This window comes from Saimiri boliviensis, chromosome 3 (genome assembly GCF_048565385.1).
Source record: "Saimiri boliviensis isolate mSaiBol1 chromosome 3, mSaiBol1.pri, whole genome shotgun sequence".
Lineage (NCBI taxonomy): Eukaryota > Metazoa > Chordata > Mammalia > Primates > Cebidae > Saimiri > Saimiri boliviensis.
In genome coordinates, this window is record NC_133451.1 from 116,131,626 (window position 1) to 116,245,287 (window position 113,662).

The 113,662-nt window shown below is 41.2% G+C and overlaps 3 protein-coding genes across 21 annotated transcripts; 1 reads left to right on the plus strand and 2 right to left on the minus strand.

Moving 5' to 3' along the window:
* Positions 1-12,067: 12,067 nt before the first annotated feature.
* Positions 12,068-33,093, minus strand: CASP3 (caspase 3). 5 transcript variants are annotated; one of them, XM_010344350.3, is made up of 7 exons: positions 32,992-33,093; positions 23,142-23,209; positions 19,631-19,755; positions 16,555-16,683; positions 16,102-16,277; positions 15,683-15,803; positions 12,068-13,855 (listed from the first exon to the last, which is right to left on the minus strand). In XM_010344350.3, exons 2-7 carry the CDS (start codon positions 23,192-23,194, stop codon positions 13,626-13,628), a joined length of 834 nt encoding a protein of 277 aa, XP_010342652.2. In that variant the 5' UTR covers positions 23,195-23,209; positions 32,992-33,093; the 3' UTR covers positions 12,068-13,625.
* A 243-nt stretch (positions 33,094-33,336) lies between these two features.
* Positions 33,337-72,189, plus strand: PRIMPOL (primase and DNA directed polymerase). 14 transcript variants are annotated; one of them, XM_074396694.1, is made up of 15 exons: positions 33,337-33,422; positions 35,638-35,729; positions 39,694-39,759; positions 40,524-40,762; positions 42,735-42,832; positions 44,846-44,975; positions 45,877-46,024; positions 51,868-52,155; positions 55,190-55,352; positions 59,146-59,234; positions 62,622-62,711; positions 62,789-62,897; positions 69,135-69,217; positions 69,302-69,348; positions 71,786-72,189. In XM_074396694.1, exons 4-15 carry the CDS (start codon positions 40,583-40,585, stop codon positions 72,032-72,034), a joined length of 1,674 nt encoding a protein of 557 aa, XP_074252795.1. In that variant the 5' UTR covers positions 33,337-33,422; positions 35,638-35,729; positions 39,694-39,759; positions 40,524-40,582; the 3' UTR covers positions 72,035-72,189. The 14 variants fall into 14 exon arrangements, with proteins under 14 accessions (XP_074252795.1, XP_074252797.1, XP_039324243.1 ...); XM_074396696.1 differs by having other exon boundaries at positions 40,527-40,762; XM_039468309.2 differs by having other exon boundaries at positions 40,555-40,762.
* A 190-nt stretch (positions 72,190-72,379) lies between these two features.
* CENPU (centromere protein U) lies at positions 72,380-111,844 on the minus strand. 2 transcript variants are annotated; one of them, XM_039468313.2, is made up of 13 exons: positions 111,619-111,844; positions 107,447-107,495; positions 105,402-105,519; positions 103,865-103,970; positions 96,165-96,225; positions 95,424-95,660; positions 91,183-91,252; positions 84,590-84,695; positions 78,722-78,800; positions 78,450-78,497; positions 77,206-77,267; positions 74,694-74,850; positions 72,380-72,589 (listed from the first exon to the last, which is right to left on the minus strand). In XM_039468313.2, the coding sequence occupies exons 1-13, from the start codon at positions 111,675-111,677 to the stop codon at positions 72,476-72,478; spliced, it is 1,266 nt and encodes a 421-aa protein (XP_039324247.2). In that variant the 5' UTR covers positions 111,678-111,844; the 3' UTR covers positions 72,380-72,475. The 2 variants fall into 2 exon arrangements, with proteins under 2 accessions (XP_039324247.2, XP_074252802.1); XM_074396701.1 differs by lacking the exons at positions 72,380-72,589; positions 77,206-77,267 and having other exon boundaries at positions 74,722-74,850; positions 111,619-111,752.
* Between the last annotated feature and the right edge of the window lie 1,818 nt (positions 111,845-113,662).

A 113,662-nucleotide genomic window follows, 5' to 3' on the forward strand; every position in this document is an offset into this window, starting at 1 on the left:
GCTACCGGAGGCCTTCCCAGGGCTGCCCATGCTTGCAGGCCCTCTGAAGAGCCATCTCGAAATATGTCAAAGAAGAGTATTTTGTGGTGAAATAATTTGGTTTCTCTTAGGATAATGAGTTAGACTGTTGTACTGGACCGAGCATAGAGAGTCAACACCAAGACAAAAGTATGCCAAATTGCAGGGTTTATTGTTGCTGGCGGCCATGGAGGACTCGCGTCTCTCCAACCCGTGGTGGGGAAAAGGAGGGTGCCAATACTTTTTATACCCGAAAAGCCACCTTGGGAGTGGGGGTGAGAGTGTGGGGCAGGGGTGGAGGTGAAGGGATCCAGACATTCTGAGGGCCAGGGGATTCCATAAATCACTTCCCGGGCAGGGAGGAGGGTGCAGGTCTCCGGACATTCCAAGGGCCAGAGGACTTGTTGTCACTTCGATTGTTACCTAAGTGGCTTACAGAAGTCAAGATAAGCGTTAGTTTGCACATTGTCTGAGTTAAGGTAAAAATAACAGATCTTAGTCACTTATTACAAGCTGCAGGAGCCAGGATGGAATTAGATGGGGATGCTTATTCTGGTTATTACCGGTAAGCAAAGACTAGCAACTCTGGCAGTTACTGGTAAGAGAAGGTGAGCAGCTTTTGTGGGCATCTTGCAGAGCAAACTAGCAGTTTTATTTACAGAAGCCAAGGCCAGCAGTTATTGTGAGGAGAATGGGGCAGTCGTTACAACTTATTTCAAAACAGCTTTTTCTTTTTTAAAATGGCACTGCTTAGGCTCTAACTTTAGGCTAGCTATGTTACAAGACCACAGGTGATATGCACACGCCAGACAAATCTGAACTGCTTCTCATTTCAAGGTCTCGATTTCATAGCAGCGGGCAGGCAGCCGTGGGGGCGGGCAAGAAACGGGCAGGGCAGGTAGAAAGTCAGCGAGGTTTAGGTGCCCGCTGCTTCTGTCTCACCTTCTGCTGTAACGTAACTGATTCTCACAGACTTATAAACAACAGAAACTCTCAGCAGAAACCACTTGCAAATTTTATTTCTCACTCCTTTCTGTTTGAACTGCATCAGCAACAATCACTCTGGAGGCAAATGTTCAAAACAGACAGTCACATTGGCTGGAAGCAGGGAGTTATTTCTATATGGTGCTAAGTTCTGATTATGTGGAAACAAAAATCATATTTTTAGCTTTGGAGTAGAATCATCAGTTAATTCTGAAAGCCTTAAAGATGGGCAAGGACCCTGAAGAACTTAAAGGTCAAAAAATAAAACACTATTGTCTACTGAAGTATGCTGACATTGATAAATTCAGAAAGGACAGTGTGCTTTCTCCTGACGGTTGCTGTCTGCGGTCAGCCATTCTCACAGGCTGAAAAGCGTGGCCTTCGGCCAGAAGCTAGAAACAGACACTTCAAAGGAGGGGTAAAGGGAACAGGAATTTACGTTGAGCAGGTTGGCAAGTATACATATTCAACAGGTTACAGGAGGAGCTATGAATATTCATGAAGAGGAGACTCCTGAACGTATAGTAGGCTAACCTGTGCAACATGTGTCCCATGTCGCTTTAGGGTGGAGACTTAACATTTTAATGCATTACAATTAGGCCATATACATCAAAAGGCCGTGGGGGGGGTCTCTTATCAGGAGGGAAACTGGTTAATTGTTATGTGGAAGGCGCACAAAGGAGGGAAAGCCTTAGGCAGTTGTTATCAGCAGTGGAATCTTTTGAAAGAGCTGGTTTTGGCTGCCAGAGGCTCACACCTGTAATCCTAGCACTTTGGAGGCCAAGGCTGGCGATTGCCTGAGCTCAGGAATTCGAGACCAGCCTGGGCAACACGGTGAAACCTTGTCGCTACTAAAACACAAAAAGCAATTAGCCACCAGAGCCATGCTGGTATACGCCTATAGTCCCAGCTATTCAGGAGGCTGAGGCAGGAGAATTGCATGAACCTGGGAGGCAGAGATTGCAGTGAGCTGGGATTGCACCATTGCACTCCAGCCTGGGTGACAGAGCAAGACTTTGAGAAAAGAGGAGGAGAGGAGGGGAGAAAAGGGGTGGAGAGGGGAGGGGAAAGGAGGAGGGGAGGGGAGGGGAAAGGGGGGGAGGGGTGCTCCCCTCCCTGTGTCCACGTGTTCCCATTGTTCAACAACCACCTATAAGTAAGAACATACGGTGTTTGATTTTCTGCTCTTGTGTCAGTTTGCTGAGAATGATGGTTTCCAGGTTCATCCATGTCCCTACAAAGGACACGAACTCATCGTTTTTGATGGCTGCATAATATTCCATGGTGTATATGTGCCACATTTTCCCTGTCCAGTCTATCATCGATGGGCATTTGGGTTGGTTCCAGGTCTTTGCTATTGTAAACTGTGCTGCAATGAACATTCGTGTGCATGTGTCTTTATAGTAGAACGATTTATAACCCTTTGGATATATACCCAGTAATGGGATTGCTGGGTCAAATGGAATTTCTATTTCTAGGACCTTGAGGAATCACCACACTGTCTTCCACAATGGTTGAACTAATTTACACTCCCACCAACAGTGTATAAGTGTTCCTATTTCTCCACATCCTCTCCCGCATCTGTTGTCTCCAGATTTTGTAACGATCATCATTCTAACTGGCATGAGATGGTATCTCAATGTAGTTTGGATTTGCATTTCTCTAATGACCAGTGATGATGAGCATTTTTTCATACGTTTGTTGGCCTCATGTATGTCTTCTTTTGTAAAGTGTCTGTTCATATCCTTCACCCACTTTTGAATGGACTTATTTGTTTTTTTCTTGTAAATCTGTTTTAGTTCTTTGTAGATTCTGGATATTAGCCCTCTGTCAGACGGGTAGATTGCAAAAATTTTTTCCCATTCTGTTGGTTGCCAATTCACTCTAATGACTGTTTCTTTTGCCGTGCAGAAGCAAAAGTCTGACTAGGTCCTATTTGTCTATTTTGGCTTTTGTTGCCAATGCTTTTGGTGTTTTGGTCATGAAGTCCTTGCCTACACCTATGTCCTGAATGGTTTTGCCTAGATTTTCTTCTAGGGTTTTTATGGTGTTAGGTCTTTAAGTCTTTAATCCACCTGGAGTTAATTTTAGTGTAAAGTGTCAGGAAGGAATCCAGTTTCTGCTTTCTGCACATGGCTAGCCGGTTTTCCCAGCACCATTAAACAGGGAATCCTTTCCTCATTGCTTGTTTTTGTCAGGTTTGTCAAAGATCGAATGGTTGTAGATATGTTGTGTTGCCTCTGAGGCCTCTGTTCTGTTCCATTGGTCTATATCTCTGTATTGGTATCAGTACCATGCTGTTTTGATTACTGTAGCCTTGTAGAATAGTTTGAAATCAGGTAGCATGATGCCTCCCGCTTTGTTCTTTTTGCTTAGAATTGACTTGGCTATGTGGGTGCTCTTTTGGTTCCATATGAAGTTTAAGGTGGTTTTTTCCAGTTCTGTGAAGAAGGTCATTGGTAGCTTGATGGGGATAGCATTGAATTTGTAAATTACTTTGGGCAGTATGGCCATTTTCACGATGTTGATTCTTCCTAACCATGAACATGGAATGTTTCTCCATCTGTTTGTGTCCTCTCTTATTTCGTTGAGCAGTGGTTTGTAGTTCTCCTTGAAGAGGTCCTTTACATTCCTTGTTAGTTGTATTCCTAGGTATTTTATTCTTTTTGTAGCAATTGTGAATGGCAGTTCGTTCTTGATTTGGCTCTCTTTAAGTCTGTTATTGGTATATAGGAATGCTTGTGATTTTTGCACATTGATTTTGTATCCTGAGACTTTGCTGAAGTTGCTTATCAGTTTCAGGAGGTTTTGGGCTGAGACGATGGGATGTTCCAGATATACAATCGTGTCCTCTGCAAATAGAGACAATTTGACTTCCTCCTTTCCTATTTGAATACATTTTATTTCTTTTTCTTGCCTCATTGCTCTGGCTAGAACTTCCAATACTATATTGAATAGGAGTGGTGAGAGAGGGCATCCTTGTCTAGTGCCAGATTTCAAAGGGAATGCTTCCAGTTTTTGCCCATTCAGTATGATATTGGCTGTTGGTTTGTCATAAATAGCTTTTATTATTTTGAGATACGTTCCGTCAATACCTAGTTTATTGAGGGTTTTTAGCATAAAGGGCTGTTGAATTTTGTTGAAGGCCTTCTCTGCATCAATTGAGATAATCATGGCTTTTGTCTTTGTTTCTGTTTATGTGTTGAATTACGTTTATGGACTTACGTAGTTTGAACCAGCCTTGCATTCCCGGGATGAAGCCTACTTGATCATGGTGGATAAGCTTTTTGATGTGCTGTTGCAATCAGTTTGCCAGTATTTTACTGAAGATTTTTGCATCTATGTTCGCAAGGCTGGTGGACAGCGTCCCGCCCCCTCCTGGGAATGAGGGGCAGGGGTGGGGTGGAGGGGGGCGGGGCACGAGAAGCCTCCCACTTATTCTACACCTCTCATGTCTCTTCATCGTGCCAGACTAGAGTCAAGCTCAACGGGGTCTTCTTTCCCCGCTGATTCCACCAAGCCCGTTCCCTTGGCTGTGGTTTCGCTGGATAGTAGGTAGGGATAGTGGGAATCTTGTTCATCCATTCATGCGCGTCACTAATGAGATGATGAGGTATTTGGCTACCTTAAGAGAGTCATAGTTACTCCTGCGGTTTACCCGCACTTCATTGAATTTCTTCACTTTGACATTCAGAGCACTGGGCAGAAATCACATCGCGTCAACACCCGCATCGGGCCTTCGCGAGGGCATCTTTATTTTTTTTGACACAGAGTCTCTCTCTGTTGCCTAGGCTGGAGCCCAGTGGTGCGATCTCGGCTCACTGTGACCTCCGCCTCCCAGGTTCAAGTAATTCTCCTGCCTCAGCCTCCTGAGTAGCTGGATTACAGGTGCCTGTCACAATGCCTGGCTAATGTGGTTTTTTATCTTTAGTAGAGACAGGGTTGTACTGTGTTGGCCAGGCTGGTCTTGAACTGCTGACCTCAAGTGATTCACCCGCCTCAGTCTCCCAAAGTGCTGGAGTTACAGGTGTGAGCCACTGCAACGGGCCTGATAGGAGTCTTTCGTTATTCATAATGACGTTCTTTTGATCACACCTATGTTTATGCTAATGAGGTGATCTAGACTGTGGCCCCTAGATACTGAGGATGGGGCTTGTCACCAGAAAGACTAAATACTTAAATGGTTGTGTGACATGGTAAAAAGCCCCATAAAACTGTATGCCTCAACCATACCTCAGCTTTCTGTTGAAACTGCTCACTGTAACCCTGATATGATAGGCGAGCAGTCCAAACCCATGCCATTTTGGCCCCTGAGACTTGTCATAAGTAACTAAAGTCTGTAATTTCCACCCTACCCAGGCAATGTGTAAATTAACGCTTAAAGCACCTTGACTTCTGTGAACCACTTAAGTAACAATCGGACTGTCTGAAGCCCCTCACCCTCACCCCCTGCCCAGGAGGTGGTTTACAGAATGCCCAAGGTCCACTGGCCCTCGGAATGTCCAAAGCCCCTCGCCCCCACCCCCATCCAGGAGGTGTTTTATGGGCATAAAAGGTCTTGACACCCTTCTTTCGGGGCCATAGGTTGAGACATGAGTCCTCCATGGCCGCCGGCAATAAAGATCCCCCAATTTGGCATACTTTTGTCTTGGTGTGGACTTTCTATGCTCACTCTTGTACAACAGTTGGAACTTTCACTCTGCCCCCGAGCTCTTTGTCTTATGCAAGAAAGGGGAAAGCTGGAGATAGAGCTGTATACAAACTCTTCACCAGAGAGACTCAGAGAGCTCCCAGGCTGGTGAACACATTGGCTTTAGGAGGCTGGTGCTGCTCTGTGCCCCTCCCCCACACCTTGTCCTATGCCTCTCCCTAGTTGTTTTTTCTTTCTTTCTTTTTTTTTTTTGAGACGGAGTTTCGCTCTTGTTACCCAGGCTGGAGTGCAATGGCACGATCTCGGCTCACCGCAACCTCCGCCTCCTGGGTTCAGGCAATTCTCCTGCCTCAGCCTCCTGCGTAGCTGGGATTATAGGCACGCGCCACCATGCCCAGCTAATTTTTTGTATTTTTAGTAGAGACGGGGTTTCACCATGTTGACCAGGTTGGTCTCGATCTCTCGACCTTGTGATCCACCCGCCTCGGCCTCCCAAAGTGTTGGGATTACAGGCTTGAGCCACCGCGCCCGGTCTTTTTTTTTTTTTTTTTTAAGATAGAGTCTCGCTCTGTTACCCAGGCTGGAGTGCAATGGCACAGTCTCAGCTCACCGCAACCTCTGCCTCCCGGGTTTAAGGCATTTTCCTGCCTCAGCCTCCCGAGTAGCTGAGATTATAGGCACGTGCCACCACATCCAGCTAATTTTTTGTATTTTTGGTAAAGATGGGGTTTCACCATGTTCACCAGGCTGGTCTCCAACTCCTGACCTCGTGATCCATCACCTTGGCCTCCCAAAGTGCTGGGATTACAGGTGTGTGCCATGGTGCCCAGCCTAGTTGTATTATTTATTGTAAGTTGGTAAATGTAAGTAAAGCGTATTCCTGAGTTCTGTGGCTCATTCTAACACACTATGAAACCTGAGGAGCAAGTCATGATGAAGGCATCCCCACCGCATTGACAAGAATGAAACGGTTATAATTCAGCGTCTATCAGGCTGCGTTCTGGCCCCTTCCTCATTGCTTAAATTCTCAAACCACCTGACACCGACCATTTGTATTCCCATTATCCCTACAGAAAGGATCTCTGACATTAGAATCAAAAGACTTTTTTGAGGATTGCTTAAGATGTTTTTCAGATCCTGAATTCCAGCAAAGCAGCTGAAGTCAACCACTTTGAAGACCCCCACAGAGGAACCAAATCAGTATGAGAATACAGCATCTTCATCTTCCTGTCCCGTGGCTTCACACTGCGCTATTCAGCCAATCCACCATTTCCACACTTCGGCCCACTCCAATACCCCAAACTCCTTGGGGAGATGGATTTGAGGGTTCCTCCTGTCTTCTTGTTTGGTGGCCTCACAATAATACCTCTTTCTCTGTGCAATCAGATGTCTTGACGTACTGACTTGATGCATGCGTTGGGCAGTGGACCTATTACAGTTACAGCAGGAACCCCTGAATTACAGCTAGTGGGTCAGAAGTGCACGCGGCCAGGCCTTGCAAATAGTGTCTGAAGTTGTGGGGGTCTTATGGGGATGAGCCCTTAACCTGTGGGGTCTGTGCTACCTCCAGGTGGATAGTGTTAGAATTGAATGTAGGACATCCAGTTGGCATCTGGAGAATCAGAGAATTGGTTATTGATGTTGAGAAAACATTCCAGACACCTTGAAAGTAGGAGAGAGAGGCAGATGAAGGTTTTAAAGTCCAAACTTGAGTTGAAGAGAAATAGTAAAAACTGCCAGCCAATGCTGTCTCCTCACTTGGTTCATGGGTAAGACAGAAAGCACTGTGAAACAGACATCAACAGCGTTTCTTCAAGTGCGGTCCTAGGAACAACGGGATGGGATCACCTGACGTGCTTGTTAGACCCGGGCCAATATTCTCTCCCTCGCCTGTCTCTAAGCAGGCACCTCTCAACTCTCTTCTCAACCAGGCTGTGACTTCTGGCCTTCCTTGATCATCTTTGCATTGCCCAGTTTTAGCCAGAAGCCTGTTAAGTCAGTTTAGCCACAGTGCCCCAGCCTTGATATCTGATTGGGCTCCTCATTCCCTGCCAGCGCCTAGGTGACGTCTCATCGCTCTGGCCTGCCTTCAGCAAGAATCCTGTTTGGTGGATGTAAAGTTTATTCTCTGAAAGTTTATCGCCAAGTTAAAAACGAGGAAACTGAGGCCAGCACAAGAAAATTAGATGCCAATTCCAATTTATTTAGCTTCCAGGTGAGGTTCTCTGGTCTGCAGCCAAGGGCCAGGGAGGTTGCGCTGATTCCGCTCAGGAGTGGGGTTTTATAGGGAGTGAAGGCGTTTGATTGGATTTGGAGAAACAGGATGTGGACAGCAGGAGCTGCTATTGGTAGGGAGGTGGGACTTCCGGTGAGCAGGCTAAGTGCCAGTGCAGAGGGGATTTCCAAGGCGGAGCTAGATGATTGACATAATGTAAATTTTCAAGCGGGGAGGGAGATGGGCGTGTCCGAATTCCCGGTGAGGCAACCAGCCTTACAGTGGATTTAGCTGGAATCCCCGGATAGCCCTGAAGTTTCCTCTGATCCTCCCGCCACCCCCACCAACTCCTCAGCTATAAATTTCCACGTTTCCTTTTTGTATTTGGAGTGGAGCCTAATTTCTTGCCCCAACTGAATGCAAAATCCCATTGTGGGGTTCCCTACAGCTATGGCGATAGTCTCCCTGAACAATGTCTGCTTTGGCCTCCTTTATCAAGTGTCATGCACAATTTTTTTCTTTAACAACATGAAGATTTCTGGATCTCTGCATCTCTTTAACGTGAAGAACCAGAATCTCAGAGCATGAAGACTTGGCACTGTCATTTTAAACATGATGACTATGACATATGCTAAAGTTTGAGAACTATGGTCTGTCAAAATGAAGAGTTGTTGCCACGTGTGGTGGCTCACACCTGTAATCCTAGCACTTTGGGAGGAGGAGGAGGACACCTTGAGCCTAGGAGTTTGAAACTAGCTTGGGCAGCATAGCGAGATCCCGTGTCTACAAAAAATTTTTTTTAAAAATTGGCGGCTGGGCACGATGGCTCATGCCTGTAATCCCAGCACTTTGGGAGGCTGAGGCGAGTGGATCACCTGAGGTCAGGAGTTCAAGACCAGCCTGACAAATGTGGTGAAATCCCACCTCTACTAAAAATACAAAAAATAGCCAGGCATGGTAGTGTGTGCCTGTAGTCCCAGCTACTCAGGAGGCTGAGGCAGGAGAATCGCTTGAGCTTGGGAGGTGGAGGTTGCAGTGAGCCAAGATTGTGCCACTGCACTCCAGTCTGGGCAACAAAAGGGGAACTGTCTAAAAAAAATAAGGCAGGGTGTAGTAGCAAACACCTATAGTGCCAGCTACTCGGGAGGCTAAGGTTCGAGGGTCACCTGAGTTTGGGAGGTTGAGGCTACAGTGAGCTGTGATTGCACCCCTACAGTCTAGCCTGGGCAACAGCAAGATCCTGTGTCAAAAAAAAAAAAAAGTTATGAACAGTCTCTACACACTCAAAATGCCTTTTACTTTTATATACAATATTAGAGCTGCAAGCGCATGAGTCTTCAAATGTGGACAACAGAAATTGTAATTTGGCTAAGATCACTTGATCAGTGGCCTAACACACTGGAATCCAAATATCCCTGAGCCACACACCCACGTGCATACTACGTTTAACTTGAATCTGTTATCCATTATTTCTTATTGTCTATGCAAGGGACCCAAAGACTTTCACACGTGAACATTCACTTTTTCTTGCTCAAAATCAACTAAAATTTAGACAAATCTGAAAGAAATGACTTAAATTGGAGTATTTATTTTACCTATGGAAAGTTTTGACATCTTGCTGATGATGATGACATCATAATGAGCACAACAAACATGTTTTGTAAAAAGGGTTCTAAGGGACAGCTCAGTGTCATTTCTAGTCATGGCTGCTTCTCACTGCCCAAGTCTCACCAAGGAGGGATATTTTTTGAGTTCATTTCAAGCGGTAAGTACAATGTTATTTTAATGGATTCCCAAATGCAATTTCAAACTGTAAAAGTTTAGATCCTGAGGAATGTGTATGCGTGTGCATGTGTGATAAGCCTTTCCTTGGAAGTATTATCCTTTAACCTGGGATTATGTCCCTACTTTGGGGTTGAGAGAGTAATGATGAGGTTGGAGTTAAAATGTCTTTCTTGTTATGAATAATGGGTGATAACTTTAAAAAATGTTACCTGGCAAAAATGAATGATGGATTTTTTTCAAATCCATAAAATCAAAAGTTTGTAAACACAACTAAGTTATATTATCTTATTACTATGGTCTCACATAGTGAATCTCATTTTAGCATAAAATCAATGTTCATACAGAAGAGCACACACCCAACGTCCCCACCCTTAGTTCCACATCATTTCCACCATGGTCTCTTGCATGCCACTTCATTCTTCTTAGTCTCACCACTTTCATGATGAAATTTGTGGCCCCTCCAACTCAGACAGCCTGTTTCTGACCACAGCCTCCATCATTCATGCTGATGTTCATGCTGAACATCATGCTGATGTTCCACACCTCCCACAACAGTGGATCTTCATATCCCTCGGGGCCATCAGGCCATGGATCACGCGTCTTACTCCCGATTAGTCCCTTCGTTTCTGTCTCCCCAGCTTAGAGTCCGTAGTTCACCAATTCAGAAAGTCATTTTGCAGTACCCCAAAATCTGTGCCGCCTCTGTCTTTTTAAAATAAATGTGGGCAAAAGCCCAAAGTGTTACTGGGTAGATTCACACAGCAGCGCAGCCTGAACACTGCACATTGCTCATTGTTGGTTTCAACTGGGCACCTACACATGGCCCAGTGACTTTCTAATTTCTGGTCAGCTCCCACTCCTGACAATGATTGTTTCAAGCCTGCCTTACTCTTCTCGCCTCGATCTCACTATCATTTCCCTAACTTTTAACAGAGTTCTTGTTTTCTGCTTCACAGAAAATGTAGAAGTTACAGTAAGGGAACTTCCTGCCACAGAAACTACAAATTTAAGTTCATTCACACCCACCCTCTCTCTCATACTTTCCCATTTAAAAAAAAAAGTTTCTTTGCCTCTTCACACCCCATCCCCAGCTATGCTCAGATTTACTGCTTGGGGCTCTTAGGAACTTTACACTGTCAGTTACCTTTGCCTCTAGTATCTTCTGTCTTTCTCTTAACTGGATCCCCACCATCAGCATTAAACCTACTCAAATCTCTGTCACTTAAAAACCCCAAATCTTTTAACTCACCTTCCCCTCCAGCTCCAACTTTCTCTCGTGTGGAAGCTCCAGTGTATTTAACCTGTCTCCTTCACAGATGAGTTGCTGCCATTTTTTAACACCAAAACAATGTTGTGATGAAAAGCTCGTATATAATTTTGTACACACATAGATGTATGGGTAGGCTGGATTCTGAAAAATGGGACTGCTACTTCACAGAAGAAATAATTTCATAGGTATTGTCAGATTCCCTCCACAGGGAACTTTACCATATTGCACTCCCACCAATGGGAGAGTACCCATTTCCCACATCTTGCCAACAGAGTATGTTCCCAAACTGGGGTTTTTGCCTGTCTGATAGACGAGAGATGACACCTTAATGTGCATTTCTCCTATTATGATGCAGTTCAAGCACTTTATTGAGTTTAAGGGACATTTGGGTTTTCTTTTGCTGTGAACCGTCTGTTCATGTCCCTGGCTCATTTTCCTTTTGGGTTGCTGGCCCTTTCCTTTGTAGTATGCGACTGCTTTACACAGCAAGGAGACGAGAATAAGCCAGATTTTCCTCAACACTTTATAGAACCACCGCTTTCTTAAGGGCTTAAAGAACTCATTCATGCCACTCTTGATTCCTCAGAAACGAAGTCCCCTTTTCCTGATTAGGACAATTTTGTTTCCGATTTAAAAGTAATATATGCTCCTTATGGAAATACTGGAAGAAATGTACAACTACCCACAACCCCACTTTCCTATATCTAAGCATATGAAGTAAAAAGACAGCAAATTCCTCTGTCAAACTCTCAGTGCCCAGAGGGAGGCCATCAGTAAAAAATCAAGGGCTTGCTGCATTACCTCCTTAGGCTGTTCTTCCCATTAGACACATTTAAAATATACCTCTTGGAAAAAGTTTCAAATTCACAAACACGGTTACATTTAAGGCCTGAGATGTCTGGAAACAAAGTATCTTCCTGGCATTGTGGTCCTTTCAGGGCCAGTACCTTCTGCCAGGACCTGGGAAGCATTGGGGATCTGTCTATGCCTGTTCAGTAACTGCTACCACCTCAAAACACTCGGCAGGGGTTCTGGGGCTTCCTCTCTGACTCTTCCAAATCAAGCTTCTGGTGAAAAACACTTTAATTTCCAACTAGTAGCACAACATCAAAAACAACAGGACAAAAAACTCAAAACACATTGGTAATTTTAAGTTTGAATGTGTATTTTGAAAAAAGGAAAATTTCTACAAAGTTGTCACACAGGAACACACTTTAAGATATTACATGCTACGTGTATTTACAAAAGTCACAAATCTAGTTAAAAAAAAAAACAAACAAACCCTGACAATAACAAATGCGAATTCACTTCTTGAGCAACAAGAAATCTCCCGTGAAATGTCAGACTGAAAGGCAGTGAGACTCGATGCAGTGAGGGCGCGGCACCTGCTGAGTGAGGAGGCCTACAGTCTGCCTCCGGGCTGGGTGCGCAGCTCTGGCCTCCGGCTGGAAGCCGTCTGGAGTCCTGTATGCCATGGTCCTTTTCATTCAGTAAACGGTATAAAACATTACTATTTTCCTTGGATTATAAACATCAACAGAATATAACATGCTTAAGAATTTTCCGACAAAGAGTGCTATGAGTTTTATTATGACTCGCCACCTTTAGAACATTTCCATTTCAGAAGTTTCTGATTTGGTTCCCTTTCTTGGCAGTGGGGCCCTGGCGGCATCTTCCAGACACACCAGTGTGTATGGAGAAGCGAGCTGCAGGCCCTTCCTGAAACCTTCACGGAACAGGCTGTGCCAAGTCTCTGCTCAGGCTCAGACCATCTGCTCTCAAGTTACAGACAGCTCATCCCATACGTTTATTGCTTTCCTTACATTCCACTTTTTATTATTTAAGTTGTATTTTCGTATGTTCCTATAAAATTTATTCACATGATCTGGCTAGTAATCAACAGTCTGCGGTTCTTATATAATAGCTCTTCAGATATATTGCTGGTATGTGAAGCTCAACTGATTTGCATAGGGACAAATCAGAAGGTATTTATGCTGGTAGATCAGCTGCATTGTAGCACCTTACAGTCAAAACTCCACCTCTCTACGAATGTTATGTTTTAGCCTTAAGAGTCAACTTAGTTTGCTCCCACTTTCTCTCACATAAAAGACTTAGTGTCTTTCTCAATATTAAACATTATTATTATTATTATTATTATTATTATTTACAACAAAGGTGTTTAGGACAAAAATCACAAAACCATCATCCCAGATAAATGGTCTAAAAACGCAGTTGACTCATGTTTGCGTTATCAATTCTAAAAAAAAGGTTTGCGCTTTTGAGCATGCCCATAAGTTCTTCCACATCATTTCTATAGTTTCACAAAACTAGATTACACAGTCTTAAGTGGGAGGAATATCATAAAAATTCATTACTTCAATTACTTTTTCACAATTACTTAAATTCATAGCATAGCATCACTATAACTTGCTAATCATGAAAGCTGCAAATTAACAATCATTGCCTTTCATAATGACTGCACCAGTATCCATTTTTATTTATTTCTAATTAAATTCAATTGCAACTACCTGATTGTAAGTTTGAGGTAGCTTCATATTGGATCTACCTGATGGAAGGAATACGTCTCAAAGCACCCTCTGCAGCATGAGAGCAGGTTAAAATGAGAGAGAAATACAGTAGCAGGTATACGGTCTTCTCACTTGTCATACAAAGTAAGAACAAACCACCAGCCGACCATTTCTTTACTGATAAAAATACAGTTCTTTTGTGAGCATGGAAACAATACACGGAATCTGTTTCTTTGCATGAAAGGTAGCATCAAAAGAAGAGGACTCAAATTCCGTTGCCACCTTTCGGTTAACCCGGGTGAGGATGTGCATGAACTCAAGCTTGTGGGCGTACTGTTTCAGCATGGCACAAAGTGACTGGATGAACCAGGAGCCATCCCTTGAATTTCGCCAAGAATAATAACCTACAAGGCAAAATACAACCAAAATACCACGGGTAGTTGATTTTTAGTTGATCCTATAAATCATTATGTAGTCATAAAGGCAAAAACTAGCACAAACTTATTAACTACACAAAGAAAAAAGACACCTTTGGTTTCAGAAGAAATTATGTTGAAGAAGGAAGAATGTGTGCTATGCATACACCCACCCCTGCTTTCAGCAAAGAAAGGGACCTGCGGACTGAATTATTGAAAGTTTTACTTTCTGGACTCCCCTTTCAATAGGCAAGAACAGCAAACACGCAACAGATAAGATGCAAAAGTGAAGATGTGTAAAAAGGATCATTATAAATAACACAGTATTCCAATCACATTTCACCTTATTTCAATACTGACTTGGCCAAGAAATAAATTGCTTTGAGTGTCCTATTTGTCTACAGAGCATCTGAATAAAGTATAATACACATATTCAAAAGGTCCAAAAAGAGAAAATAGTGTATTTATCATACTTTTTTTTTTTTTTTTTTTTAGGTTCACTGTTAGACCCATTGCTTTTAACTTAGAGGTACTTTGCTTAGGAAGTTATCTAGAGGATAAAGGAAACCACACTGCGCATATTTTAAAATGCAACACTACATACAAATACATTTAGTTGGCTAGGCCCGGTGGCTCATGCCTATAATCTCAGCACTTTGGAAGGCCGAGGCAGGAGGATCACCTTAGGTCAGAAGTTCGAGACCAGCCTCACTAACATGGAAAAACCCCATCTCTACTAAAAATACACAATTAGCCAGGTGTGGTGGCACATGCCTGTAATCCCAGCTAGTAAGGAGGCTGAGGCAGAAGAATCGGTTGAACCCAGGAGGCAGAGGTTGCAGTGAGATGAGATTGTGGCATTGCACCCCAGCCTGGGCAAGAAGAGCAAAACTCCATTTCAAAAAACAAAACAAAACAAAAAAAACCATTTCCCATTTCCTTCAGGTGTGAAGCCCTCTGGCATCCTGAGTTAGTTGTATAAGTAAATGGTGGCATAATCAATAAATATTTATTTAGATGATGACATGTACAGCAGAACTGAAAAAACTGGAGATTAACAGCATATTCATATATCATTTTTTACCTTATCTCCCACTCCACATTTTTCCTCTCATATACTAGTCATGTTTATCTTTTTTATTTACTACCTTTCAAATAATTCCTGAGAAACATACTTCTCCTCTTCTTTAAGATGCAGGGAAGCTCTATTTTGGCTTCTGTTGCCATGTAATTAATATTCTACCTGGTAAAAAGGCCAATGAATGACATTTCACTAGTCTACTTTCTGTATGCATATTTTCTTTTCTTTTTTTGAGACGGAGTCTTGCTCTGTTACCCGGGCTGGAGTGCAGTGGCGCCATGTTGGCTCACTGCAACCTCTACCTCCCAGGTTCAAGTGTTTCTCCTGCCTCAGCCTCCGAAGTAGCTGGGATTACAGGCACGCGCCACCACACTCTGCTAATTTTTTTGTATTTTTAGTAGAAACGGGGTTTCACATTGTTGGTCAGGCTGGTTTTGAACTCCTGACCTCAAGTGATCTACCCACCTCGGCCTCCCAAAGTGCTAGAATTACAGGCATGAGCCACTGCACCCAGCTTTGAATGAATATTTTCTAGCCAAACTTTTGGCTAAAGACAACTTCTTGAGACTTCTCTTTGATGAAGTTACCCTGAAATATAGACAAGTTTGTATCTTTAGGGATATCAAAATCTTGACAGTCTCTGAAACACACTCTTCATTGTATAATTCTATGATAGCCACAGTAAAATTCATTTAAAATCCACATGTAGCATCCATTATGTGTAACGTGCTCACCAGGTGCTGTGGAGTATGCATACAAGAAGTCGGCCTCCACTGGTATTTTATGACACGCCATGTCATCATCAACACCGCTGTCCGTCTCAATGCCACAGTCCAGTTCGGTGCCACGGCAGGCCTGGGTATTAGAAAATAAATATTTATTTATAAAAATTTGTATGTGCACATATAACTTATTTCTCAGAAATTCAAACGCTATGTAAAAATGGATGTTAATTATGTTGAGTCTTTTTGATACGTCGTCAGTATAAAATTAAAATTTACTCCCTATCTTTTAAGTGGTAGTTTAAGTAAATGAAAAGTAACAGTAGTTTCTTAGCTTCAGGAAAAAACCACAAATCCTTTGCATAACTTACAATTGATAAAATCAGCCCCTGATTAATCTTCAATAACCAAATCCCTCAGTTATACATTACCTGAATAATGAAAAGCTTGGGTTTTCCAGTTAGACTTCTACAACAATCCCCTCTGAAAAAGCTTGTTATTTTTTTCAGGTCAACAGGTCCATTTGTTCCAAAAATTATTCCTTCTTCACCATGGCTCAGAAGCACGCAAACAAAACTGCTCCTTTTGCTGTGATCTTCTTTAGAAACTGAAAAGACATTTGCAAATAAAAGGAAAAAAATCCGTGACTTCATTCAATAACTGCAGATATATTGTATGGGAACATGATGAAGAAACTGAGAACAAAACGAAGAGCTCATCTTAACCTAACCTGGGGCTCAGCAACATATCTCAAACTATTTTAGGAAGTTGGCATACATAACTTTTTTTTAACTTCTTACTAAAATAGGTAAGATTAGAATTATGTATAGTATAATTCCACAATTCTCATATTTTACAAGTTCACTCTTCTCATTGTTTCTTACCATTACGCATCAATTCCACAATTTCTTCACGTGTAAGATCATTTTTATTCCTGACTTCATATTTCAAGTTCATGAATGTTTCCCTGAGGTTTGCTGCATCAACATCTGTACCAGACCGAGATGCCATTCCTTGGAACAGAAAGAATTACTTTTAATTGTATTGAAAACAAAGAATAACTACTTTTTTATTTATTTATTTATTTTTTATTTTTTTTTAAGAATAACTACTTTGAAATGAAATGAACTACTCAGCAATTCAAAAGTCCACAATAATCTTCCTTTTAAATGGAAGAGAATTCTAACTATTTTTGATCATGGTGACATAAAATCTCTTCAATATTGTAGTTTATAAGATACTTCAAAATATAACCTTATTAGTGTTATAGCCAAAATATCTTTCACAGCTGTTTAGGTAGTAAAAAACAGAAACAGCTTACATGCCTAACAATAGGGGTTTGGTTAGACAAGTTATACTCACTTATATAATGGGATATACTATGTTGTCATTTTTAAAGAGAAAACTTTTGCCATGGGAAAATCATTGTTGGAAAAAAATAAAACTAGAAAACAATATGATCCTATAATACATACATACATCTATTACACTCAGAGGAACTGCGTTTCTCTGATTCTAACTTCCCAACAATTTGGAGATAGCATTATAACATTTACAGTGTCTTCAAGGAAAACCCCCAAACGTTATTACTGTTCGTCAGATATTCTGCTGTGGGTAATCTTTAATCCTTCCAGTCACCATAAGAGTTGTCTTATTACAAGTTTCACTTGTGTAGATGTGGGACATGTAGTAAAGTTAACAAACTAGCCCAAAGTGACAAAGCTATGCTGGGCCTATATGCAGGGCTCCTGGCCTTTCTACCACTCCTTTAAAGAACCTTCCACATTAATGTACAGATTGACTGCATGATGCACTCATGCTTCAAAACGCTGACATGTTGGTGGGAAACACACCTCAGAATTGAGTAAATTGATGTGTATGAAAAAATACAAAAAGTCTATACACATCTCCAAAATGTTGTTGATTATCTCAGCTGTGTGACAAGGTTACTGGCTTCTGGTGCTGGTGTGTTGGCTGCCTTTTAAAAATTTTTTTTTTGTTTTTTAGACAGGATCCTGCTCTGTGGGCCGGAGTACAGTGGTGCAACCACAGCTCACTGCAGCCTCGACCTCCCGGATTCAAGCTATCTTCCCACCTCAGCCTCCCGAGTAGCTGGGATCACAGTTGCGCACTACCACACCCTGCTAACTTTTTTCTATTTTTTGTAGAGATGGGATTTCCCTATGTTGCCCAGACTGATCTTGAACTTTTGAGCTTAAGGATCCTCCAGCCTTGGCCTCCCAAAGTGTTGAGATTACAGGCATGAGTCACGGCGCCTGGCCCAAACCAGCCTGCCAGAGATCTCATGAGAACCTGATCTTTACATTGCAAACTAGGAAAGGAACTCCCTGAGGGCAAAACCAGACTGCTGGTCTAAATATGTGGGAGAGGTAATGGTGGTAGTGGAATGATAGGCTTGTTTTTCGTTTTTTCAACAATAGATTCAAGTGCAAAATTCTATAGGAAGAAGGTATCCTAACTAGAAATGTGAGGCAGAATTTATCTAGAAGTAAATTTTCACATATGCATAAAGCAAAAGTAAACAAGGTGTTGTGTTTTTTAAGTTAATGGTTGAAGGTGGCATCTCAACTTATAGCCAAAAGCAATAAAAGTTGTGCCATTTAGAGCTCCATTTTCAGCTGTTATCTCCTCACTCCTTGTAACTCAGCTGACACAAACCCTGCTGTATTCCCAGTGTAATCTGGCTTCATTTCCGCCACCACTGATAGGTACTGTCCTAAATTAGATCTACTATAGCTTCTGTAACTAAAAATTAACTCTAATATGATTAATATGCCAATTCAAAGAATTATTACAGCATCAATTTAAAAGGGAAACAGGTATAATGTTCATTCATATAGTAAGTTATGCAAATTAAGTGAATGGCGTATTTTGGGGATGTATTACATAATCATTATAACATAAAAAGTATGCAGCAATATTAAAAAGCTATTAGTGAAAGAAGCAGAATACAACGTTGCTTACATGTTATGAATAAAATCAAGCTTTAAAAAACTGTCAAGAAAAAATATCCATACACCAAATGCTAATTAGCTTTTTTGGCATTGTAAAGGATTTTATTATCAATATTTCTTAAAAAGAATTCTCAAATGTAGTACCACATTTGAGTTTCGCATAGTACAGAAACCAAGAGGGGGATCTATCTGGTGATCAGGCCATGGTATATTTAAAGAGAGAAGTTTCAGTGGTAGAGACAGAAAACAGAAAAAGACTCAAGAAGGAGGAGACAAGTGAAGAGTATGAGCTTAAACTACATGTTTTCAAAATTTAAGGAAGAAGGGAAGGAGATAAATATCAAAGGAATTAAAAGGAACTGGATAAAAGAAAGATCTTTCTAAGATGGGCAATCTCTGTCAGCTTCGTAGGGTAAGAGAAGACAAGAAACAGAGCACATGAAGATACAAGGAAGTGAAGCAGAATAGAAAATGTATTCCACGCTTGGGCTTTGGAGCCACAAAGACTGAGCTCTGCCATCAGACTACCTGTTCTGACTGAGCAAGGTATAAAAACCTTCCAGAATTGAATCGTTTCTTTCCGGTTGTCATAAAATTAAATAAGGCAATGCTTGTGATAGGTCTTGTAATTTCTGGGGAAACAATAAATCCTACTACTCAACTGTTTTTTGAAAACCTTCCATTGGGATCAAAGAGGGAGCAGAAAGATGAAAAAGTAGCAAAGACTGTGGAGAAGTCAGGACAGAAGAAGCCAAGCATGCAGACAGGAAGCCAGCTGATGGGAGAGGAGACTGTGAAGTCCAGCAGAAGAGTGAAGAGTTCACACGGTATCACAGGACCTGAAGGTCCTGCTCTATCTCTACTTCACAGCTAGTCTGTGTCACAGTTTAATGACTAATAATACCTCAATACTGCTTTTAATATTATAGCAAATGTAAATGGCACAAATATTTAAAAAGGATTAAAAATTATGTAAGATACATACCAGTGCTTTTATGAAAGTTCTTATTATTAATTATTATACATAAACCCATTTCAGGATAATCCATTTTATAACTGTTGTCCAGGGATATTCCAGAGTCCACTGATTTGCTTCCATGTATGATCTTTCTGTTTAAAAATCAAATAATAGCTTTACAAAGGTAGAAATGACCATGCTTTCTGTTTACATTAGTGCAATTTTTCTAACTCACAGTAACAGTTAACACTTGTTGAATGTTATAAATCAGACTTTCTTCATCACAATTTCACATCAACACATGTTACACATGAGCAAATGACCTGACATGAGGCTAAGTCATGTGCTGAAGGTTATGCAAATATTGTGTCACAGCCAAGAAGGAAGAGAAGTATCTGCTGGACTTCAGAGTTCAAGCTTTTAACTTCCATGTTTTACATTTTCCTCTAAATTCTTCAAAATTTCATCAAATACCTTTATAATTTAAAAATTACTTATTAACTTTGCAAAATATTTTATTCTTGGAGGTAAGAGTAAAATCTTAAAAGTTACCCTGAAATGATGGGAAATCAACAAAATGTAAATATAACTCAAAGTACCATATTTATCACAATTAATAAATTGTTCCTTAAATCCCATGAGCTAAACTAATTAGTAATTTATTAATATATAAAAACATTATTGTAAATAATTGAAAATATCTGTAAGTCACTTATCTAAAAAAAAACCTCTGCTATGTAGATAAGGGGGTCAGTAAACTTTTTTTTATTTTATTTTAGATGGAGTCTTGCTCTGAAGCCCAGGCTGGAATGTAGTGGTGCGATCTAGGCTCACTGCAACCTCCGCCTCCCCGGCCAGGTTTATAGCCCAGGCTGGACTGCAGTAGGGCGATCTGCGCTCCCTGCAAACTCTGCCTCCCATGCCGGGTTCAAGCAAATCTACCTCGGCCTCCCGAGTAGCTGGGATTACAGGTCCAAGACACCATGCCCGGCTAATTTTTGTATTTTTTAGTAGAGACGGAGTTTCACCATGTTGGCCAGCCTGGTCACGAACTCCTGACCTCGTGATCTGCCCAGCTCAGATTCCCAAAGTGCTAGGATTACAGATGTGAGGCACTGTGCCCAGCCAGTAAACTTTTTTTTAATGGGCTAAATATTAAGTATTTTAGGCTTTATATTAAGTATTGTGGGCCATCTGGTCTCTGTTATAGCTACTAAATTCTATTTTCTTTTCTTTCTGAGACATGGTCTAGCTCTGTCACCCTAACTGGAGTGCAGTGGCGCCATCAGAGCTCACTGCAGCCTTGAACTCTTCCCTTCCTCAGCGTTTCAAGTAGCTAGGACTACACACAGGCAGTCCCCACCATGCCCAGCTAATTTCTGTATTTTTTTTTTTTGTAGAAACAGGATCTCGCTATGTTGCCCAGGCTGGTCTTGAACTCTTGGCCTCAAGTGATCCTCCTGCCTTGGCCTCCCAAAGTGCTGAGATTACAGTTGTGAGCCACTGTACTTGGCCATAGCTATGTAATTCTGCTGGCGAAACTGACCTAGGACAATATGTAAGGGAATGGGTATGCCTATATTCCAGTAAAACTGGATAAAAACAGGCCTCAAGCTTGATCCCTGATCTAGACCAACAGACAGGAAAAAAACAGGTCTAGGAACAGCCAAATACGAATCCTTACAGCCCATATACCCATGCACTTAACCTTAGAGTATCTCACATTACACACAATTCTAAAAATACTGTTGGAAAAAGATTAAATGTGGTAAATTAAAAGAGTCGAGGTTAGAAAAGAGTTATTATTTTTAACTAGAGGTGAAGAGCCTCACATTTACAGATGAAATTTAAATCCTGAAAGTGTGACTTGACCTTTAAGTCACACAGATAATGGATCATGGAACTATGATTCCCAGATCCTGACGCCCACTCCCTACTCGCTCTGGCTGTCTCCTAAGGAGGTAGGCAGTTTACAAGCACAAGACAGCTAGTCCAAGAGGATATGCTCCTGATAAAGGCACTGGCTCAAAAAGCCAAGACTGCCCGAGGGCAACTTATCACAGGATCAAAACAACCCTAACCAATCTGGGACTCTCATGCAACCTGTTACTGAAGTGATGTTCTGTATGACGTGAAAAGGTAGTGCCACGCAGGGTGGTTCGTGCCTGTAATCCCAGCACTTTGGGAGGCTGAGGCAGGAGGATCCCTTGAGACCAGGAATTGGAGACCAGCCTGGGCAACACAACAAAACCCCCATCTCTACAAAAATAAAAAACAAAGTAACCAGGCATGGTGGCATATGCCTGTAGTCCTAGCTACTCAGGAGGATTACTGGGGCTCAGGAGTGCAGTGAGCCATGATCATGTCACTGCACTCTAGCCTGGGTGACAGAGCAAGACCCTGTCTCAAAAAATAAAGAAAAAAAAGTAGTAGGAAAATATGTAAATCACTTTTAAAGGACTTTTTCAAAAAAGACACAGGGTCTTACTCTGTTGCCCAGGCTAGAGTGCAGTGGTGCAATTATAGTTCACTATGTCCTCTGGTGCATAGCTACGACTCAGGACAAGCACATGCACCATGGTGGACTAATTGTTTTTATTTTTTGTAGAGACAGGGTCTCATTATGTTGCTCTGGTTGGTTTAAAACTCTCTACCTCAAGTGATCCTCCTGCCACAGCTCCCAAGTAGCTGGGATTATAGGAGCAAGCCCCTACACTGGTTAAAATGATTTAAATAAAAACAACTCTCTAAAATGGGATTGCATTTCAAAAGTTTACTTTCTAGAAAAATTCCTTTGCTAAACAAAAATTGTGACTCTTTACTGGTAACTTGTTAATAGTATTTCTGTAATAATGTTGTTTAGTAATAAAATTAGTTTGTAATTTCAAGGGCAGCTGAGAATAATAATACTGGGTTTCAGAAATAAACTTTCAGAATTTAAAGTATCATAAGAGTTCCCAAACAAATAATAAGAAACATGAATTAAAGAGAATTTGAGTTTTCTCTTTTTCCATCTGCTAGTTATTGGAAGCATTAAGCAGAATATTCCAAAAAGACAAAGGAAAAAAGGGTAAAATTCATCCATAACTAGGCAATTCCTCCCCGGACTGAAAATTAGCATTGCATTGTGGTCTTAAAAACTCATAAACAAGAGGTCAAGAAACTCCTCCCAAACCCAAAACCTCTAATCCTAATCCTATGCAGTGATTTGGGAGGGGAAAGCACCCAGACTTGGGAGTTCTGCCTCTCCTGTGGTGTCTTTTTGGTTCCAGGACTAGGTTTCTGACCACAGTAATAGGTCTTTCCTTTCATCTTCCCTTTGGTTCTGTGAAAGTTTTAGCTCCACTTTAAGATGAGGTTGAGAAAAGAAAAGTTAGTTTATGCAAAGCCACACAACTATCTGAGGCAGGAAGTCGGCTTGGTCTCTCTGGCCTGAAAGAGAGACCACTCTCTTTCTGAGTGCCCCATTCCTCAAGGTTTGTTGTTTTACAAACCCCCATCTTTCTCTGATTATAAACAATTCCACTGAAATACTCACAGTTCCGAATTTTTAATGGATTTTGAATCCACTGAGTTTTCAGTGTTCTCCATGGATACCTTTATTAACTAGAATATAAAGAAAATAGAAGTTAATAAAAAAAATCAGTCATAAAACCACTGCATTATATTATCTCCATGATTATTTTTCCAAATTAATAGCTTATTTTCACCTCTATTGTTAAAGGTTTCTGTGAGTCAGTTCTGGGGATAATGATTATTTTGCAACGGTACATACAATTTAGCCTCTCTCTCTCCAATTGAGCTATAAATTATATATAGTGAATTACATAGTGAATTACATAAAGCATATAGATAGAAAGTGTACATCTAGATTTTTTATATTTATATATCCTCATCAGATCAAGATATAGATTACAGTTTATTTCTTTTGTAAGACAACACATCGGGTCATTTCTAAGAATTGCAACTCAACACAGTTAAACCAAAAATAAACAACTTCTCACCACAATGGTAAAACTCACATGATACAATTCTACAATGCTTAGATTCCCAAGATACAGTATCAAGATGTTCCAAATTTCCATTAATCTTTATTCTTTTTTTTTTCCCCCCTTTTGAGACAGGGTCTCACTCTGTCACCCAGGCGGGAGGGCAGCAACACAATCAGCTTCGACCTCCTGGACTCAAATTCTCCCACCTCAGCCTCCCGAGTAGCTGGGATTACAGGCGTGCACCACCATGTCCAGCTAATTTTTGTATTTTTTGTAGACATAGGGTCTTGCTGTGTTGTCCAGGCTGGTCTTGAACTCCTGGGTTCAAGCAATCTGTCCACCCAGGGCTCCTAAAGTGCTGGGATTAAGGCAAGAGTCACCATGTCCAGCTTAGTTTTTATTCTTAAACTGGATTTTGGAAGCAAAGCTTCTCATTTATGGTAGTAAAATGGCCCAGGAAACCTAAAAGTAAAAATGACAGTTTCTGCTTTCATTCTTCCATCACACAATTATATCTCACAAGGTGAACCAGTTCTTATAATCAAAGCAACTATCATTTATTGAGCACTTAATATATACCAGGTACTTTGCAAGGCATTCATTTTTAATCTTTTTAATATTCTAGAAGTCAGGAAACCCAACCCTGGTGGTTAAGTGACTTTGTCGATTGTCACAATCTAAGTGACAGGGCCCTCTTTCCACTCTACTATGCTGCCTTTAAAGAAGTCAGCTCCTTACTACTTTTCTATAGTTCTACCAGGTATTCTCTGGCTTTCCAGAAGCAAAGGTACTTTCCATGGCAATCCACCTCCCTAAATAGAGAAAAACAAGAACAAAGGCAAAACAAAAAACAAAAACAAAAAATCTTGACTGACCTTCTCCAGACTCTAGAAACCCTGGCAATGTCAAATATTCCTGTCAAAATACAACTTTTACCTCACTCCTCAGATATAATCATAAATACCAACATAATACACAATCCTACAACAGAACTTGCTCACCCACAAAAGCCCTTCTAGAAAGTCCTAGGTAACTTTCCCCACTTTTAAAATTTTAATCTGTAAAACTGTGGTAAAATATACATAAAATTTACCATTTTTAAGTGTACAGTTCAGTGGCATTGAGTACAGTCAGATTGTTGGGATCCATCACAGAACTTTTTTTTATCTTCCTAAACTGTACCAAGGTCTCTATTTTCAAGGTCACTTGGAAAACATAATTTCTTCCCTTCTGTTAAGGTAAAGCTAAGCTCCTTTCTCCCCTTCCCCGGGTTTTGTGTGCACCTGTGGTGGGGAAAGCTGAAGAAATTAACACAGAGGAGAGCCAGCATCATTATCTCAATTTAACCACAGTAGAGGGTGGTGTTGGACCTTCCCCAAGAGCCAGTCTATGTTCCACATTTCTATGAAGACTTTGCTTTTCTACCGTCTTACTTCCTGTAGGCTTTCTGGAAAACCAAGGGAAGATGTGAGTACAACTGGGATAAATCATCTTTTGGTTTGTCAGTAGGCAAACACTTTGTGCCAGATATCATCCTGAGAAATACGATAGAGTGGAAGACAAGACAACGTTCCTATCTTCCAGAAGCTCTTTCTTGAGAAGAATAATTATACAGTAGTATACCTGTGGGATGGGGGTGGGAGGGTACCTCCCAAGTCCGCCAGTGGATGCTTGAATCTGAATACAGTACTGAACCCTACATACAGTACGTTTTTTCCTATACATACATACCTATGTTAAAGTTTAGTTTATAAATTGGGCGCAGAAAGAGATTAACAACAATAACTAATAAGGGTTAATTGAACATAAGCACTGCCATACCACGAAGTTGATCTGACAACCAAGACAGCTACTAAGTGACCTGCCATTAGTCACTCAGGGCATATTACATATTAGTATGTCTTTACATATTAACACTTTTATTAATAGTGTCTGTCTCTGGGTGATGGCATTACTGACAACTTACTACTACTTAACATTCTTCTATATCTTCTAATTTTTCTATAACATCTGTATTTTTTAAAGTGAGAAAATAATAACAAATATTATTTTATAAAATAATGTCAACAAAGGTCAGGATTGTTGTAGCCATGTTCAACTCCTGGCCCTGTTTCAAGAGTGACAAAAATAGGGGTATTCTCCTATCAAAGTTGCCACCCTTCCTTGCCTATATAATGCTCAGTACTGTGTTCCCATCTATCTGCCTTTCTCTTTCTCTCATATGTACAATAAACATGTATTAGATACAAGGAAATCTCAAACTTCCTTGAACCATAAATGTTATAGAGACCAACTTGCCCCATGCACATCAATTCAAAGTGGACAGACCACAGCCAAAATAATTAGCCACCTGTGGTTGAGAAACAAATTGTGGTTAACTTGATTAACTGAGAGAACGGTACAGGATAGCCAACAAGTCTGGAAACATAGGTGAACACATAATAGTTTATTGATACTGCATTATAATCCATGATATTGTTTCAAGACTTCATGGCCAATCTATAGAAAGTCTAAAGTGAGGCTGGGTGTGGTGGCTCAGGCCTGTCATCCCAGCACTTTGGGAGGCCGAGGTGGGCAGATCACAAGGTCAAAAGTTCAAGACCAGCCTGGCCAACATGGTGAAACCCTGTCTCTACTAAAAACACAAAAATTAGCTGGGCGTGGTGGTATGCACCTGTAATCCCAGCTACTTGGGAGGCTGAGACAGAAGAATTGCTTGACGCTGGGAGGCAAAGGTTGCAGTGAGCCGAGATCGCACCACTGCACTCCAGCCTGGGAGATAGAGCAAGACTCCGTCTCAAAAAAAGACAAAGTCTAAAGTAAAACTCCAGTGGGTCTCATCAAAGATGTACAGATTGCAAATGGTGGGAAACGCGAATTAAAACAACAATGAGATATCACTACACACCTAGCAGAATGGTCAAAATGCAGAACACTATCAACACCAAATACTGGTGAGGATGTGAAACAACAGGGATTCTCAGTCGCTGCTCGTGGAAATCCAAAATGGTACAGCCAACTTGGAAGACAGTTTGGCAGCTTCCTACAAAACTAAACATATTCTTACCATATGATCCAGCCATATGGTAAATACGCTCTTTGGTATTTACCCAAAGGAGCTGAAAACTTATGTTCACACAAAAGCCTGCACACAGATGTTTATAACAGTTTTATTCATAACTGTCAAAACTAGAAGCAACTAAGATGTCCTTCAGTAGGTGAATGAATAAACAAACTGTGGTATATCCAGAGAACAGAATATTATTCAGCGCTAAAAACAAATGAGCCAGCAAAGCCATGAAAAGACATGTAGGACACTTTAAATGCATTATTACTAAATGAAAGAAGCCAGTCTGAAAAGGCTATATATACTGTATGATTCCAACTATCTGACAACCTGAAAAAGGCAAAACTATGGAGACAGTACAAAGATCACTTTTTGCCAGTGGCTAGGAGGGAGGGAGACAGCAGAGAGAATTTTTTTTTTTTGAGATGGAGTTTTGCTCTTGTTGCCCAGGCTAGAGTGCAGTGGCGCAATCTCAGCTCACTGCAACCTCTGCTTTCTGATTTCAAGTGATTCTCCTGCCTCAGCCTCCTGAGTAGCTGGGATTATAGGTGCCGGCCACCAGGCCCAGCTAATTTTTGTATTTTTAATAGAGATAGGGTTTCACCATGTTGGCCAGGCCAGGTCTCAAACTCCTGACCTCGTGATCTGCCTGCCACAGCCCCGCAAAGTGCTGGGATTACAGGTGTGAGCCACTGTGCCTGGCCAGCACAGAGAATTTTTAAGGCAGTGAAACTACTCTGTGTGACACTATAATGGTGGATGCTAAGTCAATGTAAATTTGTCCAAACCCATAGGATAAACAGCATCAACAGTGAACTTTATTGTGAACAGTGGAGTTTGGGTAAGGATGATGTGTCACTGTAGGTTCCTCTGTAAGAATCTACCCCTCTGGTGCAGGATGTTGATAACAGGGAGGCTATGCATGTGTGGGGGCAGGTAGGATATGGGATATCTCTGTATCTTCTTCTCAATTTTGCTTTGAACTTAAAACTGCTCTAAAAATGAAGTCTAATTAAAAAACTGGGAAATAAGACTTAATAACTTCTGAAGCTGAACCTGGAGCTGCTGGCAGTACCCTTTCTAACCCCCCGTCTGCCTCAGATTGGCTCTCTGAATGCACTTGCCAAATACAGGGTTCACAGTCTGTGCTCAGGAACCCCTAAATGCTGATCAGCTTCCACAGACAACCAAGGCCCTAAAGATCTCTTTTGAATACTTCTGCAAACAGTCTAGTAACTCTTATACTGAAATACTGATTTTTAATAAACTTGTGTCTTTTGCCAGCAATGAAACTGTGGAATAAAATTATTCTCTCCTTGTGACTGGTAGTGGAAACTTTAGATAGTGACCAGCTTTTCAAAGTCCTATAATATTTACTCCTTGGCTCAGACCAATATAAGATCTCCTGTAAATATTAGGTGACTTTACTTAAAAGTCATTTTCTTTCTATACATCAAGTCAATTAAGTCAAAAAATTCAGAGAGACCAATCAATATAAATAACCATAAATCATTTCTGATATTAGACACAACAAATAATTTTGTTTTAGTAAGAGAATCATTGACTGAAAGAAAAAAATTCTTCTACAACAGGATTTAAAATACTGTCTATCTGAAAAAAATTCTCAGGAACAAATACTATGGTGTACTTCATTAACTTCATTATTATCTGAACAATATTGTCTCAGTTATCAGTTTATTTTGATATACTTCTAAAAATTTATATGATGATAAATGAAATCCTTACAGCATCAGACACGTGCACATTTGCTCTTTATCATCCTCTGTTACTTCCACACGAAAGCACCAAATTCACACTCCCAGGAGCAGAGCTTTGGTTCCCGCAAAACTCACTGAAGTGCTGCTTAGCATGACCTCACCTCTATTAGCTAATGCCCAGCTGAGTACAAATTATTCTGAGGATGGTGAGCTCATCTAAGGATAAAATATCTTATCCTAAGGGAATTTAGGTTCTTATAACCTTTTTATTTGACAAAACATAAATAGGAATAGGGGTTTAAAAAATTTATCCTGGCATAGCAATGGAATTAACACAAACTGTTTCTTACTGAGTTGATTAATTCTTAATTATTTTCATCAATTCAGGATGCTGTTGATAAGCAAGGAAATTTCTGAGCACACATGTTTATGGCAAAGTTCTCAGCAGACCAACTGACATTACATGGAAACCTGGAACTCAGGTCTCAGAATCACTTTGCTAATTCCTGGATCCCTTAACACTTGCCACCAATGCTATTAACAGTCAGGCTTTCAGACACTAAAAAGTGTTGTCAGTAGAAATTTATTTCACTCTAAAACAGATATTTAGACATTTCAAGCTGTGTTTTCCTACACAAGCAAAAAACTGGAATGTTCTCCCTATTTACATGGTGGCTAGCCAACTACTCATTATAATAATGAAGCAAAGCAGAATACACCATCTATAGCATTAAGGCAGAGAAATAAAAATTAATTTCTAAAGTGAAATTTCTATATTACGCTACAAAGCATCAACAATTTGAAATAACCTGTTATTAAAGAGTGAGTATGTGGAAGTGTGCGTTGGTAGGAATTCAAAAGGAGATATTAAACTAGGATTGCCAGTTTTAGAGATTCTTAATCAGCTAATTGTTACTGGTTATTAGGGTGTTGCTGGTTCCTATCCTACAAGGAAACTCTGAGGTAAGAAATAAAATCTGCTCTCTGCCCTAAGGGTTTTTAATTCTTAAAGTGAGACCTAAAACCCAACTCAGTTAATTTCTGAATCAGGTCCATGAATATAAATGCTTTTAAGAAACATTTACTAGTAAAGACTTACCAAAACAGTAGCCAAAGGAAGAACAGTGCTGCACGTTGACGGGAGAGGTGTGTGTAAAGCGCTGTGTGATGACTGTCCCTCTTACTGCTGGCTCATACAGACTAGGTACTAAACTCAAAGTACAAGCTATTTTTCGTGAGTCTTCCCAATGACACTCTGAGGCATAAGGATCCCCACTGCAGAGTTCAGGTGACCAAGGCTAAGAGAAGTTAATGAACTTTAAAGTGGCACAGCCGGGATTCAAACTAGGGTCTTCCCAACTCAAGAGGGGAGACTCTGACTATTCCATAGACAGTTTAGTACTATGTAGGAGTGATAATGCTTAATTTCAGCGAAGGAAACAAAACCCCAAAATCTCAGAAGCTTTAAATAAGACAAAAAACTTAGTTACTGCAGAGATACCAAAATAACATAATGCACTGAATTCTAATGAATGAAAAAAATGGCAAAAATGATTATGGCATTTCTGATACCACTAGGTAGTTTACTTCTATTTTTCCTTTCTTTCTTCTTTCTAAATTTAACAAACCTTGCATGTGGCATTCAATTTACTTCTAAAGTGAAATAGGCCGGACACGGTGGCTCGCACCTGTAATCCCAGCACTTTGGGAGGCCAAGGTGGGAGGACTGCTTGAGGTCATGTGTTTGAGACCAGTCTGGGCAACACAGAGAGACCCCATCTCTACAGAAAAGTAAAAACAAGTAGATTGGCATTGTGGCACACACCTGTAGTCCGAGCTACTCAGAAGGCTGAGGCAAGAGGATCACTTGAGCATAGGAGTTGGAGGCTGCAGTGAGCTATGATCGCACCACCGCACTTGAGCCTCTAAAAATAATGAGTTAAATGACTGTTTTTATGTTCAGCTTTCAGTATAAGTCATTAAGATATATTTCCTGTAACTCTGTTTTCCTCCAAAACAAAAGTGAAGCCTGTCCAGTAGGACTTCTGGGGAAACTACACTTCTGTCAAACAACTTGAAAAACATCCAGCTTATCACCTGTCAGAGAGGACAAAGTCTCCAAAGCAGTCACATTCCCAGATTTAGCAAATGAAACAGAAAGAACATCTGTTTCACGATAGTTTGGGCAAGAAAAGACTTCAGTTGTAATGTACCAGAGGTTTTATCAAAATCTTTTCCCATCTGGCCTCTGAATTCATTTGGGTACATATAAGAATTATCAAACTGGCTATTGTCATTGCGCCTGGTGAAGCCAATCTTTTAATATTTATTGTGTAGTTAAGGTAAAAATATGAGAACAGGAATGTAAAATCAAATACAGAATAAATCTAAATTAAGTTCCATTGTACTATACAAACAAATAAACCATCCTTTCCTTTTTTCTGGCATGGGCCAAGTGACCAGGAAGACAGTATAGAGCACTCCCCACTATTCAAAGCCTATGACACCAGACAGAATGGCACTTACTATGTGCAAAAGATCTGTCTTCCCTTTGCCAAATAAAGTCCTTTTGGATGGCCAAAAGGAGAAAATGGGAAAGCCTTCACAGATCTGAATAATCTGTATGATCTAAGTGTAAAATGGAGGATCTCCGATGCCTTTTTACAAAAATTACAGATAACAAAAGCAAATCTGATTTAACTAGGTACAATGTCTAATGTCTGTTACTTTGAACAGGTTTTATTGCCATATGCCAATAAACTTTTCGTCCATTCATTAAAAAACATTTTCATTTTCAAAAACCTTCTTTTGCAAAAAGGCAAAGCAAAACCAGAGTTCAAGCATCGGGCTGTGATAGAGATGATTTAAGCTTTACGTTTCATTTGTAGAGATCACGTAACCACAGCATGCACATTCACAGTGGCTGAGCCCATTTTGATAGAGTGTGGTCTAACCACCTCGCCTGGCCCTCCTTCTGCTATCTTGCAGGGTTACACTGTTACAATGACTCCATATGTCACCTCTACCATTTCTTTTCTAATTATGATTTGCTACATAATCCTAAACCAGGTCTACTTTATCTAGATAGGGCATAATAGTAAAAACACAAATGGATGGGCACTCACTGTGCTGTGCCATGCCCCACATTTGGGGAAAGACACTAAGGAACACCCAAATAAACCAAGTCTGTCCCTCATGGAGTTTGCTTACAAATGCAGCAGGGAAGACAGTAAACAAGCAACTGCAAAGGATATGACACATCTCTCTTAGGAAAAGCTGGCTGCAGAAAGAACACATTATAGAAAGATTTAACCTTGAACTGTCTAATGAAAACAGAAATCTTAAGTAGGAGCTCTTACTTCTAAGCAAACGTGATGGAGGGAGAAAGGGAATGCCGAGGTGTCGCAGGCGGAGCTAGGTATGAAGATCAGCACTGCTGTGCAGAAAGTGAATCGGTGCTAAAGATAAGGCGGGGGAGGGTGCTCGGACCCAACACGTGCTGGGGTTTGTTAGCCATGTTAAGTGCTGGGTTTAACCTAAGGGCAAAGCACGAGCTTCTAGACTTTCATTCATAAAGATCCCTCTGCCCGTGCTGAAATAAATAGACTGCAAAGGAGCAGGCGGGTCTGGAAGTGGGGAGACCTGGGAAGAGGCTGCGTGGTCAGGCCGCTGAAATCAGAAACAGAGAGATGTGGACAGCTCTCTGGCTGGCATTCACGAGGTCGACAAGGCTTGGTGACTAAGTGGGAAAGAAGCAGGTGGGCGAGAGGGGGCTGAGAAGGATGTTTTCTACCTTCCTGCTTGGGTGCCACTTACTGAGAATGGAAGAGGCAGGTGCAGAGCACCCCCACTGAAACCCAGAGCATCGAGGGTGAGCAGGGCTCGCTAACTCCTCGCGGCCTGGGGTTTCAAGGCGGCACCACCTGACTGTGGCCAAGAATACACAGCGACAGGTACGAGCTGCGAGCACTCACGGAACTCCGCAGGGCCGGAAAGGAATCGGAGTTTCAGCCCTGCAACTACCTCCATGGAAGAGCTAAACCACAGCCAAGCCAGGGCAGTCCAGGCCCCTGGCGTGGAAGGCAGCAGAGACCGAACCCTTGTCCCAGACTGGGAGGATCAGCCCCGAGGGCCAGCAGCTCAGTCCGCACCCGGCCGCCCCAGCCCTAGCAGCGCCGCTTCCCGGGTACCGCTCCTCCTGCCGCCTGGCCCGGCCTCCGGCTCCCGGCCCAATCGCTAGGCCTCCCGCCCTCAGAGCTCGGTGTCCCGGGCCCGGCCTCCCGCTGCCTGGCATCCCCGGCTCGGCTCCTCCCGCTGCCTGGCATCCCCGGCTCGGTTCCGCCGCCCGGCCTCCGGCTGCCTGGCTTCCCCCGGCCCGGCCCAGCCCCCCGCTCCGGGCCAGGTCTCCCGCACCGCGGGCTTCAGTACTCGCCTCCGCCCCGGGTGAGGTGGCCAAAGGCTCCGCCACCCAGACCGTGCCCGTCTCCGTGCCCGTCTCCTCAGTCTCCCGCACAGCTGCCGAGCCGGGCGGGTCCCCGGGCGGCCGCTGGGCCTGGGAGGACGCAGGGAGCAGGCGCAGGACCGACGGCCCGGGGCGAGGGCGGCACTCACCCCACAGCGTCCCCAAACCTTCCACGGCCGCCTCGGAAACAGCCACCCGCCAGGCCCCGCGTCTGCTCGGCTTCCGCAGCCCGCGGCCGCGAGGTGTGCGCTCCAGGGACAGCCCCGCCCCCGGCCCGCCCCCGGCCCGCCCCCGACCCGCCCCCGACCCGCCCCTCTAGGCCCCGCGCGTCCCCGAGCTCCCGCCCGCCCGAGAACCCCGCCCCCGGCTGGGCCCTGCGTGCCGCCCACCTCTCCTGCCCGCTAGCCGCCGGCGGCACGCCCCGCCCCCGCGCCCCGTCCCCGCCCCACGCTCTTGTCACGTCCCGAGGCCCCGCCCAGGCCCCGCCCCCGAGGCCGGGCCCGGCGCCCCCGCTCCGGATTTGAAATCCTGGTCTTCCTGAGAGCCTGCGGGCTTCCGCTCCCAGCGCGGGATTCTGGAGGTAAATTGAGGGAAACCTGGAAACTACGCCGGGCCCAAGGGGTACCTAGAAGGGAGACAAGGCCAGGCCTGCTGCCCAGTGTGAGCTCCGCGAAGAAGAGGGGCACGCCGAGAGACCCGCCGGTCATTTCTGTCTCTCCTCCAATGACCTGAGGCCTTTCTTTCGGTTACCCGGCGGGTCCCTCTTCCTAAATCCTTAACCTCCCGTCACCAGGGTGCCAGGCTAGAAATAACCAGGTCCACGCATGGTGCGTGTTCCCACCGTGTCAGGCTTCTGTTGACGCTCTTTCCATCAGAGGCCACTGGCTGCGTGGGGTGCCCAGGACGCAGCTCCCAGCACTTCCTGGGCAGTCGCCTGGGCATGCAGGCTCGAGCCACCCCACCAGCAGGTAGTGCTGCAAACGCTACAAACTCAACATATACGTGTTACGAGTTAAGCATCCCGCAACACACAAAGTGGCATTTAACCCGAGGAAAAAGACAGGACAAAGAGATGAACGAACCAGGCCAGAGTGAACAAGAGAGAAAGAGGCCTGCTTTGGGCCGAGAGGTCCTTCTGCAGTTTAAATGGCTGTTTGGAGCTGCCGAAGGCCTCTTTTTGTGTTTTTCTTTTTCTTTTCTTTTTTTTTTTTTTTTTGAGATGGAGTCTCCTTGTTGCCCAGGCTGGAGTGCAGTGGCGTGATCTTGGCTCACTGCAACCTCCGCCTCCCAGGTTCACGTGATTCTCCTGCCTCAGCCTCCTGAGCAGCTGGGATTACAGGTGCGTGCCACCTGGCCTGGCTGATTTTGTATTTTTAGTAGAGAGGGGGTTTCACCTTGTTGGTCAGGCTGATCTCGAACTTCCAACCGCAGGTGATCCGCCCTCCTTGGCCTCCCAAAGTGCTGGTATTACAGGCGTGAGCCACCGCACCTGACCAGGCCTCGTCTTTTGTAGTCAGAGCCCTGTGGTGAGAACTAAAGTAGAGTGTGCTTGCTTGTGTTCTTACCTAGTTGGATGCGATCTATTTTTTTTTATTTATTAAACAAAATATAGTATCCTTGTTGGCAAATGCCTTATGAAATATAACAGTCTTTTCCTAAGATGGAGTTATTAACAGTTATTAGTTATTAATAGTCAGGGGTGTGCTATACACTGCCCTACCGACCCCATTCCTATTTTGGGTCATGAACGCATTTTAGACCGTGAAGCCAACTGAATTGTTTTCGCAGAAGAATTCATCAACACATGTGAGGTCGGCATTCTGCATCAGATTTCAAAAGGTTCTTGACATTCTGAAGTCAGGTCAAGGATAGACTGTTCCTAACACTTGTGCCTATTCGGGTATAGGGACTGTATTCTGCACAGAAATATACTTAGTGTTTTATATGGTTACCACTTGCTGAGAGTTTATTGCATGCTCTTACGTTTTCATAATACATTTGCTTGTTTCATCCTTTCGGCAATCCCTCGGGGGAGGAATTCCAATCCCTACCTGGGTTTAAAGTGGTTGAGTAGTTTGCTCTTGCTAAAAAGAGAGTCACAGGAGTTAAACTCAGATCCTACAAATAAGACTTAAGTCTTTCTTTAACCCTCCTGAATTGAGCAAACTGTCAATATTTGACAGTCCGTTTTCTGCCTCGGTAAAACTGAGAACTAGGACCCACTCCCAACCCCAACAGTGGCTCTGCAGGGCAGTAATTTGCAAATTACTGGGGACTAGTGTGGTTGAACTAGTCCTTACCCCATGGCGATGCCCAAACCGCTTCCTGTGCCAAACTTTCTTCCCAAAATGAGCAAGCATCAGCAACAATGTTGTGGTTTCTTTAAGTTACACTAATTTAGTCTACAAACTTTTTTTTTTTTTTTTTTTTTTTTTTTGAGACGGAGTTTCCCTCTTGCTGCCCAGGCTGGAGTGCAGTAGTGTAACCTTAGCTCACTGCAACCTCTACCTCCCAGATTCAAGCAATTCTCCTGCCTTGGCCTCCCAAGTAGCTGGGCTTATAGGTGCCTGTCACTATGTTCAGCTATTTTTTGTGTTTTTAGTAGAGATAGGGTTTCACTGTGTTGGGCAGGCTGGTCTCCAATTCGTGACCTCAGGTGATCCAACCACCTCAGCCTCCCATGGTGCTGGGATTACGGGCGTGAGCCACTGCTCGGGGTCAAACATTTTAATTATAGCAAAACAGTAGGCTGGAGGCAATGTCTTCTGGCTGAGCACGGTAATTTCTCTTTACAGAGGTATCCCAGAGGTGACAACTTGATCTAGGCCTGGAAGAGAAATAATTTTGGAAAGGCATTTCGGGTCATTCCAGGTGACGGGCATTCCAGGTGAGAGAAATGTGTGCCAGGGGGTTTCTGGAGTGGTTCAGGAGAAAGGAAAGTTCATTATCAATTCATTTGGTGAGGTGGTGGAAGAGTAAGAATATGAAATAGGTAAATGACTTAGGGCCAGATTCTGGAGGGGAGTTTAGATTTCATTAGATTACCTGTGTGAGTTGAATGTTGCTATGAATCATTATCCCTGTGAAAAGTGATGAAAATGGTGGTTTTTTTTGTTCGGTTTTTTTTTTTTTTTTTTTTTTGAGACAGAGTCTCACTCTGTTGCCAGGCCCCAGGCTGGAGTGCAATGGTGTGATCTCGGCTCACTGCAACCTCTGCCTCCTGGGTTCAAGCAATTCTTCCACCTCAGCCTCCCAAGTAGCTGGGACTGCAGGCCCACGCCACCACGCCCAGCTAATTTTTGTATTTTTAGTAGAGACCGGGTTTCACCATGTTGGCCAGGATGGCCTCGATGTCTTGACCTCGTGATCCACCCGCCTCGGCCTCCCAAAGTGCTGGGATTACAGGCTTGAGCCACCGTGCCGGGCCCGATGAAAATGGTTTTAAGGGTGATGGATCTGGCAGTTGTGCTGTTTGGATGGGAGATCCTGTGAGGGGGTAGAAAGGAACTGGAAAAGCACAATGTATCGCTGTGTGTTTTCTTACCCCTTACAAGAGAATTTTGGGAAATTTAAAATGAGTTACTTCTGCTCAAGCATAGAAAAGCAAAGTGACTGAAGTGGGAGAAAAAAGAAAATCCAGTCACTTATACTTAATTTCTTAAGGTGTTATTCATCCAGAAAGTGAACTTACAGAATAATATTTTTGTAAATGCTTTTTGATTACATACTTTATAATAAATACTTTAGCAGTGGGACAAATAGTACGAATGCATTCCAAGAGGCTAGAAAAGGGATTATATGAAGAAAACATTGTAAAACACCAAAATATTACTAAATAGTAGAACTAGAGTATTGGTAGAAAACACAAAATACTGATGAATCTAATTTCAGAGTAGAGAGAGAAGTCATCGGAATTGGGGAAGAGGAATTGACCAGTGATGAGAAAAAAAGGAAAGAAAGGAGGGCGGGAGGAAGGAAAGAAGGAAGGGGGAAAGGATGAGAGGAAGCAGGGAAGGAAGGGAGGAAGGAAGGAGAGAAAGAGAAAGAAAGAAACTGGGAGGGCCGGGCATGTGGCTCACGTTTGTAATCCCAGCACTTTGGGAGGCTGAGGCAGGAAGGTCACCTGAGGTCAGGAATTCGAGACCAGCCTGACCAATATGATGAAAGCCTGTCTCTACTAAAAATACAGAACTAGCTGGGCGTGGTGACGGGCGCCTCTAATCCCAGCTGTTCAGGGGCTGAGAGAGGAGAATCGCTTGAACCTGAGAGGTAAAGGTTACAGTGAGCCGAGACTGCACCACTGCACTCCAGCCTGGGCAACAAGAGCAAAACTCCACAAAGAAAAGAAACTGGGAGGACTAGACTAGGAAGAACCATGGCCAGGCTGGCTTCAGGTCCCCCCAAAAACCATTAAATATGAAGCATGCACCCCCTCCTTCAGCTTCTCCTGGGATCCAGGCCATTAAGTGTCACAGCTGGGCAAGTCTGGGCATAAATGCAGGGCAGCTGGGGCTGCTTAGGTCTGTGCCATCTCTCCTCTTCCATCCCTGTTGTCTCTTCTCCCACTGTAGTTACCTGAAAAGGACTAACACAGCCTTTAGATTTGTAGCTCGACCACCTTCAGTTGAAAAATTGGTATCAAACATGCTTAATAATCAAACATGGTTAAAAAACATTGTGTGCAATGTTAAGAAGTAAATAATAGAAACTCTTTGAGCCCAATCTTTTAAAATACAATAAATGTTTTCCTTTGGAACTTGGAAACTATTACCAAAAATAAGTCAGTCCCTGGGTGGAAAGGAGCTTTGATATACAATTATGTAAAAGACAACACTCTTTCACTACTGGGAATTAAAAGCATTACTAACATGGTGACACATTCCTCCAGAGGGGAGGGATGGGGAATGTGATAGTCTCAAACCAGAAAGCCAGATGCCTTCCTGTTCTCCATTTCATTTGCTTTTTGTAATTCAACCCTCTTGCTGGTCTAGACAAAGCCCCAGTTGTCTTCTGATGCTCACCCAGCTGTTAAAATTTTCAAGCTGTGTAGATGTGAAGGGGCATGATACATACTGAACTTCTCTTTCTTTTTCTGTTTCCCCAGTTCAGTGAGTCTTAAACTGTTTTTTCACTGTGATTCCATGATGTTCACGCATGACATACTCCCATGGTCCTACCAAGATTTTTACAAAATCGAAACAATTTTTCCTGATAATAAAATTAGGTGTCCCTAAGTATGAACACCCCCATAGTCGTTTGTAGTCAGTTACTGATTAGATACTAGCTGGATGCAGATGTGATTGCATTCTGTATTTATTTTCTTCGCTAATAATCAATGGACTTTGTTAAAAGTTAGTTTCATAATAGCCAGTTTCTCAATTAGGTTTATCTAAATGTAGTAGATTTTTATCTGTATGTGAAGCAGATCAAAGTAACTGAATACTCAGAATCTAGCAATAAGGAGCCATATCACTTTGTATTGACAGGTTGAAGCAGTGTTTAAAAAAACTGCTTCATCTCCTCAATCTAGTGAATTGATACTTTTCCTAAGCATATCTGTTATGAAATTTACATGAATATATTTAGAATTATATTTCTGTTTCCTAGTTTATAATTTATAATTTTTATGTGGATTAGGTATAACTGAGAGAATAATCTTTCTTAGGTCTGTTATGATTGAGGTCATATTTGAAATCTGTGGATAATATGCCTTTTTTTTTCCTAACAAGGTCATGATGTTCTATCCTCTCTCTCTCTCTCTCTCTTTTTTTTTTTTTTTTTTTTTTTTGAGATGGAGTCTTGCTCTGTTGCCCAGGCTGGAGTGCAGTGGCACGATCTTAGCTCACTGCAACCTCTGTCTCCCAGGTTCAAGCAATTCTCCTGTCTCAACCCCCTGAGTAATTGGGACTACAGGTGCCCACCACCATGCCTGGCTAATTTTTGTATTTTTAGTAGAGACAGGGTTTTACCATATTGGTCAGGCTGGTCTCGAACTCCTGACCTCAGGTGATCTACCCGGCTTGGCCTCCCAACGTGCTCGAATTACAGGCGTAAGCCACTTTGCCCGGCCTACCTTCTCTTAATCTTTTAGGGAGATTCTGGTTTTCCTTCCAGGGAGTATTCATTTGCCAATGAGTTTGTGTTGCTACAAAGTTTTCTGCTAAAATTCAAGACAATGTTTATCAACTTAATAAGCACAAACATGTTACCAAAGGCAAATAGGATTTTACCCTTACATGATTTAGTACATATTATTATTTCACTTAAAAAACACCCTAATATATCTATTTCCACATAGGTAAATTATGACAAAGATGATATTAATGAAGAGAGGAACTATTTCTATGTCAGAACCAGCCCCAGACTTACTGGTGTGAAAAAGACAAACAACCAAATTTATTTTTTTTAATAGGTCTGTGGGTTGGCTGGGCAATTTGGTAGGTCTGTCTGGGACTCACTCAGGCTTACCAATGCGTTGAATTCAGATGATGGCTGGATGTCCAGAATGGCCCAACTCACCTACTGGACTGCTTTGCTGGCTGTCAGCCCCAATTCCTATGGTCTTTCCTATGTGGCCTTTTATCCTCTATGAGGCTAGAGTTATGGCTTGGCAGTCTCAGGGCAGGACTCAAGGATAACCGAGTCTGCTGCAAAGGCACTTGTTAAACCTCGGCTTGCTTCACTTTTGTCAATGTGATGCTGGCCCAAGACAAGTCATATGGCCAAGCTGAGAGTCAGTGTGACAGTGAGTTTAGGTACCATTTCTTCATGGGAAGAATGGGAAGGGGTTTGGGCTGATTTGGCTGTTTTTAATCTGCAGTATAAGTTTCCCCACTCTTTTTCTTTTGTAGATGAATTATCATCCCAAATTGGAAAAGTATTGCCTGGCCCCTGACTTTGGCATGGCTGACATGGAGGTATTATATAGAAAGAAAAATCACCCGTTACTACAGACATCCGAAACTAGCCAATATTGTAATTCGCATTCATATTCCAAACTAAAAGTTGTGTTGAGAGAGAAGAGGTGAAATGGACAGAAACAGAGGAAAAGGGAACTAAGAGCTTTACAGTAGTGTCTAGAAATGAATTTTACACTGAGAAATAATAGCACAAGAGTGGTGGACAAGGTCATAGCACGTGATACAATAAAATGGTTATAATAAAAACCAAAATGGGCCGGGCGTGGTGGCTTATGCCTGTAATCCCAGCATTTTGGGAGGCCGAGGCGGGTGGATCACCTGAGGTCAAGAGTTCGAGACCGGCCTGACCAATGTGGTGAAACTCCGTCTCAAAAAAAACAAAACAAAACAAAAAACAAACCCATAATGATACAAAAAGTACATATATTTACATAGGCTTTGTAATTTAGAGAACATTTGCATGTGTCTTTAATCACATTTATCTTCACGGTAAGTATATAAAGTACTCAAGATGATATTGATTCCCATTTTTCAGTTGATTAAGATTCAGAGAGCTTCATTAACCTGTCCAAGGTCCTAATACCATTAAATGAAGAACCAGGATCTAAGAAATCTGGTAACCAGCCTTGCTCTCGTTCTGTAGTAAAACTTCATGCAAAGAACAAACAAGGAAATGTGTCGGAAATGAGGTTTGAAACTTTATCAAACAAAATATATTCTAAGCAAAGAAATTAATGGCCTTTTTTTGTTTATTGTTTTAGTAGTAATTGATAGAAATATAACGTGGGATAGGGTTTATTCTCTCCGAGCTTCTGAACCAATGAACAGAAAATGGGAAGCAAAACTGAAGCAAATTGAAGAACGAGCATCTCAGTATGAGAGGAAACCATTGTCCTCAGTGTATAGGCCAAGATTGTCCAAGCCAGAAGAACCACCCTCCATTTGGAAACTATTTCATCGACAAACTCAAGCGTTTAATTTTGTTAAAAGCTGTAAAGAGGTAATTTCCTCCTCCCCTTCCTCCTCTTCTTTCTTCTTCATTATAATTTCATTTCTTTAAAAAAACATCTATTATTTGTCTTCATTTCAGGCCATGTATTATTCTACCAAGAGAATTTAATGGCAATCTTAATGTCATGTGATTTAGGAAAACTATCCCTGTGAATCATTAACCATTTAATTTATATTAGTAATGAAAAAGCGTGATACATCCAGTATCAATTAGGTTTTTAAAGTTGTAATGACATTTAGATGAAGCTTTATGCTTAGAGGGAGGGGAACCATATTTATTTCAACACGTTAAGCAAGTGGGAGAAAGAAGTGTCAGCCTTTCAAAGAACATGATGTTCAAAAATAAAAATCACTAAATCAAGCAAGTGTATTACACATTCTTTTTTTCTTGGGCACTGTGAAGAATATAAAGAAACATGAAGGCCGGGCGCAGTGGCTCACCCCTGTAATCCCAGCACTTTGGGAGGCCGAGGAGGGCAGATCACAAGGTCAAGAGATCCAGACCATCCTGGTCAACATGGTGAAACCCTGTCCCTACTAAAAATAGAAAAATTAGCTGAGCATGGTGGCGTGTGCCTGTAGTTCCAGCCACTTGGCAGGCTGAGGCCGGACAATCGCTTGAACCTGGGAAGTGGAGGTTGCAGTGAGCTGAGATGGTGCCGCTGCACGCCAGCCTGGGCAACAGAGACAGACTCCATCTCAAAAAATAAAAAAGAAGAAAGAAACATGAAAGAAAAGATCAGATGCATATATGATGGCATAAATGTACTGAGTCTGATCACTGATGCTGTGTAAAAGCTCCAAGTGCTAGAAGTTTAGAAGGGCTTCTCTTTCTCTAGTAAGGATATACTTACTCAAATCTCATCAGAATCGTTTAAGAAATGCCTTTCTTAGTCATTTTGTTTAAACCTAATTCAAGCAGCAGAAATTAAAATACCGACAGATTCATTTTAACTGGAATTTAAAAAAAATATATAGATAGGGGTGTATGCTTGCTGGACAGTCTATAACATTCATTTCAAAAATATTTTTATTAGGGTTAAACAACTGAGTCCTGTGATTTTTCACACATGAAAAGAAAAATATGCTCAGCAGCTACCTTTAGCTAAGAGGAAACAAAAGAACTGGTGGACGTATTCCTCTGTTAGAAGAAACTTTATGTGAGGAGGCATGAACAGTTGTATTTAAATTGCTACCACAGTACTAAACCTTTAAAAAAAACTTTTCTGACCGGGCACAGCGGCTCAGTGCCTGTAATCTTAGCACTTTGGGAGGCTGAGGCAGGTGGATCACTTGAGGTCAGGAGTTTGAGACCTACCTGGTCAACATGGTGAAACCTTATCTTTACTAAAAATATAAAAAATTAGTCAAATGTGGTGGCAGTCACCTGTAATCCCAGCTACTTGGGAGGCTGAAGCAGGAGAATCACTTAAAGGAGGTGGAGGTTACAGTGACCCAAGATCGCACCACTGCACTCTAGCCTGGGCGACAGAGCAAGACTCTGTCTCAAAAAAAAAAAAGGTTCTACATACATTTTTATAGATACTGTGGAATTTACCAATTAATTTTAGTCCAAATCATTTATAATAATAAGTAGTTTTGAAAAATAAGTTTAATTTCATAAACCAAGAAATAAAACTAACATAGGGAGTCAAACTAGAGTAATATTATTCAAAGTGTTTTTTTCGCCTTTTTTCTCTGGTCTGCCTATTCTAATTGTTTCACCTTTTATATGAATGACTAAAAATAGGTATAATTAGATTTTGAATCGCATAAACCTAGTGACTATTTGTCTTGTTTGTAATAATATTAATGTTCAAATTCCAGTTTCTGAGGACTTGAATGAAAAATTCTTTGTGAACATTCAGCACCTACAGTTGAATTTAGGTTTGCATTTCGTGAATTTTTCTGAAAATCTTTTTTGATTTCTTTCTTTCTTTCTTCTTTTTTGATTTATGTAGGATGTTCATGTATTTGCTTTGGAATGCAAAGTGGGAGATGGACAGCGTATTTACCTTGTGACAACCTATGCTGAACTTTGGTTTTACTATAAATCCAGGTAGGTAGCATGCAGCAGAACCGCACGTTAAGCTAGAGTTCCATTTCCTTTGCCTAGTAATTTTGGTGAAATTAGTTCAGGCTGAATTGGCTTCCACAGTTCTTGACCACACGATTAGTTACTCCTTTGCTATTAGAATTGAATTCTGGAGTTCTCTTGTCATAGCAAGGCTGGAGTATCTCACCAGGTGCTGGGAGAAAGTAATCACATACACAAATATATGTTTGTACCTAAAGGGAGTTTTGATATTTCTCTTTTGCAAACAGGGATTAAATTATACCATTAATCATAAAGGAATATTTGTTATTGACCTAGTAATAAAGAAATATCTGCTTTATCTTGACTTTATTGTTACTATTTTAAATAGTTATTAGTGTTATTTATTTATTTTTTTGAGATGAAGTTTTACTCTTGTTGCCCAGACTGGAGTGCAATGGCACGGTCTCTGCTTACTGCAACCACCACTTCCCAGGTTCGAGTGATTCTCCTGCCTCAGCCTCCCAAGTAGCTGGGATTACAGGCGCCTGCCACCATGCCCGGCTCATTTTTATATTTTTGGTAGAGACAGGGTTTCACTATGTTGTCCAGGCTGATCTTGAACTCCTGGCCTCAGATGATCCACCCACCTGGGCCTCCCAAAGTGCTGGGATTACAGGCATGAGCCACTGTGCCCAGACTATTAGCTTTATTTTAACTGAGTGATCTATTGAAGTATTTCTCAGACTTGTGTAATACATGGAAAAGGAGAGTAAATTGCTATTCATGCCCTATATTGACTTAAAATACTTTTATTCAAATGTTGCTAAGTAGCTTCAAATATGATACTGGATTTATTTATGTTTACATACATGCAACACCAATTAGAGTTGAATTAAAATCATTAAGATAACGTGACAGATGTTTTGCTGAAACTCAGTCTCATCTTGCAATGTAAATATGGTACTGACTGCTACAGGGTGTGTGTGTGTGTGTGTGTGTGTGTGTGTGTGTGTGTTCGTTCACTTCCTCCACTACCTGTGCCCCCTGATGATACAATTTTCCCATAACTTCTCCCTCTTCAAATTACTACAAGCCCTTAATTTGTATAGAATGCCATCTGAACATCACTTAGCCCAAATTACTGTTTGAAAATTAAGTCAGCATCCTGTTTTACCCATGTCAAAGTCATTCCTCTTAATGCCGGCAAGAATGTAACTGCAAACATGAGCGTTGAGAGCTTATCAAAGTGATTCAGAATTTTTTTTTAAACAATTTTAAAAATATTATCTTCCAATGAAAACACAGAATTTAAAAATTCTCATGGAAAATTCATGGAATCCCAAGAATATGGAATCCTGAAAAAAGCATTCTTTTTTCAAAGAATGTTCAGATTTTGAAAGAAAATCTGTTTCATGGTTGACACTAAAAACAAATATAGAGGTGTTACACAATATCAAAATCATCTGTGAATAAATAATACTGTAAGATCGACTGTATTTTCCAGTTAAATAATGTTACAGGATATAATTGTTACATTTTGCTTGATGGAAACCCATGATACTATGAGCCATAAACCTATGGTGAACAGTTGACTTTATCATATTCTTATTTCACACTTGTATGTAGTGAAAGCACACTTAACACGGTACTTGCAAAAGGTAAACTTCCATGATTTAACAGATATAAGATAGAGGCTGGGTGTGGTGGCTCATGCCTGTAATCCCAGCCCTTTGGAAGGCTGAGGCAGGTGGATCATTGAGACCAGGAGTTTAAGACCAGCCCGGCCAACATGACATAAACCCTGTCTCTATTAAAAATGCAAAAATTAGCCAGACATGGTGGCGCATGCCTGTAGTTCCAGCTACTTGAGAGGCTGAGGCAGGAGAATCGCTTGAATCCGGGAGGACGAGGTTGCAATGAACTGCGATCACATCATTGCAATCCAGCCTGGGCAACAGAGCTGACCTGGTCTCAATCAATCAGTTAATAAAGGTCTAAGATATCAATCTAACAATGTTGAATTGTTCAATTTAGAAAAAATCTCTTACACTGCTATGAAGTTATTCCTGAAAATGCTGTGTGCAAGCTTTATTTTGATTTGGAATTTAACAAACCTGCCAATCCAGGAGCTGATGGGAAAAAGATGGTTGCATTACTCATCGAGGTAAAGGCAGACTCAAGTTTTCCTTATTTCTCATCTCTTCATTGGCTTATTCATTCAGTGAATTCAGCCTGCATAATATGTAGGTTCTGTATCTGTTCTTTTCCTTGCTACTCTTCCTTTTGACTTTGATTTTTTAATATTACTTCTATGAGTAAACTGAAAAGAAAGGAGTTTAATTTATCTTCATATAGTTTGCTATGTTACTGTCGGGTAAAAAAATGCTTTGAAAAAGATGTCAGTTTGGAAATTTTCCATATTTTAAAATTATGTATTTATCTGGCTTCCATTATAAATAGCTGACTTTGATAAAAGCCAGGAAAAATAATCTTTACTGTAAAAATCGAATACTGAGATGAATTTCAAGAAAACTGACTACAAATAGTATCAGAATTTTCGAGCTTGCAGGAATTTTGGAAATTATTTTATCTTGTCCCTTTCTAAATGAGGAAATTAAGGCCTGCTTTTTAAAAATCATGGAGTTGTATTCAAAACCCTTATGTTCTTATTTCTCTTAAAATTTTGTGCATACTTACCAAGTTTTATGGTCATTAATTTAGCCTAAAAAGTGCAATGTGGGCCGGCTGCAGTGGCTTATGCCTGCAGTCCCAGCACTTTGGGAAGCCAAGGTGGGAGGATCGCTTGAGGCTAGGAGTTTGAGACTAGCCTGGCCAACGTGATGAAACCCTGTCCATATTAAAAATACAAAAATTAGCTGGGCATGGTGGTGCACACCCGTAGTCCCAGCAACTTGGGATGCTGAGGCACAAGGATTGCTTGAACCCAGGAGGCAGAGAATTGCAGTGAGCCAAGATCACACCATTGCAATCCAGCCTAGGCAACAGAGTGAGACACTGTCTCAAAAAAAAAAAAAAATTATTTGCATTTTACTTGTGTTTTTTAGTATGTGTGTAAAGCGCTTCAAGAGTTATATGGTGTTAATTGCGCAGCTGAAGATGTTTTGAACTTGGATTCTAGCACTGATGAAAAATTCAGCCGGCATTTAATATTTCAGCTCCGGGATGTGGCATTTAAAGATAACATTCATGTTGGTAAGTACACTGCTTTTTAAAAATCATGGAGTTATATTCAAAACTCATTTGTTCTCATTTCTCTTAAAATTTTGTGCATACTTTCCAAGTTTTATGGTCATTAACTTATCCTAAAAAATGCAATGTGATTCTTCATGTTTTCAAGATGTTCCCTTAGCTTTAGACCTATCTATCTGTTCTAGGCACATCAATCCATTCAGGACATCTTTGGCATTAGCCCCTCTAATCATAGATGCTGGGATATCCATCCATGTCCGGAACTGGTTTCTGCTCCTGCAGGATTTATTTCAGTTTCCTGGAAAGTTCATGAGAGGTCTTTGCATATCAAGCCTTTTCTGCAGTGTCTTGTATCTGGACTTCTGACCTTTGCTTCAGCCTTGCTTTGGGGCTTCAGTCCCAGGTTGTATCATAGAAGGCTTGTTTATTCTTCCAGGCTGAGCTTTAGGGTTGGGAGAATTCTAGATGTACAAGTCTGAAAGTGAAACCAGATTATTTGTCTCAGGCCTGGGCATTTAGAGATACAGGCCAAGGTATAAAACAAAGTCAGTTCAAAGGAGAAACACGTGGGCAGAATGGGAACACCAAAATGAAGGTCTGAATAGAAGCCAAATCCTGAGTGCTTATCAAAGCAGGGGTAGGGCAAGGGTCTGAACAGCAGGTGATTGAAGCTCAGGTAACAAGTCATTCAGTTCAGAGCTGCTAGTGCCTTAGAGTTTCACAGCCACCTAGAGTAAAAGCCATGGGCATAGTCACTTAAGCACTGGCATCAAAGTCGGGAACTGATTGCTGGATTAGGGGAGTGTAGCCACAGAGACCCAGCATACTGTGTTCACAAGGCTCTCGTCACCTGCCTGCTTCTTGTTAGCTCAGCTGGACGTTCCTTCTCAGTCTGTCCCCCTCATTCTGTGAGGAACGCACTCACCCGTACAAACCCAAAGAATGGACTTAGAGGCACAAACAGTGAAGTGAGACTTGTAATAATGTTTGGGTGTCTGGTAGGCAGGCACACAGCTGGGACAGTTACAGCGTGTAACTTATCTCCTAGCATGCAAGTCCCTCCCCCGTTCCTCATTGGTTGAGCACTATGGGGTTACGTTGCCTAAATTTCCTTATGCCCCTTATAAGGTTACACCCCATCTCCATCCGCACTTAAGTTTCTATTTCGCAATAACAAAACTTTCTTCCTTTTATGGGCCGACCCCCCTCTACATTCTGTTCACTTATTGTGACTTTCAAGGTGCATGAGCCGTGTGGTTTGTTACCTTTGCAGGCTGCCTGCGAATACTTAGATTTATCATGCCTTGAAAATAGACCATTTTGGCTGGGCGCCACCGGTGGCTCAAGCCTGTAATCCCAGCACTTTGGGAGGCCGAGGCGGGTGGATCACAAGGTCGAGAGATCGAGACCATCCCGGTCAACATAGTGAAACCCCGTCTCGACTAAAAATACAAAAAATTAGCTGGGCATGGTGGCACGTGCCTGTAATCCCAGCTACTCGGGAGGCTGAGGCAGGAGAATTGCCTGAACCCAGGAGGCGGAGGTTGCGGTGAGCCAAGATTGCGCCATTGCACTCCAGCCTGGGTAACAAGAGCGAAACTCTGTCTCAAAAAAAAAAAAAAAAAAAAAAAAGAAAATAGACCATTTAAAACGCTTTCTCACAATCCCTTAGAGATTAGTAATGGTAGAGTCCATCTTTGACCCTCTTCCCATTCTGTCCTCACCCTTGATGATCAGCCACCTTCATAGCTTTGGTGTGCCTCTGTTAGGACTCTCAAATCTTTATCTTCAGCCCAGATTGTTCTCCTAGATGCCAGACCCATCCAGGCAACTGCCTCCAGAAACTCCCCTTGCAGACGCTTCCAACTCAGCCTTTCCTGCGCTGAGTTCCCCATCCGTCCCCCAAGTCGCATCTTCTCCGTGATGTGCTTGTCAGTGAGTGGTGTCACAGTTACCCAAGTAGACATGTTGGTGTCATCCATGCCCTCTCTGTGCCTCTAACCCTGCTTGGCCAGTCAGCTGGCTAGAGTGAGCTGATTCTGCTCCCTGTGTGCCTCAAACCCTGCAGTGATCATTCCCTGCCTTCGGGCAAAAGCGTTGGGTGCCTTGGCCTGCAAAGGGAGGCCCGCTGTGTGCCACACTTACCTCCTGCCACCCTGCTCCTTGCATTCAGCTCCTGCCCTGGGCCCCATTTCCTCTAGTCCTTGGGCCTTTCAACTTTTTGATGCTGCTGTCTAAATCGTGTGCCTCCAGATTGGCCTGGCCTGTTAAGACTGTGTAGACATCAAGCAATGTGAAAAGCTGTCTCTGTCGCGTCTCAAACCCTAAGCCTTACTGAGGTTGGTGTACCTCTGGGTTGCAGAGAACATCCAGGGCTTACTGTGTCAAAGCATTGACCACTTCCTGAGGTCATTTCCTGTTTTCTTTGTCACCTCCTCTATTCTACTTAATGTTTCTCTAGGGCAGGGACTATTTCTTATTCACTCTTGTATTTCCAGAGCTTACCACATAGTATCATTATCAATAATATTACTAATATTGTCACTATAAGAATAACAATAGGCTGGGCGCGGTGGCTCAAGCCTGTAATCCCAGCACTTTGGGAGGCCGAGGCGGGTGGATCACGAGGTCGAGAGATCGAGACCATCCTGGTCAACATGGTGAAACCCCGTCTCTACTAAAAGTGCAAAAAATTAGCTGGGCATGGTGGCACGTGCCTGTAATCCCAGCTACTCAGGAGGCTGAGGCAGGAGAATTGCCTGAGCCCAGGAGGCGGAGGTTGCGGTGAGCCGAGATCGCGCCATTGCACTCCAGCCTGGGTAACAAGGGCGAAACTCCATCTCAAAAAAAAAAAAAAGAATAACAATAGTGATAATAAATGCAGGTCAGCAGCCTCATCTCCTGGCACCCTGCCCTTTTCGTTCAGCTCCTAGCACGGGCCACATTTCCTCTAGTGCTTGGGCCTTCGTACTTTCTGATGCCGCTGTGTAAGTCGATGTGCCTGCACATTCACCTGGTCTGTTCACTTGGTCCTCCTTACCACGCATGCATTCCTTCAGAAAGTATTAATAAATACCTTTAGGGACTTGTCCCAGGGCTGCACAACCAAGGCTTTTAAGCAGTTACATGTGCCAGGTACTGTGCTAACCCCTTAATTTCAGTTTCTCGTTTACTCTTTACAGCAACTCCAAAAGGTAGGTGTTGTTTTATCCCTGTTAAGCAGCTGGGGAATGTGAAGGTTTAGATTTGACGAAAGTCACACAACTGGCAGATGGCAAAGCCATACCCGAATCTGAGCTGTCTGACTCCAGCCCCCATGGCTGCTGCCTTTCTACCGTCCATGGCCTTCATGCTCAGTGCGTCTGAATAAATCCCTTCTGAATGAAAGCATGCATAGTGAGGAGATGCTCCTGTCAGGGTGTGGAGACAGGGACCAAAGAAGCTATTTCTTTGCTTGCTGTTTACTGGCCATTGTCTGCTCTGTGACTACTGGCTACAGGCCGAAAGCTAAGAATCTCTTGTTCAGGAAGAAGAGGAGAATAGAAACTTGTGAGGTAGCAGCAGTTTCTGCTGCAAGTAGCTTCTGAAAGGAGATGGCATTCCTCTGGGCTTTGAATATGTCATTGTATAATCAAAGGTCAGAAAGGCTTTACCAGCAGAAGCAAAACTGTGGAGATAAGAGTGCGTGCCAATCTGGGGACAGTGAATGGGCTAGTGTGGCTAGAGAGACGTGATCAGGCCTTGTACCTGGGCTGTCACCTCAGACCCTTTCCCTGAGAATTAGGAACTGCCAGAGCCAGAGGTGCAGAGAATATGAAGTAATTCACAATTTTTCCTTGTTTTTTTTTTTTTTTTTTTTTCCCCCTCACTGTATCTTTTGATGACATTTCTAGTTGCTGCTGTCAGCCTTTGAGAAAAGAGAATTCAGTTAAATGTAAGAGATCATAGATCTTGATCTGCCTAAAATACTCACTTGCCGGCTTGCTGTCATACCCGAAATTTCTGTGACTGACTAGCCTTTTGAGTTATTCCCAGCAAATAAGATAGTTCCTGTCCTCGTCGGGGTTGGGGGCAATAAAAAGCTGGACAGGAAGTAGGAAACAGTGTGGTTTGCTGGGGCCAGTGTGTTAGTGTTGATGCTGGTGACGTCATCATGTGGTGGTCCCGGCCTTGGCCGCTCCGTGCCAGGGTTCCAGGGCCCGTGGCCTCCCCAGCACTGCCATTGCCACCGCTCCTGCGAACATGCACTCTCTCCTGTCATTGTCCGGAGTCAAGTAGCTGCAGTGCTAAGTTTTCAGGAAAATTAGCTTTATCAGTTTATGTTTATATTGCTTTGTTGTCCTTTGATATGTTGTAATTTCTTTTCGTTTGGTGTTTACTTTTTCCTCCCTCATTCTAGAAGTAATCCATGCCTGTATGGACATATCACTGCAAGGACCAAATGCTTTTGCTTTTGTTTTGACGTTTTCGTGCTTTCTAAGAAATTGGATTTGTTTCTTCGATTAGGGAAGTCTTTTTTTTTTTTTTTTTTTTTTGTGTGTGTGTGTGTGAGATGGAGTCTCACTCCGTCACCCAGGCTGGAGTGCAGTGGTATGATCTCGGCTCACTGCAGCCTCCACCTCCCAGGTTCAAGCAATTCTCGTGCCTCAGCCTCCAAGTAGCTGGGACTACAGGTGCCCGTACTATGCCCAGCTAATTTTTGTATTTTTTGTAGAGACGGGGTTTTGCCATGTTGGCCATGCTGATCTCGAACTCCTGACCTCAAGTGATCCGTCCAGCTCAGCCTCCCAAAGGGCTGAGATTACAGGCCTGAGCCACTGCATCTGGCTGAGTAGGGAAGTAACTAAATCTAATGCGAAGAAAGAAAATTTTGAATTTAGAGCATGCATTTGTTATAATGTAAGGGCCCAAGCCTTTCTGGTAAATAAAGTGAAGAATGAATCTGAACAGTAACAGTTCTACAGGTTAAGGTTAGTTTTTTCTTATAGTATTGCATTTCTTGAGTATTATTATACATGAAACAACTTAATAGCCAAATGATTATTAGATTCTATGGTATAAATAATATGTGCAAGTTTGAGGAAGGTCCAGATTTTATAACCAACTTTTTGTGGTACAGATAGGACTACTCTTACTCCGAGTTCTTAGAATAAATGTTGAAGTACAGTCGTATTGAATTGCTTTAGTTGTGGACGTTAGCTCCGAGGCTGTAGATCATTTTGTGCCCAGTTTGAGGCAGAGGTAGGAGCAGCAGACTTGGGGCTGATGGCTGTGAAAGCCAGGGTTTGCTGAGCATGTCATGAAAGTTAAAGGAGAGAAAATAAGCTTGTAAGAAATTTACCAGCACCCTTACTCCCCAAGATTTCCTCAGTGCTTCTGTCTGTTAGCTCGGCAGCAGTTTCCTTATATAAACCTTCATTATTATTATTATTATTTTTACAATCCTGTAAGGACACCAGAGCCCTTCACTCTTTAATCATTGAATGGGAAGAGAAGTCCTTTCAGGATGTATTAAGAAGTCACGTTTTCTTGGTGACGGCCTGTTAGGCTCAGGCCCATACCAGCAGCATTGACGCATCTTCTCAAATTAACTGTCCCTTCTAAAATGATTTGTTTACCTCTGACACCAGGCTCCCAGGTTAGTGGAATTGAAAAGGTAAAAGATTTCGCAAGAGGAAGGAAGTATCTGGAGTGGCTGGTAACAATTTATAGCAACTTGGGTTTGAAGCCAGAAATCAAAAAATGGTTTTCTGTGTAAAGTTGTCACGTGTGGATTCATGGCTAGACCTTAAGATACAGTGTGTGGAAAAAAGAATCAGGTGAATCGTAATACCTTTTCTCCTCAGGTAATTTTTTGAGAAAGATTTTGCAGCCTGCTTTTAACTTGCTTGGCAGTGAAGATGAAGATAGCACTCCAGAGACAAGAGGCCACGGATTTCCCCATTTTTCTGAAGCATCTACAAAACCAGGATTTTCTTTTAACAAAATGTTTGCAGAAAAGGCTGTAGAAGAAAGCTGGACGTTGAATTCAAAGAAACTGGAGAGTCTGGGGTCAGCTGAGCAAAGCCCTTCTGGCCTTTCATTTCTAGTTGTGAAGAATAACATGGGAGAGAAGCATCTTTTCGTCGATCTAGGTAAGTAACGTTGACAGCTGTCTCTATCAGACAGTCCTGGTGCTTTCGTGCGGGACAGGTCGGTGCCCACTCATCACTGTGCTTGGGGTTCTCGCTTCCTTCACTGCGCAAGTCACCAGCAGGAGACGACCAGTGAGCTCAGGTGCTGGGAATCCCTGAGGTTTTTCTCCGGAGATCCTAGAGGGGTCCAGGCCGGCCTGGGCTCCAGCAGGTGGTGGGACTGGCTTCTGCTCTGTATGTCCAGAGGATTCCTGTCCATGGAGTTTTGACAGGGGATAGTTGGACTGGCTTCCTCCAGGACTGCTGAGAGGTTAAGTCAGAGTGCAGAAATTTAAAAACCAGACCCAATACAGCGCAGTACTCATGTGCTGCAGTAAGGCTGGTTGTTTTCCTTGCTGAAGGTCTCTGTGGTAGTGGCAGGGCGCATTTCATCACGTTTCTTGCTGTGTTCAAACCAGTGATTTCTCAATCTGCTGTGGCTTTGCCGTAACAGTATGGGTTAGTTTTGCCTGTATTTTTACCTTGTAGTTGGAGTCATATACAGTTGACTCTTCAACTGGTCTCAGAGCATGAGAATGTCAGAAGCCCTGGGCTGACAGCACTTGAGCATGTTCAAGAGGCCAGTCGAGACCCCTAACGCAGCAGCTGCAGGTTGATGAACTGCACCTCAGTTTTATATGGAGGCTCTGGCTTGTGATTTGAAAAGCCACGACAGCAGCATTTTGGCTGTTGGCTTTGAACACCTCGAAGAGCTTCAGTGTGTAAAGGTTGAGGGAAAGTATGTATAGGTTACAGGTCAGGTTCCTAGGCCAACAGTGAAACCGAGGTTAGGGAAGTGATCCTCTGTATGGTATGTCTTTCTAGTACCTCTGGCAATCGGGCACCCGAACTGGGAAAGATAGACCAGTGCGAGGTAGAGGAGTCACATGGGTAGAGGTGAATCCTTCCAAGCTTAGAGTTTAGTATATCAGAGAGGTATCACACTGTCTCATAGAGTTTTGCATATTAGATAGACCCCACACTGTTGCATAGAGTTTTATATATTAGATAGGCATCACACTGTTTCCTAGAATTTTATACATTAGACAGACCCCACACTGTCTCATAGAGTTTTATATATTAGACAGACCCCACACTGTCTCATAGAGTTTTATATATTAGGCATTACAGTATCTCATGGAATTTTATATATTAGACAGACCCCACACTGTCTCCTAGACTTTTATATATTAGGCATTACAGTATCTCATGGAATTTTATATATTAGATAGACCCCACACTGTCTCATAGAGTTTATATATTAGACAGACCCCACACTGTCTCATAGAGTTTTATATATTAGACAGACCCCACACTGTCTCATAGAGTTTTATATATTAGACAGACCCCACACTGTCTCATAGAGTTTATATATTAGACAGACCCCACACTGTCTCCTAGACTTTTATATATTAGGCATTACAGTGTCTCATGGAATTTTATATATTAGATAGACCCCACACTGTCTCATAGAGTTTTATGTGTTAGATAGACCCCACACTGTCTCATAGAGTTTATATATTAGATAGACCCCACACTGTCTCATAGAGTTTTATATATTAGACCCCACACTGTCTCATAGAGTTTTATATATTAGACAGACCCCACACTGTCTCATAGAGTTTTATAAATTAGATAGACCCCACACTGTCTCATAGAGTTTTATATATTAGACAGACCCCACACTGTCTCATAGAGTTTATATATTAGACAGACCCCACACTGTCTCATAGAGTTTTATACATTAGATAAACACCACACTGTCTCATCGAATTTTATATATTAGATAGGCATCACACTGTCTCCGAGAGTTTTATACATATATATTAGACAGGCATCACCGTGTCTCATACAGTTTTGTTGTAATCTTCAGTCTTCACATCTGGCAAAAATAGTTCCTCCAAGTTTGTTCTTTGAAATTTCTTGGTTTTTCTTCACCTTTTTCACTTACATTTTTATTTTAGAATCAGCTTACCAGTTTATACAAACAAATCCTGCTAGAATTTTTTTATCTTTTTTTTTTTTTTTTTTTTTGAGGCAGAGTTTTGCTGTTATTGCCCAGGCTGGATGCAGTGGTGCGATCTCGGCTCACCACGACCTCTGCCTTCTGAATTCAAGTGATTCTCCTTCATCAGTCTCCCGAGTAGCTGGGATTACAGGCATGTGCCACCACACCCGGCTAATTTTGTCCTTTTAGTAGAGACGAGGTTTATCCATGTTGGTCAGGCTGGTCTCGAACTCCCGACTTCAGGTGGTGTTCCTGCCTCAGTCTCCCGAGGAGCTTGAATTACAGTCATGCGCCACCACACCCGGCCAATTTTGGATTTTTAGGGGAGAGGAGGTATCTCCATGTTTGTCAGGCTGCTCTCAAATCCTGACCTCAGGTGATCTGCCTGCCTTGGCCTCTCCAAGTGCTGGGATTACAGGCATGAGCCAGCATGCCTGGCTAGAATTTTTATTTGGATTACCTTTAATCCATAGGTCAACTTGGGGAGAATTGACATTTTTTATAATATTGAGTCTTCCAATGTATGCATATGGTAAACCTGTCTATTTACTTAGGTATTTTGTAATTTCTGTCAGTAGTGTTTTACAATTTACTGAATGGAAATGTTACTCATATTTTGTTAGATTTATTCTACAGGTTTGTTTGGTTTTGATTCTTCCTTTTTCCCTGGGATTTTGCACTCACTGTCTTATATTTCTGGTAGTCTCAACCTTCCTATTTGTTCGTAATACCTTTGTCCATGTTTTCTATTTGTTTTCAGTTGCAGAATTGCTGCAAAATAATCTAATTTGTTATTTCAGGACGTGGCATTCTTCCATGCTGACTGCAATTTAATTTATATTGTGGTTTCATTTTGTTTTGTTTATAGCTATCTATAGAAAATAATTATTTCTTTTATTAATGCTATATAAAATTTTAATACTTGCTGACTATAAAACTAATCACAGAAATCATACTTTCATATTATTTTATTAATCTTTGATGTAGGAGTTTATACAAGAAATAGAAACTTTCGACTGTATAAATCATCAAAAATAGGAAAGTGTGTGGCTTTGGAGGTTGCTGAGGAAAACAGATTTTTTCCCATACCGTCAGAGAACGTTTCTGAAGAGTATCAGTATTTTCTTTCTTCTTTGGTCAGCAATGTCAGGTATGTAGTCGCGTCATCAAACCATTTTGTATTCATGAATATTAAACAGTGAATGACATTGTATATTACTAAAATGTCAGTCATCTAAATTCATTCTACCTTAAGAAAAAGTCAGTTCTTACAGTTCTAAGTTAACACTTCTCTTTTCTCCATTAACTACAAGATAATAGTGAAACATATTTTTCAACCACTTAATTTTCCCTTTATGTCTTTTCAGGATTATATTTAGTATGTTTTCCAATTTTTCTAAAATGATTATCACTCCTATTAAGAAGAAAACAATACTACTGGTATTGCATTTGGAAATATAATTACTATTAAAATGTCTCATTTTCTTTTAAAGTATGCATGAAATTATGTGCAAATTTTATTTACATATGTATAATTTGCACACCTCCTTTATTCAAAAAATATTCTCAAGATTATTATTTAGATGATTGTCATTTATTTTTTTCTGCTTGGTGTTATGAATATTTGCTAAGAATTTGCCAACAATTAATTATAAATAAAACTTCTAATGCCCATATAAATTTTCATTATATTGACACTCTGGAATTTATTGTGAGTTCTACTACTGAACCTTTAGATTCCCATGTTTTATCATTTTCTAAAAGTATTGAAGTTGGCTGGGCACAGTGGCATGTACCTTTAGTCCCGGCTACTCAGGAGGCTGAGGTAGGAGGATCACTTGAGCCCAGGAGTTCAAGGCTGCAGTGAGTTATGATTGCACCACTGCACTCCAGCTTGGGTGACAGGGTGAGACCCCATTGCTAAAAACTAAGATAAATTAATAAGTAAAAATAAAATCTGTGCAAGTCACCTTTCAGCAGAAATACAGTAAATCCTCATTTGATGTTCAAGTTATTGGAAACTGAACTTTAAAGGAAGCGTCGTATAACAAACCCAGTTTTTTTTTTCTCATCAATGTTGTAAGGCAGTGGTACCTGGCTCATGGACCAGGGCTCTGTGGTTAGAAACCAGACCCCATGGCAAGGGGTGAGCAGGGGGCGAGCGAGATGACCACCTTCCCACCTGAGCTCCGCCCGCTGTCAGAGCCACAGTGGCATTAGGTTCTTTCCGGAGTGCAAATCCTGTTGTGAACTGCTCCTGGGAGGGATCTAGGTTGCACACTACTTATGAGAATCCAATGCCTGATCATCTGAGGATCACCTCCCTCCTGCCTCCCCGCATCATGGAAAAATTGTCTTCCGGGAAACCGTTCCCTGGTGCCAGAAAGGTCGGGGACTGCCATTATAACGGAAAACATTATTCAGAGACGTGCTATGTGTCATTTCTCTTCAAGTCGGAGTTTCCAAGAATCTGTCCATGGCATTAAGTGAGGACTTACAGAATTTGCCTTCATTCCCTGTTTTTCTAGGCTGGCAATTTTTCAGCCCCAAATGTGGTTAAGGTTCAGACTAAATTACCATCAACTTGCCATAAATCTTTTCCTTTCATGTTTCTTAAATACAATTTTTTTTTTTTGAGACAGTCTTGCTCTCCTGCCTAGTGACATGGCACGAACTCAGCTCACTGCAACTCAACTCAGTTCCCAGGTTCAAGCAATTCTCCTGCCTCAGCCTCCCGAGTAGCTGGGACTACAGGTGCATGTCCCCACACCCAGATAATTTTTATATTTTTAGTACAGATGGGGTTTCACCATGTTGGCCAGGCTGGTCTTAAACTCCTGACCTCAAGTGATCCGCCTGCCTCGGCCTCCCAAAGTGCTGGGGTTACAGGCGTGAGCCACCATGCCTGGCCACCTAAATATAATTTTAAGGAAAAATTCTCTAGAAATTAATTTTAATAATTGTTTAATATACATTGCTTTAGGGGTAGTTGTATCAGGTTATACAGTTAACAGCCGTTACCCAGGAGGGTAGAAGATGGATTGTTTTTCTTCATATGTAATATATATATATTTGTACTCTTTGAGTTCTTTTGATAACATGCCTTAGAAGTAAGGTCTGAGTTTCCTACTTTTAAATGGAATTGATACACCTGTCTTACGGAGTTGTCCAGAGGATTTGAAAAGTTAAAACTGTGCACAGAAAACATTTACAGCTGTGCTCAGTGCGTGGCGTCTGCTCAGTAAACGTTGGTAATAGTAGTAGTATTTGAGATTCTGGAAGTGCCATAGTAGGAGCGTGAAAATTGTATAATTCCTGCCACCCTCTGTCGGCACCAGAATAAGGTCAGTTTCTACCACGTGTGGAAAAGTGCAGAAAGCAGCACTGTTAGTTCTAGCTCTTACGGGGAAAGCAGCCGCAGCCTGAAGTGCAGGTAATCTCCTAATCACCCAGTCTGGTTTCTTTAGCAGTTTAAATAGTACTCTTACAGAGGTGGAGGGTTGTCTACTGAATACAGTTATCTTGTCTTTTGTGTATTCCAAGTAAATGCCAGGTATTTTACTTCCTGAAATAAAAGCGAAATCCTTTATAGCTATGAATGTACCTTTTCTTTCCGCTAATTTTAATCTGTTTTTTTCCTTTGCTCTCACCTCTCCTCTTTATTTCTTCCTGTAAGTCACACCTCTAAAATTATAACAAAAATTTCAAAGGTTCTTTATGTTTGGTGAATAGAGTTATGTAGTCATCCCCTGGTGTCTGTGGGTGTTTTATTCCAAGACCCCTGTGGATACAAAAATCCATAGATATAAAAGGGTGTATTATTTTCACGTATCCCACACACATCCTCCATATACAATACTTCAAATCCTTCCATATTACCTATATCTAAAACAGTGTGCATGTTATATAAATAGTTCTTATACCATATTGTTTTGAATTTGTATTATTTTCATTGTTGTATTGTTTATTTTTATTTATTTACTTATTTTTTTTGAGATGGAGTCCTGCTCTGTCCACCCAGGCTGGAATGCAGTGGTGCGATCTCAGCTCACTCCGACCTCCACCTCCCGGGTTCAAGCAGTTCTCCTGCCTTAGCTTCCTGTGTAGCTGGGATTATAGCTGCCCACCACCATACCTGGCTAATTTTTGTATTTTTAGTAGAGATAGGGTTTCACCATGTTGGCCAGGCTGGTCTCAAACTCCTGACCTCAAGTGATCTGTCTGTCTCAGCCTCCTAAAGTGCTGGGATTATAGGTGTGAGCCAGTGAGCCTGGCCTATTTTTATTGTTTTTTAAAAAATATGCTTTTGGACGGCCGTAGGGGCTCATGCCTGTAATCTCAGCACTTTGGGAGGCTGAGGCAGGTGGATCACCTGTGGTCGGGAGTTTGAGACCAGCCTGACCAACATGGAGAAACCCCATCTCTACTAAAAATACAAAATTAGCCAGGCATGGTGGCAGGTGCGTGTAATTCCAGCTACTCGGGAGGCTGAGGCAGGAGAATCACTTGAATCCGGGAGGCGGAGGTTGCAGTGACCCAAGAATAAGCCATCGCATTCCAGCCTGGGCAAAACGAGCGAAACTCTGTCTCAAAAAACCATGCTTTTGAACTGTGGTTGGTTGAGTCCACAGATGTGAAACCATGGACCCATTGCTTCAGCAATCCTAGAGTCCCCTGATCCATTCTGTAATTAAGGATAATGTAAATGATCACCAACCTACTCTTAAAAAAAAAAACTTTCTTTAATTGACAAATCATATTGTTTTTATATGTGTAGGGTTCGTGGTTTTGTGGGCAAATGTGGCATAAATGTTCTAGAACAATTACCTGCCGAACAAAGTATTTCAGTGTGAACTATTTGGAATTCAGTGTTCTTTCTGTAGCCGGGCCTCATTAGTTCTGGTGTAATGGTACTTTGTTTCTTTTACCTGTTTCTTCTTCAGGTTTTCAGATACTTTAAGAATTCTTACATGTGACCCATCTCAGAATAAACAAAAAGGAGTTGGATATTTTAACAGTATCAGCACTTCAGGTAAATTTTTTGATACTTGTTTTTCTTTCTTTTTTGAGACGGAGTAGACGGAGTTTCGCTCTTGTTACCCAGGCTGGAGTGCAATGGCGCCATCTCAGCTCACCGCAACCTCCGCCTCCTGGGTTCAGGCAATTCTCCTGCCTCAGCCTCCTGAGTAGCTGGGATTACAGGCACGCGCCACCATGCCCAGCTAATTTTTTGTATTTTTAGTAGTAGAGACAGGGTTTCACCATGTTGACCAGGATGGTCTCGATCTCTTGACCTCGTGATCCACCCGCCTTGGCCTCCCAAAGTGCTGGGTTACAGAAGTGAGCCACCGCGCCCGGCCTGATGTTTGTTTTTCTTTTTGAGACAGGGTCTCTCTTTGTCACCCAGGCTGGAGTACAGTGGTGCGATCTTGCTTACTGCAGCCTCCTCCTCCCAGACTCAAGCCATCCTCCTGCCTCAGCCTCCAGAATAGCTGGGACTACAGGCATGCACCACCACGCCCAGCTAATTTTTATATTTTTAGTTGAGATGAGATTTCAGCATGTTTCCCACACTGGTCTCCAGCTCCTGGCCTCAGGTGCTCTGCCTGCCTCAGCCTCCCAGAATGCTAGGATTAGAGGCCCAAGCCTCTGGTACCTACTTCAGGGAATTAAAAAAAAATAATTCCCTATCAAAATGTAAGATACAGAATCTGTTTTCCTTTAACATCTTAAATCTTAAATATTCATAACCACTGATCTTTCAAAAACTATGGCTAGCCAAGCACATTGGCTCACACCTGCAATTCCAGCACTTTGGGAGGTTGAGGCGGGAGGATCGCTTGACCCTAAGAATTAGAGACAATCCTGATTAAATTAGGAAGACCCTATCTTTACAAAAAATACAAAAATTAGCCAGCAGTTGTGGTGCATGCCTGTCGTCCAACCACTTAGGAGCCTGAGGCAGGAGGATCTCTTGAGCCCAGGAGGTCGAAGCTGCAGTGAGTCTTGATGGTACCATTGCACTCCAGCCTGGGCAGCAGAATCAGACCCTGTCTCAACCAATCAGTCACCAATAATCAATCAATCTACCTCTAGCTTTCTATCTCAGATGAGAAGAATATGAAAAAGATGTTTATTAAAGTATTCACTAATTTTTATTTTATGGTGTTTTTCAAAAAAATACAAAAATAATGTAGGTTATTTGTATAAAATAAACATATAAGAAAGTGAAAACTAAAAGTGTTTTTATACCCTTCTGTCCACAATCAAAGGCAGATAACCACCGCAGTCATTTTCTGTTTAACCTAGAAGAGCTTTTCCTATATTTCCAATGTAGAGAGATCGTCCTCAGTGTTTTAATGGTTGCATGGTTTTTCACGGTACAGCTCTGTCATAACTTACCCATTTCTCTGCTGAAGAACGTGCAGTGTTTTTTCCTGAGATTTCTTACATAAACCCCCCAGTAAACATTTTTATACACATATTTTAGTATATTGCTATTTAAAATAGTGAAAAATGGAAGCAATCTAAATGTACAACAAAATTGGATAGATTGTATACTATGACATCCTCTAGCTGTTAAATTTAAATTGATACAGCCTTTTTAATGTGGAAAACACCCATTTGTAATGTTAAAAGAAAAAACAGTCTCAAAAATTATGTGTATGGTATGATTAAAAGCTAACTTTAAAATATGGATAACATTTTCTTATGTTTATTTTCTTCTGTTTTATATCTTTATAGACATTGATTTAGAGTCTGTTCCTCACATTTCCACATTAATGTATTTTCCAATATTTCTCCAATTATATATGTTATTTTAGTAAGTGAAACATAGACTTCATTTAAAGCAAACTAGATTTTTGTCCTTAAAAGTTAAATGAGGCCAGGCGCGGTGGCTCAAGCCTGTAATCCCAGCACTTTGGGAGGCCGAGGCGGGTGGATCGCGAGGTCAAGAGATCGAGACCATCCTGGTCAACATGGTGAAACCCCGTCTCTACTAAAAAAATACAAAAAATTAGCTGGGCATGGTGGCGCGTGCCTGTAATCCCAGCTACTCAGGAGGCTGAGGCAGGAGAATTGCCTGAACCCAGGAGACGGAGGTTGCGGTGAGCCGAGGTCGCGCCATTGCACTCCAGCCTGGGTAACGAGAGTGAAACTCCGCCTCAAAAAAAAAAAAAAAAAAAAAAAAAGTTAAATGATACTTAAAATAGGTCATTCTAAATTATTACAGTAGGTTTTTAGATAGAAAATATAATTGGATTGTTAGTACTTGCCAGCTAAAGACCTCAGGGCACACACCTGTAGCCAGTCAGCTGCGTGTATTACCAGGGCAGCAATGGCAAGCACACACCACAGGGACCTCGGTAGAGGGGCATCTCGGGAAGAGGAGGGTGGAAAGGACTGGTAGGGTTGGATTTGGGTTTGGCATGGGTGGTTTGGGGGAGTATACCAGGAAGCCTGGGGTTTGTTCTGAGTGGGGTGTTGTCAGGGACAATTCTAGGATTGGTTTTCTTAGTAAAGCTTAACTGAAAGGAAATCGGACTAGAAAGTAACACTGTAATTGGTTTAAAAAGAAAAAAAAAAAAAGCAGCCGTCACTCATACTATCCAGTATTGTGGGCGTTTGGTCATTTTTGTGGTTTGGAAGATGTTCCTGTTTTGTCTGTGTTCGGACATGATTACAGAGCGGTCATCTTTTGCCTTGAGTCCTCATGACCACAGGGTCTTATCTGTTGTTGAAGTTCTTGGAGATTGCCTTTGTTCACAGAAGGCCCAGGCCCGGGTAGGTGTGCCAGGCTAGCACAGGGCGCACCAAGGCCTGGCTCATGGAGCTAGGCCTGCTGTGGACGTGAGGGGCTGTTCTCTTTGCCAGAATGAAGACAGCAGTTGAAATTATTTCAAATGCTTTTTATGAAATGAGTTAACATTGGCCGGGCGCGGTGCCTCATGCCTGTAATCCCAGCACTTTGGGAGGCCGAGGCAGGCAGATCATGAGGTCAAGAGATCGAGGCCATCCTGGCCAACCTGGAGAAACCCCGTCTCTACTACAAATGCAAAAATTAGCACACACCTGTGATCCCAGCTACTCGGGAGGCTGAGGCAGGAGAATTGCTTGAACCCTGGAGGCGGAGGTTGCAGTGAGCCGAGATCACATCACTGCACTCCAGCCTGGGCAACAAGAGTGAAACGCCATCTCAAAAAAAAAAAAAAAAAAATTAGTTAACATTTGACCTATTGAAAGGTTTGAATTTTACCTGCATCCTTGTAGTGTAACAAACATGAATTGACTGAAATTGCAAAAAGTGGGGGAAAGCTGAGAGCTTGCAAAACCCATACTTGTACTTAACAACATTGTATCAAAATTTCACTTCTCAACTTTCAGCTGTTGTAATTTATAAAAATTCTCTCTGTTGCAGTAGAAACCATTGAAGGTTTTCAGTGTTCACCCTATCCTGAAGTTGATCGTTTTGTTCTTTCTTTGGTGAATAAAGATGGCATTAAAGGAGGTAAAGTTAATCTCATTCTTTATTAACTGTTACATGATAGAGTGATGGTACCTTTAGAAACATTATTTGCATTTCAGGAATTCGGCGTTGGAACTACTTTTTCCCAGAAGAATTATTGGTTTATGATATTTGTAAATATCGTTGGTGTGAAAACATCGGAAGACCCCATAAGAGTAATAATATCATGTAAGTAATATCATTAATGATTTGTTTTTATTTAACCAATATTACATTTTAAATGTTTATAAGTTTTTTTTTTCTTGAGACGAAGTCTCACTCTGTCATTCAGGCTGGAGGGCAGTGGTGTGATCTTGGCTCACTGAAACCTCTGTCTTTCAGGTTCAAGCCGTTCTCCTGCCTCAGCTTCCCGTGTAGCTGGGACTACAGGTGCGCACCACTGTGCCCAGCTAGTTTTTTGTATTTTTAGTAGAGACTGGATTTCACAGTGTTAGACAGGATGGTCTCAATCTCCTGACCTCATGATCAGCTCGCCTCGGCTTCCCCAAGTGCTGGGATTACAGGCCTGAGCCACTGTACCTGGCCTATAACTTTTAAATAAACTTGAGAATATGAATATTATTTTGTTTTAAAAATAAATTTAGTCGTAATAAATTTCCTTTTTTTTTTTTTTTTTTTGAGACAAAGTCTTGCTCTGTTGCCCAGGCTGGAGGGCATTGGCGTGATCGTGGCTCACTGCAACCACTGTCTCTAAAGTTCAAGCAGTTCTTCTGCCTCAGCCTCCTAAGTAGCTGGGATTATAGGCGCATGCCACCATGCCCAGCTAATTTTTGTATTTTTAGTAGAGACAGGGTTTCATCATGTGGGGCAGGCTGGTCTCGAACTCCTGACCCTGTGATCTGCCTGCCTTAATCTCCAACGTGCTGGGATTACAGACATGAGCCGCCGCACCCAGCTGTTGTATTGAGTTTTTATCTGTTGTATATGGTTAGCATTTTATAATATTTGATTTAAATGCTGTAATTATTGCATTGCTTCTGGCACGTCAGCTCTATGTGTACTTTATTTGCTGAGATAACCCCTTAGTGTATCTGGAGAGGACAGGGGTGGGATTGAGAGGACTGGGAGAAGGTCGCGGGGGGAGCAGTGAGGGTGGGAAGCATGCCTCTCCTTCCTGTTCCCGCTGGCCCCTGCCACCTTATGGATTCTACGTTGAAAGTGGGCAGGTTTGGGCAAGAAGGGATCTCCTCAGTTAGTAGCAAGAGCTGGAGCTAGGACTGTGTTAAGTTGTTCAAGACACAGCATGGCATTGAGGGCACTAGTATTTATTGAATGCCTGCTGTATATGCCAGGCCCTGTGGGAGAGATTTTCTGTAAAATGCCCATAGCAAGAGAGGGGGAAGTAAAGGATGAAGTAAAACCAGAAATGGAATTTTAAATAATAAAAGGATGTGGTGAGAATAGAGATAAATAGCAACCCAGGAGTTATCAGTTATGATGCGAGAAATTTTGCTGTTTTGTTTTTTTTTTTTTTCCTTTAGTGAGGTCTTAGGTAGGAGCTGTTTTCTGTTTCATGTCAAAGCAACTCCTGTATCATCAAGCATGCACGGCCTATGTGTGGGATGTGGGAGAACCACTGGGAAGGTGAATACACATTGGGTAGCATGGTCCAGTGCATACTTGATATACTTAGATTAATGCAGTTTTAAAAAAGGCTTGCAAAAACTATATGCTCAATACACAAAGCTGTAACAGGAAACATGGAGAGATCACCCATAGTGCCACAGCCTGGGGTATCTGCAGTTAGCAGTCTGAGTATCTTCTATTCTTTCTATGCATATTCCCAAAAAATCATTATCATATGATGATCATACCACCTTGAATTATATATCCATAATCTATTCTGTTTTTCAACTGTGGAATATATATAAAAGTAGAGATAACACACTTTTTAAAAACAAATGTCCTGAGACAGAGTCTCGCTCTCTTGCCCAGGCTGGAGTGCAGTGGCGTGATCTTAGCTCACTGCAACCTCCGCTTCCTTGGTTCAAGTACTTCTCCTTCCTCAGCCTCCCAAGTAGCTGGGATTACAGATGAGTGCTACTACCCTGGCTAATCTTTGTATTTTTAGTAGGGATGGGGTTTCACCATGTTGGCCAGGCTGGTCTCGAACTTCTGACCTCCAGTGATCCACTTGCTGCAGCCTCCCAAAGTGCTGGGATTACAGGTGTGAGCCACACCCAGCCAAACACACTTTTATTCGCACATTTTAAAGATTAAAATACCTGTCATATCTGCCACCTATCTTCAGAACCAGAACCTGATCAAACCTCAGAAGCACCTGTGGGCCCAGCCTCAGTTTCCTTCTCTCCCTGGCCCTCAGAGATTGTAGCCATTATTCCGGATTTTGTGTTCATCTTTTTCTTGCTTTTATGATTTTTCCTATATACGTTCATATCTCTGAACAATATACTATTTTCCTTTTGCTTGTTTTTTTATAAAAGGTCTTTTCACTTGCCTTGCGGTAGCGTATCTATGATCTTCACCCATGTCGCAGCATGTAGCTTTCGCTTCTTTGTGTCAGTATTGTATCGCATGCCATGTATAGAAACATAAACACGTCAGTTCATCTATTTTTCCACGGTGGACATTTGGGTTGCTGTTAAGAACCATGAAGCTGGGAACCGTCTTGTACATATGACCTAGTACACACGGGCAAGAGTTTCTCTAAGTGGACTTGCTGTGTCATGCAATATGAACATATTTAATTTTATTACATCATAAATTGTTTTCCCACATGGATGTGTCAGTTTCTAGTGTGCTCAGCAGTGTTCTGAGATTTTCTACTACTCCATATTCTCACCAACACTTTAGTATTGTTAGGATTAAACAATTGATTTTGCTCATCCAGCAGGTATAAAATATGGTGGTTTTCATGGGAATCTCCCTGATTACTGATGAAGTTAAGGATTGGGAATTGAATTACATTCACACGAATCAGAAATCTTGCCCAGTATCAAGCTTTACTATAAGGACACAAGGACTGAAAAGGCACAAATGGGGCAGAGCGAGGCCTGGGGCATCTGGCCTGGCTCCCCTAGCCCTTCCTGCCCTCTGTGACTCGGGCAGAAACCCGAGGCAGAAGTGAGCAATCCCTGCACAGCAGGAAGCCCCAAGGTTATGAATCACCTCATTTTACACTCACGTTGCATAGCTGGGCGACATTTCTGGAAAGCATGCCTCATAATGCATAGACTCCAGGCATAGCTGGGCGACATTTCTGGAAAGCATGCCTCATGATGCATAGACTCCAGGCATAGCTGGGCATTTCTGGAAAGCATGCCTCATAATCCATAGGTTCCAGGCATAGAATTCCAAATGCAATTCTAAAGTCAGAAACATCCTACAAAGAGTATTCTGTAGGTGAGGACTGACCTCCTAGCATTTGGTCCAGAAGTTACCAGATTTTCTTGGTTCATGGTTCCCCTGGTGTCTTCGTTTTTTCACATTTTCTCTGAGGCCAAATAAATACCCGAGTTCTGTTAATGAATTAGTTACTTTCAAACAACTTGATAAGTATTTATGTCCTAACAGTTTAGTAGCAGTTTGAATAGTAGTATCCATAAACTTAAAAAAAAACAAAAAACTTTTATTTCATTCTTAAATACTGTTACTTATTAATGGGATGTATACACACTATTTTTTTTTTCTCTGAGATAGGATTTTACCCTGTCGTCCAGGCTTGAGTACAGTGGCACAGCCCAGGCTTGAGTGCAGAGTGCAGTGGCTCACTGCAGCCTCCATCTCCTGGGCTTGAGCGATCCTCCTGCTTCGGCCTCTCGAGTAGTTTGGACTACAGGTGTGCCACCATCTCTGGCTGATATTTTTATTTTTTGTAGATGGGGTCTCCCTGTGTTGCCCAGTTTGGTCTTGAACTCCTGCCCTCAAGCTATCCTCCTGCCTCAGCCTCCCAAAATGCTGGGATTACAGGTGTGAGCCACCTCGTCAGGCCTATGTATGTCCTCTTAAACCTTGGAATCAGATTAGACGCCACCATTCCCAACTCATATCTTGTTCTCCATTGATGTTAATGGCGCTTTTTATTGCAAACACACCCCCAAAGCGCAGCTCTACAAAGATGGAACATAAATGAAAGAAATGAAGTGCAGCGTCACTTTGAACATGTGAACTGCAAGCAAGGCGTTTTCTGATTGCTCAACAAATGTCAAGTTTCCCTGTGTTGTTTAGAAATGTTTCGGTATCCTCCAGTGCCCGGGGCACTTTACTGTACAGGTTGGGAGCCACAGCATTAGCTCATCAGTTGGGAAATCTGTTACTAGAATGTTTAAGGAAAGATGAGACGTAAGTCACCTGCCTTTTTTGTGCTCCTGGGTGCATGTCCCTTACCACCTCCCCACCCCACACCTCACTGACTACCTCAGGGAATGTCAGCCATCTTGTTTCCTTTTCTGTGACGTGGGGAAATATTAAACTAGTTAATCAAATTTTTAAGACTTTTAGTGATTATAGGATTGTTTAGGTTTTCTGTTGCTTAAGTTTGCTTCGTTTATTTTTATCTAGTACTTGGTCTGTTTTACAAAATTCAAAGTTACTGGCAAAAATTGTTCACAATATTTTTTTAAAAAAAATATGCTGCATTTAATTTCTAATAACATTTGTGTCTTTGCCTTATGGCAAAATGGCAATTTTACTCTAATTTCATTTTCTTCAAATGTAGGCCTTGTTGATTCTTTTTACTTTTTGCTCTTTGTGACTTCCTTTTATTTTATTTATTTATTTTTTTGAGATGGAGTTCCGCACTGCTGCCTGGGCTGGAGTGCAGTGGCGTGATCTTGGCTCCTGGCAACCTCTGCCTCCTGGGTTCAAGCAATTCTCCTGCCTCAGCTTCCCAAGTAGCTGGGATCACAGGTGCCTGCCACCACGACTGGCTCATTTTTTGTATTTTTAGTAGAGATGGGGTTTCACTATGTTGGTCACACTGGTCTCAAATGCCTGACCTTGTGATCCACCCCCATCGGCCTCCCAAAGTTCTGGGATTACAGGTGTGAGCCACCATGCCTGGTCACCTGCCTTTTATTAGGGTTTATTCAGTTGCTCTTTTTCCACTTTAGTTACTTAATCCATGTATCTTTAGCCATTCTTCTTTCATAACACAAGCTTTTTTTTTTTTTTTTTTTTTTTTGAGACGGAGTCTCGCTCTGTCACCAGGCTGGAGTGCAGTGGCACGACCTCGGCTCACTGCAGTCTCCGCCTCCCGGGTTCGAGATTACAGGTGCACACCACCACACCCAGCTAATTTTTGTATTTTTTAGTAGAGATAGGGTTTCACCATGTTGGCCAGGATGGTCTCGATCTCTTGACCTCGTGATCCACCTGCTTTGGCCTCCCAAAGTGCTGGGATTACAGGCGTGAGCCACCACACCCAGCCTGTAACACAAGCTTTTAAGATGGTCCTCTAAAGGTCACTTTAACTGCATTTTATATTCATATGTACACTTCCAGTCCATTCATGTCTAAGCATTTTCTAATTTCCACTATTTTTCCTTGAGCCATTGGTTATTTCAAATGTTTTTAATTTCCAAATTATGTATTTCTCTTAGCTTTTTATTTCTAAATTTTGCTTTATGCTCAGAGAATGTGTTCTGTGTGAATCGATAATTTTGATAAAATTCACTTTATAGTTAGCATGGAATTGATTTTATTTATTTATTTATTTATTTATTTATTTATTTGAGACGGAGTTTCGCTCGTTACCCAGGCCGGAGTGCAATGGCGCGATCTCGGCTCACCGCAATCTCCGCCTCCTGGGTTTAGGCAATTCTGCGTCAGCCTCCTGAGTAGCTGGGATTACAGGCATACGCCACCATGCCCAGCTGATTTTTTGTATTTTTAGTAGAGACGGGGTTTCACCATGTTGACCAGGATGTTATCGATCTCTTGACCTCTTGATCCACCCGCCTCGGCCTCCCAAAGTGCTGGGATTACAGGCGTGAGCCACCGCGCCGGCCAGATCAAGCTTCTTAATTGCTTTTTGTCATTCATGTTTTCTGTATCCTTATTGGACCTTTTTTATAGTTATTTGGTCTATAAATTACTGAGGACGTTTTTTTTTAAAAGCTTTGATTTATGGTAGACTTGCTTAGCATTGTAGTCTTGTCCATTTTTGCTCACATATTTTGCAGCTGTATCATTTGGCGAATATAGGTTGAGAATTGTTCTGTCTTCATGGGGGCTTTTATCAATATCTACTTTTTGCCCTACAGTTCATTTTGTGTGATTTTTGGCAACCATCATTTTGATTGGTATGTATCTATAACCATGCTTTTACTTTTTTTCTCCATCTTTTAAGGCTTAGGCATTTCTTGGAACAGCATGCAGCTGGATTTTGTTTTCTACCCAGTCTCAGTATTAATACTAGTTTTTTTTATTTGTTTTAACATAAAGGATTCTGGTTGATCTGAAAAACGAAGTTTGGTATCAAAAATGTCATGACCCTGTATGTAAAGCAGAAAACTTCAAATCTGACTGTGAGTTACTAATTTTTACCTTTACCACAAAGTAAAAATTATATAGCTATAATATGTAATAGTTTTGCTATCTTTCTCATTCAGATTTCCCATTACCTGCTGAAGTATGTCTCCCGTTTCTTTTCAAAGAGGTAAGTGCAGATTTTACTGTCTCCTCCTTACCAGGAAGTTCTTGGTACAGTAGTATACATGAGCCATGAGTAGTGTCCAAATAGCTTTGAAAAACATTTGGTACCTTATTTTCACTTATGACTGTATTATAGGAATATGTTGTAATGAATTTCCCATCTTGGCGCCTATCTCTCATAATATACATCTTTTCACTGCTGCTTGAGACGTACGGTTTAATCAGTCCCAGACATTTAAGAAGCTTCCCATGTTTTGCTTTTGAAAGTAACAAAATACCCATCTTTGTGTTTCTTTGAACATCTATATCTGTAGGATGAATTTCTAGAAGTAGAATTGTGTCAAAGGGCATATTCAGTTTTAATTTTGGTAAGTATTACCAGATTGCCAAACCAGCATTTTTCTCTTAAAGATTTTTTATTTACCCAAATAATTAGCATGCATTGTGGAATGAACTGAAAATACATAAAATTAGTCGGATGCGGGGGCTCATGCCTGTAATGCTAGCACTTTGGGAGGCCGAGGAGGGTAGATCCCTTGAGGTCATGAGTTCGAGAACAGCCTGGCCAACGTGGTGAAACCCTGTCTCTACTGAAAATACAAAAATTAGCCAGGTGTGGTGGAGTGTGCCTGTTATCCCAGCTACTTGGGAGGCTGAGGCAGGAGAATCCCTTGAACCCAGGAGGCAGAGGTTGCAGTGAGCTACATAAAATTATAAAATGCAGAATCTTCCTCACTTATTTGACCAGAGGTAACTGATACGTTTTGACATGTACCTTCCAGAACTTATGTATGCATTTTTTTTTTTGAAGTGGTAGCACACATACTATTTCACTTCTTCCACTTAAAAAGTATCACAAATATTTTTAGTACCTATTACCAAATTGCTCTCTATAAGAATTACAGGATATTAGACTTCCACAGATTGATGAAAGCACCTATTACTCGCACTTTGCCAACAGTGCTTGTTTGCCTCGAATCACTACTAATCTGGTAGGCAAAAAGCAGCACTTCCGTTGTTTTAATTTGCATTTATCTAATGAACTCTTTTCAGATTCACTGTTTAATGAAGTGCCTGTACCTATCCTCTGTCCATTTTTCTGCAACGTTTTTTGGCAGTAACTTAAGTACGCTTTTTGACATATTTCTTTTATACTTTTAAATTCTAGTTGTTTTTTTGGTCACATCTATCAGCTTTTTCCTTTACAGTGTTATGGTTAGAATAAAAATTACCTGCTACAAGCAGGACAAGTGATGAGTTTATATTCTAGAAAACTCAAATCTGGTATCTACTGTCTTAAAACATGTCTCTCGAAAAAACTCCGTTTGAAATGGTGGAGATCCTGTTCTTGGTCTGCAAGAGCTGGACATAAAATAACTGATAGCCAGAGTCTCTGGTAAAATACCAAGTTAAAATGTTTTCAAACAACCAAGAACAAAGCAAATTTTAAAAAATAAACTTTGTCGCCAAGAGGAGGAGGATTGCATCATCCTTGCTGGCCTGGATTGTGATTTAGATAGTCACAATTGCAGTGCATTTTTAAGCTATTTTTTCTGCTTATCCAGTCAACACTTCAAAATGCCAAGTTGTAAGTAACTTTGGTGTAATGTATTACCACTACTTGGACATAACCTTTTAAACTAATAAAAGATAAAGAATAGAATGAACACCCACGTAGCTATCACTTAGTTTTCAGTGAACATTTTGCCTTTCCTGCTTCACTTGTTTAAAAAATATTTTAAACTAAATTACCAGTTGGTGTTATTTACTTTTCTGTTGTGGTGATTATCTTATTTCATTGGTCACCTGAACCTACAGAAATGTACAATACGGAACTCTGCCATCTGTCCTTCATGGGGTTGCCATTTGTTAGCATTTGGTTACACTTGCTTTCTCCCTCTACTGTATACATATGCATTCTTATTTTTGATGACTCAAATTGTAGACATCAAAACTCTTCATCTCCTAATACTTGAGTATGTAGCTAAAGGAATTTTTATAGTATTTTAATGAGGGGGTGTCGTGTTGCCCAGGCTAGTCTCAAACTCCTGGTCTCAAGCAGTCCCTCTGTCTTAGCCTCCCAAGTAGCTGCAATTACAGGCATGTGCCACTAAACTGAATAAGGACATTCTTTACATGAATAAAATTATTTAGTGGGACGATCAACTAAATGTCCATCCTGAAGACATTCTATGGCAAAATAATTGATGTAATTTCAAATTTGCAGTTTCAAGTTTGTCTAAGCTTAAGTGCAGCAACGTTTCAATCAGTGCACTCATTCCCATGGTGAGGTATCAGAGACAATGGCATTCCTCCAGCATATTCACTTTAGTATCTTGTCACTTAATACCTTACTTCAACATAGAGTATAGGGTCAAATCACATATGCTGAGTAAGTATTTTAATATCCCACTCGCTCACCTTTCTCCACTGAAATAAAGGAAGAAGAGTTTACAACAGATGAAACTAGGAGCAGTGAAACCCAGAATCCTCATGAGCCATCGCCTAGCAAGCTGTCAACAGGTGCATCTGCTGACACAGACTGGAATAATGGCATTGATGATGCTTATTTTTTAGAAGCTACTGAAGATGCTGAATTAGCTGAAGCGGCAGAGAACAGTCTTCTCAGTTACAATAGTGAAGTGGATGAAATTCCTGATGAACTAATTATAGAAGTATTACAAGAGTAGCTAATTCACTATGGACACTTGTCACCAGGCTATAATTTGCCTGATGTCAGATTTGATAAATATATTGTTAAACCTGTTTATATAAACTAAGTTTTATCACTGTTTTCCAATTTGGGTGTACTTAAATTCAGTAAAAATCCCCTTATTAATCAAAATTAGTCTATGTTCACATCAACTTCATTTTTTATATCTGGGGCTGATTAGACAAGGTATCAACATTTTAAAATTACTGAAGATATTAACCAGAAAAGATTATGGCCTCTAAAACTATTGATGCCATTTAACATTGTTCACAACCATTTAATTTGAATAACAAATTTTAGATTCTGGTACGTAGGCCTTAACTGCTTTGCAAAACTATTTATTTAATAAAGTACAGTTTCAGAAGGTAACAGCATGAGACTAGTCTTCCTATAGACACATTTTAGTAGACTGCTCTTCTCATTCCTGGTCAAGGAGCTTCTCTAACTGATGGTTGATATTTTGCAGATGGCTTTCAGCTCCCAAAAGTGTTCTTGCTTTAAATAACAGAGCTGGAAGGCTGGATGAATCATACTGTTCAAAGAAAATAATTTATATAATTAGCAATATCAAAACTTATAACCTTGTCCCTGCATAGCTCAATCTTATGACCAATGCAAATTCTGATAGCGCTTTCCATTAACTACTACTCTTTCATTTTTAACTAGGACCACTAAGAAAATTGGTTTTTATCCATTTCCTTAGAACATAATTGATCACAAAGTTGTTAGGAGCTGCTTTGCAAAGCTTGAACTGACCTCATCCCAGATGATTCAAAGACCTGTGTCATCTCTATTACTGAAGACAGGAAATCATGCCCGGGACATGTCAAGACATGATTTGGGCAAGTCTGCTTGTGCTGTGTGGGGTCTGCTCACAGAAAACTGTAAGATAGGCTTTACTTTAACGGAAAGAACTAATGGAATGAGAACACTAGACCCATAAAAGTTTTTAAGAAAAAAATCTATCATCTAGAGATTGGGAAAATCAATTAAATGTCTCAAAGGTTGCCAATCCGAATGTTCTTAATGATTAAAGTTAAAATTAGAATACAAACCCAACATAAAATAGAACACACAATATCTAACTCACGATTTCGAAGTAATTAAAGTCAAACTTCCAGTTGCAAATTGTATCTAAGGGTACATGATTAATTTCTCCTTACAGAATTTTATCATACTTTGATAGTTTGCTGTTTAATATCATGTTTTCAAGATGACAGCAGAAAAGCTGTCACACCATGACTACCATACACAATACTGGGATTTTATACAAATAGTTGACAAGCTAATGTGTTCAAGCTCTCCCAGGCACCTGCTCTAGGGAGGGATAAAGGTCAATAACTCACATTTGTCACTAAGCATTTAGAGGTAAGACATATACCCGAGTATCTACCATCAATAAGGCAAGAAGGACAGTAACTACAAGAGAAGTGCAAAAAGGTACTAAGGTCACACCAAGATCAGGATGCTCATCCAGTGGTGTGATCCAGACAAGGCAGAGACACTAAACCTCGCTTTTAACCAAAATATTATGTTCAAGCTGAATCAAACTTTGGACTGGTTAGGTAATTTAAAAAATACCTTTAAAAGCGTTCTATTTCCAGATCTCTAATATATAAATAACCTTTAGGCTCAGGAAAATTAACTTAGATAATTGTCAAAACCTTAACACTGAATTTAGAAGAATACAAATCTGATCATAAAATATATGTGTGCATTACATTTAATTATATATATATATTTTATATAAAATCCTATTAGGGTTTTTGTAGGGCATATAAAATTTTTTTTCTAGTACTTAAATACTTCTATTAATCTGAGGTGGATGGGATAACAGTAGCAAAGTTTGCAGTAAAAATCCAGAAGTAACTATAAAATGTATTAATAAATCTGGTTTCCTACTATATTCCTTTTTAATGTTTAATTTTTTCACCCAGGCTGGAGTGCAGTGGTGCGATCACAGCTCAGTGCAGCCTGGACCTCCAGGCTCAAGTGATCTTTCCACCTAAGCCTCCAGAGTAGCTGGGACTACAGGCATGCACCACCACCTAGCTAGTTTTTGTATGTTCAGTAGAGATGGGGTTTCACCATCACCCAAGGCTGGTCTTGAACTCCTGGGCTCAAGTGATCTACCTGCCTTAGCTTCCTGAAGTCCTATGCTTACAGGTGTGAACCACCATGCCCAGCCTATTATTACCTAACTTCTAAAATCATACCTACCAGTTATATGGGAAAATGGCTTGTTTTTCAGATACGAAAGATGCTGTGAACATGGGGCTAGACAAAATAGAAATGGCTGGTCTTTCAAACATGGCTGAGTGGTCTTACAGGAATGAAAATTGTAAAAAAGCAGAATGTGATTTTTCAGTTGAGATTTATACACAGGATATAAACTTCCCTTGATGAAATTCAGCTGTCCGAGTGAAAATACCTTATACAAATCGGCGATTCTAGACATTGCTCCTCCAGCCTTAAGTAGCTAAGAAAAGTGCTGATATAATGACGTTTCACTGGCTTAGGTAGACTCTAATTCTGTATCTCCATTTGTCTTTCCCCAAAGCTTCTGGAACTCTAGCACGCAAATACCCTCCCACAATCATCTTCTGAAGCACGATAAAAAGTAAAATTGGAGTTACCATTTCCTTTACATTTGGTTCTTTCGCTTGAACATCTGAATAATCTTGATAGAGCTGTTTTAAATTAGATAAGAAATATGCTGCATGCCCAAGGGAAGACTTTCTCTCTTTAAGTTCATCATATTTGGTTTGTAGTTTTTTCAGCTGTGGCTCCATCCTAAAACAAAGTAAGTGACATATAATAAAATGTACCAGCCTATTGTGTGTGAAACTGAGGATACAGGTACGCTGAGTGAGTATGAAGAACCAGGGTTGGCCAACTAGATGAATACGATTCTGGGTTTCAGTTTAAAACACAGGAAAAAAAAAAAAACCTCTGAAATACAATGCACAATGAGTAATTAGCAGTGATATCCACAGAAGAATATGCCTTATAAATGCGAAATTCATCAAGCCATTCAAGTCTTGGGAACTACTGGATCAAGTGTATGCTTGGCTAACATTGAGAGGCTGACGCCAGAGGAGCCAGGCAATGCAGTTTAACACAGAAACCATGGACAAAAAGCTTTCCCAGTGTTCCTTCCTCTTATCAAATTTGTCCACTTTATAAAGTCTAATAAAACCAGTGGAAAACTGTCAGTGCCTGGATGAACAATGTATAACCTTGGCAAACTGCCTCATCTCTCAGTGGGTGAGTTTCATGCCATTGCACTCCAGCCTGGGTAACAAGAGCGAAACTCCGTCTCAAAAAAAATTAAATAAAAAGGGGTAACTTGGGTTTTATGGACCAACAAAAAAAGGAGTGGCAAAGGCTGCCAATTTTGCATTTTGCCAAAAAAGACAAAAAACAAAACTATTCTCAAATTTCATAAAAGAAAAGTCTTCTTTAATGATTCTTTACATTGAACAAATGGAGTACTGGGGAAAACTCACTACTGAGCTGGCAGCCATGGCAGGAGGGCTGGATTTAGAGTCAGTCAGCTGACGGTGAATCCTGGCTCCCCCACTTCCTAGAGCTGCACCCGTGGGCAAGTTACCTCCCTGTGCCTTCGGTTTTCATACGGCAAGTTAAAAATAATGATATACCATAGTTTTTATTATGCCTTTTCAAAATACATTTCTCAACTTCTAAAATTATATCTAGAAAAGAAAAGTCAGTCTCAGTAGACAAGTCTCAGTAGTCTCGCACTGAAGACAAGTGTAACCAGGCATGGCCTGACTGTAGCTATAACCACTTATCTCATAGGACTGTGATTATGAGTTAGCATAGAAAGCATTTAGGAAAGTGCCCTGCCACATAGGAATCTTGTAAATGTCAGCTTTCCTTATTACCTTTAGTTTTCTTATTTTGGCCTGGGTCAATGAAAACCTTATCACAGGCCAGCACCTGTCCAGAGACTTGATTTAGAAACCAACAGGTTAGACAACTGCTTTCTCCCCATTAAACTCCTGTTGCAGTGTTTTTGGTTTTGAGACATAGTTTCACTCTGTTGCCCAGGCATGATCTCAGCTCACTGCAACCTTTCTCTCCCCCATTCAAGCAATTCTCGTGCCTCAACCTCCTGAGTAGCTGGGATTACAGGTGTGTGCCACCACGCCTGGCTAATTTTTCTATTTTTAGTTGAGGCAGGGTTTCCCTATGTTGGCCAGGCTGGTCTCGAACTCCTAACCTCAAGTGATTTGCCTGCCTTAGCCTCCCAAAGTGCTGGGATTATAGGCGTGAGCCACCATGCCTGGCCTGGCCTGGCACTTTTTTAAACTTAGTTTTGACTAAGTTTTAAAAGTTTCAACTTTTAATTATACATGTTCTTTTCTGATAGTATCACTTTCTTTCACAAGCTATTTTAAAGCTCAGGAACAAGAGCACATCTGGCACTGCTTTACTACTCTAGCTCTCACAACAGCCCTGGCCTCAAAACACACTTGTGGCCTGACAGCTGATGTGTGCTCCCGTCTTCCTAACCAGAAATTGGGGGCAGCCCTGGCCTGCAGGCCCTGGTAAGGTCACCTGGCCCACAATTAGGATTTGATTCACATGCGTGCCACTCTGAGGCATACCCTTCAACAATATCAACAATTGTCAACACTTATATAGCACTTGCTGTGTGTGCCTGTCCCTATGAAGCACTTTCTATATATGTACTCATTAAATTTCCACAACACTCTGAGGTATGACCATTATTATGCCTATATACAAAAGAGGGAACTAAGCACTGGGACGTTAAGTAACTTGGTCAAGGTTGCACAGCCCGTAAGTGGCAGAGATTGGGTTCAACCCACGCATTCAATGCGTAGATTCTAGAATTCAACCCAGGCAGCTGAGTTCTAGAATCTATGCATTAAATCTCTTAAGGCCAGAGCTGAGAAATCTGTGGAGACAGATCAGTGTGGAATTCTCCTTTGCTAAAGGATTAGGCAAGTGGGCAGCACACCCTACCTTCACTGAGTATCTGAGTGCGAAGATAACCTGGGGCTTTAATGTAACACAGCAGCAACTGTCACTCCCCGAAATGACACACTGTAATTACATCCATTTAGGTAAGTGCTCAAACAAAATTTGACAGTATCTTACCGAAGCAGTTCATCCTGGACTTCAATCATACGCTGCCTTTTCTTTTCGATATCTGAAATCATCTAAGTAACACAATCATTTGTGTTAAAATTAACTTTGTAACTGTTTGAGCACTGCCACATACACTGCCAGGTAATGAAGTCCAGTGGAAAACAAGACAGACCCAATTCTTACCATCACAGACTTTGGTCTAATGGGGAAGACACACATTATGACATAGAGACGGTACATAATTACAACTTGCGATACTTGCTATAAAGGAAAAGAAGATACAGGGCTATCTTCAGAATGAATGGAGAAAGGCAGGAGTCAGGTCTTTACTGGACCCTGTGACCTGTAAGGTAAGATTTTATCTAGGCGCACTAGGAAACTATCAAAGCAGGAGAGTGCTGTGATCCACTCTATTTTAAAAGGAACATTTCAATGTATTTTATTAACTCAGTCATTTAGTCCTTTTTAGTGATTACCTAATACTCCATGGTTAGACATTCATAATGTTCCCATTTCATACTGAGCAATGCAGAAATGACCAGTAAGAATTTAAAACTGAAAAGAAAAACACCTCAAAGCTTGTAATCACTGGAAGGAACGTGTATGTATTTCAAGTCCATTTCTGTTTTAAATGTAGAGGTAGACTTCCACTCCTGGATTCACCTCTGAAGCTCGGAAGTCATTTGGTCCAACCATTTACAGGTGAGCAAAGGAGGCTCTTGTGCTTACTGCCCACTGCAGACCCAGGGGTGTACAGCCTGTGGGAGGTAGAGCACTGAAACAGCAGGGCCAGGACTAGACATGAGGTCTCCTGACCCCTAAAACCCAGTTTTCTTCCCAGGCTGTCCTTCTACCTGTGACAATTCTTTATTCTAAAGGGTTGTGCTTTTTGACATTCAAAAACGCAATAAATATATGTTAATATAGATCCATATAAGTGGTCATTTTGGACTTGGTAGTCATTTTTAAGCTGACTTTGGGACATTAAAAGCTTAAATTTATGTCTTTAATTATAAAAACAATTATTTTGACACCTGTGCAGCTTTAGGAATCAGAAGTGATTAGGATCCTCATTCCTTATCTTCCATTAATAATACCAACCAAATCAACCACAAGATCAAGCAAATAAAAGCCTAACAAGATTATGAAATCTATTCACACTCCAAAGACTGTAAACTCAGAGTCAAGTCTTCACGTAACTCTACGTCACTATTGTATTTGACTCTATGACTCTCATCACATAAATAATTTACCTTAGCATTCTTCCTTTTCAGACTTCTCAACATCTGGCTTTCTTTAAGCTACAGAGAACAAAAAATACATATGTACATTACTTTCCAAAAGTAAATTAGTTTCACATATATCACATTTAGTTTAAAAACAGTTCTGTGGAATATGGGTAGTTCTCATGAGTTTAAAACCATACTGCCAGCAAAAGCAAGCTTTTCTAAGACAACAATATGCTTCTTCAGCATTAGTGAAAAACAAAAACCTTAGGCCAACAAATGCATGTCAGGGAGCTTACCAATTTGGTGATTTGTTCTTTAACATTGTAATAAAATGTGTCCATGGCTGCCTTACAAATTTTAGATTCTATTCTTTTTCTGTAGAGGAATTAAAAATAAAGTCTAAGTACCATAATGGATTTTGTCAAGCGTTTCATTTGCTTAGCATATAAACAAACATACACATACAGTTTGGCACATACTTTTTAATTTTAAAAATCTCTTATTTTTTATAATTTCAATTTTTATTTTAGATTAAGGGGTTATATGGGTATACTGCATGACACTGAAGTTTGGGGTACAACTGACCCCATCACTTAGGTAGCGAGCTTAGTACCCAACAAGTTGTTTTTCAGTTCTTGAATCCCTCTCTTTCCTTGAGGAGTCCCCAGAGTCTACTGCCATCTTTATTTCGTATTCACCCACTTATAAGCAAGAACACGCAGTATCTGCTTTTCTGTTCCTGCTATAATTCACTTAGGATAATGACCTTCAGCTGCATCCAACATGATTTTGTTCTTTTTTTTTAAGGCTGTGTAGTAAGTATTCCATGGTCTATAGGTATCATATTTTCTTTATCCAACCCACAGCTGATGGGCACCTAGGCTGACTCAGTCTTTGCTATCATGGATAGTGCTGCGCTGAACATATGACAGCACCATTCTAAATAACTAAGATGGCAATGTTTAGCCTGCAGCATTTTCTCAGGCTGAAAAAAATACTAGAAACATGTTATCAGCAAAAGGAAAAGAACAAAAATATTTTTCCCTAAGCCCTCTGGTATGGGGTCATCTTAATTCCTTGATACTGACCAACCTCACAGGTGATACCAAGTAAGGAAGAAATGCTTATGGCTAGGCTAATTCCAGTCTTTTCCTACTACCCGACGGACCCAGCAAACTTTATTCCCTCCCTCTTTGCCTGTTAGCAAGAGGACGAACAACTGTGTAACACATGTGGATTGGCCAAAAGTAGCCATAAATCAGGTGTTTAGTTCTTCAGAAACTTTAAGCTGACACAAACTGCTTCAGGTCTCTGTCACTGGGGAGAAGAGATCTGGTGGCCAGGCTGATTCTCCTGGCTTGGCTCACTCACCCATTAAGATGGTTATTATTAAAAAACAAACAAACAAACAAAACAGCAAGTGTTGGTGAGAAAGTATAGAAATAGGAACCCTTGTGTTGCTGGTGGAAATGTAAAATTATATAGTCACTATGGAAAACAGTATTGGCAGTTTCTAAAAAAAAAAAAAAAAATTCAACATAGAATTACCGTATGATCCAGTAATTCCTTTTCTAGGAAAATACACAGAACTGAAAGCATGGGCTTGAGTATCAATTGTACACAGTGTTTGTAGCAGCATTATTCACAATAGCCCGAAGGTGAAAACAACTCAAGTGTCCACTGACAGATGAATGGATACAGAAAATATGTTACAGCTGGGCACGGTGGCTCATGCCTGTAATTCCAGCACTTTGGGAGGCAAAGGTGGGCAGATCATGAGGTCAGGAGTTCAAGATCATCCTGGCCAACAGAGTGAAACCTCGTCTCTACTAAAAATAGAAAAATTAGCCAGGCATGGTGGCACGCGCCTGTAGTCCCAGCAACTCAGGGAGGCTGAGGTGGGACAAACACTTGAACCCAGGAGGCAGAGGCTGCAGTGAGCCAAGACCACAGCACTGCAATCCAGCCTGGGTGACAGAGTGAGACTCTATCTCAAAAAAAAAAAAAAAAAAAAAAAAAAAAGACAAAAAGAAAATCTATTAAAATAATGACTACATAACAATGTCTCAGTCAACAGTGGATGGCACATACAATGTACCTAGTGACACCACTGCTGGCATAATGTCATATAGCACAATGCATTACTCACATATTGTGGTGATGCTGGTGTAAACAAACCTACAGTGTTGCCTAGTTGTGTAGAAGCACAGTGCGTATAATTACATATACTACATAATACTTGATGATAAATGACTAGTTATTTGTACTATAATATAGTACACTTGTTATACTATACTTTCAATCATTACTTTATAATGTACTTCTCCTTATTTAAAAAAAAAAAAAAAAGTAAACTGTAAAGCAGGTCTTTCAGGAGTATCCCAGAAGAAAGCACTGTTAGCACAGGAGATGCCAACTCCATGTGCCGAAGACCCTCCAGTGGGACGCGGCATGGAGGTAGGAGAAAGTGATGTTGATGATCCAGACCAGGCGTCTCCAAATTGCGGCCCCCTGAGGCCATTTATCTGGCCCCCCGCCGCACTTCAGGAAGGGGCACCTCTTTCATTGGTGGTCAGTGAGAGAAGCACAGTATGTGGCGGCCCTCCAACGGTCTGAGGGACAGTGAACTGGCCCCCTGTGTAAAAAGTCTGGGAATGCCTGATCCAGACACTGCACAGGCCTAGGCTTGTGCGCACGCGTGTGTGTGTGTGTGTGTGTTAGTTTTTAACAAAAATGTTATAATAGTTAAAAGAACAAACTTTTTAAATAGAAGAAAGCTAGGTACCGGATATTAAAAACAGACCTTTAAATAGTAGTTGACTTAATTTCGAAAGAGTGAAGTGTTTGATGTAGCTGAGAACACCACATTGTCAAGGAAACAAAATGAGATTAGTGATTCCCCAGAATTTGGTATGACAAAAACACAAGGTTGTACTGCAATGTTAAAAGTCTAAGAAAAATACTAGGCCTCTTCTAAATCATTTCTTATATCAAGAACTTACTACCAGTTACTTACAATGCCATTTTCCCCTAAAACATCAGGAGTCTATAATAAGCTTCCTATAATAGATTTGTGAATGGGAAAAGGATAACACAAGCAAGATGGTCTTGAGTGTGTTAAAAGAACTATGCTACTTTTAACAGGAAACTGGCTCTGGAATATACAGTACAGAAGAGTAAAACAGGCACTTCCCACAATGATAATGATGAGTTCACATGACAGGCTGGCTCCTTTCCCAGAACTAGAGGCAATACCACCAAGAAAATGGAGAAAGCCGTGAAAACCCTGAGGGGGAGGTCATGTAGAGAGGATGACTGCTGTGAGGAGTCCGCACTGTGGCCAGGACAGGAACAGACAGCTGAAAGAAGCTGATTACTGCCTCTTCCCATCATGGATCTCCTCAATAATGCACCTGATCCACCCCCACTCCCCTGCCCCTGCAGCAATTCAGACCTCTATCAGTGTGTCCTCAAGACTGAAACTGCAGTTGGGCTTGTGGGGCCTGTAGAAAAACAAGAAAGGCTGACTGACTTTGGGCAGCTGTTTCCTCACCCTTCCCTGGCCAAACCCCCATGCTGGAGAATGATGACTCACAGAGTCCATCTTTTCTTCCTGCTGCTCCTCTTTGGAGGGCGAGGGGTGAAGTGCTGACCTGACAGGCTGCTGAGATGAGTCGCTGAGGCTGCCAGATAGGGCTTACCCGACACCTCCTGCACTCACCCGCACTAACAGACTGAGGTTTGACCTTCTTCAATCCACATTGTCTGACAGAAGCTAACAGCCCGGGGGAAAATAAGCTCAGAGGCTGGAATAACAAGACACTGGAGGAACCCAATTATTTCAAAAAGAAAACACGTATCAGAAACCTTAACAGAAGCAGGTATTTTAGAATAGCTGATTCAGTATTTTAAATTAGCCCAACAGATATTCTGAGGAAGATATTAGCAGCATAAAACATGAATATAAGAAGACACAAAAAAGCATCAGAAATAGCCAGGTGTGGGTGGCTAACACCTGTAATCCCAGCTGTTTGAGAGGCTGAGACAGGTGAATCACTTGAACCTGGGACCATCTGGGAGGTGGAGGTTGCAGGGAGCCAAGATCACACCACTGTACTCCATCCAGCCTGGATGACAGTGAGACTCCAATCAAAAAAAAAAAAAAACCCCAAAAAACAAAAGCAGAAATATTAATATAAAAGCTAAGTTAAATAAAGAACTCAACAGATGAGACAAATGGTAGAACAGATATTTCTGAGAATAAATTAGCAAATCTAATTTCTTAGATTGAGGAAATCTCCCAGTGAATGAAGCAAAGGATAATAGAGAACAAAAAAGAAAATTAAAATTGTTTTAAATTCTTAGAATTAAAAAATGTAATGTGTTCAATAGCAATAGATTAAAAAAAAAAATTGGCCAGGCATGGTGGCTCATGTCTGTAATCCTGGCTAACATAGTGAAACCCCGTCTCTACTAAAAATACAAAAAATTAGCCAGGCATGGTGGCTCTTGCCTGTAGTCCTAGCTACTTGGGAGGCTGAGGCAGGAGAATTGCTTGAACCCGGGAGACAAAGGTTTCAGTGAGCCGAGATTGCACCACTGCACTCCAGCCTGGGTGACAGAGTGAGACTCCATTCCCAAAATAAAATAAAAGTAAAAAGTAAAAAAAACTTTGGAATGAAAAGGTTAGGTCCAACACAGTGAAATTTAAGAATATCAATGAAAAAAAAACCCAGCTCTTTAGAGAGCTAAAGAACAGACCACATATAAAGAAGTAAGAATTAGATAGACATCAAATTTTTCAAAAGCAACACTTGATGTAAAATAATATAAAGTTTCCAAAGCATTTAAGAAAATAATTTAAAACCTCAAATATATCCAGCTAAGCTGTCATTCAAATTCAAGGATATAATCAAAATAATCAGAGGGTTTAGAAGTTTTGAAACATAAAGAGCCACACTGAAGTGCTGGACAAAGTATTTAAACAAGAGAAAATGCATAGCTATAGGATGTTGCAAGAAAATATATAAAAGTGATCAAATACCTAACAAAATTTACTTATTGTCTTAAAAACACACACACACACACACACACACACACACCAAGAGTGAAAATTTTATCTACCTTAATCTAGAATTAAAGGTGGGAAGTTATAAACACATTTTTTTTAAGTTAAAAAAATTCAGAACATCAAAAAGTAGAATAAAAAAGTTAAGTGAAAACATTATCAACATATTGTTCAAGATACAGCGAAAATTACAATAAATGTTAATGGATTAAACTCAACAGTTGAAATTCAAAGACTGATATACTGGATTTAAAAAGACTAATAAGGAAATAAAAATTGAAGGCAGGCGTCCCCAAACAACAGCCCGAGGGCCGCATGCGGCCCCCTGAGGCCATTTATCCAGCCCCGCTGCACTTCAGGAAGGGGCACCTCTTTCATTGGTGGTCAGTGAGAGGAGCACAGTATGTGGTGGCCCTCCAACAGTCTGAGGGACAGTGAATTGGCCCCCTGTGTAAAAAGTTTGGGGACGCCTGATTTAAGGTCACAAAAAGGTTGAAAGTAAAAGAAATTAAAAAGAATGTAAAATCTGACAAATGCTAGCAAAAGAAAAGGATGATGCTTATTAGTATCAGGTAGAGTAAATTTTAAGACAAAGTATGGTTAGGAATAGGGTGGGTGACCAGATAAAATGTTCAATCTGCAAAACAGAGCAATTTTAAACATGATTTTCCTGATAGTCTCTAAATACATACTGTACAAATGAATATAAGTACCAAGAAAAACTAAACGTAGATCCAATAATTAGAGATTCTATTTAGATTCAGTGATCAGAAATTCTACAAAGATGATGTAGAAGGTCATGAAGAAAGCCTCAAAATTAAGAAAACAAATAGGTATCACCAGGCCATGATCTCTGACCACAACAAATTTAAGACAGAAAGTTAATATAAAAATGTAAATTTAAAAGTCTACATATGTGGACATATAAAAATATATAAATTCCCCAAAGAATTAAAGAAGAAATTACAATAAAATGTAAACATGTCTAAAACAATGACAATGAAAATGAGTACATAACAAAAACTATAGGATGAGCAAAAATGGTTCTTCAAGGGAAATTTATTACGTAAATGTACCACATCATCAAAAGACTTACGCATACTCTTGGTGGACTTTACCAAATTCAGGCAAAACAGCATTCATCTCCATGATGTCACTGGCTTTCTTTCCGTCTAGACACATATGCACAGTGTTGGAAGTATCTAGAATATTAAGATAACATGCTGATTATTCATATTTTGGCTATAGGTCCAGAGTTCTGAAAGCCTGACACAAAAGCAGTCCCATTGAATTGTAAAAGATACCGACCTTCAAGAATCAGAAAAGGAGCCGTACTCACTTCTTATCCCTGTGCATAGTCTTGCAAACCCATACATACACTTTCACTCTAACTGCTGTCTTGCTGGTTTTCCTATTTCTGCTAAAGCAACCAAAAGCATTGCTGTCTTTTAATCACCTGTGTCTTTCTTTAGTAGTCTGCTGTTATTTAACATTACTGGGGATAAGCTCTTCACTATTAGCTGCATTTTCTGAATTTTAATCCATCGGGTAGGCCACTCATAAGATACAGCAAGATTACTATTTAAGTCATTGTAGTAATATACAGTAATATACCAGACAGGAATCTGAAAACCTTGATTTTAGTTTTTTTTGAGACGGAGTTTCGCTCTTGTTACCCAGGCTGGAGTGCAATGGCGCGGTCTCGGCTCACCGCAACCTCCGCCTCCTGGGCTCAGGCAATTCTCCTGCCTCAGCCTCCTAAATAGCTGGGATTACAGGCACGCGCCACCACGCCCAGCTAGTTTTTGTATTTTTAGTAGAGACGGGGTTTCACCATGTTGACCAGGATGGTCTCGATCTCTCGACCTTGTGATCCACCCGCCTCGGCCTCCCAAAGTGCTGGGATTACAGGCTTGAGCCACCGCGCCCGGCCGAGCTTCTTTCTTAATAGTCAGAAGATCTCAGGTAAGTCGTATAACCTTCCAGGGGCCACTTCCTCAATGATAAACGGAAGAAATAAAACAATGCTCTTTTATTTTGAGACTCAAGCAAGAAAGTTTCTGTGAATGCATTTATAAAATCTATAAATTACATCTATAAAGTGTTATTATCAATTCCAAAGCATATCCCAATTTTTTCTTAAAAAAAATTTTTTTTGAGACAGTGTCTTACTCTGTTGCCCAAGCTGCAGTGCAGCAGCACAATCACCACTCATTACAGCCTCAAAGTCTAGGCTAAGTAATCCTCCCACCTCGGCCTCCCAAGCAGCTGGTACTACAGGTGTATGCCACTACGCCTGGCTATTTTTGAAAATTTTTTTGTAAAGATGGGGTCCCGCTATGTTGCCCAGGCTGGTCTTGAACTCCTGGGCTCAAGCAATCCTCTCTCCTCAGCCTCCCAAAGTGCTGGGATTACAGGTGCATCCACTATGCCCAGCCCCCAATTTTCTGTTTAATGTTAACATAAGCCATTGGCAGGATAGTTTACTCTTCTTCCCTAACTAACTCCTTGTTTAATACTGCAATACTGACAAATATACTGGGAGTTTGTCTCCAGATTCACAGTAACCTGAGCACAATTCCTGGCTGTGGTGGATTAATGACAGTCACCAATTCTTTGCCACTCTTCCCTATTTCCGTTCCCTTGAATCTAAGATTGCCCTATGATTGCCTTAATCAACAGAACACGAAGAAGTAAAACGCCAGGTCTCAGGGGATCCACAGCTTCTGCTTTTCAGCTCCCGCAATGCTCCCTCTTGCATGTCAACTGTCACATACAATTCTGACTACCAAAGAACAGGCAAGCCCAAGCTAGCCACTAAAAAAGAGGGCACATACAGGAGGAACAAGACACCAGACACATGAACACAGACATCTTAGACCTTCCACCCTAGCTCAGCCATTAAACAAACAGAATTGACCAAAGCAAAACTGTAAGCAAATTAAACAATGGCTGTTGTCTATCAGGGGCTGGCAAACTTCTGTGAAGTGCCAGACAGTAACTACCATTGGCTTAATGGGCCAACTGCTCAACTCTGCCACTGCAGTGTGAAGGCAGCCACAGACAATCCACAGAAGAACGAATCTGGCTGTGATCCAATAAAAGTCCATTTTCAAAAACAGGCAATGGACTAAATCTGAACTGTAGATATGTATGTATTTTTTGAGACAGAGTTTCACTCTTACTGCCCAGGCTAGAGTGCAATGGCACCCATCTTGGCTCACAGTAAACTCTGCCTCCCAGGTTCAAGCGATTCTTTTGCCTCAGACTCCTGAGTAGCTGGGATTACAGGCACGTGCCACTATGTCCAGCTAATTTTTGTATTTTTAGTAGAGATGGGGTTTCACCATATTGGTCAGGCTGCTTTCAAACTCCTGACCTCGAGTGATCCACCCTCCTTGGCCTCTCAAAGTGCTGGAGTTACAAGGATGAGCCACCACGCCCCACCCAACCCAGACATAAGTTTTCTAATCGATGTTTTAGATTACTAAGTTTTAAGGTAGTTTGTTAGGCATTAATACATACCCAAAACACTGGCTGAACCCACTTATGACAAGTTTTTTAACCTAAGTCTCAATTTATTCAGTATAATGGTTGACACATAAATACTTTGTCTTTGTTGCTACTAATTTCTAAAACAGAAACTGGTAGGAACAGAAGTTAGTAAAAGGTATTCTGATAATGTTTCCAGGCCAGACCCATAACACTGCTAGCCACAATTCAGCCACCACTCCCAATATACACAAATCCCTACTCACCTAAACTCAGGACTCCATGATTTCTAGAAAAACCAGTAATCTGAAAAAAGTGGTTCTGCTTTTATAAAAGACATAGTATCTAAAAATCTTATCAGTCTAAATAAAATTTTCCCCCAGCCCTCAGAACTAACAGTTTTTTTTTTTTTTAAGTTTAATTAAGAAACATTGGCCGGGCGTGGTGGCTAACACCTGTAATCCCAGCACTTTGTGAGGCTGAGGCGGGTGGATCACCTGAGGTCAAGAGTTCGAGACCAGCCCGACTAACCTGGTGAAACCCCTTCTCTACTAAAAATACAAAATTAGCCAGGCATAGCAGTGCATGCCTGTAATCCCAGCTACTCAGGAGGCTGAGGCAGGAGAATTGCTTGAACCTGGGAGGTGGAGGTTGCGGTGAGCCAAGACTGCAACATTGTACTCCAGCCTGGGCAACAAGAGTGAAACTCTGTTTTTATTTTGGCATCAAAATTGATTTATGATGAGTTATTTTATACACATGAGAACATTTTTAAGTGTGTAATATAAAAATGCCTAATAAAAGGGATGCCCATAGGACCACAGTACAGCTGAAGAGAGCACTGGCCGGGTGCATTGGCTCACACCTGTAATCCCAGCACTCTGGGAGGCTGAGGCAGGTGGATCACTGGAGGTAAGGAGTTCAAGACCAGCTTGGCCAATATGGTGAAACCCTGTCTCTACTAAGAAAAAAACCCAAAAAATTAGCCAGGCTTGGTGGCAAGCGCCTGTAATCCCAGCTACTCAGGAGGCTGAGGCAGGAGAATCGTTTGAACCTGGCAGGTAGAGGTTATACCAAGCAGAGATCACATTGCACTCCAGTCTGGGCAACAAGAGCAAAACTGTCTCAAAAAACAAAAGGAGAGAGAGAGAGCATTAACAAGACACTGGAAGCACTCTGCATACCCCTGACTCCAATGTTTTCTAAACTCTGTGTTTGTATTACGCTTCATTATGATTCTATTGCACAGGAATACATTCCTAAACAATGTAGAGTTTAGTTTTGCATGTTTTGGACCTTTTTATAATTGCTTATGCACCAGTATAAGTTTTGCTTTTGTATTCCATTCCATAAATATACCGCAATTTATCTATCAATTCTAATGTGGTAAGTTGTTTGCTGTATTTTGCTAGCATGAAAGACAATGTTAAGAGTACTTATATACATGATTCACAGCCATGTTCAAGAATTCCTCTAGTAAATATACCTACCAGCAACTGCTAGGTTTCAAAGTCTGAATGTTTTTTCAACTTTGCCAGAAAATGGCCAAAATTATTCTCAAAGTGCTTATATCTCTTTATATCTGCAGTGGTTAAGAATCTCCACTGACAGCATCTTCATTAAATATGGACTTGAGAGACTAAAATCCTTGCCAAACTAGAAGGTGCAAAAGGGTGTCTCATTGTAGCTGTAAATTTAAATTTCTATGATTAAGAAGAGACTCCTTTCAAATCTTTATTTTACTGTTTCGTCTTCTGTAAGAATGTTGGTGTCATCTGCCCCTTTTTCTACCAAGTTGTCTTTTTATGGATACTCCTGTATTTTCTCTAAAAATTGTCCAATTTTACCTGTGGTATTTAAGCCTTCAATTCAGAACTTCTTTTTAATGTGTGCAAGTCAGAGGCGGTCTCATTTTTCTATAGGGAAAACACTGTCACAGAACCACCTTTCCCATTGACCAGCAACAATAATTCTGTCATGCATTCATCAAGTTTCTATAAATGCAGGGTCTCTTTTCTGGTCTACCTTTTGGTGGTAGTGTCCCTAAGATTAGAATTAAATGTCTGTTAGATCAGGAGTCCCCAAACCCCTGGCCTGAGCTTTGCCTCCTGTCAGATTCTTAAAAGAGTGCAAACCTGATTGTGAATTGCACATTCGAGGGATCTAGGTTGTGAGCTCCTTTTGGGAATCTAACTAATCACACCTGATCCGAGATAGAACAGTTTCATCCCCAAACCGTCCCTAACCCCCATCCATGGAAAAATTGTCTTCCGTGACACCAGTCAGTCCCTGGTACCAAAAAGGTTGGGGACTGCTGTGTTAGACCTGCCCGTAAAACTATATAGAATTGAGGCGTTTTTGTTAGTTTAATAAAAAAACGTAAAACTAGTGTTTGAATTTAATAGTTATAGGATTATTTTAGTTTTCTTCTTCAAAATCCAGCTTCAATAGCTTTGCATTTTCTAGATACTTATGTGTTGCAATATAGGAGAGGGATGGTATCTCCTTTTCATCTATTTTGGAAGGGAACTGGATTCATTTATAAAATTTGTTTTTAATCGACACATAGTAATTATTCATATTTATGGGAATGTGTGATGTTTCAAAACATATGTATTGTGTAAAAATCAAATTACGGGTATTCGGCATATCCATCGCCTTATACATTCATCATTTGTTTGTGGTAAGAAGACTAAATATCCTCTCTTCTAGCTATTTTGAAATGTGTCATATTGTTAACCAATCACCCTACTGTGCAACAGAATACCTGAACTTACACCTCTAATCTAATTGTAACTTTGTACCCACTGACTAGCCTCTCCCTATCCCCTGCTCCCCACTAGCCTCCCGTATTTCAAATTTATTCAAATGAAGTTGTTCATTATATTCTTAGTAACATTTTTAACTGTGCAGCTTCTGGTAGGAGTATAAAATTATATTATACAACCACCTTGGGAATGCAGTTTGCAAAGTTTGGCAGTTTCTTGTGAAATTAAACATATGCCTACCCTATAACTCAGCAACTTCACTCCTTTTTATTTACCCAAAAGAAATAAAAACATATTTTCGCAAAAAATGTGTACAGTATGTTCACTGGCTGGGTGCAGTGGCTCACGCCTGTAATCCCAGTACTTTGAGAGGTCAAGGAGAGCAGATCACGGGGTCAGGAGATCAATACCAGCCTCGCTGGTATTGGTGAAATACCAATGGTGAAACCCCGTCTCTACTAAAATACAAAAAATTTGCCAGGCGCAGTGGCATGCACCTATAGTCCCAGTTACTTGGAAGGCTGAGGCAGAGGAAATGCTTGAATCCAGGAGGCAGAGGCTGCAGTGAGCTGAGATCATGCTACTGCACTCCAGCCTGGCAACAGAGCAAGACTATGTCTCCCAAAAAAAAAAAAAAAAAAAAGAGTTCACAGCAGCTTTATTCAAATAGCCAAAACCTGAAAACAACTCAGCTGTCCATCAGTGAGAGACTGGATCAACTGTGGTGTAATCACACAATGGAATAAGCTCAGCACTAAAAATGACACCAAACAACAGGGATGGACTGCAAAAAGACTATGCTGAGTGAAAGAAGCCTTACATAAAGGAGTACACATGATGTGATTCCATCTATAAGAAGTCCCAGAACAGGCAAAACTAATCCATGGCAGAAAAAGTGTCCTTGAAGCTACTGCCTCTGGAGATATGGTGTGGGGACTGATGTGAAAGAGGCATGGGGGAACTTTCTGGAGTAAAGCCTTTACATATTGACAGTGGCTTGAGTTACACAGGTGTTTGCATTTCCCAAAACCCAATGACTATACATTCAAGAGCACGGCATTTTATTGTACTGTATATACATTTTACATTCAAAGAAAAAATTGTAAACAATGAACTCCAGTTAATCATGTGCATACTGAAGTATTGCAGAGGAAGTACTGATGTCTACATTATTTTAAAATGCCTTAAAAACTGGACTAACGGATTATTTAATACTTGCTTTACTACCTACCTAATAAAGTAAATAATAAAATGTTAACTGTAAAATCTAGGGAGTATATGAATATATACTACAAATATTTTTCACCTTAATTGTATGTTGAAAATTTTATGTACTTACAATTTACTACTTTAATACATTAAGACTAGGGTCTTATTTCTCTTATGAAATTCCTGAATGAGTGACAAAGTATAAAGCATCATTTTCTACCTGAATCTATGGCTTCACTTCCTGATTTCTTCCTTTTGTCATAAGACATCTTCCCTTTTTTCTGAGTTTTCTGCAAAAAACAAAACAAAAACCAAAAAAACCCCACAGCATTTAATTTTTAAGAAAAGTTTTCTTTGTCTTAAATCATAAGGATTAACACTATTATCAAATTGTCATTCAGTATTTTAGCCGAGCACAGTGGCTCACGCCTGTAATCCCAGTACTTCAGGAGGCTGAGGTGGACAGATCACTTAAGTCTGGAGTTCCAGACCAGCCTGGCCAACATGGTAAAACCCATCTCTACTAAAAATAATACAAAAATTGGCAGGGCATGGTGATGCGTGCCTGTAATCCCAGCTAGTGGGGAAGCAGACACAGGAGAATCACTTGAACTCAGGGGAGTCAGAGGTTGCAGTGAGCTGACACTGCGCCACTGCACTCCAGCCTGGGCACAGGGCAAGACTCCATCTCCAGAAGAAAAAAAAATTAGCTACAATTCTCATTTAGTTCTAACATAGATTAGTTATATAAATTATCTACATTAATATATGGAAGCATTGCAAACAAACTGTCACACATTAAGAAAAAATAAAACTGATAACAGATGTTGCCTTGACAGAAAAACTGAACTTTCATTACTTAAGATAACATGGGGAATCAGCTCAAATTTCTGCTCTCAGCTGTGGTAAAGTAACAGCTTCCAAACTAGCTCTCTTGCCATAAACAACGATAAAATAGGGGAACAGGGTGGCAATTCAATTCAGGTTCTGGACAATAGGCAACACACAAGACTGAGTTCCTGGAGAAAGGGAAAACTTGGAAGGTGAACCCCATGACTGCCATCCCCACTCCACACAGTTTCTATAGTGAGCTAAAGTCTAAGCAGGGCACGACAATCCTACCCAGCTGAGAGGCACTTGGAATAAGCTGCTCAGATGAGAGCACAGGAGCCTGTGTTAGGGATGGAGGGCTCCTCAAAGTCCTTGTCAGAGTACTGCCCATGTGCTGGGTGAGACCACACAAAGCCTACCAGAAAGCACTATCATGGGGATAACAATATAATCGATAAAAAGGACAAACAGCACTGGGGTCATGGGACAAAGTAAATGTACCTGGGAAAGAGACAACTCACGGCTCATCAGAAACCATAAAGACCAGAAGACAACAGAATGGCATAGTTAAAGAGCTGGGGAATAAATCTGTCAACTCAGAATTCCATAGCCATTGAAATATCCTTTAAAAACAGTTAGATATCCTGTAGGCTGACAGGAAAAGATATCAAATGGAAACTTGTATCTACAGGCAGGCAATCAGTGAAATGGAAAAAGGAACAGATGAAAGACTACAGAACTGCTGCTGCTCATACTTTTCTAAACAACAACAACAACAACAACAACAACAACAACAACAACAACAACTCTTTCAGCCAGGTGCAGTGGCTCATGCCTGCAATCTTGGTACTTTGGGAGGCCAAGGCGGGCAAATCACAAGAGATGGAGACCATCCTGGTCAACACGGTAAAATTCCGTCTCTACTAAAAATGCAAAAATTAACTGGGCATGGTGGTACATGCCTGTAGTCCCAGCTACTCAGGAGGCTGAGGCAGGAGAATTGCTTGAACCTGGGAGGCAGCCCGGTCACAGAGCAAGATTCCGTCTCCTCCTCCCACCCACCAAAAAAAAAAGCTCTTTCAAGCAGAAATGACAATACTATATAAAGTTAGATTAATAACACAGAAGTAAAACATATGACAAAACAGCAGAGGATGGGGATGGATAAATGGAATACATAATATTGTTACATAATTACATTTATGTAGTGGGAGGGAGGTAGTTGTCAAGTAGAATGTATGAGGTGATAACACTGATTTTAAATAGACTGCTAATTTAAGGATATATTTTTAACCTAGGAGCAACCACTGAAAAAAATTTAAAAAGGTATAGCTAAGAAGCCAACAGAGAAAATAAAATGAAATACAATAATATATTCAACTAATCCAAAATGAGCAAGAGAGATAAAACAGAATCAAATGGAAAACAGTAAGATAGATGTGAAAGTCACCAAGTTTAAAATTACATCAAAAGTCAATGGACTTTCAGCGCAAGTTAAAAAAAAACACCTCCTCTATGTAACTGATGAATCAAGTAAACCATTCCCCCTCATCAAAAACAAAAAACAGTAAGGAGACAAAATCTCTGAACCACACTATCAATTACCTTGACCTCAACTGACATTTACAGAACACAACAGCTGCAAATTCAAGTGCACATGGGATGTTCACCAAGACAGATCAGCAACAGAGATCATGTTTTGCTTCCATTTACGTAAAGACAGGAAATAAAAATTAGAAAATATGTTTATATTTGTTTACATATACAAAAGGAAACTCAAAGGATATATAAGAACTATACGGTTACCTGTGTGTATGTTTAGCAGGTGGAAAGGTGAAGAAGACAGGGTAGCAGGGACACCTTACAATATTTTTAAAAGTTTCAAAACATTAAGCTCGAATGAATTAACAATCACCTATTAAAAACTTGACCAAAAGACGTTACATGTCAAGAATTTTAGAACCAATAGGACGACCGAGAATTTCCTTTTTTTTTTTTTTTTTTTTTTTAGATGGAGTCTCACTCTGTTGCTGAGTATATTGGAATGGTAGTCTTGGCTCACTGCAACCTCCACCTCCTGGTTTCAAGTGATTCTACTGCCTCAAACTCCCAAGTGGGATTATAGGCATGCACCACCACACCCAGCTAATTTTTGTATTTTTAGTAGAGATGGGGTTTTGCCATGTTGGCCAGGCTGGGCTTGAACTCCTGACCTCAGGTGATCCGTCCACCTTGGCCTCCCAAAGCGGTAGGATTACAGGCATGAGCCACCACGCCCGGCCTAAGATCTAGAATTCTTTTTTTTTTTTTGAGGAGTCTTGCTCTGTAGCCCAGGCTGGAGTGCAGTGGCACAATCTTGGCTCACTGCAACCTCCACCTCCTGGGTTCAAGCGATTCTCCTGCCTTACCCTCCCAAGTAACTGAACTACAGGCATTCACCACCACACCTGGCTTATTTTTGTATTTTCAACACATTGGCCAGGCTGGTCTCGATCTTCTGACCTTGTGATCTGCCTGCTTTGGCCTCCCAAAGTGCTGGGATTATAGGCATAAGCCACTGCGCCCGGCTATTTTTTTTAAGACAGAGTCTCGCTCTGTCATCCAGGATGGAGTGCAGTGGTGTGATCTGGGCTCACTGCACCTCCACCTCCCAGGTTCAAGCGATTCTCCTACCTCAGCGTCCTGAGTAGCTGCAACTACTGGTGCCACCACGCCTGGCTAATTTTTATATTTTTAGTAGAAACGGGGTTTCATCATGTTGTCCAGACTGGTCTCAAACTCCTGACCTTAAGTGATTCACTCGCCTTGGCCTCCCACAGTGGTGGGATAACAAGCGTGAGCCACTGGGCCCAGCCAAGATCCAGAATTCTTACCAGCAATTTTTTTTCTAAGGAAATGATCCAAGGAATGCACAAATATTTAACTACAACAAAATCCATCAAAGCACTTATAATTTTTAAAATAGCAATTCTTCATTAGTAAGAGATTACTAAACTATGCCATATCCATGAATGGAATGTTATGCATTCATTAAAATGGTATTGTTGAATACTTAATGACAAGTATATGATTTCACTTAGGGTAATAAAAGCTCACTGAAAGGACCAAACAGCATAGACCTAAAAACATGGTGGTTATTTTGGGTTATGGTATTATAGGCAATTTTATCTTCTTTTCTATACCTTCTAGATTTTTTTTTTTTTGGAGACGGAGTCTTGCTAAGAGAGCAAGGCAACAGCCCAGGCTGGAGTGCAATGGCGCAATCTCAGCTGACTGAAACCTCTGCCTCCCGAGCTCAAGCTATTCTCCTGCCTCAGCCTCCCAAGCAGCTGGGATTATAGGCACACACCACTGCACCCAACTGATTTTAGTATTTTTAGTAGAGACAGGGTTTCAACTATGTTGCCCAGGCTGGTCTTGAACTCCTGACCTCAGGTGCTGGGATTACAGGCATTAGCCAACAAAACCAGCCATACCTTTTAAATTTTCTAAAAAAAAAAAATTTCTATTACATTAAATACAAAATTTATCCTTGAAAATATGTGAAGGAAAGAGAAAATGTTTCATTTCTTCCCTAAAATTTTTCAATAAACTTTTTTTGCTCTCCAAGGGGATGGCAGACACTCTTACCAATTGACTTTCTATTGCCAAGTTCTCTTTTTCAACAGAAGGCTGGGCACTACGGGGTCCTATCTTTCTAAAAGTGACCGACTCAATTGGCTTCTCTAAAAGATCTGAAGATGCTGTAGTTGGAACAGCCTCATGTCGCTGTGTACTTATTTTCTCTGCTGATTTAACTTTTCTTCTTACATCAATTCCTTCAGTGCTTTCAGAGTCATCACTAATGGGCTTGAGCTTTCTTCCTGACTGTGTGAAAGAAAAAACAGCAGTACTTACATAGAAAATATAAATGCTTATAATTCTTACTGTAATAATAGAAAACTATCTAGTCCACGTTTCTCACTTCTAAACTTCAAAAGTGAACATAATAGGAAGACGGCAACATAATTAGTGGACAGAACAGGAAACCAAAATGAAAGGTTACAGTAAACACTCCCAACAATTTACCTTGCCTTTTAAAATCACAACCTAAAACACAGTACAAGAATGCTATGAAAATTGACAAGGTACATAAAGATGTGAGACCTCTTTAATGAAAAACACTTCAGATACAAACATATTTTGCTTTTTACTATAAAAGTATCTTTTAAAAATAGTACTTCATTAAAAATATTGCTGTGGAATATTTTCTCTATTTGCATCCAATCTAAACAGGAAATGAAATATTTTACAGAACAGTTTCTCTATTTGCATCCAATCAAACTATACCATATTACAAATTAAGGTAGAAGACAGAATACTCCTACATACCTTTTTTGCACTAATTTTCACAGATTCGTTTTCACTTGTTTCATTTCCAGAAGTGTCAGAACTATAAAAAGTACAAGCCATCAATATCTTGCACACATTCCATTTATATTTACATATGTCTTCTCTAAACTTGCTCATCCAACGTGAAAACAGACTTCATTTAATGAGGCGATATCCTACTTCTCACATATAAGCCTGCCACCTTCCCAGATTTAGTGGCTGTCTCCCACATCTTCCCACACCCAGGCCATCTGAGTTTCTCCCAGGCAAGCAAGTAACCTGTTCCATCACTGCAGCAGCTTGTGGTCATGTCTGAGAACTGCACTTTTCTCCAAGTTACCAGTCCCAGGCATATAGGCCCATCCTTAGGTGATAGTAAAGGGAACACCTTTTATCCTTTTTTCTCATAACCTCCCCTCCCCGACATCCCACTACTGAGACGGAGTCTTGCTGTCGCCCAGGCTGGAGTGCAGTGGTAATCTTGGCTCACTGCAACCTTCGCCTACTAGGTTTAAGCAATTCTCCTGCCTCAGCCTCCCAAGTATCTGGGATTACAGGTGCATGCCACCATGCCCAGCTAATTTTTGTATTTGTAGTAGAATCACGGTTTCACCATGTTGGTCTCAAACTTCTGACCTCGTGATCTGCCTGCCTTGGCCTCCCAAAGTGCTGGGATTACAGGCATGAAAAGGAAAAACAGCCCTAACTTCTGATGGGAGATGAAAATTCACCTTTAAACAGAATAGTTTAATACGACAAATTTATTTAACACCAACCTCAGAATGCAAAGGGCAGTGAATAAAATTACTTTAACATTTGAGAGGCTTTCCTTCGAAGGGTTTACTGTCTAGTAGGAAGGCCAAAGATGGTGCAGAGTGATGACCTGGCAAACATCTGACAGAGAAAATGATGTGGAGATACGGCTGGGGTATTAGGAAAGGCATCATGGTTATGACACGTGCGTTGACTCGTAAAAAAAAAAAACTTTTTCAGAAAAACAAGTGTGGAGAAGGGCATTTAAAGCAGATGGAACAGTTAACGTAAAAGCACAGTGGTGTAAAACAGCCCGGCAAGTTTAAGAAATGTGCAACTGAGCACAGATAGAATGTATTTTCTAAGAGAAGATAACGAATGCTAGAGAAGAATTCAAAGGCTATGAATGACAGGCTGCAGGGCATCCACAGAGGCATGCTGCATGGGTTTCCTACACTCAGCGGCAGCCTCCAGCTGCAGTGCCTTCTGGATCCACTGCAGCATTTGGGCAGGGGCTACAGCTGTGGGCAATCTCTAGCCAACAAGTAAGCACAGCAAGGGTCTGGGACCTGGCTGTTTCTGCCCAATACAGGCCAGGCCTCCTTTAGCAGACATCATTCTTCCAGAGCTCTGCAGTGGGTTGGTCAGAACCATAGGCACTGCGGTGCAGTTTGAGGCCATCTCTGCCCAATCCTGCTTCTTCCAACTTTATTTACCCTTCACCGGTATCACTAATAAACCCCTTCCATTCCTAACTGCCTCAGTGTCTACTCACCCAAGGATCCAACCTAGCACATGGGCCCTCTATGCCATGCATACAGGCAAAGGGGAGCCCTAACAGGAGGTGGGCACAGGAGTAAGACAAGACTGGTGTTTTTAAAAGATCACTCTGAAAGGTGTATGGGAGGGAAGGCCAGAGGGAAATGTACAAGAAACAAGGAGACCAGACAGGAAACTACCGCAGGAGTGCTGGTAAGAGTGAAGTTCCTAAACCATGGCAGCCACAGGGAGGTGGCAGGGGTGTGGAGAGGAAAAAGAGATTCTCAAGGAAGTTACAGGCCAGAAAAATGGGACTGGCCAGACAGAACATACCAGGACTGATTCCCAGATTGCTGGATTGGAGGGGACTGAGTGAATGGCAAGACCTAGATAATACCAAAAGAGTTCATTGACACTAGATGAAAAGGAAAAGGATGAAGCTCCGTTTTAACTTTGTTGAGTGTGAGGTGCCTATGGGCATCTAGAGCAATATGGCCAATGTGCACGACATCTTGGAACTCAGGAGAGGGGCTAGACAAGAGACAAACTTGAGAAACAGTGGCATAGAGGTAGTTAGAACTATGAGTGTGAACTGGGGTTAATGGGGAAGAGAGGGCTGAGAGCAGAATCATCTACACATAAAGAAAAAACAGGAGATGAAACAATCAGGAGCAAGATGGCTGAACAGAGGGTTCCACCAATTGTTCCCTGCAGGAACACCAAGTTTAACAACTAGCTATACAAAGGGAGCACCTTCACACGAAACAAGTCAGCTGAGCACTCACAGTGCCTGGTTTTGATTTCCTATCGCTGATAGAGGCACTGAAGAGGGTAGGAAAGAGTCTCTAGCCGCTGTTACCACCCCTTCCCCATCTCCCAACAGTGGCTGTGTGGCACAGAGAATCTGTACTCTTCGGAGGAGAGGGCAGTGATTGTGAAGCTTTGCTTTGAATTCTGTGTTGTCCTGTAACAGTGGAATGCAGAGAGGCTGAACTAAACTGATGCCCAACCATGGAGGGAGCATTTGGATTGGTCCTGGTGTGAGGGGAATCACCCATCTTAGCAGTGAGAGCTTGAGCTCTGACAAGCCTTGTTACTGCGGGCTAAAGTGCTCTGGAGCCCTAGGTGAGCTTGATGGGCAGTCTAGGTCACAAGAATGCCACCTTCTAGTATTGAGCTGGGCTTGGAACCAGTGTACGATGGGGGCATGTGACCTTCTCAGATACCAACCAGTGTGGCTAAGGATGTGCTGGCATCACCCCTGCCCCAGGCTCAGGCAGCACAGCCCATGGCTCCAAAAGAGACCCCTTTCTTCTACTTGAGTAGAGGAGAGGGAAGAGTGGAGAAGACTTTGTTTTGCATATTGGATGCCAGCTTGGCCACAGTAGCATAGGCACCAGTCAGGGTCATGAGGCCCCCAATGCAGATCACGACATCTAAGTTCTTCCAATTATCTGGAAAATCTTCCCAAAAAGGATAGAGCCAAACAAGCCCAGGCTCCAATGACTACCATAAATACCTGACTCTTCAATGCCCAGACACTGATGAACATCCATAAGCATCAAGACCATCCAACAGAACATGACCTCATGAAACAAACTAAATAAGGCACCAGGGACCAATCCTGGAGAAACAGGACATATGTGACCTTTCAGACAGAGAAGTCAAAATAGCTGTTCTGAGGAAACTCAAAGAAATTCAAGATAACCCAGAGAAGGAATTCAAAATTCTATCAGATAACTTTAACAAAGAAATTGAAATAATTTTTAAAAATCAAGCAGAAATTCAGGAGTTGAAAAAATGTAACTGACATACTAAACAATGCATCAGAGTCTTTTAATAGCAGAATCTATCAAGCAGAAGAATAAATTAGTGAGCTTGAAGACAAGTTATTTGAAAATACGGTCAGAGGAAACAAAAGAACAAAGAAAAAAACAACCATGAAGCATTCCTACAAGGTCTAGAAAATAGCTTCAAAAGGGCAAATCAAAGAGTTATTGGCTTGAAAGGAAAGGCAGAGAAATGGGGGTAGAAAGTTTGTTCAAAAAGATAACAGAGAACTTCCTAAATCAAGAGAAAGATATCAATATCCAAGTACAAGAAAGTTATAGAACCAACATCAAGCAGCTTTAACCCAAAGAAGACTACCTCAAGGCATTTAATAATCAAACACCCAAAGGTCAAAAATAAAGACTCTAAAAGCAGGCTGGTCCGATGGTGGCGGGTTATCAGAATTTATTAACATTAGTGTCACTAAAGTTGGTATACAACCCCCCAGTGCTGAAACTGACTGCCTTAAAAAAACAAAAAGAATCTAAAAGCAGCAAGTGCAAACAAATAACTTAAAATGGAGTTCCAATACATCTGGCAGCAGACTTTTCAGTAGAAATCTTACAGGCCAGGAGAAAGTGGCATGACATATTTAAAATGCTGAAGGAAAAAAACTTTTACCCTAGAAGAGTGTATCTGGTGAAATATCCTTCAAACATGAAGGAGAAATAAAAACTTTCCCAAACAAAAGCTGAGAAATTTTATCAACTCCAGACCTGTCCCAAAAGAAATGCTAAAGGGAGTACTTCAAGCAGAAAGAAAAGAACATTAATGAGCAGTATGAAATCATCTGAAGGTATAAAACTCATTGGTAATATAAGTACACAGAAAAAGACAGATGATAACACTGTTAACTGATGTGTATAAACTACACTTTCTATAAGTAGGAAGACTAAAAGATGAACCACTCAAAAATAGTAACTTTTCAAAACATAAACAGTATAATAAGATATAGGCATAATAATGGGTTATAAAACAGTACTTGGTAACTTCATGGTAACCTAAAAAAAAATACAACAAATACACAAAAAGAGCAAGAAATACTATCAGAGAAAATCACCTTTACTAAAAGGAACACAGGAACAAAGAAAAGGAAAAGAGGACCACAAAACAATCAGAAAACAAATAACAAAATGGCAGAAGTCCCTAATTAACAATAACATTGAATGTAAACAGACTAAACTATCCAATCAAAAGACATACAGTGTGGCTAAATGGATTAAAAAAAAAACAAAAACAAAAAAAACAATACAAGACCCAACGATTTGTTGCCTACAAAAAACACATTTCATCTATAAAGATACAGACTGAAAATAGAAGGATGGAAAAAGATATTCCATGCTAATGGAAACCAAAGAAAGAACAGGAGTAGCTATACTTATTTCAGACAAACTAGATTTTAAGACAAAAACTTCTCTTTAAGAAAACACACACACACACACACAAAAGAAAACACAAAAAAGGTTAATATATAATGACAAATGGTTCAATTCAGCAAGAGGATATAACAATTTTAAATATACATGCACTGAACACTGGAACACCCAGATATATGAAGCTAATACTATTAGAGCTAAAGAGAGATTCCAGTACAAGAGCTGGAGGCTTCAACACCCCACTTTCAGCACTAGAGAGATCTTCCAGACAGAAGATCAATAAAGAAACATCAGACTTAATCTGCACTGTAGACCAAATGGACTTAATAGATATTTAAACATTTCATCCAACAGCTGCAGAATACACATTCTTTTCCTCAGCACATGGATCATTCTCAAGTACAGACCATATGGTAAGTCACAAAACAAGTCTTAAAACATTTTTTAAAAACCGAAATAATGTCAAGTATCTTCTCTGCAGAATAAAACCAGAAATCAATACCACGAGGAATTTTGGAAGTTATACAAACACACAGAAATTAAACAATACGTTCCTGAAGGACCAGTGGGTCAATGAAGAGATTAAGCAGCTGAGAAATTTCTTAAGACAATAGATAATGTAAACACAACATACCAAAACCTATGGGATACCACGAAAGCAGTACTGAGAGGGAAGTTTATAGTTATAAGCGCCTACATCAAAAAAGAAAAACTTTAATAACCGAATGATGCATCTTAAAGAACTAGAAAAGCAAGAGCAAACCAAATCCGAAATAGAAGATCAGATTTTATAAATTTAACTCAACCCAATAAAGATAGCAACTTTGCTTCTAACTTAACAAGCAGCTCTTCAAAGTCATTATTACAAAAACAAACAAGGATAGCCAATAAACCCGTAAAAAACAATCAAGAAGCAACCAGCACTACCAAATACTTTGTTATTATTACAAAGCCTCAGCAATAATGAAGAGTAACAATGGTGCAGGACTAGACCAAAAAACCACTGACATTAAAGACAGAGGATAAACGGACCCCAATACAGACAGAATGTAATACATAACATGAGTGATGTCTCAGCAAGTGATGTACAGGAACAAAGGGTCATTTGATAAATCTGACTAAGAGAACTGAGCAGTCATGTGGAAAAAAGGAGAAAAGCTGCATTTATACCTCACAAGAATAGAAAAATCAAGGATTTTAATATAAAAATAAATCATAAAAGTTCTAGAAAAAACACGAAAGGATATGCCTATGACTCAAAATTCCTGAACCCTAAAAGAAAAGAGTTGATAAATGTATCATTGCATCTACATAAAACTAAATATTTTCTATGTGGTTAAAAAAACAACAACAACAAAAAAAACCATTAGGTGTTTTGTCAAAAGACAGATGAACAAACCAGTAAAAAAAATCTATAACATAGGGCTAATCTCACTAATGTTTAAATGAAGTCACGAAGAAAATGACCAACATCAACTAGAAGATAAGAAAAAATGATATAAACAGTTTTGCAGAAAAAGAAATTCAAGAGCTTTCGAGTCATTGCTGCTCAATTACTCCTAAGGAGAATAACAAATTAGAACTAGGCCTGGATAGCATTTTTGACCTATCACATTGGCAAAAATCCAAGTTTCATCTCACTTTGGTGGCAGTAACTATAAAAATGACAAAACCCACATTTCATTTGACCCAGAATTTCACTTTTATGACTATATCCTATAGATACACAGGCACAAGTGTGAAACAGCACTCCCAGTGTTACTGGGAGTGAGAGCACAGACTGGAAACAGTCCCACTGCCCATCCATACAGGACTGGGTAATCACACCAAGGAACACCTATACTGTGGAAAGGGAAGAAGAATGAGAAAGCTCCATGCATGTGTACTGAAGATGTATTAAGTGAAAAGAGCTAGGTTGCAAGCTATGCTGCCTTTCGCACACAAAAAAAGACTAAAATCTGTATTCATATTTACTTTTATATGCACCAAGAAATTCTGGAAGGACACATGAGAAATAAATAAGGGAGAGGGAAGAAGTGGGTTTTAGGAGCTAGGTGGATAACAGATGTTTTATGAAGACTTATTACAAACCTTTTCATATTTTTAAACCATGTGAATGTGTTCCCTATTCGAAATATTCCTCTCTAAAAATCACATTCACCACTGTTTAAAGTGGAGCACATGTTTTCCAAATGTATGACTTTTACTGATTTTCAATAACATGTAAAAGAACTGGAGTCTTCAAAATAACTAAGTACTATAAAACTTCCCTAATGCAGACAATCTCAAAATGACTTCCTAAGATTTCTGCCCAACTGGGATATTTAATAACTGCAGTTTTGATACTTGCTAAATACATTTAGTAACTGGAATTGACCTGTTACCCAATAGAGGTCCCTAAGTCAAAGAGCTACTATAGTTAATAATTTATAATTAGTACTACAGTTACTGAAGAGTTCTGTAGAACTCAAATTATATAATTTGCTCTCAAGTTGTCTCTATAAAATCATTTTTATAGAGATTTTCCTGACCTATACCTTCATATAAATCTGAAAGGCTCAAACCAATGCGCCTCCAGGACAATGCATCTGAAACAGTCTTTGTATTGCTTTGTAATTATTATCCACCATATACAAAGAAACATCTCATTTGTGATAATTAGAGAATCTGTAAATGAAAGGGACCTCTGAAAATCACTTAAAATTCTATGCTGGTAAAATCTTTCCCTACTTTCTTATCTGACTCAAAGCTAAACTATCTTCACAGGCATGATTTCTAGGATAAGGTATGAATTATGTCAGTTATCACAGCTATTGTAATTACTGTAAGTAGTGTCAATTATTAATAAAGTTTTTATGCCCCAGTTCTCTTGAGAAAAAGCATAACAAGTTGGCTCAAAGGATCTTATTAGCTTCTATCTTAAAGAGTTTCTCAGAAATCCCATTAACCATGAATAAACAATTGCTTGAAATACACCAGTACCTTCTTTTTGCTTCTTTTCCTGGAGAAGTTGAAGGAATAGATAAGCCACAATGTTTGGAGAATTCTTCCTCATCAGCATATATAGCTGTGCTGTGTAAAGGAGGATCTTTCAAAAGGCAAAAAAGAAGCACAACGTTAAGTCTGGCTATTTGGGCAGTACTGAAGTTTATTCCCTTACAATGGAATACAAAACAATCTTTGTTTAACTGACTTACAAAATCAAAATCAATTACATAGGCCACTTCCCAAATGTTTTTGATCTCACAACTCCACTCCCACTATAAGCCCTAGAGAAGTGAAAAAAGTCCACACAAAAACTCATACATATATGTTCACAGCAGTATTCATAGTGGCCAAAAAATAGAAATCACCAAAATGTAACTCGTAAGTAGATAACAAGCGGTTGCATATCCAAACAACGGAGTGTTACCAAGCTATAAAAACTTGTAGGAACAAAGTAGATACACACTACAACATGGACAAACCCTGAAAACACAAGTCACAAAGGACCAAGAGTCTAGGATTCCACTGATATGTCCAGAAATAGCAAATCCGTAGAGAGGAGGACATTCATGGCTCCAGGGGCTTCAAGGAAGGCGGAATAATAGGGAGTGACTGCTCAGGGGTACAGGGTTCTCTACAGGGTGATAATAATTTTCTGGAATTAGATAATGCTGACAGTTGTACAACCTTGTGAATAAACTAAAACCCAATGACATGTACACTTTAAAAGGGTGAATTTTATGGTATGTGAATTCATTTCCATTTTTTAAATTAGGGATTTTAGGTTAAGATCTTTTAGATTTAGATTTTAGATAAATAGAACATTTTTATCAAGTCATAATAAAAGACATATTCTGGCAAATACATTTCACCTTATAAAATGTATAATATTTTCTTTTAATAAAAAATTAAACCCAAGTCTTCAAAATTCTCTTAAAAATTATTCCAGCAAAAATGCCTGGCCACTGCAGTTCTGCATGTGGGTGTACACGGCACTTTCTCTGTCGTTTCTGTCCTCTTGAGTGTCCTGTGACACACAGTGACATAAGCAGCCCATTCTGACAGCTCACACACTCCTGGACAGCCAGGTACTGACCTTTTTTCCTGCACTCCCAGGAACACAAGTGAAGCTCTCCCACTGGTTCTCCTGAATCATCCCCTGGCCCCATGAAATTAGGACAAGGGAAAATTACCCATACTCTTCTCCTCCCTAAATCAATGGCTCTATCAAATGGTGGAGTGAAGCGAGAAATGTATTCTATGTTCCTCTTGTTACAGAGTACCACAGTAAGCGTCCTAATGTGACTGGATTGTTAAGGAACGCTACTAGAAGAGTGCTTCTTTGATAATGTTCCTAGCTTCAGTCTATTTAGAAGTGAGAAAAATTAATTCAAATTATCAAGTACTCCCCAAAGAACATACTTACTACATGCAGGCAACTAATTTTTATATTTGAAGATACTTCTATTTTTTTATTATGTTTGGCCTAAACGTTGTTTAGAGTTACGTTAGGATAAAGATTTAAAATACTAACCAAAGGTCTCATTAGGTTCTTCATCTTTCTCATTTTCACCTGGCCTGCCAACGCTTGAGACATCAGAATTATCAGGAAAATCAAACACATCAACAGACTTGCACTTTTGACCAGCTTTCTAAAAGTGAATAAAGTCGAAGTCATTGAGATGGCTCTCACAAAGAACATCACGAGGCTGATTTATGCAGCAAGGATATTCTTGTAATCACTGCTGCCTAAGGAAGCAATCCTTATGCATGGGGTGATGGATAGACTACCTATCCTGATTGGGTCATATACAACATAGTCATGTATGGCAAGATCAAACTGTACCCCACAAATATGTACAATTACTATGTTTCAGTTAAAATAAAGAAAGAAGCAACCAAATATAACATGTTTTGGGGACACAGACTCTTTTGATAACCTAAGGCATGGATAGGAAAACTTTTTCTATAAAGGACCAGAAAGTAAGTATTTCAGGCTTTGCTGGCCATAAGGTTTCTGTTGTGAGTACTAACTCGGCCACTGTTGCATGAATGCAGACAGTAACAACACAGAAAAGAATGAGCATGGCTGTGTTCCAATAAAATTTCACTTCTGAACACTTCAATTTGAATTTCATATCATGTTCATGTGTTATCAGATAGTCTTTTCATTTTATTTCAACCATTAAAAAATGTAAAAACCATTCTCAGCTTGCAGGGATATACAAAAACAGTTGGCAGACTAGATTTGGCCTATGGGCCAGTTTGCCTAAACCTCTGACCTGGGGAAAGTGATGGGTCCTGTCTCCAGAAATATGCCCATATACCCAAAAGTTCATAAACAGTTTTAAGGGTACACATGGGTAAAAACTCCTGACTAAAGGAGAGACACCAGGGTTTATAGTTTAATATATTGACAAGCCCATGAAGTCTGCTACCCCAAATCTAATGAGGTATGAAAACATATATAAAATGAAAAAAACTTTCATGGTAGTTCCAGAAAATGTGGAAGGGTACTATTAACAGATACGAAAATAAGAAAATTCTGGAAGATATAGAGGAGACCAAATAAAATTGGCAAACAAAACCAAAATTTGACCATTCAGATGCTCCCCCAGTGAAAGATTCATTCCTAGAGTGCTTGGGGGTGAAATCCTGAGGGAGCTGACAGGTCTTCCAGCCTCTCCCAAGGAATAGGGAGCCTTCACCACATGTAAAGCACTGCCTTGCAGAGGGAAGGACAGGTAAGCTGAATCCATTCCAGATACTTTGGGCTTTCAGCTAAGGCTGGAGCTTAGAGAAACCCCGCCAACGCACACTGGACTTTGGCTACCAATGGCAAGGGCAGGCAGGACAGCTGAGAGAAATCCACCCAAAGGACCAATGAAGTAATGCAAGGGTGGGAGCAGAGGGCTGAGCAAAATCCTGCAGGGGGATGCCAGGGTTTCCCAGAGGGGAAAAGAGCTATCCTCTGCAGGAAGGGCTTAAGATATCCTCTGCAGGAAGGGCTTTCTCTATCCTCATGCAGGACAGAGAAAGTCCAGGGCAGAATAAGCAGAAGGAACTCCTTCCAGGGTGCCTGGCACTGTCACACACTGTTAATGTGAGATTACAATGCCAACCACACAAGCCACTGGAAAAGAATTTGGAATTAGCTATAACAAGCGTTACAGAAACGTACACACCTTTAACATACGTTCTAAGACTCTATTAGAAAGAAAAGTAAACCTGTAATGTGAACTAAGTACTACAAAATCATAAACAAGTCTTTTAAAACCACAATGAGAAATGACTTTAAGTGAAAAAAGCAAAATATAGAGCATTATACAATTTTTATATGAAGTTAATTATCTAAACGAAAATAAAACCAACCTAGGCTCAGGAAAAAAAGGAAATTCTAAAACATTAATGAAAGTCATTTTCTTGGCTATACTGGAAAAAGTGTGAGGAAAATGAACACTTTTTCACTACAATAAACATTGAACTTAACCAACTGAGGTCTACAAAACTCTGAGGTACCCACAAAATGTTATTTTGTACTGTCAATTTTGAGGAAATCAACACAAAAAGATAACTCACATCTTTCATGGAATGTGTTCTTTCTAATGTGTTCTTTGACTGTCTTGCACTATTAAACAGCAGAAAAAAAAAAAACCACAAGAGTTAGGAAATAGTTAAAATAACCGAGGAAACAGCATAGTTATAACCCTTTCCACGCATTTTTACCAAAAGAAAAAAGAACAAAAACAAAAAACCAGAACCCATATTCCATCATTTTTGTAGGTCAAATCATATCACCAATTTATAAAATAACACAATTCTCCCCCTCAGGGACATGGAAAGTTGCAATCCTGCTGTTACCTTTTCCCCTGAGGCCTTACTCAATCAGCAGTGATCGACTTTCTCTGCAGAGCTGAACAAAGGGGTGGTAGCCTAACACTAAACTCTGACACCTGCTCCATCTTGTGCCTGGCTCTTGTACATTCTTTTCTCATTGAATTCTAACAGTCCTATAAGGCAGAAGTGAATCAATCCCTTTATAGATGTATGCTTGCCCACAGCAACACCAGGCAAGGAAGGAGACAAGCCTACACTGAAATTTACATCAGTTCAAATCCAGGGCCCGCCCGTGACATCCCTTCATACTCAGTTGGGCCATAGCTTAAAATGATAAAAGTTGTATATATATCTTCAACAAACTTCAAGGAAACAGATATAACAATGGTGACTAGAATAAAAAAGGAAAATAACAGTGGCAGGGAACAATATATAATATTATTACTAATAATATTGCCAGGAGTATGTACAGAGCATCCTCCATGGACCAGGCATTGTGCAAGGGTAGGGGACACTATGGGATAATACAGTACATAAATCCTGACTTTAAAATATACCATGCTGATTGCAGCCCTATTTTCCTCATTTGCAGACAGCAAAGTCGGCTTACTGAGTCTGAACCAATGTTTGAGTAACCTTTTGATATAATTACAAGCAGAGAAGTTGTAAGCATAGTACCGTGGGTAACCCCGCATATAGGCACCGAGGAATGAGAGCTAAGCAGAGCCCTGGCACAGTTAGGGTTTGAGGAATATCTCACTTTATAGTGTTACTACTCAGCTATTTCCCTTTATATAATCCTTTACATAATCATATATTAGCTTATAGAAATAGGGCTTGTAGGCTCCCTTTATATAATCCTCTGTATATAATCATATAATAATTGATAATAAGAGTGCCTGAAGAATATTTCCCTACATATATACCCATAATTATATCCTAGTTCATAATTGGAGGAATGCCTAGAGTGGACACGGTACAGAGCATGAATTAAGGAATAAGCAGCTTATAATCGGAGGAATGCCTAGAGCAGACACAGAGCAGAGCATGGTTTAAGGGAAGACAGTTATACCAGGAAAAGAATCCATGGCCCAGGCGGCAGCGTTCAGTATCGTAAAGATACCCGCTGTATGGCAGGCTTGGGGCGAGAGCCACTCCTCCTGATAAAGGAGTTGTAGGACCTTGCTCCAGTTCTTGTGGAAGGCTGCCCTCAGACCGGCAATCCACCTTGGTGACTGTGAACTTTATCAGCTCTTGCTACTGTGCTGCTTGAAAAGCATTTTCCTATAGAATCCATTGGAAGCTGCCAGTAGGTGGCAGTAACCTTGACAGCTCTGTCACTGCTATGTGATTTAAGCATCCTCCCATAAATCTTCTTAGAAGTAGTTTCCCATAGATAGAAGTATCGAACTCTGCACCCCCTTACTGCACATGGCCCTTGCCTTCGTGGGAACCGCACCCTTGCCTTCATGGGAACGGGCCCCTTGCTGCACGCTGTCCATCTCCTGGCCCAGGTGATCTAATGGGGGTGGACCCTATGTTTTATTGCTCACGACCCTATCACTATCCTTAAAGATGATTTCACTCACTGCCCTGCCCCCTAACCTATACACAATAAATACTCACGCTTCTGGACATTCGCGGCTTCGCTGCCTCGCCAGCCAGCCTCGCCTGACTCCGCTTATAGATGGCGTGGCCCCCCGAGCCCAGCTGTGTTTTCTTTGTACATCTGTGTCCTGTCTCTTTATTTCTCGGATCCTGCACCTCAGCACAGCATAAGGCTCACCCCACGACCCTGTGGGGCACTTAGCCTTACATGGGGCTCCCAACGTGCCTGACAAAGTACAAGGACCTTCTGTATGCCATTTACCAAGGTTCACTCACTGCTTACATTTCATCTCTTTTGCGCTGTGTAACTGAGAATACTGTGCACCTCCAAGTACTACAATTATGTCTTTCCTAAGAAAGCGGGCATTATCCTACATATTCATGGTAAAATTTCTAAAATCAAGAAATTTAACACTGACACCATGATCTAATCTACAGTCCATACTCAAATCACATCAATTGTCCTGTAATGTCCTTTAAGACTGCCAGGGAAGAAAATGAAACATTGCACTGGACACACTATGTCCATAAGCCTTTTGTTTTATGTATCCATGTGTGCACACGTGTACTAAGTGTGATGTAAAACATTACTGTGAATCAGTTTAAAAAAAATAGTTGGAAAAGTGTTTAGATCTGGTGGTTCCCAGACTTGAGTGGCATCGCAATCCTCGAAAGGGCTTGTTAAACAGGTTGTTTGGCACACCGCCGGGGTGTCTGATTCAGTACCTCTGGGGTGTGGCCTGAGATTCTGCATTTCTAACAAGTTAATGATTTATTTGATTCATGAAACCTAAGGAAGAAAGTATTCGTTTTATAGCAATTTTATACATGATGATTCTGGAGTTCGGAAAAGTACTTATGAAGGGTCACACATCCGGGTAACAGAAACACAATTACAAACCAGACCACATAAACTTCTTAACCTAAACTCTTTGAGTTGTCTTGTCCTTTCTGGGGATGGCGGTAGGGGAGCAGGGGGTGGTTCAAAGTTCCTCGTTGCTTTAGGCTGGAGTCAAGGTAGGGCTTCCGAGAGACAGAAACCTCTGTGACAACTCATAGGTAAAATTTATGGGCCAGGCGCAGTGGCTCACACCTGTAATCCCAGTACTTCGGGAGGCCGAGGTGGGCGGATCACTAGGTCAGCAGAGCGAAACCATCCTGGCCAACGTGGTGAAGCCCCGTCCCTACTAAAAACACAAAAATCAGCTGGACGTGGTGCGCATGCCTGTAATCCCAGCTACTTGGGAGGCTGAGGCAAGAGAATCGCTTGAACCAGGGAGTCGGAGGTTGCAGTGAGTCAAGATCGCGTCACTGTACTCCAGCTTGACGACCGAGCGAGACTCCATCTCAAAAAAAAAAAAAAAAAAAAAAAAAGAAAAGAAAAGAATAAAACCTCTGTTATAGTGTGTTTTCGGAGAAGGCATGAACAAATTTCATGAGTCTCAAACCCAAAAATGTTTAAAAAAAAAAAAAAAGACAACAAAACCCACTACCCTTTCAGATAACCTTGAACCCTTTTCAGCTGACATTCTTTCCCAATCCTCTTCTCCCCCGGCGGAGTCTTCAATTCTTCTCCACTGGCCACAGGAGTCAGGACTCGGTTTCCCCACCCACCTGCGGCGTCCTGCTCCAGCTCTGCACCCTAACCCCGCACCGACCAGCACCTCTTTCCCCAGGCAGTCTTCCCCGGCCCCGCGGGAACTGTTCTCTGCAGAACGCCTCGGGGTGTGGTCTCGGGCACCGTCAGCAGCAAGCTGGGATGGCGCTCGCCAACGCATCCGCCACCAGCGTTTCAGAGCGCGGTTTTGCAGCCTACCGAACACACGCTGGTTTTGGTCACTAAAAACGGCTCGACCCACCCCGGAGCAGGGCGGGCGGCCGGTCCCCGCGCCGGAGACGCGCTCCAGTCTCAGCTCTGTGGTTCGCAGTACGGAAACACCAGAGTCTTCAAGAGAAGAAAACGGACTCCCAGAGTCAACGTCACCAACAACGCCTGGCAAATCGCAGGCGGTATTTCCTCAACATTTCGCTTTCGAGCCAGCACCTGGAGCCCGAGTCCTTTGGACGGTACTCTCCCCGCAAAGCCGACGCCGGCTAACGTCTCTCCTACTCGCCCCGACCGGCCCGTGCGGGTGGGATCACTGTTATCCCCACTAGACGGACGAGGAAGCCGGGCCCCGGGTGACTGGTCACTCGGTCGAGCTCCCGAGCGGAGCCCGAACAGCGCCGGGGCCTAAACCGCGACAGGCGAGGAAGCAGTTCAAGCTGGTCTCCCGCCTCGCGCGACGGAGGTCGGCAACACTTACCCTTCAGGATTGGGAGGCCGCGCCCGCCGCCGCCGCCGCCGCCGGCCCCGCGGAGCCATGGCGCCGCTCTCCAAGCCCTCGCAACGGACTGGACGCGCCCTGCCAACCGACTGAAAGCGTCCCCCCAACTGACTGGAAGCACCCGCGAGACTGAAAGCTCCCGCCAAGCCCCGCGACGCTCCGAGCGGCCAATCCGAGCCTTGCACGCGCGCATGCGCCGGACTTTCTGAGCGGGGGCCCCGGGCTCCACCCCGGCCTGGAACGTGAGGGAAAACCGGGCGTGGTTACAACCGCGCAACGGAGCTGGAGTCCATGCCGCACAATCGGTTGCCTACGGTCCGCCGTGACCAACGTTTTTCCGGGCTTTCCCTCCCACCCGCACCGCCAGTTTTTCAACGCCCGAGAGCCTCGGAGTCACGTGGGCCCGCCCCTTGCGGGGCGGGGAAAGAGGAGGAGCTAGTGCCCCCGCGGTCGCGGGCAGTTAAGTGGGTGGGCCTAGCCCCGGGGGCGCAGCTGTCTTTGCTGCTGCTGAGGCCGCAGCCGTCCTGCCCGACAGGATTTGGCTTCCAGCCCCTGCTGCTTTTCTCAGCTGTCTGAGCTTATCTACTTTACTTCTATCCCAGTCCCTTCATTTGTCAATGGTCCCCGTTCCTCTTGGAGCTAATAGTCTCCCCTTCTTTTGTTTCTGTTTAAAAATGTATACTGCCAAAGAATGAAATTGAATCCTTGCCTTACACCGCATATAAAAATTAACGCAAAATGGATCAAAGACCTAAATATAAAGGCTACAATTGTAAAACTCTTAGAAGAAGACAGGGCAAAAGCTTCATGACATTGCACTTGGCATCATTTCTTGGGTATGATACCAAAAGCAGTTTGGGATGATGAAAACGTTCTGGAAATAGTGGTGGATGGATGCACGAGGTGAATGTACTTAATGCCACGGAACTGTAAATTTAAAAACGGTTAAAATGCCAAATTTGGTTATGAATATTTTACGACGATAAAAATATTACCTTTCATGTATATGAAAGAATATAATATGTGTAATGTAAGGATAAAAACAAACATCCGTGTAACCAGCACTGGATGGGGATATGAATCATTATATGTAACTCTTCGGTACCCATCTGAATGGCACCCTCCTCCTCCAAAGAATAACCACTCTTCTGATTTTATGTGTATCATTCTTATGCTTTTCTACTTTGATATATCCCCAAATAATGTATTGATTATTGTATGTTTCTAGACTTTCTATATTTGGTAGGTATTCTTCAAGTGCCTTTTCTTACTAAAGCTATTAATTTATTTTTCCATAAGTTATTAGGGTGCAGGTGGCATTTGGTTACATGAATAAGTTTTTTTTTGTTGTTGTTTGTTTGTTTGTTTTGAGACAGAGTCTTGCTCTGTCGCCAGGCGCCAGGCTCTAGTGCAGTGGTGCAATCTCAGCTCACTGCAACCTCCGCTCCCAGGTTCAAGCAATTCTCCTGCCTCAGCCTTCTGAGTAGCTGGGACTACAGGTGTGCGCCACCAGGCCCATCTGATTTTTGTATTTTAGTAGAGACGGGGTTTCACTATGTTGGCCAGGATGGTCTCAATCTCTTGACCTTGTGATCCACCCGCCTCGGCCTCCCAAAGTGCTGGGATTACAGGCGTGAGCCACCGCGCCCGGCCTTCATGAGTAAGTTCTTTAGTGATGATTTTTGAGATCCTGGTGTACCCATCACCCGAGAAGAATACATTGTGGTAGTATATATGTTGTCTTTCATCCCGCACCCCTCTTCCGCTCTTTCCGCTGAGACCCCAAAGTCCATTGTATCATTTTTATGCCTTTGAGTCATTATAAAAGCTATTACTATTAAATGTATCCACGTTGTATCTACATCCGCATGTAGCTGCAGTTCATTCATGTTCAGTCTTTGGGATGCATAAGTACATATGCCGTATTTCATTTTTTTATCTGTTGTCTTGTGTGTGGATACAATCAGTTGTTTGTAGTACTTTGCTGTTACCAACGGTGCAGCACGGAACATTCTTGCAGGAG

What these genes read in the sequence shown, in the direction of transcription:
- CENPU (XM_039468313.2), bottom strand. Translation starts at nt 111,677, where the DNA reads ATGGCTCCGCGGGGCCGGCGGCGGCGGCGGCGGCGGGCGCGGCCTCCC. An exon ending in GGAAAAGAAGCAAAAAGAAG is followed by an intron (nt 96,226 to 103,864) that starts GTACTGGTGTAT and finishes TACTTTTTATAG; the next exon opens with TTCTGACACTTCTGGAAATG. An exon ending in AAAGTCCACCAAGAGTATGC is followed by an intron (nt 78,801 to 84,589) that starts GTAAGTCTTTTG and finishes ATTCCTCTACAG; the next exon opens with AAAAAGAATAGAATCTAAAA.
- PRIMPOL (XM_074396693.1), top strand. Translation starts at nt 40,583, where the DNA reads ATGAACAGAAAATGGGAAGCAAAACTGAAGCAAATTGAAGAACGAGCA. An exon ending in GCATCTTTTCGTCGATCTAG is followed by an intron (nt 52,156 to 55,189) that starts GTAAGTAACGTT and finishes TCTTTGATGTAG; the next exon opens with GAGTTTATACAAGAAATAGA. An exon ending in TAACAGTATCAGCACTTCAG is followed by an intron (nt 59,235 to 62,621) that starts GTAAATTTTTTG and finishes TCTCTGTTGCAG; the next exon opens with TAGAAACCATTGAAGGTTTT.
- CASP3 (XM_074395649.1), bottom strand. An exon ending in GAACTTTCATAAAAGCACTG is followed by an intron (nt 16,684 to 19,630) that starts GTATGTATCTTA and finishes TTCTGTTCCAAG; the next exon opens with GAATGGCATCTCGGTCTGGT. An exon ending in TGTGGAATTGATGCGTAATG is followed by an intron (nt 16,278 to 16,554) that starts GTAAGAAACAAT and finishes ATGTCTTTTCAG; the next exon opens with TTTCTAAAGAAGATCACAGC.